Source organism: Sus scrofa, chromosome 13 (genome assembly GCF_000003025.6).
Source record: "Sus scrofa isolate TJ Tabasco breed Duroc chromosome 13, Sscrofa11.1, whole genome shotgun sequence".
Classification (NCBI taxonomy): Eukaryota; Metazoa; Chordata; class Mammalia; order Artiodactyla; family Suidae; genus Sus; species Sus scrofa.
In genome coordinates, this window is record NC_010455.5 from 60,938,445 (window position 1) to 61,053,762 (window position 115,318).

The 115,318-nt window shown below is 40.3% G+C and overlaps 1 protein-coding gene across 2 annotated transcripts; it reads right to left on the reverse strand.

Annotated features, from left to right (window-relative positions):
* On the reverse strand, positions 8,274-98,854 carry SUMF1 (sulfatase modifying factor 1). Of its 2 annotated transcripts, NM_001244932.1 has the most exon segments (9): positions 8,278-9,387; positions 19,234-19,293; positions 48,398-48,511; positions 54,181-54,295; positions 55,054-55,176; positions 57,588-57,670; positions 80,398-80,472; positions 83,862-84,035; positions 98,557-98,844. In NM_001244932.1, coding segments are annotated over 9 exon segments (1,125 nt in total). In that variant the 5' UTR covers positions 98,827-98,844; the 3' UTR covers positions 8,278-9,276.

The window sequence follows — 115,318 nt, forward strand, 5'->3', positions numbered from 1 at the left end:
TTGACTAACATATCCTGGTGCAAAAGATTTTGTTAATAAATATAAAATTACAAAGTGAATGTGGTTCCCATATTAGTGAGGTTTTTTTTCCTCCCTACCAAACTGAACATTTACAAACGTCTGGAACAGAGGCAAAAGCTGAAGTTGGAAGCTGCCCTGAAACCGCATCTTAGGAAACAATGCCCAGTTTTCAGACCCATAGCATAGTTAGGGGTATTGAGTAAGAAACTTAAACCCAGTTTTACAAAGACCCAGAGATTTACTCTTATCAAATAAGTCCTCCCATGTGCTTTTTCAGAGTGTTATTTAACAAGCATGCTGCAGGACACTTTTTCTTTCATTCTTCATACATGATCTCAATTGTCTTATCAGCTGCATTTTTTTTTTCATGAATTTGAGCCTGGTATGAATGAACTGACAACACACCTTTCGATCTTCATTATTTCCAGCATAAGAATGTTTCCCATATACCCAGCCTTCTCCCACCTTGCCCCTAAAAAAAAAAAAATCCACTTCTTTATGGAAACATGTTCACTTTGTAAAAAGCAGCAGCAGCACATTCTAGAAAAGACAAAGATGTGATGAAAACATGCCTTTTGAAAATGCAGAGTCCTAACTTTGGATGTCTCATGGCCATACTGAGAATGATACGGAAGGGATATTTAGCAGGTCAAAGATTTGCATGCAGATTACCCTCTACTGACAATTTTAACCTTCTTGCCTTGAATGTACCTTTTCTAAAAGTATTCCCACTTAATTTTCAAAATCTGAAGAACAAATCAGTTAATAACTTACCCAAAGTCACACATCTAGCAAGCAGTAGGGCAAGAATTTAAACCAAGACAGTCTGGCTCCAGAGTCCACATTCTTAATCACAAATCCATTCCATCTCCTCAACCTTTACCTTTCTTTTTCTCCTTGAGGCCAACTTTTGCCTTCCTCTTGCCTCTCCAATCCACCCCTCCCCTCCCCAAATTCATAATAAAACTGCATACTTAGTGATGCCATGCAGAGAAGTCACAAAAATGGTGTGGGTCCTGATTCTGCCTTATTCAGCCATGTCACTGGGACACCTTGCAAACACACAGCCCTAGCTGCCTAAGTCCACAATGGGAATACTAATAAAAAATAACCAGTGTTTCCCCCTTCCCACAAGATTGCCTGCAGATTAAATTAGATCAGGTACAGAAGGCCTGGCCAAGGGGTGCCTAAATTTGTTCCAGGCAAGAGGAAGGTAGAACAATGACAATCATACAGCACAGTGAAGACAACTCCACCAAAGGAAATGAGCTGCTTCATGAAAGTAACACTTTGAGCTTTCTCACTCGCTTTATGATACAACCATCACCTGATGGGGCAGACAGTTGACTTGCAGGGTCCCACCACACCTCCTCAAGCAGAGGCTGCAACAGCAGGGGAAATTAAACTACGTACACCTAACATTACAAAGCCCTTTGGGGAGTCCTATATCAGAGGGACTCCAGCTACAGGATTGTTTGGGGCCGTCCATGCATAGGATTGTCAGAGAACCCAACTCCATTATCACCATCTCTGTGAAAATGTGACAACCATGGCGGGGCCATTTGCCTGCGCTGCTGCCCAGGCTTCCTCTTCCTGACCCTGTGAGGTCACTGCTTCAACTAAATTATTGGTGGGTCTTCTTGGAGCCAGGGCAGGAAATTCTCCTCTGCATGTATTTAATAGGTCTCCCAAAAGGAATAGGAAAGAAGCACTTCTTAACATATCGTTTTACTTACTCTTGTGGTCATTTAAACTCAGTTCTTCTTGATTATTTTCAGAAGAGATGGAGAAGATATTATTCCCAAGACAGATTCAGTCACCATCTGACCTTGCTTTTCTCCTAGATCAGAAGCCCTCAAACTCTTCTGGGGCTCCCAGGACCCCTATACATGCCCACATCTTACTGAAGACCCCCAGAGAGCTTCTGTAATATAGCTTATAGCTAATGTATAGCATATCAAAAATTAAGACTGGAAAAAATTTAAAATATAAAAATATACAAGCTCATATTTTATGATCCATCAAGCTATAAATCATGTAGTACGTGGAAAATCCCTCAATATACTCACCATACACTCATAAAAAAGGCAAACCACATCTTATTATTAGGAAAACAATTTCGACTCAGCCCCCTAAATGGGGTCCAGAGACCACACTTTGAGAGCTACTGTTCTCAAAACCTGTTGCACCAATCCCTGTGAGGGCTGCCAAACCCTCAACTATTCTTTGGACCTTTGGACATCGTTTTGAGGGTTTTGTTTTCATTGTTGTTATTTTTTTTTTTCCCCAAGGCATGTGGAAGTTGCCTGGCCAGGGATCGAACCCATGCCACATCAGTGACCTAGCCACTGCAGTGACAACTCCAGATCCTTAACCCGCTGTGCCACAGGAGAACTCTCCACCTGGAGTTTTAAATCTGGTAATTTATGAGGTTAGAGTCTAGATCATGGACCAATCATCTCAGAGAAAAATTAAATAAGAAATAATTTAAATGACTTAGCAGAATTACCTTTTAAAAAAATTCTCTGGAATGCAAATTAGCATTGAAAACATATGTAACATTAACAGGCTAGTCAACATATTATTGGCCAAGATTCTGCCCTCCCTTGTCTGTTTTCTTTCTTTTAATTATTGTTATGCCTACAAATGACATTTTCTTGATATTAAACCTGCCAGAGGTTCTTTGTGAGAGAGACTGAAGAGGAAAAGCTTCAGAATTATACAATGTATGTAGAAATAACCAGATCTAATTTTCTCCTTTAAAGAGAACTTTGGGGAACAGATGGACGGTACAATATCAGCACATTTTTCAAATTTAAGTATTAACAGAGGTTTGGGAATCAATCATGTCAGCTTTTCTTTCTTTCTTTCTTTTTAAGTGTTTGAGATAGAGGTCTAGTTAAGCTTTTAAATCCAGCCTCTTTGATCTTTCTCCCTCTCAGCTCACTTGGCTCTCTGTTCTAAGCTGAACCCCAGGATTGATCAGGACTGTTTGGTGGTACCTTCCTGCTCCTCTATCTTAATAATCATACTCCTAATAGAAACAAGTACTTAGTAAGCACTTTGCCAAAGTAATTTGTGCTAAATATTTTTGCATCATTTCATATCTCCCCACAAGCCCAAGAGGTCATTGCCCCCATTTGCCTGAGAGGGCATTACTTGCTAAGGTCACAAGGTAGGTAGGTGGAGGGGTAGGTAAATAATCCCAGATAATCTTATTCTGGTGCTTTTTTCATATGATGCTAAACTGCCTTTTAAAGAAGCTAATGGAAGAGATTAAAGGGCATCCTTAGGTGTCAATTAGAAGTAAATAAATTAAATTTTATTTGTCAAGTGTCTGAAACAGAGAAAAACTATAGTCTTCAAAAAAGCAACCACAAAGGGCCCTTCTTCACAGGCACCAAACTAAATGCAGGTGAACTTTTTATCAGTGCCACCTGACAAGGAAGGGCTTATCTCTGTTCCCTGATTGACTGTTAGTTGGTTTCACTTTCCCCCTCAGTGTTGATTCAGAGCTTCTAATGTTACCCTGTTGAGGTGCCAAATTTACATGCTGGAAAAGAGTTGCTCTGATGGGTGTTCCATTTCCTCAGCAAAGAAAACAAGGAGTTTGTAAAACATGGCCCCGACCCAGGGGTAGGAAAGGATCTACCAGACCTTTATTTACTCTGAAATGGAATCACCTTCTTGCCTGACAATGGTGACTAATTCCAAAGGCCCAACCAGCCTTCTCATAATGATGATTTTGGGGTCAATTACCATTTGGGGGCAGATTAGAATCTGATTTGAAGCTGAAAAATTCCACCCCTTGGCGATAATCCCGTCAACTTTCCAATCCTAAATAGGGCAAGTTTCAGAGAAGAGCATTTCTCATTTTACAGCCTATCTGAATACTATTTGTAATGATTTTGCTTAATCAAAAAATTAGATTGCTGCTCCAATGGCCTCAACATAAAGAGTCAGGCATTCTGGCCTGCTGCCAGAGCTCCGTCTGAGGCTCTTGGAGTTAATAATTTCCACGGCATTTTTAAACAACAAAGGCCATCTTTTACTAATAGCATGACTGATTCTGGCAAAACCTATAAAAACAAGGCCTACTCTGGGGTAGTTTGTATTACAGAGAACTAAGTTTTAATAAATGACACTCACAGTCAAGAAACTGACATTTCTGCTATTCTTTGATATTTGTCTGCAAATTCAGTAGTAAGTGCCAGTTAATGAAAATGAACTGTTGAGAGCACTGCTGAGATTACCCATGGCTGTTAAATGATTTTAGGTGGGATGGCATGGGGATGGAGAGAAGGCAATTCTGCTAAGATGATGTCCTGGGCAAGCCACTGCCCTTTCTCACAGTTGGACATTTATAACTGGTACATTATTTACTCGATCATTTTCCAGAAAGGAATACAAGATTTTGTGCTCCTTGAAATGAATAAATTTTCATAATCTAGGTTGAAAACTTGCACCCTCCAGACTAAATCTGGCTACAGAAGCAATTTATTAGGTCTTCACAGTGTGTATTCGTGTTTGTTTTTCGAGGGTTTTTTGTTTTTTGTTTTTTTGGCCACACCTGTGGCCTGTAGAAGTTCCTGGGCTGGATTCAACCCCCTCTAGAGTTGTAACCTGTGCCATAGGTGCAGCAATGCGAGATCCTCAACCCATGACGCCATGGGAACGTCCAGTTTTGTTTTGTTTTTTAAATCTGATTTGGTTGCCAACATTAAAAACTCAGAAGACTTCACATGAGAATGCAGACAACCAGCTACTCACAGAAACTGGGGTACAGAGCAACTCTGGGCTGGCACTGCTGCACAGCAGCCATGGGAGGGCAGAGCAGTGGCAGCGCCTTTAGAATGGGCATCACTCACACATTCAGCCTGGGCCCTGTTCCCTCGAGAGCCAGGCTCCACACCTCCTGAATTCCACCTAATCGCCAGCCTGCAGGTTAACTCCCTGATGAGAAATATTGCCAGTGGGGAGGTTAGTGGAAGGAATGAGGAAGAAATGCATGCAAAATATCATTTTATAAAGAAAAATAAATCCCACCTTAGTCTCTTGTATGAAATTCCTAAAGTCTCAGAACCAAAAAAAAACCCCATATTTCCTTATTTTTTTCAAAATACTCCTTTTATTAAGTCCACTATGGATTTTACCACATAAAACAATTCTGTGTAGCCTGAAAACATAAGCCATTTTGAAAAGGTGAGGGCAAGAAGCCTAAAATTGTGAGCTTCTCATAGATGAAAGACCTGTTGCCTTATTTTATGTCAACAATAGAATTCTCAGTAAAGACGGTCCATTTCTACAGAAGTTACCAATATATTAGTTTGGAGCCATTACCCCACCACATTCTAGCCCAAATAAATACTTACTAAAATGAACAGCATCTCTTTTTTTTCCTAAAGGGTCATATGGACAACAGAGATGCTTTATCAAAACAAACAAACAAACCAAGGCAGGGAGGGAGGACTTAAAAAAGAAAAGTCTTCATTGATGCAGATCTGTATTTCATTTTAAGCTGTAGGCTGAACCATACAAAGTTCGAGGTCTCTGTGTAATTTGATGCTTTCCAAGAAGGAAACATCACTCTTGATCAAGATGACCATCATTCCCCATCCCTTTCCCTCTTCTAAACATGTTTACATGGCTTTTAAAAAGAAGATGTGACTTGTTACCTAATCAGCCCCTTGCGTACACCCCTAAAAATAAAGAAATTGTCCAGGATTCAGGACCAAAGCAGATTTGAGAACACAGATTAAATTTCCTCTATGCTTCAATGGGGCAAAAAATGAAATAGAAGCATAGACCCAATATATGAGCTCCTAAAAAAACAAGCAGCAGTAACAACAAAACAGAGTCTCAACATTGGTACTGGCTTATCAGCCAAGTAATCTGTTTTGCTACAATGAATATTTCTTTGATGCAGAAATAGCTCATAAGTGATTAGTAAACATAAGTTGGAAGACAGAAGGATGTGGAAGTTATGTTGGGGTATATGTTATTAGAGATGTGTTTTGAAACAATCAGGGGTAAACATTCTTGCAACTTAAAACTTTAACAATATATGAAGATCTCTCCCCACCCCAATTTTTTTAATCCTCTGGAAGCATAAATAGTGATTTAGTGGCTTCAAAATAGCTAAAATCTGCCCTATCTTAATCTCTCTGAAAATCTGAGCATTCAAATAAAGATACTACAAAAAATTCCCCCATCTTAAAAAAGATTGATACAAAAATCTAAACTCCGATTTTTTTTTTTTTTGCCTTTTTTTAGGGCCACACCTGCAGCACATGGAGTTTCCCTGGCCAGGGGTCAAATCGGAGCTACAGCCACCAGCCTATACCACAGCCACAGCAATGCAGGATCCAAGCTTCGTCTGCAACCTACACCACAGCTCATAGCAGCACCGGATCCTTAACCCACCAAGCGAGGCCAGGGATCAAACCCGCAACCTCAGGGTTCCTAGTCAGATTCGTTTCTGCTGTGCCACGATGGGAACTCCCCAATCAGATCTTTACTTTTGATAGAAGTGGTCTCCATTAAAAGCAAATGCCATTAAAAACTTATATCTTAACACTCTACTATTATATATATATAATATATATATTATATTTACATAAATAGATAAATAACAAGTACCTACCATATAGCACAGGGAACTATATTCAATATCTTGTAATAACCTATAATGGAAAAGAATCTGAAAACAAATACATATATGAGTAACTGAATTAGTTTGCTGTATATATGAAACTAACTCAACATTGTATACTTCGATAAAAACAAAAACAACCAAAAAACTAACATCTTGGAGAAGGAAGAAGGAGGCACCCCAGGGCTTAGGGCCACAAAGGACTGACTGGCTGAAATGATGGCTTCAAAAGACACTGCAGATTTAACTGAGGATCATTATTATTTTTGATAGTCCTCTGGTTACAAAGTTCCTTAAGATTTCAGTGGTTTCTCCCTACCTCTATTTCTCCCTTACGCTCCCTACTTTTTAGGTATGATTTTACAAAAGGTGAGGTTTTTTTCAAGAATGCACATATGGCATTAAGGCTGCAATCATTATACTACAATGTTGTCAGTCTGTTCATAAGTTAACACTCAATATTACAAAGGGTAGTGGCCACAGCTGTCAGTAGTTTGGTGCAATCTCTAGTCAGTAACCTAATAATGTGTTTTTTAAAAGAAGGGCTGGTTACGATTTCATTTTAAATGCTTTCTAACATTGTGCTCTTACTAAAAATGCAATTCTAAAGACTAAGCCAAAACACGCCCCCAAATATTTATGCTATATAACATTAATTACCAACAGAAGAATCCAAAATATACACACTAAAACTATAACCATGTAAAAAAATACAAGCAGGTGGGAGGTAATAAGTAAAAACAAAAACTGTGCTTGAGTAGTGGTGACTTTAAGAATAAAATACCTATTTCTTCCACTAGCTTTTTCAATGTAGTAAGTTTTTTGTTTGTTTGTTTTGCCTGGTGTTAATCATCAATTGGTGAAAGTTTATAAAGAAACATTTTCTTTTTTTCTTTTTTTTTGGAGGGGAGGGGCATGCCCATGGCATGCAGAAGTTCCCAGGCCAGGGACTGAACCCACACCACAGCAATGACAACATGGGATCATTAATTGCTAGGCCACCAGGGAACTCCAAGAAACATTTTTTATCCACAAAGTGGCAGATTAGCAAATGTGGCCCAACACCCCAGCAACACAAGAAAAAGTTTTTCAAGATAAATCTTTTAATATTAGGAGGCTAAGCACAAAAGTAGCAATGAAAAGTTGGCTGAACACTTATGAATATTATTGGACTTACTTTACGAACAACCAACATAAAGATGAGCCACTCCTGTCAAATGCCATGCTAGAAATGAATTGAGGGTCTTCAAGAACTGGGGAATCAGGCTGAGGTCCTGATGACAGGGACCTCTGGTTGGAAGCCATTACTCTAAAACAGGTGCTTTCCTGGCATGTGAAGCAGTAATCGGGTTTTACAGAATGGAACCACCACCCTTGACTTTGCCTCATCTACTGAGGGAAGGTCACCGTTAGGTTCCTGGCTGAAGCCTTGCCTTGGGGAATAAAAGTCCCCACAAACTGCTCACATATCAAAGTTATCAGGTAGCTAGTGGACATGAAAAGCTTTCTAGCAAAGAAAACACAGACATCATCACAAAGTCATTTCTTTCAAAGAAAACATAATAGAGGGAAATGGAAAGGGAACCAATGAGAGTGAAGCCTGATTTAGCAGATACCAGTTTATTCAACATAGTGCATGATCCAAAGCATCTGATATTCCACAGCCAACAAGATTTCCTACTTCTCTATTACAAAATACTGGATACCTTGAATATAGTCAATTCAAGGTTCTTGTTCCTTTTTTCCTACATCTAGAATTAAACAAGTTTCTCCATGTGGCACAGATTTCACATTCACCAAAGGCTTTGGGGAGAGGGGGAAATAGGGCTTATAACTGCCCCCTGAACCAAAGGCACTTAATTTTTAAAAATAAAGCACAGTAGAGTCACCCCACAGACATTCCTGCGAGTTCAGATTGCTGAACTTGAGAGCACATTGCTGGCCCAAGTGGGATGCATCATAACCATGTAAAAGACACTGATTTCCTTGACAAAACAAAGTGCAGTATGAATATAAAGAATCATCACTACCACCACCCTCATCCTTTTCTGAAAATAATATATAAGAGAACAATTATTTACATGATTAGTATCACCCAAGTTTCACACATGAAAAAAATTGCTAAAAAATAATCTGTCATAAATTCTCACTATGAAATCACAATAGAATCTGATATACTCAGAGAATTTGTGAGTGGGGAGAGAGCCTCAGAGACCATGTTGTGCACCCTGTCACTGGACCCATGAGGTCACTGAGGCCCAGGAAGGTCAAGTGTGGGACCCTGGGGTCTAATCCCCTGGGCAGAGCCTGGTAGAACACAGGCCTACTGAAACCTAGCTCAGGGTGCCCTCCACCTCCTCCCTCTTTAAAAGACTCTCAAAAATAAAACATGGCAATGAGCTCCAAAAATACATCACACAATAAAGCGCACATGCTGATGCAGGTCAGCGGCAATTTGGTCTCACAACACAGTTCCTTTGGCCATCGGGCAGGTACGTAGCCCACCTGATGTGGAAATTCTTCCACGAGGTGGGTCAGCATTCTGAAGGAAGCCGCATGCACATTAGACACGACTTCTCGGATTCGGGAAGACTCCTCCTGACTCAGCCTGTGGTGGGCTGGTGGTCAGCTGCACAGCGGAACCCCAGATTTGAAGCCGAGCTGTCCGGCGTGTTCTGGCTTCGAGCAGCACAGCGGTACCTGTAGCAGTAGGACTGTGCAGAGAGAACCAGAAAGGTGAGTGTTCTTAGCCAAAGGCTCTACAGGTCCATGTTGTATCTAAGTCCCAGCTAAGGCGAGTTATGCCTACCTGTAGACAGTGCCTCCCCAACAGACACCCATCTCCTGCACACTTGGCATGTATGTTTGGAAAAGGGCAGCATATTCAGAGCTCATCATATTATCCAACATCCTTTACTTTATAAACATGACTAGACAGATACAAAGATGTTGTGTCAGCATTACTTACAACAGTTACAAACAATGTAATGACCTACTGTTCCATGAGTTATGGTACATCCATGTGTTAGACCACTAGTAAGCAGCCATTACAAGACAGGTTTTAATAATACTGAATCACATATGAATTTCTCAGGATACAAAGTTAAATGAAAAAGAATACCAAACTGTATATACAGTATGATCTCAAGCTAGATAATCACATAGGCCAAAGAAGAAAAGACTGGAAGATTCAAAATGCATCACAATCCAAACTGTATTTATCCCTGAGAGTTTCAAATTTCCTACAGAAAGTACTATTTTTATAATCTGAAAAGTTATTTTTACATTTAGAATAGCATTTGACATGAAATCACATAATAAAGCTAAATGGCAATTGAGAAAACATTAATTAAGAACACTAAGATATTATTTAATATCCTGCAGCTTGGCAAAAATTAAACAGCAAACCCAGGAAGGCTATGCAAAACATTTTTTCTTAATATATTGCTCTTGGAGTTTAAACAGTAACAAATCATAAAGCTATGTATTTTTGTGGGGAGGGATTTATTTTTGTTTAATAAGAGCAGAGTACAATACAGACATCAAGCACACCAGGCATGGTGCTAGGTACCTTCATCACTTATTTGATTTGATCATAACGCCCACAGGAATTAAGCAAGTTAGCCTGATGAGAGCTGTTAAAAGCAGCAGAATTTGAATACAGATCTATGGTGTGCTTGCCTCCCTAGCAAGAGTCTATATTCCTAGCTGGAAAGGTTTTATATCTCATGCTTCTTTTCCACCCTTGATAGATTCTCCTCCATGTGCACACATACTTGTACAAATAAGAAAGCCTAACATGTCCCTGGCCACTCCCCTCAACCCCCCCGCACAGATATTCAGTGAAGAACCACAGATTCCTTGATTCAAACACTTCGAAAGCTTCCATATTCCAAAAATAAACATGCATGGAACCCTTATGTCCTCAGATTATTCTTTGGGCCAAAATAACAGAGAATGATAAATAAACTAGTTACCCTGTATACCAAGAGCATCAACTCCGAGTTAGCCCTGTGAAACTGAAGTTCCTGCCGGCTAAAGAAAATGCACAAAGAACCATGTTGAGTAACTTTGGGACTCATGAAGGAGAGATAATTTGTGGAAAGGAAATAGCTCAGCATGAAACAGGTTTTTTTTCCCCCTTAATTCTTATTATTCTTCTTTCTCTCACAAAAGTTGAATGTTTCTAATCTTCATAAAAATTATCTCTAAAGCTGAAAATGAAATTCTCCAGAATACTTCCACCATGGGGGGAAAAAAAAAAAGACACAGTGCTTTGTCTTCTACAGATAGTCAAACAATAGCAACCAATTTTCTCGTTTTCTCTGTGGTCAGTGAGGAATGTAACATATTGCCAATAATCAGGCAGGCAGAGGGAAAATGAATACAAAATATGCCTAAAATAATGAAAAAAAGTGATGGCATCTGCTACAACCTGTGATTGGCAGGCAATGGAAGCTCTAAAATGATTAGAGGTGACAATGCAGGAAGATGCAGCAGAAGCTTTGTTCCATGTAGCTACTCCCTACATTCTTCTTCCATGACTATACCACACATGACGAAAAACAATCAAGTGTTTCCTGATTGCCTTCTGTGTACACTGTCCCACTGGAGATCACAGGCTGGTTGAGGAAGCAGTGATTACACATCAAGCAGCTGCAAAACAAGCTGGAGGTAAAAGATTCTGAGGTTAATTACTAATTCAGGGGAATAAATGGTCCCTTGAAGAATGTCAAAGTTTTTAGGAAAGACTTTTGGAAGGTAGAACTTGACCAGAGCAGGATTTACATAATTATGGCAGTGGTTTTCTTTTTTTAATTAATTTATATATTTACATATATTGTTTTAGGGCTGCACCTGTGGCATATGGAAGATCCCAGGCTAGGAGTCAAATCAGAGCTACAGCTGCTGGCCTATGCCACAGCAACGCCAGATCTGAGCTGCATCTGTGACCTACAACCACAGCTTGTGGCAACGCTGGATCCTTAACCCCACTGAGTGAGGCCAGGGATCAAACCAATACCCTCATGGGTACTAGTCAGGTTTGTAACCCACTAAGGCACAACAGGAACTCCAGCAGTGGTTTTCTGATTTCAGCAGACAGAAATATATAGCCTGGAGAGCTTGTATAAATACCTATTTCTAGGCCACAAACCCAGAGATCCCAATTCAGTAAGTCTGGTGTAGAGTCCAAGAATCCGCATTGCTTTTCCAGCTTGAAGGTGCTGCTAATGCACCCACAGGCCACAAATTGAGTAGCACTGATTTATAGGACTTAGAAAGGAGGAAAAAAGGTATATTAAATCAAGAAAAAATGACATCAGAGGCAAGAAAACGGAAAAATGCAGCCAATTAAGAGGATAGCAAGGCCACAGCCTGACAGCATCAGAACACAGCTTATTTATACACTAAATATCTGAGAACTTACAACATGCTAGATGCTATTCTGGGTATAAGAGATGCAATGCAGAACAAGACAATGTATCTGTTACTGGGAAGATTATATTCAACAGGGAGCAATTAGTCGGACAATAAATAAAACCTATACATTCAAGACTAATTCCAGCAATAGTCAGCCTGGAATAAAGTTAAATAGAGAGAGAGGACTAGACGTGACTAGGTGCTAAATAGATAAGGTGGCCTGCCTCTCTCAGGAGGGGCGTGTGAGCTAAGCTGCCCAAAGATTAGAAGAATGAGAATTCCAGGCAAAACCAATCACTGGGACATTGGATATATGATAAAAAGCAGGAAACATGGGTGGATAAATTGTATGGAGTCATATTAAAGGAAGTCTTCCAGGAAGAAAGAGGAGGTTCGGCTTGACACAAATGAAAACTGTGACAAACACTTTGCTAATTTACTAACCCGAAATGGCAAAATCCAACTATTCAACAAAGCCTTTCTGAATCTGCTCCCTCATTGATAAAATAGGGCTAATAACGGAATAATGTCAAAATACTTCATCTTAGCTTTACACTAAAAAGTAAAGCACTAGACACATGGAGGTATTATAACTGTTACTTTATAATGGACACAACACTCTTAATTAAAGAAACTAACTCTGCCTGTCTTATCCAGCCTCTTTGGCTTAACGTGCTTTCTCCCTATAACAAAAGCATTAGCCAGCTTCTCCACAGGTCCTAGAGATCTTGTGTCAGAAAGACAACACTTTTTCAGCATCTGAAATGGTTATGCGTTTGCTACATAAATAGGAAAATTATTTGCTATATAAATGGGAAAGCTGAGTGGGTACCTCTGGTGACAAGACAGAGGACAGAGTGAGCTGTTTGTTGGATGGCAAAGTTCTATATGCAACTTATGTCTCATATAACAAACTACTTAAAAATTAGGTGTTCATATGTCACAAAATGCAGGCTGTAGCAATTCTGATGAATCATGCCTGCCTGGGACACTGTGTTCAGAAAAACAGATCTATGATGTACAAAAGATTTTTACCATGACCAAGAAGACACTGGTGCATAAAGCATAATTCCATTTTTGGAAGAAAAAATAAAAATGCACCAAAAAGTTTTGTAGAATACTATTAATAGTTTTCTTCAGAAAGCAGGGTGAATGATGTTTATTTTCATTTTATGTTTATTATTTATTTTCTAATTTTATGCAATGAAAATGTTTTGTTTGCATAACAAAAAAAAAGCTTAAAACCAATGACAACTAAAACAGCTAGTCCTTTATTGGATCACAGCAGTACCTAAAATCTTCCACTAACCTAAAGGATGAAGGTTAAACCTTAAAAAGCAAATCTTACCACAAGTTACTATTGAGAGGTCAGGAACATCATATGAGACAACAGTCAATTCACATCATCATTCCACTTCAAAAAGTACTCATTCACTCAACAAACATTTATTAATAAGTAGTTCATTTTAAATTCCAGTAAAGGACAACTAATGAAAAACATAATTAAAGAGGGAAATGGCCTGATTTTAAATGTCCTCATTGCTCTTTCTTTTTTTCCAAATCTACTTTTAGCATCAAAAATGGTTATTAATGATGTTAGGTCTTTGAGTGGTTGAAATATGGGTCATTTTATTAATTAAGAACAGAAGTAGTGGTGAGGACCTGTTATAGCCCAATTTCATCAAAATGGCTAATAACTAAGTGAAATTGATTTCAAGAGCTGCACTAAGAATGTGATGCTGGATTGAGAAACAATCCATTTAAGATAATGACTCTCTCCAAGGCTCTGAAGTCAAGGGGGACAGCAATATGGCTTTTATGAGAAGAATTTTAGGGAAAAAAGGAGTTTAAAGGTAACTATAGCTCATTATGAACAAAATCACTATAGAAAAATCACACAGAACCCAGGTCTCTCAGTTTCCCATCCATTACTCTTGCCGCTGAACTCGATCAATTCCTTTTGCTAGTAATCTTGTTGTAAAATGGTAGGGGTCAGGGAAAAGGGGAGTGAGGATTTCCTCAATGTTGTAGATTGAGCCAAAGACATCACAGGGATTAATCTAACAAAATTCAAGAATGACTAATTTTTCTTGAGTATTTACTATGTGGACTTCACTAAGAACTTCATGTGTATTAATCCTCCCAATAATCCTGAGGTAGATATTATTAGTATGTGTATCATATACACAAGGAAAAAACAGGCACAGCTATAGTAACAGCGTGCCTAAAGTCACAAATATAAGTGTCAATCCAGGATTACAGCCTTTTCAATCCCATTCCAGAATCTATGCTCTTAACTTACACCATGTGGACTGATAGTTTTTCTTTCTGTGTCCTCTTCTCCTTACTGAAGCCATGCTTTGGGTGGATTTTTGAAAAGTTAGAAATAATCATCAGAGGTTACTTTCGTCATGCAAATTGGCCCTGACCCATGATCAAAAGTAACCTTGTAAACAAGGTGATTTTTTTTCAAAATGAATTATATCATTCTTTTTTTCTTTTTATTGATTTTCTTTCTTTTGCTGATTTTCATCTGTGCCATGAGAATCATTTCTAGGATTTAGTTCATTAGCAGTTCATTAGTTCTCTAATCAAAAGGGAAGATGGGGGGAAAATAGCCTTATTAAAATAAAGATGATGGTTAAAATTGATGATGTTTGTAGCAGCTAACTTTTACTGAGTCTTTACCACAAGCCCTGTACCAAGTGCTTATATATTTTGGCCCATTTAGTCCTCATAAGAACCTTACAGTAGGTACAAGTATGATGAACATTTTACAAATATGAAAACTGAGGCTTAGAAAGGTTAAGTAATTTGCCTGAGACTACAGGCAAAGGCTGGCAAAAAGCAGTAATAGAAGTTCAACCTAGATCTAATTCCAGAGTCCAGATCTTAATATATTTAGTTAACGCTGTCACTCTAAATCAAGTGGAAAGAACAAGCACTCCAAAAGTAATTCACAACCAACACTGAGCCATTTTCTTGACTTCACCAAAATAACCAGACTGAGGTTAAAGACCTACATCATCTACAGTTAACTTGACCAAAATCCAAGAGCTTCCATTTCTCTCTGGAAAATCCTGTGGGTCCCACTCAGTTTTGTCATTGCTATTCTCTCTACTGGAGTACTCTCTCCCTCATGCTGAGACTGACAAAATTAAAACTTGTCCTTGGAGTTCCCGTCATGGCACAGCAGAAATGAATCTGACCAGGAACCATGAGGTTGCAGGTTCGATCTCTGGCCTTGCTCAGTGGGGTAAGGATCTGGTGTTGCCGTGAGCTGTGGTGTAAGTTGCAGACATGGCTCGGATCTCACGTTGCTGTGGCTGTGGTGTAGGCCTGCAGCTGTAGCTCCAATTTGACCCCTAGCCTGGGAACTTTGATATGCCGTGGCTACGGCCATAAAAAGCCAAAAAATACAAAACAAAAAAAACTTATCCTTCAGAAAAGTTAAAGATATATAATATAAACTCTAATTGACCCCCAAAATTTTAAAACAAAGAATTATAGCTAATAAGCCAAAGAAGAGAAAACGAAGTGATTAAATACTTAATCCAAAAAAAGTTAAAAAAAAAAAAAAAAGGAAAAGAACAGATGAGACATAGAGAAAAACAAATATTTAGATGGGGTCCAACTGGAGCTGTAGCTACCAGCCTACACCACAGCCACAGCAACAAGGGATCTGAGCCGCATCTGCAACCTACACCATGGCTCATGGCAACGCCAGATCCTTATCTGCTGAGCAAGGCCAGAGATCGAACCAGCACCTCGTGGTTCCTGGTCAGATTCGTTTCTGCTGTGCCATGATGGGAACTCTTTAAAAAATTTTGTTTTGATTGTGCCTTTAGCATGAGGAAGTTGCCAGGGCTAGAAACCAAACCCTTACAATAGCAGTGACTTAAGCCACAGCAGGGAAAATGCCAAATCCTTAAATGCTGAGCCACCAGGTAATTCTAAGATGACAAATTTAAACCCAACCATATTAACAATCACATTAAATGTAAATAGTCTAAATAGAAAATGAAAAGGCAGAGATTATGTCAATAAATTCAATAATGCAGATGAAATGGACAAATTCCTTAAAGGACACTAACTCCCAGAACTAATCAAGAAGAAACAGATAATCTGCCTAACCCTGTAGCTATTAACTAAATTAAATTTATGGTTACAACTCTAGGCCTAAATGGTTACCCTGGGAGAATTTTATCAAACATTTAAGGAAGAAATAATGCTAATTCTACATTAACTCTTCCAAGAAACTCAAGATGAGGGGATATTTCCCAATTTAATCTATAAAGCTACCAAAACACTGATACCAAAACCAGACAAGAAAACAACAGACCAATACCTACCATAAGCATAAATTTTACCAAATTTTATCCAAAATATATACAACAGATAATACATCATAACTAAGGGATGTACTAGGAAACCAAGGATGGTTAAACATTTGAAAAATGAAAATCAATGGCTATAATTCACTGTATTAATAGACTTAAAAAGAAAAACCATTTAAACATTTTAAAAGCTGTAGAAAAAGCACCAGGCAAAATCCACATCCATTTCTGATAAAAATCCTCAGAAATCTAGGAACGGAGGGAAACTTGCTCAAGCTTATAAAAGGCATCTTTGAAAACACTATAGCTAACATCATAGCTAGTTTTGAAAAACTGAATGTTTTTCCCCTATAATTAAAAATTAGAGGAGTTCTCGTCATGGCTCAGTGGTTAACCAATCCAACTAGGAACCATGAAGTTGTGGGTTTGAGGATCTGGCATTGCCATGAGCTGTGGTGTAGGTCACAGACGCGGCTCGGATCTGGCATTGCTGTGTCTCTAGTGTAGGCTGGCAGCTACACCTCCGATTAGACCCCTAGTCTGGGAACTTCCATATGCCATGGGAGCAGCCCTAGAAAGGCAAAAAGGCCAAAAAAAAAAAAAAAATTAGGTAAGAATATCTGTTCTTACCACTTCCATTCAACTCTATACTGAGTCTAGCCAATGGAATATACCAAGGAAAAATAATGAAAGACATCTCGATTAAAAAGGAAGTAAAACTGTCTATATTCATAGATGGTATAACAATCATGAAGAAAATACAATAGAATCTACAAAAACATTACTAATGTAGGTGAGTTTAACACGGTTGTATGACACAAGATAAACATACAAAAAAAACTATATCATGTAAATGTATTTATTAAAAAATATGTTAGAGTAAATGAACTACATTTCAACTTAAAAAAAGAAAAAAAACATTAGGTTAAAAGATGTTATCAAGGAGTAAATAAAGAAGCTTATGAAAATTTAAAACAGATTTAAAATAAGCAAGAAAAATGAAATGTTAAAGTACACACATTCATATGCATGGCACTGGAATATTTAAGTATTCATGATTAAAATGTTTTTTTATAAGCTTCATTTTTGCCACTTATTTTTGAAGAAAAAATATTCTGGTCCTCAATTGTTACAGAGTAAATGGATTCCCAATTAAGAAAAGTGCCATATGTCAGAGACATAAACTGGTGGCAATTAGGGTTTTGAAATATTGTTGTGCAAAAAGAGATTCACCTGTTTTTCATGGAAGTCTGGCTCCCTAGCAAGACAATTTATACAAACTTGCAGTAACATCTTGAATTAGAGAAAAATTCTAGGAGAAGACACAGATGGGTAAATGAATATTTAAAAGTACTGGATGACCTAGGGCAGTGCTTTTAATTTAAAATTAAAATTAGAATTTTAAAGATAAATTTGTTCACATCTTGTTATAAAAGTATAAAGCATAAAATGAATTCAACTCTGACCTTCACCTAAACAACTATATTAAAAATTCTAAGAAATGCAGAAGACACACACACCTACAAATTTACACATATACATAATTTAAAAAGATTCTTTTTAGGCCAGTGTTCCCAAACTATGATGTATATTATGATCACCTTGAGAGCTTTACAATCCTGATCACTTTCCAGAAAAATCAAATCAGAATGATGTGCGTGAGGAAAGAGGCATCAGTATATTTTACAGATCCCAGATGATCCTAATGTGCAATAAAATTTGAGAACCACTATTTTAAGACAAAGTTTGACAGTGCCCCCATCATCAAATTAATAACTTAATTTGGAGCCATTATGAGTTAAGTCTCTAACTGTCGAGACTGACTGAATTACCATGGTAAGGTTCTTGTAATAACAATGTGAAAAATGCCATCTTTGCATAGGGATAGTAAAATGAAAATGAAGTGCTTGGGACACTAAAAATATGTGATTTAAAGCAAAAAAAGGAAGAGAGGTAGTCTTTGATTTCCAAACTCCTTAAAAAGGTTACTCGGGAGTTCCCCTCTTGGCTCAGTGGTGAACGAATCCGACTAGGAACCATGAGGTTGCGGGTTCAATCCCTGGCCTTGCTCAGTGGGTTAAGGATCCAGCGTTGCCGTGAGCTATGGTGTAGGATTTAGACATGGCTCGGATCCCATGTTTCTATGGCTCTGGTGTAGGCCAGCGGCTACAGCTCCAATTCAAACCCTAGCCTGGGAACCTCCATGTGCCACGGGAGCGGCCCTAGAAAAGGCAAAAAGACAAAAAAAAAAAAAAAAAAAAGGTTACTCACGAAACACTGAGTTACTTCACTAACCAAGAATAGTCAGTTCTGACAATGAAATTATAGCCCAAAGAGCAGGATCATTCTCTGAGACTGATGCTTATTTCATAAAGTGCACACTATATACCTAGAACACTTGGGATACTGCCATTCCAGTATCCCATAACCTCCCCTCCATCTATAACTCTCACCTTAATTCCAATAGAGAATCCAGAAATTTACAGGAATCTCAAATAAATTAAAGGTGAGCTTCCAGAATCACATGCTGGAAAAGGCACACAGCCAACCCAGGTTCATGGGACAATAAAGGTCCTCTCAAAAGGTCAAGATACAACAGATGGATATGGTTGACAATAGGTCACTTACAACCTCTGGTTCTGATGCCAATTTCCTCATGCCTGTGCCCAAACTTTTTTCTGACTTCGATGGGGATAGATATGTATTAGCAGAAGTGGATGGGACATTAGGGGGCTAATGTTCACAATGGATCCCTGAACTTGCTGTTAGAACACCAAAGTAAAGTTTTGTGACTTGACTTACCTTATGGCACATATAGGATCCCCCTTTCTTCACCCGGTCTTTCCCAGAAGGGGGGCCTTTCTGTGGATGAAAAGAAAAGAACCTATTAGTCTAGGGAGCATGGCTGCCCCTCCTACAAGCAGGTGTATTTTAGTCCAGCCAGCTCTCTTATGGTTGCCTAAAGCTTCCATGTGTATTTCTGCCTCCAGTTCTTGCACTTGCACCTGAGCACCCTCCCAAATGCCTGCCTTTAGAAATCTACTACACCTGAGGTCCAGCTCGAGTTCCCATCCTTTGGTGAAATCTTTGTAACATCTTAAGCAATCCAACCCCCTATAGTGTTTCTCAACTGGATGACTAAGAAGCTGCCTGGCAGCATCTCTTATATCACCTTCTCATGCTGATAGGCAAGTTTATCCTGCATTGTAACTGGCCTGCTCAACTAGACTGCCAAGCCTCTTTGAATTTTTTTCTTTTAAGGTCACATCTGTGGCACATGGAATTTTCAGAGCCAGGGATCAAGTTGGAGCTGCAGTTGCTGGCCTCCACCATTGACACAGCAACACTGAATCTAAGCCACATTCACAATCTATGCCTCAGTAGGCTTGCAGCAACACCAGATCCTTAACTCACTAAGCTAGGCCAGGGATTGAACCTACTTCCTCATGGCTGCTATGTCAGTTTCTTAACCCACTGAGTCAGAACAGGTACTACTGAATTATGTTTTTAAAATTCTATTGTGCAACACCTAATAAACCCTTTGCTGACAAAATAAATGGATGTGTTTTTTAATCTTTTTTTTAAAAAATTACGTCAGGCCTACTGAGGTATAATTTATAAACAATTATACTACTGTTTTATACTAATAAAACTTCTTTTTTTGTTGTTGTTTTTTGTTTTTTAGGGCCACACTGGTGGCATATGGAGGTTCCCAGGCTAGGCGTCTAATCAGAGCTACAGCTGCTGGCCTACACCACAGCCACAGCAATGCCAGATTCGAGCCATGTCTCCGACCTACATCACAGCTCACGGCAATGTCAGAACCTTAATCCACTGAGCATGGCCAGGGATTGAACCTGCAACCTCATGGTTCCTAGTCAGATTTGTTTCCTCTGCGCCATGACAGGAACTCCACTATTAAAACTTTTATACTATTAAAACTTTTAAATCCATACTTCTGATGAGTTCTGACAAATATACAGTCATATAACCACCACCACAATCAAGATCTAGAACATAGTTTATCTTTTTCAAAAAGACTGATATAGCGCTTACTATGAACCAAGCACGGATCAAAGTACTTTGCAAATACTAACTCATGTGATTTCTATAATAACTTCGAGGGTAAGCAAGGGGCAGAACGAGGGTTCACACCTAGCCTGGCTCCAGGGTCCATTGCACCTCCAGTTTAGAGATTAAAAGTATAAGAAATTGAGCGGTGCCTAAAAAGAGACAAAAGGAACAATGGCTCCCACTACAATGAGAACTGGAGCCAGAAAAAGCCAGCCAAGAGATGAGACTATTTCTTCCAGGGAGGGCTCTGGATAAAATTACAATGAAGATGAAAACAATCTTCTTGCCAGGCTAAGAGCCTCAGGATCAGATAAGCCATGCAAAGAGTATCTGAGAGTCACCAATAAACTCCTATTAACCAGAATTACATCTGGGCAGTCTGAGGGGAATAAGAACTTTTTGCTTTTCCTCTGTTACTCAAAAAGTCAACTAATCATACAGCTTCCTGCTCTTTAGTGAAAATAAGAGAAGGTTGAACAACGTTTCTTATCTTTTCTTTTTCCTTGTCAGAGGACCAGACATAAGAAGCAGAGGTTAAAAGAACCATGTTTTCTCCAAGTATGGCTAACACATTGACTTACAAATGTCAACTTGTGGGCAGAAGCTCATGTTTTCTTCTAAGCATTTCCAGGTACTTAAAGCTGTCACAGACCAAGCTACTGGCTATTCTTCATTCCATTGCAAGGCTACAATATTTCCATGGTCTTAACTGCTTAAAATTATATCTGTAAACTTTTATTGATTACAAATAGGCAAACTATAAATGAGAAGTGCTACATGTGGAAATGATAACTGCATAAGCGTTCCACCCAGGAATACCTGAAGTCTGAGAGACATTACGATAGAATCTGCTGGGTGAGTTTATTATTCTATAAAAGTGGTATAATCACTAAGAATTCACTGATGCAGAAATGAAAGCATTTATAAGTGTGCAGCTATGCCATATAATGGCCACTCTCTCCTACATTACATTTCTTGATTGGGAACTCTTGCATTTCACCGCTTCAGGTGGTTCTCTGCATGCTGGGTTACAATGTATCAAATGACAGTTTAAATTCTGATTAAAGTCTCTCACAGTGTCTGCTATCATGCAAGATTAAATTCTATTGTCGAGTTAGGTCCAAGAACAAGGAGTTGATTTGCCAAAGGAAGGGATGAGAACAAAATAATTCCCTTTCATCACCATCTCCAAGAACGAAGTCTGCAACCAATAAAAATGACACTCATCAAAGTGACATGAGCACTGGGAATTCCCATTGTGGTTCAGCAGAAACTAATCCAACTAGTATCCAGAAGGATGCAGGTTCAATCCCTGGCCTCGCTCAGTGGGTCAGGGTTGCTGTGGCTGTGGTGTAGGCTGGCAGCTGTAGCTCCAGTTCTACTCCTAGCCCAGGGAAAAAGTGACACGAGCACTAACAAGCGTCATCCTGGGCTGATACAACCAATAAATAGAACTTAGAATTATTTTTGCAGACAAACAACATGATGTAGGATTTTCTACATCTGTTTGAAATGCTTATCATTTTGCAAAAACAAAAACAGAATCAAAACAAAAACACAACAGAAAAATTACTATGAGTGTGTAGTAGGCTGAACAGTGTCACCTCCATGTTCACTCAGAGCCTAACAATGTGACCTTATATGGAAATCAGAACTTTGCAGATTTGTAATTTTTGTAATTAGGTAAGATGAGGTCTTACGGGATTGTGGTGAGCCCTAAACCCAATGACTGGTGTCCTTATAACAGGAGGCAAGGACACAGAGAAGGCCATGTAAAGACGGAGGCAGAGATTAGTGTGATGTCGCTACAGCCAAGGATGCCACAGATCTGGGGATCTGCCAGAAGCTCAGAAGTGGCAAAGAAGGATTGTCCCTTAGAGACTCTGAAAGGAGTATGGCCCTGCCAGGACCCTGAGCTCAGAGTTCCAGCCTCCAAAACTGTGAAAGAATAAATTTCAGTTGTTTCAAACCACCAAATTTGTTATGGCAGCCCTAGGAAATTAACACAAGGGGGAAATGTCCCCATTTCTATTTGTTAAAGAAAGGATCAATAAAACAAAATGAATCTCGTCTCTACTGATCACGTGTGTTACTACAGGTTAAAACAACTTAAGAAGCTACCAAGTGTCATATCTGAATACCTCCTCTTTCTGCCTATATATCTGGCAAGAAGAGAGGCTTCGGGGCCCCATCACTTTGACCGCTAGTACACACTGAATACAAACACTGCTCAGCAACGGACAAGAACCCATGAGAATGTTGCTTCCAGCTGCTCCACTCCCAGATACCAAAATACAAACAGGTCTTCAATGCTTGAATGATTACAAGGATGGAGGACGGTGGGGAGCAGGAGCAAGTTTCTAAGTGTTAGCACCAATAGCCTCAAAAAACCAAGGTGCAGCTAAAGTTCCCAGGATAAGAGCTAAAAGAGCAATCGTCTGAGTGTTACTGTAGGGGAATAGATCCTCATCTAAAATACTGAGGGAGGTATCAAAGTCTTCAGTGAATAAACAAATCCACAGTAGACACCACAGAACCACTCGGCAGCAAGACTGGCTTGTTGAATGAGCAGTGAGGCTGCAGGAAGAGGCGTGACCAACCTGCTCAGGGTGGCCAGGTTCTATTTCATGGGAGCATCAATGACATCCTACGCAGTCAAGAGATACACTTTCCTTTCTGCCTGTGTCATCCACAACACAATGACAAGAACAGCAAGAGGAAATAGAGCATTTGACAAATTTTCATCCGTCAGCAAAGAGACAACATGCACTACTTTTAAACATGTGTGATGCAATCAATAGTGTGGAATACCAAGCAGCCATTAAAAGTAAGTCATGTTTTAAAAAAAAAAAAAAAAAATGAGGCCTTTCTGTACACTATATTATACTGTCATTTTTGTTTAGAAAATAACATAGAATCAAGCACATATTCTGGTTTTTTTTTATAACTTGTGTCCCAGTGGGGAGTTGGTTACCTGGAGCAAGCTTCTGGCCCTGGCACACAAGAGGTTGCCTTGCTCCACAGGCCACTCCTCCCAGGTCAGGCATGCACTTGTCCATATGTGCTCATTTTCATTCACTTCAATGTATGGTTTGACCTATGGATTATTTAGAAATGTGCATCTGCAGCCTACACTACAGTTCAGGCCAATGCCAGGTCCATAAGCCACTGAGCGGTGTTCTCATAGATACTAGTTGGGTTTGTTACTGCTGAGCAACAGCAGGATCTCCCTGGTGACAAATTTTTTGGTTTTCCTTCATTTGAAAATGTCTCAATTTACTTTTATTCCTAAAAAGCTAGGAAAAAGATTCTGGGTTTGCAGTTCTTCTCTTTCAACACTTAAGAAGTATCATGCCCACAGGGAACATAAGGGCTAAGTATCATGCCATTTCTTCTGCCCTTTATTAGGGCCTCTGATGAGAAACCCACTGTCATTCACACTGGGTTTTTTCCCTATAGATAAGGTATCATTTTTCTCTAGTTGCTTTCAAATTTTTTCTTGCTCCAGGTAACCAACTCCCCACTGGGACACAAGTCTTTGGTTTCTGGGAGTTTAATTATGATATGTCTTGGTACGGATTTCTTTGGGCTGATCCTCTTTAAGGTTTACTTACCCTCTTGACTATAGATTTAAGTTTCCTCCAAAATTTGGGAAGTTTTCAGCCATCATTTCTTTTGAGTACTCTTTCAGCCCTAAGTTCTTTCCCCTTTCCTCTAGGGCTCTCATGACAAATGTTAGATAATCTTTTTTAGAGTCACAAAGGTCCCTGAGGCATCATTCATTCGTTATCCTCTTTTCTGTCATTCAGGTTGAATAGTTTTTGTTCTCATTTCCAGTTCACTCATGTTTTTTCCCCCTCTGTCCCATCCACTCTGCTGCTGAACCCATTCATGAAGCTTTAATTCTGTTTATTTTTCAATTCTAAAATTTGCCTTTAGTTCTTATTTATGTTCTCTATTTCTTTTCCAAAGCTTTCTTTTTTCATTCATTTCAAGCATGTTCATAATTGCTCACTTAAGTATTTTTTATCATAGCTGCTTTAAAATCTTTGGCAGATAATTCTAACATCTCTGTTTTCTGTGTTAGAATCTACTGCCTCTTTTATCATTCAATTTGATGTATCCTGGTTCTCGGTATGATATGTCATTATTCAATTAAAACCACAATAATTTTTTTTTTTATGGTAAAGGCTGGATCTTAATTGAGCATCAGCAGGTTTTCTTTGACACCATACTGGCAGGGGAGTCAGGGAGCCAACACATTATTGCCAGAGAGGAGCCGAAGTCTAGGTTCTCCACTCAGCCTCCACTGACTGAGGTAGGAGGGACTCCCTCGTTACCTAGTGCTGAAGGAGTGAGAGCTTCAGCTCCCCACATGGTCTCCACTTACATCATGGTGAGAGGTATCCTATTACTGCAAGCAATGATGAAAGGCCTGGGGCCCTACCTGGCCTTCTCTTCTACCTTGGCAGGGGTATTATGGCAACTCCATACAGGATACAGATATAGGCTCCCCTCTTGGCCTCTGCAGGCATGGGAGAACAGTTTTTTTCTGAGGTGCTTAGATGGAGTAGCGTGGTTTTACTAACTAAAAGTTTTCTGGATTTCCAGACTGTCTATTTCCTACTTGCCCCATTGGTTGGAGAAAGCAGGCTTTTCCTGGAAGTTTTTTGGTTTACATCCCTTAGCATTTGTAGGTTGGTGACTTCTTCAGCTTCAAGTCTGGAATATACAGGGCAAAAACGAAATCCAAGGAACTCACCACTGTGTCCTTCTTAGGGTCCTAAGGTCTGCGGCTACCCTGCCTTCTTTTCACCTGTCAGGTACTTATGACGTTCCTTTTATAAGCAGTGTCCAGAGTTTTAACTGTATTTGGTGGGAAGAACAGGGAAATGTACATCTACCCCATTTTCCTAGAACCAGAGGTCAGACTTCCTTAACATTCATTTTTAAAGGATAGTTTTGCTAGATATAGATTTCTTAGTTGATAGATGGTTTTTACCAGCTCTATGAATTTATCACTGTACCATCTTCTGACTTCCATTGTTTCTGATGAGAAAGTACCCATTCATCACATCATTGTTGCCCTGTATATGATAAGGTGATTTTCTCATGCTGTTTTCAAGATTTTCTCTTTGTCTTTCAACACACTGACTATAACATGGCTAGATATATTTCTCATTTGTGTTTATCCTAGTTGAAGTTCATTGAACTTTTCTAATCTGTAGACAACCTAAATACTTAGCAGATCTGATGAAAATTATTTCTTCAAAAATGTTTTATCCTTCCCCTCTCTATCTGGAGCTCCTATTACATATGTGCTGAAATTATGTTGAAATGCTTGATGTTGTCAAAAAAGGCTCTATTGATTTTTCCCCAATTTTTTTTCTTCTCTGATCTTTGGTTTGGAAAATTTCTCTTGATTTACCTTCAGGTTCACTGATTCTTTCTTCTACCATTTTTAATCTGTTAGTTGAGTTTGTCTAAGGAAACTTTTGTTTCTATCATTATATTTTCAATTCTAGAAACTTCACTTGTTTCTCTTTTTTCCATCTATCTGTTGTCATTTTTAATTTCTTGATTCACATCGTATTTTCTACCAATTCTGATTATATATTCCCTTAGTTTTTTAAACATAACAGCTGCTTTTAAATTTTTATTAAATCCAATATCTAGGCTACTCAAGTCAGTTTCTATGTAATCTTTTTCTTCAGTATGGGTCATAATTGCATTTCCATAACAAAAATCCTAAAAAAAAGTATGTAGTCATATACGCTAATATAAGTATAGATTCTCTTTTAAAAAAGGGATTCATTAAAGAACTATTAACAATTAAGGAGGAAAGAAAAAAGGGGTTGGGAGACAAGGGTGGGAGTTTCGTAACTTTTGAAATTTACACTCATAAATCACACACTCATTTTTTTAATGAAAAAAGCCACATTCAGTGCAACAAAAACTAAAACGATGTGGAATGTATTATTTCTGTTTCAGTGACACTCAGAAATAATTCTGTTTATTAAAGCTTAAAGGCATCTGTTATTTTGCATTTCCTATCTCTTCATTAAAATCACTTCTTACCACTAAATACACAATATATTTTTCAAAGCAGGAAATAAGAGCCTCTGAAAAAGTATTAGCCACCACATCACAGACTTTCCTTTAGATACCCATCATCCTTTTAAGTGTCAAGTAAGTCAGTGACCACTCCAATGGTATTCAGATGCTAGCTGACTGTTAGCCTGTCAGCTATCGTCAGAATGTGGGCAGTTTAGAAAGATCATTTGGTTTTAAAGGATTAAGACTATTCCTTTTAACCTTAAAGGGAATCAGAGATGAAGTAAGAGCAGTATATTTACTCTTGGATGACAAGATCCAGGTTGTTTGAAATCAGAAGATGTTCTTGTGATTAGATAGTCCAGAACTTCCCCACCTGAGCTCTTTGGATCTGAGAAAATAGAAATGGATTCTCTTGAACTTGTTCAATATTTCAGAGAAACATTTAAATAAATAAATTTATCTATGAAAAATCTGTTGTGACTAACAAAAACAAATTATTTTCAGGCTCTATATCCTTCCTACCTTACCAACATCATTTCTCATAATCAGAAACCCCACCCGACCACAGGACAAATGAGATTCTTGTGTCCCCTCCCAAAGATACATTTGATTTTCTCCACCTAATATGCCTATCCCCAGTGTTCAACACTGTGAAATGGTCTAGTTAGGTAACCCCTCTATATTTTAGGTTCCTCCCTTATAAAGTAGAGATGATAATAGTCCCTACTTCATTGGAATGATATGAGGATTAAATGAGATAATGCACAGAATGCACTGAGCAAGTAATAAAAAATAAATGTGTAGTCATTGTTTACTATTACACATTATTAGTTCACGACTAACTCAGGTTTCCCCAAAGTGCCCATAAACTAGGTGGCATGTAACTTTAAAACCTCAGTGATCACTTGACTCGTGTTTTCTAAGCACAAACCCCCAAATCGAGTCTAAGTTCTAATAAATTAGCTGACATGTTCCTAACCCTGTAGAAGGAAAAGAGACTATTATATATTTCAATGAATTCACATAGCTGGTCCCAGCGTGCAGAGGCTGGCACACAGCAACCAACTTAGCAGAACATTTAACGTTTCTTTTGGCCGTGCCCACAGCAAGAAGTTCCCTGGCCAGGGATGGAACCTGCGCCACAGCAGCGACCCAAGCCACTGCAGTGACAACATCAGATCCTTAATCTGCTGTGCCACAAGGGAACTCCAGAACATTAACATTTTTAATGGTAAAACCAAAACAAAAACATTCTGGGGGCCACAGAAAGAGAAGAGTGAATTTTTCCAGAAGAAACTTTAAAAAATCTGAAAATATTATTTGCCTTGACATTGCCTTCTCTTCCTCTTGCCTCATACAAATAATACCATAGACACCTGAGGAGAAAACTCAGGTGTTTTCAATTTGACAACAGCAACTAGCCTTTATTCAATAACATTTTTGAGAAGACCCAGAAATCCTGTGACAATCTCAGTGTTTTAAAAATTATTTTCAGGAGTTCCCGTCGTGGTTCAGTGGTAAACGAATCCAACTAGGAACCATGAGGTTGCAGGTTCAATCCCTGGCCTTGCTCAGTGGGTTAAGGATCCGGCGTTGCCGTGAGCTGTGGTATAGATTGCAGACGCAGCTCAGATCCCACGCTGCTGGGGCTCTGACATAGACCGGTGGCTACAGCTCCAATTAGACCCCTAGCCTGGGAACCTCCATATGCCGTAGGAGCGGCCCAAGAAATGGCAAAAAAAAAGAAAAAAAATTATTTTCAATTGCAGATTAGATACTAAGACCAACCAATGATAACAATAATAACTTTGAAAAAGCAATAAACACCCATTAAAGGATCGAATTAGGAAAGGCCAGACCTATTTCTCACTGGGTCTTCCTCCACTTCACTACACCCGACCCATCTGCTCAAGCTAGAATCCTGAGGAGTAATTCTCGATTCCTCCCTCTCCCTCACCCCCACAACCAGCTGGTCTGAGGAGCTCTCTCTCCGAAGCAGATCTCCCATGGATGGCAGCTATCATCTCCATAGTAACCATCCTGCTCCAAACCACCACTTCTCACCTGGTCCACTACAATATCTAACAGGTCCTGCAGCTTCCAAAATGATACCTAGTAGGAGCCCAGTAATATCTATAGAATAAATAAAAGACTATGCCATTGTGAAAGAAGCTAGACCAAAAAAAAAAAAAAAAAGAGAGAGAGAGAGAGAGTACATACCATATGATACCACTTATGTAAAACTCTAAAAAATACAAACCAATCTACTGTGACAGAAAGTAGATCAGTAATTGCTTGGGTGTGAGAGGCAGAGAGAGCAAGATGGAGGGATTACCAAGGGGCAGAAGGAAACACTGAAGTGATGGATATGTTCACTATCTAGACTGTGGTGGTTTCAGGGATATGTGTGTGTATTTATTTTTTGATCAGTGTATATATACATATATAATTATATATATATATTCATGTATAAACTGATCAACCATACACTTTAAAAAAGTACACTCTTTGCCAATTATACCACAGCAAAACTATTTTTTAATGAAGACAAACTAAGAAAAATGATGGTATTTGAAATAAAATATGAGGTGTGGGATTATTTCAAATAATCCAGGAGAGGAGGGGGGCAGGGCAAAGTGGATGGAAATATAGACAAAACAAGATTAGTCTTGATTTGATCATTATTAAGGCTGGGTACTAAGAGCATGGGTGTTTAATATACTATTCTCTGAACTTCTGTATGTTTTAAATTTTCTATAATAAAAACAACTTTTAACTTAAAAATAGAGAAAAGTATACACCAAAAATAAGTTAAAAGAAGAAAAAACCTTCAGAGCCCCCAAATGCTAGGAGTCAAAGGATTCCTTAGAAGTTTAAGTACCGGGGATGTGCAGTTTAAAAGAGCATTTTTCCTTCTCCACTTTGTGACCCTGAGGAGCAGGCATCTTTCTCTTGAGAGCTTAGTCATCCTCGTCCTGATTGGCTAAAAGCTGGGCTCTCCTGACTACTTGTCAAGCCCTCAAACTATCTTATCAACCAGGCTCCCACAGGCATGGTTCTGCAGCCTGAGGTTTATGAGTAAAGAAAAATGATCTTGCTGCCCATCTGAAGCACATCATGCACGCTAAAGCATCAGCCTTACACTATGGCAATAGGCAGCTCAGAAACACACAATCAGGAGCAGCTTTTTAAATCTTCTTTTGCTTTAAGCCTCTGCTCATAGGTCTCCTAAAAAGAATCGCTTTTCAATCACTTCACCCATTTTTAAAGAAGCACTGCCTACATTTGTTTAGGGCATGCTAATCCCTCTTATTTATTTGATCCTCTAAATAACCTTGGGGAGCAGGAACTATCATGATCCCCATTTAAGGGATGAGGAATATGAAACTTAGAGCAACAAAATAAATAGAGTACACAGCTGGCAAGTGACAAGGTCAGGACATGAGGTCCATTCCGCCTCTGTCCCTGTCCAGCTCAGCCATCTTATAGGCTAGCAGCACCTCTAACCAAGTTGTGTATGTGAAAAACAAAATCAAAAATAAAAAATAACAATTCACTTTGTTTACCTGATGTCAAACATGATAAGGGATTTTAAGAGTGGGTAGATGAAACCAGTACTTCAAACATAGCTTTTTCAGTTATGTGTACTTTTACTCCCCCACCACAAGGACCAACAGAAGGGATTGCAATTAGCTTTAGACATCGCATGAGAGGAAAAGGAGGGTGACACCCAGAGAAAGGTCAAAGAAAGGAAACTAGAGATTAGATTGGAAAGAATAGCACATTAAACACCCAGTCCAAATTAACAACCCCCGCAGTATTTTCTCTGTAAAACCAGCATGCGCAGTATGGTGATTACCCTGTTAGAGAAATGAATGAAAACAGTCATTTCCTCCATGCTACTTGTTTCACCCACACTGGGCTAAAAAGGAAGAGAATTTTCAAAACTGTATTAACTCACTGAGTGTCCGTGGTCTTCCACTTTCCAATAAAATATGTTTCACTTTCAGAGCCCAAGAGCTACAGTAACAATTCTTATTTTGGGGGGTAATACATAAAACTGGGTATTTAAAATCCTGATTCCAGTTTTAGCAGCTAATAATAGCAACTAATATTTACTGAGCACATATTATAATCAGATATTGTTTTAATGCTTTTAATCTTTAAAAAGATATTTTGATGTAGGTTCTATTATTGGTAAGGCAACTACGTAATTTATCATCCAAATAAGGATACTTAGGGGAATGAACGGGGGAGATATTAACAACCGTGCCAGCCACGAGCATATACTAGGAATGTTTGGACATCCAATCATTAGCCCTATTCTACAAATGCATAATGAAAGAACGCAAAGGTTAAAGAGCCTGTCCAACAGCTAGTAAGTGAAGGAGCCAGGGTTCAGGTCCACGCCATCTGGTTCCAGGCTCAGCTACTCTGCCATGTGCCCCTTATGGGCTGATGTGGTATCATATTTTTTATTTTATTTATTCACTTATTTATTCATTTATTTATTTTGCTTTTCAGGGCCATACCTACAGCATATGGAGGTTCCCAGGCTAGGGACAGAATCAGAGCTACAGCTGCCAGCCTACACCAGAGCCACAGCAACTCCGGATCTGAGCTGCATCTTCCACCTACACCACAGCTCACGGCAACGCCAGATCCTTAACCCACTGAGCAAGGCCAGGGATCAAACCGGCATCCTCATGGATCTTAGTCAGCTTCATTAACTGCTGAGCTATGAAGGGAACTCCTGTATCATATTTTTAAAATAAATCATGTCACTGTTGCAGTCTGAAGAGCACAAACCTTTCTGTCTTTCACAAGTTGACTGCAAGAAAATGGCTAAAACCCAAAGGAAACTGTGAGTCAAGAGTTCATATTTTTAAAACCTAAAGACGTTCATTATCTTTAGGACAGAGCTGAAATAATGCCCCTTGTTAGGTGTGCTTCTCTTGATATATTTCTCTCGGCATAAGACATCTGCTTCTTTCACTTAAGAATAAATACACATTTAAAGCAGCAACACCTGCCAGGTAAACAGGTATCCATACTTAGATTGATACCACAGACTCCTTCAGGGGCTTCACTGGCTCAAATCCCCACTCTTGGGTTTTGGGGTCTCAACCTTGTACTATGGAACAGACTGTTCCATTTCCCGGATCTACTTGGTAAATTCTCATCTTCCCTTGTGTATTACTGCAATGGTTTTCAAACACCTCCAAAGAAAAGTCATGTCCCAGAAATAAAGTGAAAAGTAGGGAATCCAACATCCTCTTTTCACTACAAAATAAGCTGCAAGTACCATGAGACTTTGATGAGTCACGATGTCAGGTAAGGAGAAAATGTTTTTGTGTACATATAAGACAGTGTGTGGACATGCTTCTCAAGGCAACATGATGTCAATCTTTTTTCCATTACCTCTTTTCTTGGGTCCCTCGTGACCTCACTGTCCTTCGCACTTGCAGTTCTTTCTGAATCTTTCCTCAGATCCTGTAAGGCTTACTTTACACTCCATTTAGGGTCTCTGTCAAATGACAAGTCACCAGACAAGCTGAAAGATTACACCCTCCCTCCACCCAGCATGGCTCTCTCTCATCCTGCCCCAAAGATCCTCTGCTTCCCAGCTATGGTATCAAAAAACAAACATTTGGTCATTGTCCTGGTACAGAGCTCCTGAAACCCTTGGAAAAGAAAGATGAGGAGTTCCTGTTGTGTCACAGCAGAAATGAATCTGCCTAGGAACCATGAGGTCAAGGGTTCGATCCCTGGCCTCACTCAGTGGGTTAAGGATCTGGTGTTGCCGTGAGCTGTGGTGTAGGTCACAGACATGGCTCAGATCTGGTGGTGTTGTGGCTGTGGCATAGGGCGGTGGCTACAGCTCCAATTAGACACCTAGCCTGGGAACCTCCACATGCTGCAGGTACAGCCCTAAAAAGACAAAAGGCAAAAAAAAAAAAAAAAAGAAAAAAAATAAAAAGAAAAAGAAAGATGAGTGTTCTTGTTTTGTAACTATTCCTGAGTTTTATACTTTAATAATTAACCAGCAGTTGTAAGTAAAGCACTTTCCTGATATCTTTAAGTTGTTCTAGTAAATTACCAAACCTGAGGAAGGGGTCATGAGAACCCACTATATTCTTGTACACCAGGCAGAAGTGCAGCTAGCCTGAGGACCCCCCACCCCCACCCCGCTACCTTGTGGCATCTGAAGTGTAGGCAGTCTCTTAGGACTGAGCCCTTAACCTGTAGTATCTGTGATAACTCCAGGAGTTTTTATTAGAATTGGACTGAATTTCTGGATACCCAGCTGGTGCTGGAGAATTGGCATGGAAAAATGACATGTATTTGATGTCAGGAAAAAAAAAAAAAACGCATACATTTGGCATCAGAATGGTGCCAGAAAAAAATAAAATACACTAGCACTTACCACCTGGTGACAAATTACAAATCTCTTTCCTTCTCCTACTAAAAGGCAGGTACTGCGACAGCATGGACTTTGCTCTGTTCACCAATTCATCATTCTAGCCTTAAATAGTGGCTGAGATTACAGACGTCAATATTATTTGAACTAGTGGATCATCGCGCTGCATCTAAGTTTCTACATAATGACTTTTGGCCAGAGAGTAGAAATTCAGCAAAGAGAGAGGGAGAAGATTAGGAAAAAGAATAAGATGGGAGAGGCCCCTGTGGTACAATAGGAAATAAATATTTGGTCTTTGAACCAGTTCCTGGCACACAGCAACTAAAACTTCTAGAATCTCTGGAGTGATGAGTATCTTCTGTGTGCTAACAAGATGACCTGTAGCTGGAGAGCCCTAGAGAGCGCCAAGATGGGGACCGGTCAGTCAAAAAGACCCAGGCATTATTTGGTGGGTTGGAACTCTCAGCTCCATCCCCTGATCCCTGGGGAGGGGAGAGGGACTGGTGATTGGAGGTAACCATACCTACATGATGAAACTTCCATAAAAAAACCCAAACGATGGGGTTTGGAGAGCTCCAGAGTTGGTGAACACATTCATGTGCTAGGAGGGTGGCGAACCCCAAAAATCACAGGAACAGAAGCTCCCACATGTGGGACTCTTCTGGACCCCACCCCCATGTACCTCTTCATCTGGCTGTTCATTTGTATCCTTTAGAATAAACTCATGATAGGAAGTAAAAGGATCTGTGAACTGTTCTAGCAAATTACTGAACTTGGAAAAGGGGATTTTTGGGAACTCCTGACCAAGGAGCCAAAGACAGAAGTGTGGGTACCCAGAGCACCCAATACTTGGACTGGCTTGGGACGTGTGGACAGGCTCATGAGGCTAGGCCTGTAAACCTTGGAGTCTGTGCTGACAGATAGAACTGAATCAGAGGACACCCAGTTGGTGTTCAGAAATCTGGAGAGTTGGTTGTTGGTGTGGAAAAACCTACACAGTGTCAGAAGTGTTGCAAGTAAAAACAGTTCAGCTTCTTTATAATTGATCAATATAAAAGCACAAAATATCAACTCCTGGGCTTAAGACAGACTGTGAGTAGAAAATATCAGTGAGAAAACTGCAGAAACCTAACCGGATGAGCCAAGGCAGGGAGCATCCTAGGGAGCCATGTGCCATACCTCACCACACTGCACCACACGGAAAGGTGGGAGCACCTGGTCTGAGTGCAATCACTTCACTCTTGGTCCAAGTATCCTCATTTGTGAGGTACAAGTGCTACATTAGAGACCTCAGGAGGTCTTCCTTCCCCACAATTCAACATGAGCTAGTAGGTACATCCTTAGATCCTTCCACCTCAAAGCTTCTCCATCTTAATCACTTCCCTTCCTTCAGGGATACTTTCCACAGATCCTTACCAAGATGGGAGACAAGAAACTACAATCTTTCAGGTGCCTCATTCAAGGACCTCAACTTTTTTAAAATTGTGGTGAAATACACATAACATAAAAGTTATTTCAACCACACAGTTCAGGGGCATTACGGACATTTAAACTATTGCACAATCATCACCACCATCCATCTCCAATACTCTTCATCTTGCAAAACTGAAACTCTGTCCAATGAACACTAACTCTCTGTTCTCCCCTCTCCCTAGCTTCTAGAAACCATCATTCTACTTTCTGTCTCTAAGAATTTGACTATTCTAGTTATCTCATATAAACAGATCATATGGCATTTGTCTTTTTGCAACTGGCTCATTTCACTTAACATGATGTCCATGTTGCAGCATATATTCAAATTCCCTTCCTTTTTAAGGCTGAAATAATATTCCATAGTATGTACATACCACATAGTCATTATCCATTCATCTATCAATAGACACTTCGGTTGCTTCTACATTTGGCTATGGTGAAAAATGCTGCTATTAACACAAGTGTACAAATATCTCTTCAAGATCCTGCTTTCCAAATTCTTTTGGACATATACCCAGAAATGGAATTGCTGGATCTTGAGGTCTATTTTTAATATTCTGAAGAACCACTATGCTATTTTTCCAAGCAGCTTCACCATTTTATATTCTTACCAACAATACTCACAAGCATTCTAATTTCTCCACATCCTTATGCATATTTGTTATGTTCTATTCTTTTACATAGAAGCCATTCTAGTGAATATGAGGTGGCTATGGGCCTAACTTTCACACTCTATCCAACTTCTGGGCAGGAAGGAGAAAGAGAAGAAAAAGCAGCAAGGTCCCAGGAAAAATGGTTAAACACTCTAACATATACAATGATAGACACACAGGATTTGTTTAAGAGACATGGACCATAATAATTGTAAAAATAAGTGGTAGTTTTTCAACACAAGGCCATGAAATACCTAAGTGCTAAAAAACAGTCAACCTAAACCCAGAAGAAGCAACTATTAAGAGAAAATGAGTAGCACAATTGGATTTCTGCAAGAGAGAACTAACTTTCCATCATATGCTAAAGGATATATACTGCTAAATGGAACTCATTGTCTAATGTAGATGGTTCTTTAATTTTAGAAAGCTTAATATGCTAACGTACAACACAAAAGAACATTTGTGGTCTACCAAATCCTGGAGGGGTTAGTTCTAAAATGTAGAGAAATCAGTTTGCTTCATCCTATATATAATGCATGGTATATAATAGCCTCATCCTAAAGAAAGATGACTTCTGGGTCAATGAAAACCAAGCCAACAACATGACAGTGCACCAACTACTTTTGCTGAAAGGTCTGCTCCAGACTCAGTCACTTCCATCTCTGAGAATAACGGTGTGAAACTGTTCAGTTCTGCTTGCAAAGCCAGATATGGCTCTGAAGCATTGCTTGAAATAAGAAAAATAAGCAAAGGTTAGTCTTCCTAAGGATTTCATTTATCACATTCTCTTATACTCAAAATCTTCCATGTTCTTCAGTGACAACTCATTAGCAAGTTATGAAAGAATATAAGCAATTAGCTTATACCAAATACTATTTTTAAACACTTTTTTGCAAAGAATACTTGAACACATTCATTATTTTATTTTGTACATAGTGAAAGTAGACAAGTGCTAAGCGCCCAATCCCGTAAGTTCTGTCACTTCATTAGAAACAGTGTTTACTTTTTTTAGTAAATATAAAGCAGAGACTATCCACAGAAAGAAGCATCATTTACATTTAAATGCTACCAGATGGCTTATCTCCTTTCCACCCCTAAAAGATCCAGAATAAATGCCTTCCATGAATTAGATTTCATAAAGAGCTTGCTCTCTTATTATATTTACATTTTCATTACACATAAAAATACACTGTAGACATATTAAGATTTACCAAGTGCTTAATACATACCAGCCTCTACACTAAACATTGTCTTTGTGGTATTTCATTGCAATCTCTCAATAACTCCACAAGGGGTACTGCTATTTCCTCACTTAGAAATGAGAAAGCTGAGTAATAATTTACGTGACTTGCTAGGTTAGTCAACTAGTAGATGGCTAAGATGGGAGACCAGGTCCATCTCCAAAATGGCCTGCATTTAACCATCATGCTTTACTTCTCTCTCACATAGATAATTAAATACATATGCATGTATATGTAATTAGGTGTGTTTGCCTGATCCCTTAACATCTGCAGCCTCCGCAAGGACAAGGAGATCATGTCTGTTGGATTCCCAGAACCCAGCAGATGAGTCTGGCATTCAGTAGATTGCCAATAAATTTTACAGAATGAATAAAAGTATATACTTCTATAGAAATCACACGTATACACTTACACTATCAATACGCCCATATATCCACAAGAAAAATGTCCCCAAAATAACCTGATATAAAAGATGATTTAACTTCTATTTTTTTCTTCTCAAAAACATGGACTTATTTCCAGATCCTTAGGGAAAGAACAAATGAGTCACGCTACAGCACAGAGAAAGGCATGAAAGGTGAAGCTATAGAAATGGAAAATGACACAACATCACTTCACAATTCATTAACAGGTTAAATGCTTGGTGCAAAAACCAACCTGCCAAATCAATAATTTTTAAGAACAATCTGGTGGAAATAAGAGATTAGGAAGGTAAGAAGGACAGGAAACTGGTTAAAAATCTCAAGCTATAAAAAAACCACAGGCATAATACACTGCCTCTCCCTTGCTCTGGGAAGAAGCCACTGCATGACACACCAATTCACATCTCTTAAATTATCTTTCATATTTATAATACTCCCTGAAATTGACTTAATGTATGCAGTTTGTGGTAAAATACTACAAGGAAGTAAGTAGTCTTTCGAGTTTTGCATATCAAATAACATCTGGAGTCCAGTAAATACTGCAAGACTCTAGAGATCAGAAGACCTGGGATTTAATCCTGACTCTGCAAATCAAATTCAAAATCTGGGGCAAAGTCAGAACCTCCTTCCACTCCATGACTTATCCTAAGAAGGGAGATGAAGACTATATGCCTCCTACTACACAATTAGGAATATTTCTGAGGGTATGAGAAATACAGAAGAGAAGAGTTTCTGAGAAAGACGGAGGGAAAAAGAGAGAACTCTGAGCTCTTCAGAAAGAGAAAACTGAATATAAATGTAAAGGATACACACTTTGACTTGGGTCCTCACAAAAGCACTAAAGTCAGGGCTGCAGAGTTGGGTCTGAGGCATACTTCTTTCCACATAATCCAAACACATTTTATTCTAATAATCTAGAAAGCTAGAGTGGAAAAGAGCTCAGGGGACTGTTTCCCAAGTTGGAGAGACCACACTTTTTCTTCAAAAATAGTGTGCAATGACTCCACCGCTGGTTTAGGAGTGCTCTGGTCAAAGTGCTTATGAACACAGACCACTACATGTGAAAAACTGTAAAGAAGAGAATCATTCGGTGTGCTGGAATATGCACATATTCTAACCTTTGTTGGCAATCAAGTGAAGGGATAGAAACCTTAGCTAAAAACGTTAGGCATAAATTTGGGGCCTTCACTGCACTACCAAGAAAAGATAGTCCATCCAGGAAAGCCTGGGGTTAAGAAGATGGTGGGAAGCAAGGCCCACGGATTGCAAGACACGATGCCGAGCCTGACAGAGATGGTCTAGCTCTGGAGATAGCACCTAAGCAAGTGTCAATTTATACGTCAAACCACACCAGGAGAGGAGATCAGAACCTTAAGCAGCTGACCCATAATGGAGGCCTACTTCCACCTAGAATTTGGCAAACACCCCCTTCTGCCCAGAAAAGCTGCTCAGACCTGGCCTGTCAGCTGTGGACCCAAAGAAATAAGGGAACCAAGTGACAGAGACTCTGCAAGCCCTCCTACCCCCCTTTCCCTGCGGCCCTTTCCAGGTAAACAGAGGTGCAGGGAAGGAGTAAACAACTTTCAAGGGAAGCCAAAAACCTAGGCTTTGGTTCTGACTTCCTAAGTGTTGATGAGGCAAGTTTCCTAGTATCATGGAGGTGAGGAACCATAATTAAGGATTTTGAAATTCAAACTCTCTGAAGTCAAGGATGATGTGATGTTTATGTCTGCCCCTAGCGCAAAGCAAGTGCTCAGTAAGTGCTTATTAAATAAATGGAAGAAAATAACATTATCTGGTCTAATAGACAAGAGACGTGCTGAAGGGGAAAGGATTTTCAAAAAGGAAATGTTCCGACTGAGAGATGTTTGGAAAGTAATTAGCTCTCATTTACTGAGTGCTTAGCATGTGGTGGGTACAGTGCCACTGGCTTGAATCTCTTCTTAATCCTCAGGACGACCCAATATCCTTAAATGTCATCATTGCTCCCACTTTATATATGAGGAAACAAAATCAAAAAATGTCACCCTCCTTCCCCAAGGCTACCATGCAATCCAGTGGCACAACTAGGATGTGGAACTAGGTCTGAACCATTTAAAAACCTGCCCTGTTAACCATGTTCCACAAGGTTACTCATCTATCATGGCCTACTTTCCAAGCCAGCACCAGACCCCAGGGCTGTTGTCCAGATTTACCGTACCCCGCGAAGGGTTTGTCACATCCCCAGCAAAAGTTACACCTGAAGCAGTAAGCCAGACAAGGGCAAGATGACTCACGCAAGGCCCCTTGATATTTAACAGCCAAATCTCAGATGGAAACCTAGGCCACTGACCTCTGCTTTCATCACGTAGTGGCGGCTCTGTTATTCGGTGCAGCAGGAAGAACTTGACTGTGGACAACACATAGCCACATTAGCAAACCCTGTACTCTTTGCCTTTATTGTCTCTGTTGTAACCCCAACCTATTATGCTGACCTTCTGTCATCCCAATCTTAGAGCATATGGCTCTCCCCTCCCATGAGTGCTCTACACTGTGAAAAAGATAGCTCAAAAAAGCCCTTTTACTGGGCATGTCAAACCAAGGAAGGCAATTCACAAGTGACTCTCCAAAGCTCCAAGCTGATTAGTTAACAGAAATTCTTTTAACAGATCTACTTCACCCCTAAAGAGGGGAAAAATATACTGCAGCAAAACTAAAAGAAAGAAACACACACACACTCTGCTTTTACTTTTACTGTGAGTATGGAAAAGGCAAGACGCTTCAGGACTGAAGGGCAAGCAGAGGGTAGCTGTGGCTCGAGGCACCAATGATTAGGCTTGACTTCAAGAAACAGAAAGCAGCAGGGAAATAAAGGATGAAAATCCCTTCTCGGCTCACCATGAATTCCTGAAGAGGCCATGCCCTTGTGTTTGGATGCCAAGGACGTGGCACAGTGACCCACCAACTGCTGCCATCCTTTCAAAGGGCACCTGCTCAGAGAAGCTTTCACAGCTCCAACCAGCAGGGACAGAGCTCACTCAGGGCCCTCCTCAACCACATCAGCAGCAACTCTTACCATGGCGCATCCTGATTTACCTCTCCCTAGACCATACGCTTCCTAGCAGCGGCCTGTCTGGTGCATTTCTGCATCCCCAAGAGCCAGTACAGCCCCCAAATCCAATAAGTCCTCAGGAAATGTGGGCTGGCCCCAGAGCTGCAGGGCCCTGCCTCAAGCCTCCTCCCATTCACATTGTATCAATTACAAAAACACAGCCAATAATAAGGAAGAGAAAACCACCACCATAAATGACAGAGCTGATAGTCACAATGATGTTTGCCAGCTGTCTCTCAAGGTTGAAACCCATTTAAAAAAAAAAACTGAATTTAATGGAGGGAAGAGGTAAGCTCTTCATGAAGATTCAAGACACAGCTACAAAACATAAAGAAAACATTCAAAAAAGCTTAAAACCACTTAAAAATAATTTCATGAAACACAGCTACACAGCAACAATATTTATCTAGCCTAAAATCAATATATACAGGGGAGGCGTTCCCTTGTGGTGCAGCAGGTTAAGGATCCAGAATTGTCACTGCAACAACTTGGATCGCTGCTGTGGCTCAGGTTTGATCCCTGGCCTGGGAACTTCCACATGCAGTGGGTGTGGCATATATATATGTTTCATTTGGCTGCAAGCTTATGCGAGGCCAACAGTGAGATGCTGCCCTTCCTGTTGCTGTTACCACACTACACATAACAGTAACAGGGCTCACAGCCATTGTAGATAGAACCAGCAATGATGTAGACAGAAGCTGCTGTCATATATTATTGCATGCTTGCTATTTGCCAAATACTGTGCTAAGTGGCTACAAATATTCTCTCAGTTCCTCACAACTCTACAAAGTAGGAATCTATATCCCCATTTGCAAAAGAAGCAAACTTGTCCCAGAGTAGTTAAGGGTCTTGCCCAGGGTCATACAACTGTTAAACAAGTTACAGCAGTAAAATTCAAACCTAGCTCTACTGGTCTCCACTGGCTCAACCTTTAACTGTTAATACAATAGGAACCAGATGACAAAGGAGGAAAAAGGACAGTCCCACTATAATTTGCACCTATCAGGGAACATCTAGAATGCTGTGTACATTTATGGATGCCCATTTAGAAAATTTTTTCTATTCCTATTATTCAGAGGAATGTAACCTGGATTGGAAACCACGGTATTCAAGGCGCAACTGAAAGAATGGGGGTGTTTATCTAGGAGAAAGATGAGGGGGCACAGGCTGTGACTATCTTCAGGCAGCTGAAAAACTTTTCATACATAAGACAGATGCCATGTTTTGAGTTCTCACCAACTGAAGAGTGAGGACCAATGAGCTGAAGCTCCTGGGGGTGGAATATTTGGTTGGCCGTGGGAAGATATCAAACAGTGAGAACATCTGGTAACACAACTAGATGCACTACAAGGTTTGAAGCTGGAGGCTGCAGGACCATCACTGTCAAGGATACCAAAGAAGGAGTTCCTTCAGGAGTAGAGGCTGGAGGTTTCGCTTCCCACCCAGATCCACCAATCCTACAATCTGAGATAGTATGCCACGATACACTGGGGGTCCTTCTCTTTCTGCTCAGGAGAGTCAAGAGTTCTAACAGGAAATTCTGAACAAACAGTATTTTTACTACCTTCTAAATAGCAACTGGAATTAGCAATCACTCTTCTCAAACAGGAAGTATGTGTTTGGATAACGTGTTTGAAAACGTGTTTACAGTATTGAAATATCTGAGCCATATATATTCACGCCGATTTCTATTTTTCAACAGTTTTTTGTTGTTGTGGTTGTTGTTAAATGATTGACCTTGCTCCAGAGCCACAACGAAAAGTGGTAATGGGTAAACATTAGCTTTTCCTCCAGAATGATTTCCTTCTTCCTTCCACTAGGGAGAAGAAAATACAATTTTTGGAGTTCCCATCATGGCTCAGCAATTAGCGAACCCATCTGGCATCCATGGGGACATGAGTTCAATCCCTGGCCTTGCTCAGTGGGTTGAGGATCTGGTGCTGCCATGAGCTGTGATGCAGGTTGCAGATATGGCTCAAATCTCACGTTGCTGTGGCATAAGCCAGCAGCTGCAGCTCTGATTCAACCCCTAGTCTGAGAACCTCCATATGCCACAGGTGTGGTCCTAAAAAGACAAAAAAAGAAAATATAATTCTTCTCATAAACTTGGCCTCAAGAGACTGATGTTTTTTGAATGCTCCATTTTCCCTTTGATACTTATTATGTATAATTTACAACCACAGTAATTTATTATCAAGTTTAAGTCACCTGCCTTAACCATTCCACACATTTTCCATTTCAACCCCTGGTTACTTCTCCATCAAACTGATTTATTCTAAACTGTCTTCATGAAAACCATGTGAACGAAGACCTTATGGCAGATAAAAATCCTCAATCATCTCCTTCTCCTAGCACATACTAGGCATGAATGCTTGTAGCATGAATTAGGCTGCCAATTGGGCAGTCTATGGGTGAGGCTGTCTCAACTAAGGATGACATGATATTTATTGTTTCTTGCCAGGCTAAGACAAGGCCAGTCTCATGCCACAGGGAGAGGAGGGCTGGAAGACAGGGTAAGCAGGAGTCTAACATTTTTGATGCACAGAATTCAGTGATTCACATAGTGGTAGGCGGTCAGAGAAGAGGTTGTGGGGAAGAGGAACAATCTAATGTAGTGTTTAGAGATGGACAAATGTAATACAAGTCCAAGTCCCAAGTCGAGTCACCCAATGACAAAAAAAGTATCCAAGCAGGACTAACCAGTTCAGCACCTGTACACGCTGACCTAAGGTCAGAGGGTTGGCATGTGCCCTGTGCAACGGGCAAGAACTCAGAGGAGTGTCCTTCAGAACAGGCAGGGTGCAAACTGGAAATCATGGCCAGCACACAAGGAGGGCTTATAGCCCTGCTGGTCAATTCCATTCTACCACAACACAGCCTTGCAAAACAATACATTTCCCAAGACAGCTAGAGCTTCACAATCTAGTTGAACAATCAAACTTTTGTTGACAAAAACAAAACAAATTGAATCTCTGGCTAATACAATTTGGCAAGCAGCAGGGATTCATTCAGAGGAGGAATAATTTTTGGCAACCTTTATTCCCAATGGAGTTTAAATGAGCCATGAAGCGAGACATTCACTGTAAAGATGACTATGTGATATGCTACTAAAAGCTAAGGACAGGAGGATTATTAGGCATTCATTATTTATAAATACCATTTTCCCCCATTTGCTTTCAAAGGCCAACATTCCTCATTAATTCCACTCAATAGAAGCATACAATATCCCAATTAGGCAGTCAAAAGTAACATAAACCACCACCACAACAGTACCCTTGGTGTCTAAAGGTATGAAGTATTTTCATATACAATATTATCAAATTTAATTTCCCAGTAACTTCATGAGCTAGGTATAATTATTCCCAATTTGTAGGTAAGGAAACTTAAGATATATCCTAAGTCTAAAGAGATACCCTGAATATTAACTGATAAAGCTATAATTCAAGTTACTAGACCAATTTCAAGATTAGAGTTCTTTCCCTGTGTACCTCTAAGTTAGAGTGGGAAAGATATCACAGATCACCCCATACTGTCCCATTATCAGTGAACAAGTCAACATGGTACCTAGGGAATGAGACTGAAGATGCATGTGTGGGAAATTAGGATGCTATCTAAGCTCTACATAATCTTTTGCTGAAAGCACCACATACTGCCACAGATTAATATGGGTCCTGGGGTTAAATAACTAGAAGAGGAGTTCCCACCATGGCTCAGCGGAAACAAACCTGACTAGTGTCCATGAGGATATGGGTTTGATCCCTGGCCTTGCTCAGTGGGTTAAGGATCTGGCATTGTCATGACTGGTGGTGTAGGTCACAGATGCAGTTCAGACCCAGCATTGCTGTGGCTATGGTACACACCAGCAGCTACAGCTCTGATTCAACCCCTAGCCTGGGAACTTCCATATGCCATAGGTGCAGCGCTAAAAAGACAAAAAACAAACAAACCCCATAAATCCTCTTTTAAAATTATTTTTATTTGCTTTTTTAAAAAAGTAGGAGTTCCCATTTTGGTGCAGCAGAAACAAATCTGACTAGTATCCATGAGGATTCATGTTCAATCCCTGGCCTTGCTCAGTGGGTTAAGGATCTGGCATTGCCATGAACTGTGGTGTAGATCGAAGACACAGCTTGGATTCTGCATTGCTTTGGCTGTGGTGTAAGCCAGCAGCTATAGCTCTGATTCGACCCCTAGCCTGGGAATTTCCATATGCCATGGGTGCGGCCCTAAAAAGAAAAAAAAAAAAAAAGTAGCAATCAACAGCCACACTATGGATTGTGTCTGTGTAGAAGGAAATAGTGCCATCCTAAGCAGCTCCACAAAACACATACAGGCCTGCAGGCATGCACACTCCCCACAAACCCCTACCAAGTAAGATGGAACTGACCCTCACTTCATATGGCCAAATACCTCAGCCTCTCCTAGGGCTGTGTGTACAAAGCACACAAAGTGTTTCCACCACCTGCTTTTGCCATAAATTACTACCTGATAAAATAAACACTAATGATTAACTTTTGCTCCCTGGAAGTCACTGAACAAGAAAGATATTCCATGAACAGCCTTTGCATACAGAGCACTGACTTTTCCCAAGCTTTTGAAAAAGTTTTAAAATGATTTACCATTATGAGTTAGTCTTGGAGCTAAAATACACACATGACACTGAAGAGGTCAGTTTCTGGGTTAAAATGTTGACTAATCACATGGGTATTTTGGTTCAAAACTTTGACTGAAAATATGTTTTTGCTTATCCTTTGCCTGTGAAACGCCTGGAGTATGAACAGTGATCAAACTCTTCATTCTAGGTATCTGGAATGGGCTTTATTATAGGGTCAACTATTAGGTACCAAGTTCTTTGTTAGGCACTGGAGAAACACAGGCCATTAGGGAAGAAAGGCAAATAAATTAAGACCACAAAGAGAAATGGGAGTTTTAAGCAGATCAGATGAGAACTATCAGAACTGTGAGGAATTGTAGGCAGGACTCAAATTCCAGAGAGAAGGGAAGCCCAGAGCACTGAGCCTGTTCCCCCAGAGGTCTCCTGATTCCAACAGCAGAAGCTCTAATGCTGAGAAACTGAAAAGAACTTTAAATAGACTCATGGGCTAAGGAAACAAAACACTGGAACTCAGGGCCCTTCAAGAAAGAAGAGTCATGGAAAACCCCTAGACTACTGGTTGGCACCCTGAAGAACTCTAACCAACTAGCCCTCACAGGCACTGAAGCTCAGCTTCAAATCATTTCAATTACTGAATGGAATTGGCTAATATGAAACAGAAGTTCCCAGAAGCAAAGTTAAGTCCTCTTTAGACAAAGGTCTCACTATCCAGATCTCAAATAATCTCTATTGTTGTTCTCACACAATGTCTGATATTCAATCAAAAATAGCCAGGCATGTGAGAAAACAAGACATGATCAAAAGCCAAGAACAACAGACAACAGAAGCAGATCCACAGAGTAGCCAAATATTAGAGGTATCAGACACAGACTTTCATAGATGATGACTAAAAACCACAGTCAGATAGCACTACACACTGACCAGAACGGCTTAAATTAAAAATACTGATAATATCAAGTATTGATTAGTTTTTGTTCTTTTTCTTTGGTTAAAAGAAAGAGTATAAATACAATAAACCGTCACTATAGGTTAAATCAAAGTGGTGGATACATAGGTATCTGTTATGCTATTTTCAGTGCTTGTCTGAATTTTTGTAACATTTCATAGTTAAGTGTTTAAAGAAGGAGAAAAAGGTATGGCCACAGGGATCAGCAAGGACTAAATTATTTTAGCTTTCTGAAGTCATGTTTAAGAGTTTATACTTGAGTCTTTAAACAGGGGAGAGTCAGCATTAAATGTATCCTCTATAGGAGTTCCTACTGTGGCTCAGCAGTAACTAATTCAACTAGTATCCATAAGGATGTGGGTTTGATCTCTGGCCTCACTCAGTGGGTTAAGGATTCAGTGTTGCTATGAGCTGCAGGGTAGGTTGCAGATGCGGCTCAGATTTGGCATTGCTATGGCTGTGGATGAGGCCGGCAACTGCAGCTCCAATTTGACCCTATCCTGGGAACTTCCATATGCCAAGGGTGCAATCCTAAAAAAGAAAAAAAAAAAAAAGTGTCCTCTATAAAGATCATTCTAGCTGTAACAGAGCAGAAAGAGTGAAGTCAGGAAGCCCACCCGGGAAGCTCCTGTAATAGTGCAGATGAGAGACAGCAGTGGTACTGGAAATGAAGAAAATTGTATAGATTTGAATGAGTCTGACTTTGCAAGGGAGTTTGGATTGAATTCTCAAAACTGTTGAATTTTATCCCAATCAAATCAGGAAGCAGAGTTCCTGGTGTGGCTCAGAGGGTTAAGAACCCAACACAGTGTCCTCAAGGATGCAGGTTTGATCCCCAGCCTTGCTCAGTGGGTTAAGGATCCAGCATTGTCGCAAGCTGTGATATAGGTTTCAGATATGGCTCAGATCTGGTGTTGCTGTGGCTGTGGCGTAAACCAGCAGCTGCAGCTCCAATTCGACCCCTAGGCCAGGAACTTCCATATACCACAGATGCAGCTGTTTTTTTAAAAAAAAAAAAAAAAAAAAATTTGAAGCACATAAGGCCTCTGTGACAGAAAGAAATCTATAAGAATGATTTATAGAGCAAAGACAATATCTGAGATAGAGCCTGGGACAGGGGACAAGAAAAAGTGGATTTTTCTGTAAATCCTTAGAAGAAACAAAAGCAATTATAAAAGTGAAAGCTAATAAGCACTCAGCTCGACAGCAGATGGTGAGAGAGATACACTCACAACTTGCCAGAATTCTGAAGCCTTGCGTACCCCCTTCCAAACATGCAGATGCTTTGATCTGAGGGGGAAAAAAATTCTATTTCTGCTTCTGACAGCAAATGCCAAGTCACATCTTGCCCGTAGAGAATGGCATCTCCCAGCCACAAACCCACCGAGAATTTCACAACCTTATTCTCCTTTTGGGGAGATGGGTTGTCTCTGACCACTGCTTCCATCAACCCTGCCAGGAAGTACAAGGAAAATGAGGGGGAAATGACCATTTCTGAAGAACTCAGCTTTTTCAACTGCCCCCAAGAAAGTAGATTTCTCTCTCTAGATTATTTATGATGAACCCACATGTTATTCTGTGAAGAAAAATCAAGTACATCAAACAAATTTATCCCCACATTCTGAAAAAGGGCCCAAGACAATTTCTTCAATTACTCTGAGCTGCTTAACCCTCCACCAAGAAGAGACTGAAGAATTAATTTTCTTTATCATTATCTTTTGTGCCTTTTCAAAGGGTTACAGTTTAAAATTAAGCGTATTAGGAATTCCTGTCATGGCACAGCAGAAACGAATTGGATCAGGAACCATGGTTGCAGGTTCAATTCCTGGCCTCACTCAGTGGGTTAAGGATCCAGCACTGCTGTGAGCTGTGGTGTAGGTTGCAGATGCAGCTTGGATCTGGCGTTGCTGTGGCTCTCACGTAGGCTGGCAGCAACAGCTCTAATTAGACCCCTAGCCTGGGATCCTCCATATGCCATGGGTATGGCCCTAAAAAGATAGATAGATAGATAGATAGATAGATAGATAGATAGATAGATAGATAATAAATAAATAAATAAATAAATAAATAAATAAATAAATAAATAAATAAATAAAATAAAATAAAATAAAATAAAATAAAATAAAGCATATTAAGTTCCCAGTCCAGCTAGTTTGGGTATAAATACACATTCCTAAATCTGACTTATGAATGACTAGTTTGCTAGTGATAGGATTTTTAAATGGTATTTCCCCCACAATCTGTTCATACAACAAGAAATATTCACAGACACATTCTTTTTAAAGGATGTACTTAACACCCACATGCCCATGCCGTGTCTCAATTTTTGTATATTCTGCTGGCAGCGCTTGGTTTTTAGAGGCAAAGTAGTACACTAGCTGCATTCAACATTCCTCCCATACCAGAACAGGTAAAACTTAGGCAAACGTGGTTGTCTAAATTCCCAAGGTTTATGATGCACTGAACTGACACACTGTGGAGTTCAGGAAATAATCACGGAATGACTCAACTTCCTGACTCAACATTCACCCAGAAAAAAAATCCTTTCTCATTTTCCCCAAACAATGCTCCTCAAGCAAAATTTCAACCAATGAAAACTCAGGCAAGCAGCTGTATAATAAATACCATTTATCAGATCACACTAGTTATTAATAAACATTAATGAGTTTTGCATAGTTATTTCTTTATCTCACTTCGACCACATTTATGAGGTTGAATATAATTTCTAAAGTTATAGGAAAAGTCCCTCAAACCATTATCACCATCATAATCCAGCAGCTTGCAAAATGCCCATAGACATTTCTACTCAATGCTTTAAGGTTGAAATAATGCTTAATATCCCTTTGGGGACATTTCAAGATTAATTTCATTAGTACATAAATACCCTGCAGAAACACATGAAACTCCTGCCACAGACTGTCCAGGGAATAGATGCAGCTTTTTCATGATACATACTCTGAGACTGATACTTACTGGGTTAATTCTTTCTTCAGCAGCATGGTGAATGGTCCACCAGTCTGAGGTCCATTCCCAGGCGTTCCCTACTATATTGTAAAGGCCATAACCATTGGGAGGAAAGGCATCAACCTAAAAATAAAAAAGGGGGGGACATGCTGTCAAACTACTCACCTTGTCTTTCTAGAAAATCTCTTCAGTGCAGAAATGTACAAAGAGCTGTGCCTTCAAAGAATATTAATTCTCATTCCAACAGTGAAAATAACAATCTGGCCAATGTAAAAACAAAGAAAAGCCCTGAGCTCTCAGGGGGTCAAGGGGAGTTTAGAAACCTAAGGAGAGTTAATATTCCATGGTCAGAAAGTCAGTGAAATTATTCCTGATAGACTATTATTGATGATAAGTCAAATCTGTATCTGACTGGGCAGTGAGGGAGGGGAGGTCATGATCTTTAGACCTTCAAAAGCATAACAGAAACATCATTTTAGAGGTGGTATAAGTTTTGTCATCATAGCTGAGCTCTGTTGGCCACACAATGTCTTTGAGCACGGAGAGACCCCCAAGCCAATTCTGTCCTCTCCACCAGCCCCCACCAACTCACCAGCTTATCTTTAAGCCTCAGTCTTCATCATTAAAACACTGCGGGGACTTGTTTGTATAAAGAAAACGTGAATTTGTTATCAACCATAACTATAATACACAAAGGATTTGCAATCTTTGGGACCTGAAGTATGAGGCAAGTAACACGGACTCTTCAGAAAGCAATTATATCACGTTTCAAGGCAGACCAGACAGCCTGCCACAGAATATTGTCAAAGACTCGGTACCAAAGCATGAAGCTTGTGTAAAAAGAAGGGTGGGATAGAGGTCAGGAAAAAAAAAATCTTTGACTGAAAAGTAAATATGTACAGAACACATTTACTTTTAAAGCCTCAAAATTTTTTCCAACAGTTTTTAGTAGAAATTCTCAAACCTGGGAGTTCCTGTCATGGCACAGTGGTTAACGAATCCGACTAAGGAACCATGAGGTTACGGGTTCCATCCCTGGCCTTGCTCAGTGGGTTAAGGATCCAGCATTGCCGTGAGCTGTGGTGTAGGTCACAGACACGGCTCGGATCCCACGTTGCTGTGGCTCTGGCGTAGGCTGGTGGCTACAGCTCCGATTAGACCCCTAGCCTGGGAACTTCCATATGCCGCGGAAGCAGCCCTAGAAAAGGCAAAACAACCAAAAAAAAAAAAAAAAAATTAAGAAATTAAAAAAAAAGAAATTTTCAAATCTGAAGAAAATCTTTACAAATTTTTTTTAAATGAAAAAAATATCAAGTTATCTTCAAGGTTCTTTTTTAAAAAATCTTCCTGCAAAGTCAAGTTTTTTCCCAATGAATGAGGTCAGACAGAAAGGAATAAAATTCATTTCTATTTGGCTTCAGAAGATTTCAGATCTATGCATACATATGGAAACATCTGATACTTGGGCAATTCAGAGCACTTCAATCAAAGTTGTGAAGCTATGCAGAAAAAGAACTTAATCCAGATGAAGGAGAAAGCTGAAATTGTTCATCACTCTGCTTCCTTATTAAGCATACATCATGGAAACAGGGTGCCTATTCATTGCTTCATTCAGTAATTCCATGCATGTCAACTGAAGGCAGGAAGGGTTTGATGCCTTAAGATGTAAAAGAGCTTTAATGAGAGAGAGAGGAAGATGGCACCAAAAATAAAAAATCCAGGCCTGAAAGGCAGGGTGGGATGAGTAGGATAAGAGGATGAAAGAAAATGCACAGAAACTTCCTGGAGGGAGAGAGATCAGGCTGAAGGTGAGCTGTCCTCTACAAAGGTAGAGGCGTCTTGCTGAAATCAAGGTCAGAGTTCAAAGGTCAGAGAGGGAGTAAAGGAGGAGAGGCCAGAGGCATAAACTATTCTTTCAAGAATTTGGAGATGATCATAAAGAGTAAGATGGAATAATAGCTAGAAGGAAGAAGAAAGAAAAGAAGAAATTAATGTTTCAGGGAAAGAAGGGAAGGAGCAGGGGGGCATGAGAGCAATTGAAAGATGAAATGAACTTTCTGGAGGAAGGCATTAATTCTCAGGCTTAGAGAGCAGACAAGTGGGTTGGGTGGGGGTGCCTCTCGAGTCAACCTTAGATTTTCTTTAGGTGGCAATACTTAGCAATTGATGGGCAAGCAAGGCAACCTATGTGGTACTGTTAAACTGTAAGATGAGGAAATAATAGCATCTACTCAAAAGTTTGAGGTTTTTCCCCTCTTTAAATAATTTGATGTTTAAGATAAAATCTGGAGGTCACCACCCCCAAAATTACCAAATGAGAGTATAAAAATGTTAACTGCTGCTGTTAAATTAATCACACCAACCAACACTTCCTTCCAGAAAGCTCAAAGGAAAACAAATGGATATAAGAAATACTTCAAACATGCTTATTTTCAGGTGAATGAGCTGATACGCATGAAAAACAAACATATGAACAACTGTACAACAGAGGCCTAAGGAAATAAAAATCCAGTTCTTCAGGTTCACTGCGGTCAGTATAGTTCACTCAGTCTAAAATAAGATCACAAATAATAAGCTATATTAAATAGAAGCTAAGGGAGCTATTTCTCTGTAGTCCATCCCATTATTAAAGTTTAATCCCTGCTCTCATCTGACCAGAGCCTGTGGACACACCACAGCAGCACAGGGGGACTTGAGATAATTCTCTAGGTAAACAGTCCCAATGAAAAGATATGGACCTTGTCAAGACTCATTCCAAACACAGGAGGAAGTGGCCTCTATGTAACTTGCTGCTTTTTTTCCTCCTCAGGTCCTGTTTCTCATGCTGGTCATTTGAGGGTTCCTGATAACTTGTTTTGTCTCGGGAATTTCCACAGCAACTTCTCCACTTCTCCAGGTTAAGTTCTGTTGAATATACTCCAAGGTGACATCTGCTTAACTCCCAGTTAAATGTCCCAACTCTCAACATCTATAAAGTATCCTTATTTCCTACGGAACTGTGTGTTTTCTTTCTGAAAAGGTACACTGACTTGAGAATAAATGACTATTTTCCTTGGAGGCTCATGTGCTTGAATGGTGATATGAAATTCTGTAGCCATAAGCATGGTAAAACATTCCTAACTGTCCAATACTACTGCTTGTGGCCTTTTATGAAAACTGGCAGGTACTTATACAACTTGAGTGGTCCATCAAACACCCCTGCTGCAGGCTTCCAGGACAGCGCAGTGGCTCTACTTCACACAGCCCCACATCCACGAGGAGGATCCAGGCTGCCGAGGCCCTTCTCAAGCCGTGTAATGGCTGACATCCTGTTGTCCACATCAACCAGCATCTTTCCCAGAGCCTCACAAGCATCCCCATTGGGCACCTTAACCAATATTCTTCATCCTACAGGGCTGCTTCTGCTAACCAAACGAGGTCCATGAGGTACTGGCTAGGCTTTTTATCCATGCAAAGTTAGAGGAAAGGTTGAGATCATTTAGCCAAGGTCACTCATTTTACTGAATAAAACGATGTGCCCTTGAGAGCACAAGCTATTCCCAAAGGAAACTTCAGAAGAGCCCACTTCTAGATGGCCTCACTAGCCCTTTGCCTCTGCTGAATAAGACATCCGGTTCCCAATGGCTTGTGTCAGTTCCTTTATCACATACCTAACTCATACACTTGGAATTTTACAAATACACACATATGCACTCATACGCCTATTTAAGGGCAATTTATTCTCATGCAATTAATTTTTTACATTAATTCTGCCAAAAATAAAACTGTAACGCTTCAACTCTATGGCTCAAAGTATTTTTAAAGTTCCGACAGATCGAGTCCCCTCACCCTTCATCTTTTCCAAAGACACTAGGGGTCCTTCTCACTTGTTTATTATTTCAGTTGAAATTTTGGAATCATTTATTGGGTCATGTTCCAAATAACATGTCTTTTTTACATTTATAAATAAATTTTGTAATAATTATTTATGTGTGAAACAAAAATGCAAATATTTTTTTTAAAGTAACAATTCTTTGAAAGATTGTTGAAAGAAAATTATTCTCTGTAACAACAAACCCAGTAAGGTACTACTGCCCCACAACAAGACATCTTTCCTCACTGTGTTAAGAGAAAACAAAATGCTTTGAACATTGCTTCATTAGTGTATGGTTTTGCCAACAAAAGAGCAGAGAGGAGGGATATACACCATCCCTCACATACTCGAGGGATATATGCCACACACATTCTGGAAAACAGTTTGGCTGCATATCTGAAACTCCTAACAACAAAGTTTTTTAGTCTTTAACACATTCATTTCACTGCTAGGAATCTAACTTTTAAAAAATCATCAGAGGGAGTTCCCGTCGTGGCACAGTGGTTAACGAATCCGACTAGGAACCATGAGATTGCGGGTTCGGTCCCTGCCCTTGCTCAGTGGGTTAACGATCCGGCGTTGCCATGAGCTGTGGTATAGGTTGCAGACGCGGCTCGGATCCCGCATTGCTGTGGCTCTGGCGTAGGCCGGTGGCTATAGCTCCGATTTGACCCCTAGCCTGGGAACCTCCATATGCCAAGGGAGCGGCCCAAGAAATAGCAAAAAGACAAAAAAAAAAAAAAAATCAGAGATACAGCTTAATATCTATGTACAAGATGATCATTGTTGTTTAGCAAAAAAAAAAAAAATATATATATATATACATATATATATATATATATATACAACAAAAACTTGCGACAATAAAAGGTAAAGAAATTAGGGTTCATTCAAATGGCAGATTATCCAGCTGCTAAAAGACATGTGTTTGTGAAGAAGTGCTAATGACAGATAAAATGTTCCTGATATTAGGCAGGGAAGAAGAGTAGGATTTTAAATATGGTATTATAACCCAAAAGCAATATGTAAAAAATATATGGGCACATATACACCAAAAACATTTATGTTGGCATCTATGGTAGTTAAGAGCATGAGCTTTGGAAATAAACCAACCTGGTTTAAATCCCAGTTGTGCTGCTTTCCAGCTGTGGAAACTAACTGGGCAAGTTAGTTAACCCCCCTGTGCCTCAGAATGCTCACCTGGAAAATGGGGATAATAGCACCCACCTTACAGAGGTGAACAGATATTAAATGAGCTAATTTGTGCAAATGGCTCCCACCATGCCTGGCACACTGCAAGCACTCACTACAAGCCATTATTAGCATCATCAACATGGAAAATGAATGGGAGGAAATGCATCAAAATGCTAATGGGGGGTGGTATTTATTTGAGTGGGAGGATTCCAGGGCCTTCAAATTTTCCGCTTTATACTCTTCCAGTTTTTTCAAAGTTTCTATAGTTAAGTATTACAGAATCAGAAGAAAAAAATTATCATGAAAAAGAACGTCTGATTTTTTATTTTTATTTTATTTATTTATTTATTTTTTGCTTTTTTAGGGCCATATCCATGGTATATGGAAGTTCCCAGGCTAGGGGTTGAATTGGAACTGCAGCTGTCGGCCTATACCACAGCCGCAGCAATGTGTGATCTGAGCTGCATCTGCGACCTACACCACAGCTCACGACAATGCCGGATCCTTAACCAATGAGTGAGGCCAGGGATCAAACCCAAATCCTCAAGGATACTAGTCAGATGTGTTTTTGCTGCACCACAACAAGAACTCCTCCTCTGATTAATAGCATTTGCTACAGGCAGTAGCGAACAAGGCAGGAAGGAAGCAACACATGGGGCAGAGAGTAAACAATACTTTCACTCGTTCTAGTAGTTTCTCAAGGTACTGCGGCTGTCACCCCCCCTTCACAAGCCCTGCTACTCACAGGCGCAGTTCCTCGGAAGCCGTCCTCTCCGGTGTTGGTCACAGGAAACTCGCCCTGCCAAATGTTGGCATAATGTTGCCCTTTTGGCTGCAGTTTGTTGCCCCAGGGGAAAAGTCTGTCAGGAGAGAGACAGGCATTAGCCTGTCAAACAGGCAGAGGCTTCTGGACTAAAGTCAAGAGGAGGAAGGCAGTGAAAGAGAGAACAATGCTTGCTTGTTCCAAGTGAACTATTTTTTTTAGTTTACATAAAAACATAAAGCTTTTAATCAGGATTTTTTTTTTTTTTAACTTTCCCACATAACCAGTTCATGTCAAGTTCACGACCACCTCAGTCTCTACTGAGGACTCAGAAGGCCTGAAATAAATCGCATAACTAAAAGAAGGGCTTCTAGGAGGCTGGGAAAGCAGACATCATTCTGGACTTATATGGAAGCATGATCAGGCACCACCACTCTGCACTTTTTTTTTTTTATAAAGCCTTAGCTATTTTAAGTAGCCTGTCCTAGAAGATGTGACCCAAACATGAGTTTTCTGTCTCATGGCTCTGGAAGCAAAGAAATATTGCTGCTTCAGAAGATGCCTAAAATTAGAAAATCCTAAAGCAAGGCAGCCTGCCAGGGGGCTCTAGGGAGGACTTCATGACACTGGTGGGGCTGAGCCCGCCTCACCAGAAACGTGGCTCCAGGAGACTGTGAGGGGTTGATGACCCCCTGCATCAGTGTTTCCTAGTAACTTCACCAGGAATGAGGAAAGCCCAGTAAGAAAGAGCTGTGGTGGTGACTGTGGTTTTAGGTTATTGTCTAGCCCAAGTAAGCTCCATAGATTTAGAAAAAGGTCAACATGCTGTTAGGCAACAGGAGCCCCTCCAAGTACCTATTTTGCAGGCCTCCTCGACAGCTATATTCCCACTCAGCTTCCGTGGGCAACCGCTTCCCTGCCCAAGTGCAGTACGCCACGGCATCGTTCCAGGAGACGTGGAGAACTGGGTGATCTGGCCTGGGGAACAACGAGAGGAGAGGGAGGAGGATGTGACCCAGAACAGGAAATAGAAACTGGCTTGAGCAAAGCTCCCATTACCACCTTCACTCCAAACTGTGACACTGAGGCCCTGGTTCCCAAATCAGGCGCCAGCCAAGCCTCATCTGTTACCCTCCACCACAGGTTTCTGGCATCCCAGGCTCCCAAATAGGTTACAGTTCCTCTTGGAACAAGACTTAAAACATTTCTTCACTTTGCAGGAAGGCGGAGACACCCCCAGCAAAGCTCATTTTGTGCAGCAGGTGTGGAGATGCACCAGCCATAGCATCCATTAAGGGAGGAATACTTGTCCTGTTACCAGGAGTGCAACAGGAGAGCTGTGAAGAGCCATCTCACAGCCACCAATGACCAACTACAGCAGGAACATAAAGGCACAGCCAGGAGTGTTCACCACAGCTCAATTCTATGGGTCATCTACACCTCAGAGCCCCCTGAGGGATCTGCTGGAACCCCCTGGACCTGCACTATAGTCTTGGCTTCTCCCTCTGCCCAATCCTGCTTCCTCCCCCACCCTGCCACAGGTATAGATCCCTCATAAATATTCTGCACACAAAGCTCTATCTACCTCAGCATCTATTTCCAGAGAACCCATCCTGTAATAACTGGCTTTAAATTTTGTGTCTTTCTACTATAGGCAAGTTAGTTATATCTGCCTCACTTTAGGAGATTTCAAGTAAGGCTTTATTTTTTCTAAAAGTACAGAAAGGGGAGTTCCCACTGTGATGCAATGGGACTGGCTGCATCTTGGGAGCCCTGGGTCTAAGATTCGACCCCCAGCCCGGAAAGTGGGTTGAGGATCCAGCGTTGCCACAACTATGGCTTAGGTTGTGACTGCAGCTTGGATCTGATCCCTAGCCCAGGAAGTCCATATGCCGTAGGATGGCCCAAAATGAAAACAAAAACAAAAACAAAAACAAAAACTAAAAACAAGATACAGACAGGTAGGGAAGGTTAGGAAAAAAGCCTGAGAGTAAGGGATAAACGTGTTTACCTAGCACCAGATAACTTTAATTCCCTGCTCACTTTCTCAGAGAGACTCCATCTCCTCATTCATTTCCTAAATATCTTTGAATTCCCTACAGTAATTACACCATGACTTTGATATATTCTTTCAACAAGCATTTACTGAGGACCTATTATGTGACAGTCAGTGTTTTCAGCACTGAAATTAAGATATGCACTTTTCTCAGAAGAAGGATAATCAATGGATAAAATACATTCCCCTCTGGTTCCTCCTTCTACTCTTAGCTTTTTCTTGTACTATTAAATTCAAGAAAGATGATATTAATTCACAGCTAAAAGGCCATCAACCTAAGATACCCAAAAACCCCACAGTTTTCAACCTCACAGTCTATTTCTACCACACGGGCTGCCAACTCAGGCTCTGGAAAGACTTCCAACATTTGTCAAGGGGCCACATCCTTAAAGTTGAGCTTCACGGAAGTTCCAGTCATGGCGCAGTGGAAACAAATCCAACTAGGAACCATGAGGTTTCGGGTTCTATCCCTGGCTTCGCTCAGTGGGTTAAGGATCTGGCATTGCTGTGGCTACAGCATAGGCTGGCAGCTGTAGTTGTGATTAGACCCCTAGTCTGGGAAGCTCCATGTGTCACAGGTGCAGTCCTAAAAAGCAAAAAAAAAAAAGAAAAAAAAGCTGGACTTCACGTACTCCCAGCTTCCTGACAATGAGGGCAATAACCAGGAATGTCAAAAATAGAGGCTCGAAAATCCCATCTGAAAAACTGGGTTAGGAGAACAGTTTTCTTGGGCTGTTGAGATGCTGAGTCCTGACCCAAACCCTTCTCCATCTCCAGGGCTTAAAATGCTACTCTATTTTTGCTTGAGATAATTATTTCTTTGCCACCTTCGAGACTTGCTGACCGACTTGCAGCTCTGTGTGGTTTTTTCTTTTCTTTTTTTTTTCAGTCCAATGGTGGCTTCAAAGTATGTCAGTCCAGAACTGGAGATAACATGAGTCCTATACCCAAGCCTGAGCTCCCACAGTGGCAATCTGGCAGGACATCACTTATCTGTAAGGCAGCCTTTTTCTTCATAGTGACCCAATCATAAGGGCAGGAAAACAGGTTAAACATGGCACGAGATTTGTAATAGGGCCATCAAAGAGGGGAAAAATATCTATGAGAGGGAACTCCAACAGGCCAAGCGAGGAAGGAAAGAGACCCCTGTGAGCTAGGTGTACTGTTTGAGTGTGTACCTACATTATTTCCCACTATCCTATTTTCCTACCACCCAATCAGAATTAGTTATACTCACCCTTTTACAGAAGATGGCTGTTAAGTTCCTTGTGTATAGCACAGGCATCTATTTTGGAATGAAACATGTCATCTGGAGAAAGAATCACTGCCTTACCTGTGTACAACAGTAGAGTCCGGCCCTTCTGGGTGTCTCCAGTTAGCGCCTTTAACAGGTAACCACCAGGGAGCAGCTGCAACCTCAAAGAAACCCAGAATAAGCTGAGGTTAGCTGTGAAGCCTCTAGAAAAACACTGACTCAGCCTGTGCAGAACAAATCTCACCTATGATCTTCAACTTCCATTTGAATTACCCAAAACATTTACCAGAATATCAAAAACAAAGATTTACATGTAACTAAGTCTTTCACAGAAAAGCATTATCTCATATCATAAAGCACCACAGTGACTAAATAAATTTGTATCTAAATGGTGTGTATCTCCAAGAATCTTAAAAAGATGCACTGCTAGCTAATCCTCTATAATCTCTAACAAGTGAGAGGCAGTCCTGCTCCTATTTCAAAGATGCAGAAACGGTGTTAATCTTACAATTAAGTGCCAGGCTGAAGGTCAGCCAAGATGGTCAAAGAACAAGCTCAAACATGGAATAAATAGCTAGAAGTATTTTCAAAAGACCTTGGTTAATATCCAGCTTGACATTTGCTGTGTGGCTCTGGGCAAGTTCACTGCTTATCTGGCCTCAATGTCCTCATCTGTGAAATGGGAGCAGACACCCCCTCCCCAACTCACCTACCTCAGACTACAGAGAAGGTTGACTCAGATAGAACTGGAAAGTGCTCAGCCGAGATCCCACTCCAGGACCTTAACTCCTACATTACAGTTCTATGAAACCAAATAACAATAACTAGCAGCCCTCCGTTTAGTGACTGGTTGAGAACTTGGCCTTAGGGTCAGTCAAAGTGGGATGTGAATCATGGCTCTGCCACACACAGTATAACCTCTGGAAAACTACTAAACCTCCCCAAGCCTGCTTTCTCATTTGTAGGTAAAGACAGTAACAATGGCTGCCTCAGGAGTTATCACAAGGAGGAAAGAGAACCTACACAAAGGGCTTATGACTATGCCTAGCACTTAGTAAGCAGTCAGTAAAGGGAACCAGTCTCAACCATTTGAACTTGACAGTCAGAATGAGAGTTATAAAAAAAATCATCAGCAGCAGCATGCTAATACTAACTAAAAAATAGAAGTTTGGAAGGAAAAAAAAAAATCCACAGGTGAGATTAAGGAAAAGTTGGAAAAAAATAAAAAATCTAATACCCAGGGGAGGGGCGGGAAAGAAGTTTGCAAAGCATTCTTCTAATTAATATAAAGCAGAGCCGGCTCAAAGTTATCCCCATGACAATGTTACTCTCAATCCTCTGCATCCTGATGAGCCAGGCTGTGTGGAAGGGAAGGGGTATGTCCCCACCAACAATCACAGCAATCACTGCAAACACCAAACCCTGTTCTTGTTCTTTTTTCCCATCAGCACAATCAAAACACTCATGGTATTCCAATCACAATTTTTTGATGGAAAAAAACCAATTCTCTTCTATTTCAACGAAAGAGGCATTACATCCTTAAAGGACACTACTGCAAAGTGTTTTATTTTTCAGAACAGGAGAGGTGAAGGCACGACTTTTGTTTCTTCTGTGACACTGCAGAATCTTTAATCAGGGATGTTCTCACTGACAAAACCTTGATATTTAGGAGCCAGTGACAGGTAATTCATCCCATGTCAAGGGAAGACGTGCAGAGACAGCCCAGGTAGTCCCATTCTTATGTTTAAATATCTTCAGATCACTCACTCAACTCTACCCTGTCCCCAGCACTAAGGTCACTAAAAGGTTCTATTTCTCAAATTAAAAAAAAAAGGAGTTTCCGTCATGGCACAGTGGAAACAAATCCAACTAGGAGCCAGTTGCGGGCCTCACTCAATGGGTTAAGAATCCGCCGTTGCCGTGAGCTGTGGCGTAGGTCTCAGACGCAGCTTGGATCAGGCGTTGCTATGGCTCTGGCGTAGGCTGGTGGCTATAGCTCTGATTAGACCCCTAGTCTGGGAACCTCCATATGCTGCGGGTGCGGCCCTAAAAAGACAAAAGACAAAAAAGAAGAAGAAGAAAAAAAGACAAATATGGCAAAATGCTAACCTTTGTTAAATCTGGGTAGGAGAAACTAGAATGCCTATTTTTCTTAAACACTATTGTGTTTTGAAATATTTCATCAGTCTACGGCCATATCACCCTGAGTGCACCTGATCTCCTCTGAAATATTTCATCATTAGCAATTTTTTTTAAAGGGATTTATTTATCTATTCTACTATTAATGGGTATCTGGAGAGTTTCCAGTTTGGGCTATTATGAATGGTGCTACTTCTGTGAACATTCTTGAGAGCTCATGACTTAGAAAATACATGATGGCACACTGTGGAGTAGAACGGCTGGATCCCAGGGAAGATCATGCCCAGCTTCAGAAAAGACAGCCAAATGCAGCTTTCGGGCATAAGTCCTCCAACCTTCCCGACTTTCATCCATGGGGAACTTTTATAATGTGGGCTTATGTGCTGGAGACCCAGCGTGGCTACTCCAGTGGCCTCTGAGGCATTCCCTTTTCCCTCTTCCCCTCAACTCACTCCAGTTGCAAATATTGATAGAGTACCAACTACCTGCCAGACACTGAGCCTAATTCCTAAAGGAGATCTTCAACTTCCAGGATCCTGAGAGTATGGCCTAAGGCAGTGGATAGATTGAGAGTTTTTAAATTATTGATTGGACAGACTTATCTGACATGGTTAACTACACAAATTGGGGTATAAAGTATGAACCTAGTCACCTAATTTTTTTTTCAAAAATATGTATGAAATTCAAGTGAGTGGATCCAGGTACCTCTGTACTAGAGTTCTGACTCAGTTTGCTCCCTATCATGCACAAACACTTTTTCTCATTCTAGGTATTCGCTTTTCATTCATTCCAGTGCCACTCTTTTCTGAAATCTCCCACAGTTCTTAGCAACCTACCCAATACAGACCACCTTGGCACTGCTGACACAATAGGCCATATAGGAGGGGGCCTGTCCTATGCACTGTGCTCAGCAGCACCCCTGAACTCTCCCCACCGCATGTCAGTAGCACCCTACCCTCCACCCAACTGTGACAACGAAAATGTCTCCACGTTCACCAAGCCCCACACCAGACAAAGCTTGGGGGCCTATGAGAGAACCAAACGACATACCATCTGTGAGAAAGACCATAAGTCTCCATTGTAAGAGTCAGATGCTGAGGCAAGAACCATTTCCCCATCGGACACATGAGGGCGGAAACAAAAGCAATCAATGTCACTCCACAACAGAGGACCTAGGTCATCCTAACTAAGATGCCCTGGGAAAGCCATGATGTTTTCTGGCCAAATTTATGGCAAATACCATCCAATGTCACCTAATGACTTCCTCTTCCAAATATCACTGTTTTACCTGCATGTTTTTAAAAGCTTATTCTTGAACTCCTGGTCATGTCTGGGAAATAAATGCTATTCCACTATGTTCAGGAATCTGTGAAATAAGCAACTTTTGAGAGTCACACATGAGCCATTTAATCAACGTTACACTGCAAATGATGACATCTCTAATTCCTTCAACGGGCATAGTCTTCAGGTATCTTGTTTCCAGAATTGCAGTGGCAATGTGAGTGGACTGGCATCTGTGTCTCATCCTAAAAAGAAAAAAGGGGATTTGGGGTGGGATGTAGTTGCCCATCTACACACTTTCTGTTTAACTAAGACACTTCCAGTTGAGTTACAGCACTCCCTTACATCCAGGGGGGAAAGGACTTTACTTGACCTATTTCTAGTCAACCATCTCCATAGCAACTGTCTTGGTTTAAGTTGAAACAGCTGTACCAGAGAGCCAGCAACCAATTAGAATGTAAATAGGATCCATGTGAGTATTGATGTCCCCTTGAGAAATGGACTTTGGGGAGCAAAGACATCTTTTTCCACCTCTCCCCAGGGACATGACCAAACTTGTAGTAACAGCTTAAAGAAAAGAAAAGAGGAAGATAGCAAAGGTGCCTTTATTCTTGCCAAAAGTGGTAAATTATGCTTCTCAAACACACAGAGCCTAGAATAAAGTCGGCACAGGAAAAAAGAGCACTGTGTAATTATGCACATTCAAGTGTAAAGATGTCAAGTTCACAACTTTGCAACTGTTCTCTTAAAAATTAAATGCATTTAGACAAGCAAATTTTAAAAGATGGATGTTTCTTGAAACATAGTATAAACATGACAATTACCCCTATAAAAACAGCCTTGGAGAATTTTTCAACTGGCATCAGTGAACAATGAGAAATTGCCGATCTGTTCAAATTCATGAAGTATAAATAAAACTGGATGAGTATCAAATGCAACCAAAGGAATCAAATGGAATAGAAAGCACACAATGAGTAAAAATCTCTTTCTTCAGCACCCAATACAAACGCAGAAAGTAGAGAACTAGGCTTGAATAAAGAGTAAAAACAAATTCATCATTTAAATAGGCAGTCAAGTCTTGACAGCTTTTTGCAAATTAAATCCTAAATCAGGTACCTTGACTACTTAATAGATGCATAAGAGAAAAATGCATGCTTTTGCAAAGACAGTACAAATATTTATGAAACTTAAGGCAGATACAAAAATTGTCAATATTTTTTGCTTCAGTTCTTGGTGAAATTCCTCATGCTAGAATATACTGCATTCCCAAGACACTAACTCGTATACTCTAAACATTCATTACATGTCCTTAAGAGAGGAACAGAAATCCTATACAGAGTCACTTGTTACAGACAATGTGTACAAAATGGCCCAAGGGATCACAGAACCCTTTAACTGTGATCTAGGTGACTCATTCTCAGTTCAGAATTATGGATGTGAGGGCTTTATAAAAATTTTTTAATTGAAATATAGTTGATTTACAATATTGTATAAGTTTCAAGTATACAACATAGTGATACAAGATTTTTAAAGATTATACTCCATTTAAAGTTATTAAAAACCAGTGGCTGTATTTCCCTGTGCTGTACAATACAGCCCTGTTGCTTATCTATGTTACACAGAGTAATCTGCATTTCTTAATCCTATACTCTGCTCTTACCCATCCTTCTTCCCATTGGTAACCACTAGTTAGTACTCTTTATCTGTGAGTCTCTTTCTGTTTCATAATATATATTTCTTTTTATTTTTTGGATTCCACATGTAAGTGATAACATACAGCTTGTCTTTCTCTGACTTATTTCACTAAGTATAATGCTCTCTACATCCAAGATTTGGGGCTTTTTAAAAACTTCATAAAAATAAAGTAATTTATTCATTCTTTAGAGTACTTTTTAACTTCTTTAGGCAAAGGGGTGACCAGATAAACTGATATAACCTATCTTGAGAGCAATTTGACAATATTCAGCAAAAAGCTACATCATATGCATACCTACTGAGAAAACTGGTAGAGTCTGCAATATATCATATGAAGGAATAAAACAGTCATTAAAAATTAAGGAAAAAATATTATTACTTGAATAAATGCTCACCCTGCATAGAAATTGAAAAACAGCAAGTATGGCCATTTCTACAAAATGAATTTTTCCAACCCAGAAGCATGGAATATCTCTCCATTTCTTTACATATTCTTTTATTTCCTTGATTAATGTTTTCTAGTTCTCAGCATATAGGTCTTTCACCTCCTTGATCAGGTGTATACCCAGGTATTTGATTTTTTTGGGTGCAATTTTACTTTTTTTATCATTTATTCATATATATATATTTTTTTTCTACTGTACACCATGGTGACCCAGTTACACATACATGTATATATTCTTTTTTCTCACATTACATTTCCATGACATTTTTCACAGAACTAGGACAAACAATCCAAAATTTTATATGGAACCTCAACAAAAGACCCAGAATTGCCAAAGCAATCCTGAGGAATATAAACCAAGCAGGAGGCATCACTCTCCCAGACTTCAGGCAATATTACAAAGCCACAGTCATCAAGACAAAGTGGTACTGGTACCAAAAGAGACATACAGACCAATAGAACAGAATAGAGATCCCAGAAATAAACCCAGACACCTATGGTCAACTAATCTTTGATTAGGAGATTTGAAAGACAAGAACATAAAATGGGAAAAAGACAGTCTTTTCAGCATGTATTGCTGGGAAACCTGGACAGCTAGCTACATGCAAATCAATGAAATTAGAACACACCCTCACACCATGCGCCAAAATAAACTCAAAATGGCTGAAAAACTTGAATATAAGACACCATCAAACTCCTGGAAGAGAACACAGGCAAAACATTCTCTGACATCAACCTTACAAATGTTTTCTCAGGTCAGTCTCCCAAAGCAACAGAAATAACAGCAAAAATAAACCAATGGGACCTAATCAAACTGACAAGCTTTTGCACAGCAAAGGAAACCAAAAAGAAAACAAAAAGACACCATACAGAATGGGAGAAAATAGTTTCAAATGATGCAAGTGACAAGGGCTTAATGTCTAAAATATCCAAGCAATTTATACAACTCAACAGCAGAACAGCCAACAACTCAATGGGAAAATAGATTTACACTTGTATAAAGAAGAATGGGTAGAGACATGGAGCAACTTATATTAGAAATATTATGTCCATGCTTTGAAAGATATCACTAATCAAGGTTATCTCTTCATGTACCAAAATTAAAAAAAAAAAAAAGGAAGTTACAAGTATGGCTGTACAGGTCTGCTAAAAATTACATCTAGATACAGACACACATACAAATATGCCCAAGAAAAGATTAGTGATTTATAAACTGAAATGTCTGCAATGACTATTTCTGGGTGGTGAGATGATAGGTGATATTTAATGCTCTTTTCTGTGCCACTTTAATTTTCTAAATTATCTACAGTGAATGTATTTTTTAGTCAGACTTTCAAGTTTGTTCTAACAGAGCTAGGAGTTAATTTTATGTTTTAAAAAGTAACTTACATTAAATACATTTATATTGGAGTTCCCATCGTGGCGCAGTGGTTAACGAATCCAACTAGGAACCATGAGGTTGCGGGTTCGGTCCCTGGCCTTGCTCAGTGGGTTAAGGATCTGGCGTTGCCGTGAGCTGTGGTGTAGGTTGCAGATGTGGCTCGGATCCTGCGTTGCTGTTGCTCTGGCATAGGCCAGCAGCTATAGCTTCAATTTGACCCCTAGCCTGGGAACCTCCATATGTCGCGAGAGTGGCCCTAGAAAAGGCACAAAGAGGAAAAAAAATACATTTATATTTATTAATTTAATTAAGAATAACATTCACCATTCTCTGCAAACTTTGTTTTTATATTCACCTTCCAGTTTCATCAACAAGCACACACATTTTTACAAATTTTTTCCAAATATTTATGTATTGATTGTTTTCATTTATTTTTTTTCTTTTTAGGGCCACAGGTGTGGCATATGGAAGTTCCCAGGCTAGGGGTGAAATAGGAGCTGCAGCTGCTGGCCTACACCACAGCCACAGCAACGCCAGATCCAAGCCATGTCTGCGACCTACACAACAGCTCAGGGCAACACCAGATCCTTACGCCACTGAGTGGGGCCAGAGATCAAACCTGCATCCTAATGGATACTAGTCAGGTTTGTTACCGATGAGCCACAACAGAAACTCCAATTGTTTTCATTTATTTTATTAGCTATCTTCCTGTTTTATCTGGACTTCACAACAAACATTTTTAGTGGCTGTACACTATTCTGTCATGTTGATGTACCGTAATTTACAGATTTACATCTGTTGTCCCAGCATAATTAAGAGCAACCCATTTAAATCTCCAAGGTGTTCTGATTTGGACCATAAATTATATGGTCTCTCTACTAACAGATGGTCCCCTCACCCCATCTCAGCCTGAACAACTTAGGTGACAGAGTTCCATACAGGCAGTCCCTCACATTCAGATCATTCTAACAAACAGAGCTTTTCATCACTGGCTAAGCAGAAATGCCTCCAAGAGAGCTTCCATCTGCTGGTAGTAACTAGGCTCCCAAGGAGCACAAGGAAAAAATCAAATTCCTTTTGCTTCATCTTTCAGATACTTGCAGAATAATTATAATTTATTCACCTCTTCATCTTCTCCAGGTTCGATAATTTCTTCAATCTTCCCCAGCTCTACCATCTCAAGTGAAGGGAATGACAACCTACTCTATTGCACATGCCAAAATCTAGGAGTCATATTTGATTCCTGGCTCTCCTTTTCCCCCTTTGCTCTCAGATCAACTTCCAAACATGAGACTCCTTTCATTCTCTGTCCTCCTGCAACCCTACTCCCCAGCCCCATCATATTTCACCTGGACTGTGACAAAACACACACAGAAACCCAAGGGGCCTCTTTAAAATATTAATTAGGTCCAATAGTTTGTACCTGCACTTAAGAAGAAACTCGAACTTCTCAGCAGCCTGCAAAGTCCTATGCCATCCACTTGCTACCTACTTCTCCAACCAACACCTAACCTCAATCCCAGTTCCCCTGTTCATGATTCCCTCATACCTGGTCATCCTGGCTCTTACTCATCATTTAGCTTTCAGCTCAGGTGCTACATCCTCAGAGAGACCATCCCACATCCCATGAGTAAAAGAGCCCAAAGAGGAGTTCCAACTATGATGCACTGGGAATGGCAGCATCTCTAAAGAGCCAGGACCCATGTTCAATCCTGGCCCAGCGCAGTGGGTTAAAGATCTGGTGTTGCCACAGCTGCATCACAGGTTGCAACTAGAGCTCGGATCTGGTTCCTGGCCTTGGAACTCCATATGCTGCAAGGCAGTAACAAAAAAAAAAAAAAAAAAAAAAAAAAAAAAAACAGGGAGCCCAAAGAGCCCAGCCACACTCTAGGTACTCTCTTCCATTACTCTGTTTCATTATATTCACAAGCCATTAGAAGAGTCAGAAGTTCGCTTGTTTAGAGTCTGTTTCGTACTAGAGTTATAACCACTATAAGAATAAGGACTTATATCTTGTTTTCTTGTTGTATCCACAGCACTAAGAACCTGGCCCATAGTGCATTTGGAGTAAACATTTATGTAACAAATACATTTACCTGTTCCTGAGGTTTTCAAACCTCTCCCCAACTTGGGTGACCCTCTTCTGGATAAATACCAATTTTAAATATAGTCTTTCGGGGGATATACCTTTACAGAGAGAGAGAATAAGCCCTTATCTGATGGGTTTGGCACAGGGGTCTGTACTGGGAAAGGTACCAGGTTGGTTCTCAGGTATTAATGGGTGCCCCCCTCAAACATTATCCGGAACTGAGACAAGCCATTTCCCCGCCTGGGCCATGGTCACCTCATCTATAAGAGGAATGTCTTTTTTGCCAGCAGATTCTGAAAGTTCCATCCATTCTAAATTATCATTTCTGCATACATTTTTCTGAAAGCTGGACATCACTCCCTACTTGATAGTCTTTGTCGAACCAGGGAGGTTTATAATGCAAACACCAACATCTAGCAGGTAAAGAATGTCAGAATCATTTTTATTTCTTAATCCAAGTCAGACTTCAAAAGGCCCATGACTTGAAAAAAGACACTGACGAACACCTTAAACAGGTATTTGAAATCTGAGCCTCTGGGACCACAACAAGCCTCACTCACACTCATTCTAATCAGAGGCCTTGTTTTGAAGCAGGTTGGAATAAAATATCGTGCCCTGTTATCCTATTTATTATATTGGGTTCTCCCCTTTCAGGGTTATCAGGCTTTGCTTCCTGAGCCTACACCACACACTGACTCCTAAGACAGGGAGACAACTACTCTTTTCAAAACAGACACAAAATACAGTTGTGTGACCATGTTTCCTTCTTGTCTTATCCAATCAGCCAGCCCTGGACCACCTTTCCCAAAAATCTCAGTTATTGTGAACCCACCTTAACCCTGTTGATCAGACCACTGTTCTCTTGCCAAGGAAAAGCTGCCTTTCCAAAATGAAATGGGTCAAACCAGGTCTGATCCCTGCAGCTTTCAAAAACTAATGCTAACACAGATGACACTCAATAGCATTCTTTCATTTTTTTGACAAATATTTATCAAGTGCTTATCAAGTGACAGTTACTATGCTGAGGATATCATGATGAATAATACCGATGTGTTCGCAGCTACCACCATAGGACATAGCAGGTAAAGGGCATTCAACAAATACTCACACAAATAATTATCCTGTCAGCTATAAATGACATGAAAGGAAGGCACAAGTAACCGTAAGGACAAATATGTGGCATTACCAATTCTTACAAATGAGCAAGAGTAAAGCAAGGAAATGTAACTAAATTTTCAATGAGGCAGGCAAAGAGATAGTCCATTTGAGGAAACCTGAATAACAACATTTATTAAAAGGCTCTTTATGCTGTACCACTGGGTGGTTCTGTGTACATTATTTCATTTGGTCTTTACAATACTAGGAAGGCATTATTATCCCTATAAGAAATTGATTAAAGTAGTAAAATGCTAGTTACTACACAGAAAAAAAAATAACTACAGTGCTGTGCTAGCATAAAAAGATATCAAAGAACAGAGCTACAAAATCACTACTAGAGTAGGCGAGGCAAAACTTCTGATCTGCGCTTAACTAGGTAACCAGGTTGACTGTCTTAAAACAAAACAGACAAAAGTCAATATTCTCCAGAGGATTATAACATGACCCAGAGACTCAATACTGAAGGGAAAAGAAAATAAACAGGTACCAATCCCAAGATAACTCAGCTGTTGGAATTATCAGATAAAGACTGAAGCGGCTATTATAACCATCAGCTATAAAGTGAATGCTCTTGAAATGAATAAAAAGATAAGCATTCTCAGCAGAGAAATGGAGGTATTTTTAAAAAGGAGAACTGTGGAATTATAAAAAGCAATATCTGAAATACAAAATTCACTGTCTAGGCTCAAGGGCAGAAAGAAAATTACAGAGAAAATAGGAAACTTGAAGACATATCAATAGAAAATATACAATCTGGGAGTTCCCATCATGGCTCAGTGGTTAACGAATCCAACTAGGAACCTTGAAGTTAAGGCCAGGTACAATCCCTGGCCTTGCTCAGTGGGCTAAGGATTCAGCATTGCCGTGAGCTGTGGTGTAGGTCGAAGACTCGGCTGGATCCCACGTTGCTGTGGCTCTGGTGTAGGCCGGCGGCTATAGTTCCGATTAGACCCCTAGCCTGGGAACCTCCATATACCTCGGGTGCGGCTCTAGAAAAGACAAAAAGAAAAAAAGAAAATATACAATCTAAGAATAGAAGAAAAATATTTTAAAACATGAACAAAGCATAATAAAAGGTTCAACATGTATACATTGGAATTACCAAATGAGAAAATAAATGGGTGTTGAAAAAAATATTTGGAGTAATAGCTGAAACTCCCCCCAAATATGGTTAAAGACATAAATTTACAGACACAAGAATCTCAACAAACCTCAAACAGGATAATCTCTAAGAAAACAATGTCCAAAAACATTATACTCAAACTGCTGAAGACAAAAGATATTTTAAAGTCTTGAAAGAAGGGGGAAAAAATGACACAACACATTAAGAGAACATTCAAATGACTGTTATTAGAAACCACATGACCAGAAGAGTGAAACAATATTTTTAAAGTGATGAAAGAAAAGAACTGTCAACCGAGACCTCTGTATCCACTGAAAATAGCCTTCAGGAATGAAGATGAAATAAAGCCATTTGCAGATGAAGAAAAACTAAGATGATGCATCACCAAAAGACTTGCTCTGAAGAAATGCTGAAGGAAGTTTTTTAAGCTGAAGGGAAATACGGAAACTTTAGGATTGAAGAGCAACAGAAATACTTTGGATAAATATAATAGACAATTTACTTCTTTAAATTATAAAAAATATGTATGCATGTTTGCAAGCAAAAACTATAACACTGTCTTGGATTTTTTTCAATGTATAAAGATGTACTATATGACAACTATAACACAGAATGTAGGGTAAAAGAACCTATACGGCTATAAGACTTCTATAATTACATAAAGTGTTAAAATGTTAACTTTAGAGTAGACTGAGAAGACGAATATGCATATTCCAATTCTTAGAGAAACTGCTAAAAATTAATACCAAAGATACAGCCAAAAGCTAACAGAAATTAAAATGGAATACTTCACTAAATATAGTATAAAGTATATACATATATAAATTAAATATATATATATGTATATATAGTAGAAATGTATATATTCATTCAAAAATGAGGTTAAGAGACATGGAAGATGCAGTGGCAAAGTCTAACCAACATCTAATTGGGGCAGTAACCATTGTGGCTCAGCAGGTTCCAAACCTGACTAGTATTCATGGGGATGTGGGTTCGATCCCTGGCCTTGCTCAGTGGGTTAAGGATCCAGTGTTGCCATGAGCTGTGTTGTAGGTCACAGATGCAGCTCGGATCCCACATTGCTGTGGTGTGGCTGTGGCTGTGGCTGGCAGGTGCAGCTGCAATTGGACCCCTAGCCTGGGAACTTCCATATGCTGCTGGTGCAGTCCTAAAAAAAGGCAAAAAAAAAAAAAAAAACCTAATTGGAGTCCCAAAGGGAAGTGAGAATGAGGAAAGGGAAAGACAATATTCAAGAAGATCACAGTTAAGAATAAGCCAGATTTGTTTTGAAAACACCAGTCCTCAGATCCAAGAAACCCAATAAAACTCAAGCAGGAAAAATGAAAGAAGTCAACACCTAGACACATCATAGTGAGACTATAGAGTAACAAAGGCAGAAGATAATTTCAAAAGCAGGCAGAGCCAGATCACCTACAGAGGAACAGCAAGGGACTGATGGGTGACTTCTTAATGGCAACAACAGAAGCCAGAAAACAGTGAAATAAGCCCTTCAGTGCAGAGACAAGCGATAACCGCCAACTTAAAATTTTTACTTGTGAAAATGTCTTTCAATAATGAAGCAAAATAAATATATTTAAAACAGTTAATGTCAAAAACATTTACCAAAGGATGTCTTTTAGGCAGAAGAAATATTCTGTCTGAATGCAAAAAGGAAAAGAGGGCACAGATATTAGTACTTATAGGGGTAAACAAATATTCATTATATACGAATTCATTAATAATGTCTAAATAATGGAGGAAGCAAACAAATTAGAATGAAATAATTGTTATCAGTAATATATAAGTTGGATGGAGATGATTAGAGCAAGGTCTAGTATTATACAGCAAAAAAGCTGATGAACTAAACTTTAAATTTGAAACATGAATATTAAATTAATTTAAATGAAAAAACAAAGTATATAACTTCTAAGAGGAAAAGAACAGGTGGAATGAGGAAAACATAGAAAAAATAGGCAAGAGTTTGAATGAAAAAGAAGAGGGGAAAATGGGCTAACAAGAAAGCAAAGAATAAAATGCTAAAAATAAACCCCAATATATCAATAATCATAATAAACATAATAAATTCTTTATTGAAAGACAGAGACTGTCAGAATGGACTTTTTAAAAATACAGCTATATAATATTTATAAGAGATATACCTAAAAATACAAAGATATATAAAGACTAAAAATAAAAAGATGAAAAAGAATATATTAGACAATATTAACCAAAAGAAAGTTGGTACACCTGTGTAAATATCAGACAAAATAGACTTTAAGATAAAAAACACTAGAGAAAAACAGAATTCCTATATAATGATAAAGTGTTCAATTCAATAGGAAAATATATTTCTAAAGCTTAAGCACTAATATACTTCTAAGCTTAAGAGCATATTTCTGAAATATACAAAGCAAAAACAGAGAATCATTAGGAGAAATGATCAAATCTACTATCTTACATGGCGATTTCAACATCTTCCTCAGCAATTACTGAGGTCAAAGAGTAAGGGTGTAGTAAATTTGACCAATACAATTAACTCCATTTCTACAATGGCCATGTGTAGAATACTGCACCCAACTAATGAAAAAGGTAGATTCTTTTCAAACACATGTGGTACATTTATGGAAGGCAATGCTCTTAGGTGATACAGCTATCCTCAACAATTTTTTTATTTCCTTTTCTGTCATTTTAGGGCCGCACCCACACATACGGAGGTTACCAAGCCAGAGGCCTAATTGGAGCTGCTGCCGCCAGCCTTCACCAGAGCCACAACAACGTGGGATTCGAGCCACGTCTGCAACCTACACCACAGCTCACAGCAACTCGAGATCCTTAACCCACTGAGTGAGGCCAGGGATCAAACAACTCATGGTTCCTAGTTGGATTCATTTCCACTGCGCCACAACGACAGGAACTCCTCAACGAAATTTCAAGCACTGATTTTACAAAAAAGACACCATCTGACTATGGTGAAATCAAGTCAGAAATCAGTAACCGAAATGATAATAAAATAACTGCAAGTCAAAAAATGAAAATTTATAAACAATGGATGGGTTAAAGTAGAAATGATATTGGACAAGAGAAAATATCTAGAGATAATTACAAATAAAGTACAAAACTTAAGAAACTAAAAGGATCCCTCAGAAATAAACCTGCAGACTAAATACTTCCATTAAAAAAGAAGATTCAAAAACTTTAAATTTAAAAGGTCAAAAAAGGAATAGCAAAAATATTAAGTGACTTTTTCCAAAATGCTGGTAAAGTGCCGTGCTAAGATTCAAAACCAGGTTCTTCTGACTCAAAGGCTGTGATCTTTTCCTTATGCGCTTTTACAAATAAACAAGCCCCAAAATCAGTTTAGGAAAAAAAAGAGGAGTTCCCGTCGTGGTGCAGTGGTTAACGAATCCGACTAGGAACCATGAGGTTTTGGGTTCGGTCCCTACCGTTGCTCAGTGGGTTGACAATCCAGTGTTGCCGTGAGCTGTGGTGTAGGTCGCAGATGCGGCTCGGATCCCGCGTTGCTGTGGCTCTGGCGTAGGCCGGCAGCTACAGCTCTGATTCGACCCCTAGCCTGGGAACCTCCATATGCCATGGGAGTGGCCCAAGAAATAGCAAAAAGACAAAAAAAAAAAAAAAAAAAAAAAAGGGTCTTGGTGATTGTATAAAAGAAGAAATTCTAAAAGCTGACCTGAGATTGTTCAGGGAAATGCTGGTTAGGCTACCACATAGGAAAACTTTCAACATCCAAACTGACGTGGAACCTTGTATCCACTGTACATGTATTTTGAGTTATTTTATTTTTCCCATATACTGGAACTTCCCTTTCTGAACACCTTCTGGCTGAATAAGTCCACTGAGTTAACTTACTAAAGATTTTATAAATATTTATTTTTGCAGATGTGACCTCCAGAATTTTGCTGTGCCTTGAGGCATTTCTCATTACACATTTCCCCATGTACATTTAGGAAAGTGAACCACACTCTTATTCACGGCTCTCTATCGAGATGAGAGTCTTCCTCCAGTTGTCAGGATGCACTAAATGAGAGAGTCAGGATGCATTATTCCTTGCCTAGCATCATACAAATTACAAAGCTCCCAGCACTGCCTGGGCAGGATATGACTGTTTGGAAATTGCTTTTTTTTTTTTAATTGAAAAAAAGAAGGGAAAAAAAAAAGCAGCAGCAGCCTTGGTAATTCTGAATCTTCACTGAAACTGGCTTTGAGTTGAAAAGAATATCTCAAAATAGCCTATACTCCTCCTTTATCAAGGATACCCATTTAGGAATTCACCTCCTTAAACTGTTAACAATTTTGAAAGTGCCAAACCACAAACCAATATATGATCATTGTTTCTCAGGCTCCCACCAAGAGCAACTGTTTTCTCCCACTTCGTGGCTATTCCTCTGTCAAGGATTTAAGAGACAGACAAGTATAAAAATGAAACATACTTTTTAAAAAATTAAATGTTTTAAATACAATTATCTTTCAATAATAAGTGATATGGGGTAAAAATATCTCAAAACAAACAGAAGCAGCAACATAACAACAAAAGCCAACCTAATAATTTCTAAGATTTGACATCTACATCTTTTAAGACCCCATTTCAAATTCAGCATCCAAATAATAATCACAAATAGGCAAAATTCAGCACACATATGTATTCTCTTTTAAACCATTAAATTCATACAGTTTATTTTTACAAGCAAACCCTGAGAGCCAGATCAGTGTTTTGCCTGAAAACTTTATACACTAAAAAAAAAGAAGAAAAAGAAAGAGGAGTTCCTGTCGTGGCTCAGCAGTTAAGGAACCTGACTGGCATCCATGAGGACACAGGTACAATCCCTGGCCTTGCTCAGTGGGTTAAGTATCTGGCATTGCCATGAGCTGAGGTATAGGTCTCGGCTCAGATCCTGTGTTGCTGTGGCTCTAGCGTAGGCCACCGGCTACAGCTCCAACTGGACCCCTAGCCTGGGAACTTCCATGTGTCAAAGGTGTGGCCCTAAAAAGACAAAAAAAAAAACAAAAACAAAAAAAAAGGGAAGAAAGAAAGAAAAAAAAAAAAAAAGATGGCAGCAGCATTAACATAGATCTTGAATCTCTCCAAACCAACATATAAAACCACAGAGTGGGTGTTCCCTGGTGGCCTAGGGGCTGGGGACTCAGCATTGTCACTGGGTTCCATCTCTGGCCCAGGAACTTCTACATGCTGTGGGTACAGCCAAAAAATTAAAAATTAAGAAAAATTTAAGAAATAAATAAACCAGACAGAACAACCTGATAACACCCCAAACTCAAAAACAACATGCACAGCCAATCTATGTGATAAGACTCAAAACCAGAATACAAACAGGTGAGAAAAAACTGCCAACAGCCATATAACCTTCATGGTATCTGTGGCTGGATAGGGGAAAGCAGCAAGTCATCAGACCTGTGAAGAGGAAAATCCCAAAGTGGTCAACAGGTATCACTGGAAAGCAGAGAATTTCAGTGTGAGATAACACTGAAAACTAGAAGCAAGTCTGCCCACCATGGTGATGCGTGCATGTAAGTGACCCACAGTAAGAGAGTATGAAGATCCTGGTACAGTTTGTCACATGAATCCTTTACACTGACCTGCCAGGGTTCACTTCCAGAACAAAGCCCCTCACCAATGCAAAACCTCAGAGAATAAAATCAAACTCCAGAAAATGAGAGGAGATAAAAGAAGGAGTAGGGGGGGAGAGATGCAGGAAATCTGAGGAAGCAGGAGGCCATATTTTCAAAGCCTAAATGAGTACAACTGAAGAAGGAAGTCTGTGAAGTTACAGAAGCTGCCCTGGACCATTCCCCCTTCTAAAGCTTAAGTCCTGATCAAAAAAAAAAGCCCGCTACAATGTGCCATTTCAAAATGAGGTCAACGGCATTAAGAAAATGATTCATGAGAGAACAAAATAAATCAGAATCAACAAACTCAAGACGAGGTAGAGAAGTCAAGAAACAACTAAAACAAAAGGTCACGTCAGAAATGAACATAAGATTACTTAAGAGACAAAGAAGATGAAAAGAAAATTTTCAATTAAAAAAAGAGATAGAAATGATTCAAAAGAAAGTGATAAACACTAAAAGTGAATCCTACAAACAGGTATATTGAGTTCCTAAAGAAGAAAACAAAAAGGCAGAGAAAAAAAAAAAGCACAAACTACAAGAAAAATTTCCTAAAATTAGAAAAAAAAAAATCTGTGAAGCTACATATGGGATGTGAAGAACACATCCCATACTTAAGAATATTGACCCATAATGACCAACACCAAGATATATTCTGGTAAAATCACTAGATACTGAAGAAAAAGGGGGGAAAAAATCCTTGGGTGCCTAGGGGGAAAAAAAAAAAAAAACCTTAAGTAACTTTCAAGGGAAAGAAAAATTTACTATCATCAAACTTTCAATGGCAATTCAAAAGAAAAAGATAATAACACATATAAGATTCTCAAGGAAAATGAAAGTCAACTAAAGATTACATATCCAGCAGAACACTTTAAAGCCTAAAGGCCACTGAGCAACTGCTATAACATGCAAAAACTCAGGGAATACTGTTCCCAAGACCACTACATTAAAAATCTAGTAGAGAAAAAGCTTCATTAATCACATGACTAGAGAGACACTGAACATAGAAAGCATTAAACATATAGTTGTGGTGGAACTGAGTACTCTATATAATAGACACATGCTCTGATAATGCAGAAATAATACGACAATTTTAAAATTAGGAGAGAAACAGGAAAAGCATATGTAAAACCTGTTTGTTTTTTGGACCTGGTCTCTGTAATGACATTGGTGATGGTAGCATTAGTCCTGTTATTTTGAGACTGCTATGTATGTAAAATAAATGAATAATCATTGGTAATTCTGATTCTACCATCACCTGTGGCCTTGAGAACCAGGATTCTCAGTACAGAAGGAAGGAAATACATGTAATACAAAACAGGCTAAGTTATAAACCCTAAAGTAGAAACATCGGTGTGAATTCCTTGAGCATTTTGTAACAGCTCTGCCCACTGAAGAGGCCTAGAAACAAAGACCAACTTTAGGCAATGAGCACATCTGGAACCTAGACAGGGTCCTTGAAACACTATTTTCTACTAAAAGGTACTAGTGCTTCCTAAAGAAATGGCTGATTCCAGGCTAGAGGTTGGGGAGAGATTCTGTCATTACAGAAAGCAGGGAGGTGCTCAAAGACTACCAGGGTTACTTCAGGACTCAGGACAGGAGCCAAAGGCTGGGGTGGGAAAGCAGAGGGACTACAAATGGGCACATGGTTCCTTCTTGGGCTGATGGATATGGTCCACAACAAGAGGGTGGTGATGGCTGCACAACTCTATAAATACACCCCAAAAAGTTGAATAAATTGTACACTTAAAATTGTGAACATTACAGGATATAAATTCTATCTCAAAAAGCTGTTTTCAAAAGAAAGAAACAAAAGAACTCATGAGAACTTGAAGAGGCACTCCACACCCCAAAATAGCAAAATTTGAAATTCAATAAGTACTAATCTCAAGCAAATAAAACCCATAAAATATATATACAAATATATATATATATTTTTTGTCTTTTTGCCTTTTCTAGGCCCGCACCCGCGGCATATGGAGGTTCCCAGGCTAGGGGTCCAATCCGAGCTATAGCTGCCAGCCTACGCCAGAGCCACAGCAACACGGGATCTGAGCCACATCTGCAACCTACACCACAGCTCACGGCAACACCGGATCCTTAACCCACTGAGCAAGGCCAGGGATTGAACCTGCAACCCCATGGTTCCTAGTTGTATTCGTTAACCACTGAGCCACAACAGGAACTCCCATAAAATATTTTTAAATCCAAAGGTTCATGAAGATTTTTTTAATCTGGTGATTATACAAATGTCCATTTGTGATAAAAGTGCATAGAACTAAATAAATACATATAAATGAATACACATAAAACTGGTGAAACCAGACAAAGATAAGTGGGTTGTATTAATTGTCAATTTTCTGGTTGTGAAATTGTACTACAGTTACACAAATGCTTCCATTGAAGGAAGCCAGGGAAGAATACACAGGATCTCTGTATTATTTCCTAAAACTACATGTAAATTTATAATAATATTCTTTAAGTGTTTAATTTTTTTAAAATAGAAATCTAATTGGTCACTTTCAGAGCACAGTATGGAATCACTTCATAATCTTAAAAGCTAGTAAAGAATCAAGCATTTACCTTACCTTTTCTGTACCATAAGTTTACAAAATAGGTGAGGAAACCAAAAGTATCTCAATTAATAAATGAAAAAAAAAACTATCACATAATCAACATCTTCCAACTCCCAATGAACTAATGAACCTAGGCACTGAGCATTCACAGCAGTAACTCACAAAAAGAGGGGGAAGCAGACATCAGGTGCCTCCTGGTAAAAGACCACATCACTATCTAAGATCTTGCCATAAGTTTCAAACATGAGTCTTGATAGGCCTGTGGACCCAGCTACCAACTTGCAGGAAACATATAGGACAGAGAGAACAGGTGAGCTGTACTGTAAGAGGGCAAACAGCAAAACTCAGACTGTAGGAAGGTGTTCAGGTTAAACATCCTGGATTCTTCCACAGATAAGTCATTTAGGAAAAAAAGGAGACAGGGACTAGGGGTTGGGGAGAAGCAGGGTAACTGAAGGGAAATCTGTAGATTAGGAGTCTTAAAAAATATAAATTTCCTTTTTTTTTTTGTCTTTTGCCTTTTTTCTAGGGCTGCTTCCCGTGGCATATGGAGGTTCCCATGCTAGGTCTAATCAGAGCTGTAGCCACCAGCCTATGCCAGAGCCACAGCAATGCAGGATCCGAGCCACGTCTGCAACCTACACCACAGCTCACGGCAACGCCGGATCCCTAACCCACTGAGGAAGGCCAGGGACCAAACCCGCAACCTCACGTTCCTAGTCGGATTTGTTAACCACTGCGCCACAACGGGAACTCCACAAATTTCCTTTTAATGGGCAATATTAAACACTGTAGTCTTGGGACACACATCTGGTGATATTACTATAAAGATATGCAGGGAATCCTCCACTTTAAAAAGCAGGATGGAGGGAGAGAGGGGGTGATGATAAGGATGTGGCACACGAATGGGGTGGTAGGAACAGACAGCAAAATTTGAATTCCTGACTTAAGAGAAGGTTACAAGCATGTTCATCTTCACATAACTCTCTAAGCTACACATTTGCTTTGCATGATATTCCATTTGTGTTTTCTTTTACAATAAAAAGCTTTCTCTAGGAGTCCCCACTGTGGTGAAACAGGATTGGCGGCATCTCCGGAGTGCTGGGACGCAGGTTCTTCCCCCACCCCGGCACAGTGGGCTAAGGATCTTGTTCCAGCTGCAGCACAGGCTGCAAGTGTGGCTTTGATGCAATCCCTGGCCCAGGAACCCCACATGCCACGAAGAAGCAAAAAAATACCAAAAAAAAAAGCTTTCTCTAAAAAAGAAAAATTATATTACTAGTGTAACATGTCATAATAGAATATTTATGACATGTAAATAATGACATGTAGAACTACATTTATTTAAAATAATTACATGAAACATTTAAAATAATTACCTGAAAGTAAACATCTAAACCAATTAAAGTAAACAATTTTATAAAATAATTACATTTACAACATACATAAAAATAAACAATATTAAAATCTAGCCAACCAATGAAGCCTGAGGAAGGTTCTGGGGCCTATTTTCTGTGTTAAAAAGGAGATCAACATATGCTGCCGAGTGCTAGTGAGGCCAGCACCCTTCTTAATTTACTCCGGTCTTGAAAGAGGCCTGAGAGTATGTGATTTGGTATTATCTCCTGCTTCTTTACTTAAGGTCACCTCGTGGGTGCACCATCCCCAGTCCTACACTTCTGGAAACACTGGGTTAAAAGCCTGTCTGGTGCATGAGGTTATGTTAAGCCCTAAGAGGGCAGTGAAAAAACAAAAACTTAGCTCTCTCAGATCACCCACAGATTTGTTTCACTAGTTCCAACCCTTTCTAAACATGCTTAAAAGGTTTGCTTTTCCATTATGAGCATTTAAGCAAGTGATCAACACCACGACCTTAGTGAGAGCAGCCCATCCTCCTCCTAGTTACGAGCACGCACACCTCACTACAGACTTAATGGGCACCTTCAGAGCGTGGCAATAATCTGCCTCTGCTTTATGCCTAATGCACTCCAAGGTTCTCAAGTGACAAGGGGCCTTGTATCTGAAAGCATAAATTACAAAAATAAGTGCAACAGCCTTCCCTCATCTGAACTCCCTATCATGAAACAGGGCACCTCGTCCTGAGCTCCTGGCTCATCATCTCGAAGCCAATCTGACCTCAAAGTCCTTCAAAAAAGGGGGGGGTGGGGTAGGTATATCAGATTACATAATAGACTTGTAATATAAACTTGTAATGAGTAAAGACTCTGAAATTCAGATGGAAATTGGTCATTTTTTCTTTAAACATTTATCTAAAATACATACATACAAGTTGCCTGATTCTCCTATAAATGACTTGAGAGCAAGCCTGGTTTGACCTCACCTGCTCCTCTCCTTCACCTCACAAGTTTTGCTACATTAGTTTGAAGAGAAAGCAAATTCAAGCCAGGACAGTTTAATTTTTCTGGCACTCCTGCTCACAAGAGAGAACAGTGATGTCAACACACAAAGACGAAATTCAGTCTGGAGTTGAAAGGGAACTTGTACAACAAAAGAAGATTAGGGTACAATTCCTGCCTTCCATGTCTGTATCTTAATCAGTTGCCCCTGAGTCAGCTGACACCATTTCCTTTCCTCTCTCACCACCTCCTGCTTCTTGTGCATGCTCGGCTCGCTTTGTTTTGTGAACCCTCATTTAGCAGCTTACCCACACTGCTTCCCTTGTATACTTTTTACTTTCTCAGGAGATATGTGACTAAACAACTATTCAAACATACACAAACCAACTGAAATGTATGGAACAGAAATCCCAAGTTCCACTCACCACACAGGTGCTTATGGAGGCCTGCTCTTCTGTTGCCATGGTTTCCCTGGACCCCCTCTATGAGAGAGGGTACGCCCCCAGGATGGTAAGGACCAGTCCCAGGCTCGATTTCCAGTGAACACCCAGACCAAAGGGCCCCTTTCATAAATACACTCTGATCATGTGAATTCACAAATGTTTAATTAGGACCTTCTCTCTCCATACCAGCACCGGACAAGACCAAGACTTCAAGAACAGAAGTAAAGCACATTCACATTTAACCCTCCATACCAGAAAGGGCTATGAGAAAAAGAAACCCAGAATTATCTGAATCCCAGCTGAGCTCCTCTTATACTTGTGCACAAGACAGAAACTCCAGTCAGACCCAGCACTTCAGATACCACCCTGGGTTTGTATCATTTTCCTCAGGATACGGTGCCCTGGCCCATGGGCCTGTTCTATGGGCAAATCTATAGCAGGAGAAAGGTAAGGTGTTGGGGAAAGGGAGAGTAGTACTTGTAGTTTGGCTTTTTCACCCAAGCACTTTCCAATGAGCAGGAGAGAAATACAAGAGCCTATTTAAACGTTACTTACTGCCTGTTGGATATCAGACTTCACTTGGTCACTCAATATGCCTTCAAAGACAAAGGAGTCACCAAACTTCTCAGCCTAAAGGAAAGGAAAGAAATAAAAATCCAGAAAAGGTTGTAGTAACGTGTTTTACATGTGCCACTGTCTTTGCACACCATTCAAGTGATTCTCCTCATCCAGATGAACTTAAGTTTGTTTTATGACCTCCCAAAGCATTCAGAAATGAGTTAAAAGCATCTGGCTTCCTATTAAAACAGGTTAATGCCACTTATGGAGACCATTTTCATTTAAGGCTCATTTAGCTGATAAGAATGCAGACTGGAAGAGATTAGCTTTGAGAATGTGATTATTCCCGGTGATGGAAATACATCTCCCCAAGTATGACAAATGACTTAGGAAAATAATAGTATTCTTTACATGTCAGTTTACATAACCAACGTCTGTCCTTTGTTCTGCTCCTGAAATCTAGCTGAAATAATCAAATGGCACTGTTTGCTATATTCTGACACATCTGAGCCCCATGAAGGTGTCGACCGTGCTTATAAATCTCAAGTGGCCAAGTCAAGCACCAGGCAGAAATCTGTATTTTAATTGTTTTTATTTAACATTATTGCCTCAAGTCCATATCTACCTGGTTTTCTTTGCCACATGTGACTTCATTCTGAAAACATCCACCCTAGTCCCTTGGCCCCCTTGATTCTATTCTTGGAGTTTTCCTCCTCCATTTCTGACCCTTCTCACTCATCTCCTGAAATACGCAGCCTCGTCTTCCAGCCCCCAAAACACTGTGGCATCCAGCCATCTGCCCTAGCTTTCTCTTCTCTTGCTCTGCACCAGTGGTTCCCAGGTTTTCTACAGCTGAGGTCACCTGGCCAACTTGTTAAAGCCACACATTCCTGCTCCCCAGGCCCAGAGGTTCTGATTCTGGAGGTCAGAAGTGAGGCCAAGGAACCTGCACGTGTGACCAACTAAGCTGGTGATTCTAACATACGTGGTCTAAGAAGTCATGCTCTGAGATACATGGACCTGCTGCCCAACAAACTCCTGCAATCCCATCATTTTAACTTTCACTAGCACTTTAAGTGACACTCATATCTCTACCTCTGGTCCAATCCTCTCCTTACTGGATAATATTAACTACATACTACATCCCTATATTTCAGCCCTTAAGAATGGCTCACACTCCTTTTCCTGATTAGAGCTCATCACCTCTTCTTCACTCCAGCAATTCTTCCTTTACCCCCCTGTGGCAGCAACATACCTGAGTACCCAGACCATTCCTTCATTCAACAACATGCATCAAACACATACCAGATGCCTAGCTTTGGGTTACATGACAGAGATACAAGGCCAGTGTTACATAGGTATTGTCTCTGTCCTGAGAGCACTTATATATGGGGACACAAACAAAAATCAAGTCGAAGAAAGGAAGAAAATAATTACAATTTTACTTGACCTTGTAAGGTAGAGAGCAAAGAGAAAAGTCTCCTTTTGCTAGAATGAGCAGAGGAAGCCTCCCTGAGAAGGATATGTAAGCTGAGATAATACAAGAATGAGAAGGAGCCAGCCATGCAAAAGGGGGACAGACAAAGGAGGCAGGAAATTCCAACCAGGGGGAAAAAGTGGGCTGAACTCTCAAGATGGGAAAGAGCATCAAGTTTACAAGGAATAGACAGAACAGCAGGGCTAGAACATGGTCAGCAAGGGAAGTATGACATAAAGTTGGAGAAATGGGAAAAAAAAAACTGTACAGTGCCATAAAAATATGAAGAATTTTATCCAAAGCAGGGGTTTTAACACTTTTTGTGCCCTGGACCCCTCTGGCAGTATGGTAAAGCTTAAGGACTGCCTTCCCAGAATGGAATGTTTAAATGTATAAAATAAAATCAGTATTATTACAAAGAAAACTAGTTACAGCAAAATATTAATAAAGCCAATGTGTGCTATTAGTAACATACATATATGTGTGTGTTTTAATATATATGCTCTTTTTAAACATATTAAATAAAATCTCATATTATCATTTCTGAAGTGGGGATGAAAGCAAACAATTATTTTAAGATCTCTGCAACAACAATGATATAATAACAAATGTCTGTGATTTATATTAATGACAATATAAATACCACTACCATTACTGTGGTATGTTGTCTGCTTCTCAAATGAAGGAAGTGCTAAATTTCAGTTAGAGGGGAATAGAAATCCAGATGCAGTATTTCCCAATCCATGTTCCCAGATGCCCTCAATTCTGCTTATTCTATCTAGATGAAGATCCTGTTCTAAGGGAAGTTCTAACTTCAGCAGACCACTGAGGAACTTAATCTGAGCGTATCCTCATAAAACAAACAAAAAAAAACTTGGAGTTCCCCTCGTGGCTCAGCAGTAATAAATAAACCGGATTAGTATCCACGAGTTCGATCCCTGGCCTCAATCAGAGGGTTAAGAATCTGGCGTTGCCATGAGCTGTGGTGTAGGTCACAGATGCAGCTTGGATCCCACATTGCTGTGGCTGTGGCATAGGCAGGAAGCTCTAGCTCCAGTTCAACCCCTAACCTGAGAGCTTTCATGTACCGTGGTGTGGTCCTAAAAAGACAAAAAATAAAAAGAACAACAACTTCTCACCACAAACAGGTATAAAAAGATAACCACTTTGTATATTTTAGGAAATTCCAAAGAAATGCAAAACAAATTTGGATGGTGTTTTGCTTCCAACATTCACTCTGGAAAAAAAAAAAAAAAAAAAAAAAAAAAGATGTTCTGGCCTGGAAAAAATGAAAAACAAAAACAAGGACAAGGACTCCACAAACTGAACACAAGAGCAGAGTCCCCTGGAAAGAAAATAAATGGGAAAGCTACATAGCATAGATATTTTAGACACTTTCAGAAACTTTCATAAACTAGAAAGTTTCTCTCTTCCTATTTCTACTTAGGGCAAACATCCACTTTCAGAACCTTGCTTTGTGATTCAGCGACCACAGGATAAAGCCTGGAACTGCCAAAGGAAAGCTTATGAGTTGTCAGGCACTGAAATAAAACCACAAAAATGCAAAGCCGCACTTCTGCATCTATTACTTAATTATGTAATGCTTCTAGAACAACCAAACCGTAATTTTTTGAGAAGGAGAAGTGGCCTCACTTTACATGCTGTTTTCTCAAAAATCCTGAGTGGACAGGGGTGCTCTGTGGCAAGTTAAAGCACACACTAGAGCATAATGGTTAAAAAGTCAGGTCCTGGAGACACACTGGCCAGGCCTGAATCCCAGCTCTACCATGAACCAGCTGTGGGACTCAAGGCAAAGCACTCTGCTAATCCCCAGTTTGCCACAAGAAAAAATAACCTGTCTGACTGGGTAGCTATGAGAACAAAAACGAGATGAAATATCTGTAAAGTGCTTAGCATCATGCTGGGCACGAAGTAAGAAGCGGTCAAAGGATGGAGTTCTTCCTCCCCCTCCCGTCCCCATTACCTCTGTCAAATAGCCAGTTGAGTTCACAAACTTCTCAAATTCAGCATTACTGACTTCATAGGCATCCATGTAAAAGGCATCAATAGCAACTCTCCTCGCAGGTGCTTCCCCATCCTGCTTTATCTGAGGATCATCTGTGCCCATTGTAAAGACTCCGGCAGGGATGGGGACCATCTGCAGCAAAAGGGGAAACATGGGAAGTCAAGCCATCACAGCTTGAGTGAGCCAGCACACGGCGAGCACCCAACAGTGAGCCAACCCCCGCCGCAAAGATCACCGTCAAGTGAGTAAAACCACTCCACTCTTCAGTGAATGACTAGTCACAAAAAGAAGTGAAAATTCTCTAGGATGGTACTTTCTTTAGCCAAACTTCTACATAATACATATCTACACATGCCACGGGAACAGGTCTTGAGCAAGTCACCAGGCTACTAATGGCTGGAGACAGGGAGAATGTTCCACTTCTTTACACATTTGTATACCTTTTTTCCTTTACTACGTTATTTCTTTTAAATTAGTTTTAGAAGCAAATATTAAAATGCCATATACGGAGCTCCTGTCATGGCTTAGCAGTAATGAACCTGACTAGCATCCATGAGAATGTGGGTTCCATCCCTGGCCTGGCTCAGTGTGTAAAGGATCCAGCGCTGTGGTGAGTTGTGGCATAGGTCACAGACATGGCTTGGATCTGGCATTGCTGTGGCTGTGGCATAGGTTGGCAGCTGCAATTCCGATTAGACCCCTAACCTGGAAACTTGCATATTACAGAGGTGCAGTCCTAAAATGAAAAAAAAAAAAAAAAAAGCCATATATATCTTTAAAAATGTACTAAGTCAATCTAGGTTCCCAATGACAATGGAAAAGACTTAAAAGAAACACCTAAAAAGTTTACTAAGGGAACATGTATTGTCTTTATTTAATGCCTTATTAAAACTCTAATTGCAATTACTTTGACCCTATCTACTGTCTCACATAAACTCTGAACTCCAAGAGGGCAGCAACCGAGGCTGCCATGTTCATATCTGTTTTCCCAGCACTGAACATAAGATCTGAGGATCACACCACAAATTTTTTGGTTAATAAATGCAGGTCCACGCTGAGCACCATGAGTCACCAGGAAAATGTGACCCAAAACTACAGCAAGACTTGGAGTTCCCACTGTGTCCTAAGGGGATCAGTGGCGTCTCTACAGCACCAAAATGAAGGTTTGATCCCTGGCCCAGCACAGTGGGTTAAAGGATCTAGCATTGCCACAGCTGTAGCATAGGTCACTACTAAGGTTCAGATTGATCTCTGGCCCAGGAACTTCCACTTGACAAAAGGCATCAAAAAAAAAAAAAATACTATAGTGAATGCCACTTCATACCCACTAGCACAACTATAAACCAAAAGATGGATAATAAACAGACAAAGATATAGGGAAACTGGAACCCTCACACATGGCTGGTAAAAATACAAAATAATGCAGTCCCTTTAGAAAACAATCTTTCAGTTCTTCAAAACACTATATAAAGAGTTACCATATGATCCTGCAATTCCACTCCTAGGATTACACCCAAGATAAATGAAGACATGCATTCATAAAAAAAAACCTGCATGAAAGTTCATAGCAGCATTATGCATAATAGCCAAAAACTGGAAAGAACCTGAAAACCTATCAACTGATAAACAGAAAAACGAAATATCATACATCCATAAAAAACACTTCAGCCATAAAAAGGAATGAAGTTCCAACACATGCTACAATATGGATGAACCTTGAGAAATTATACTAAATGGAATAATCCACTCAAAAAAAGGTCACATAAGAGTTCCTATTGTGGCTCAATGGATCAAGAACCCAGCTAGTATCCATGAGGATGCAGGTTCAATCCCCAGCCCCGCTCAGTGGGTTAAGGATCCAGCATTGCTGTGAGTTGTGGTATAGTTTACAGACACTGCTCGGATCCCTCATTGCTGTGGCTGTGGCGTAGGCCAGCAGCTGTAGCTCCAGTTCGACTCCTACCCTGGGAAATTCCATATGCTGTAGGTGCACCTTAAAAAAAAGCACATACTGTATGATTCCATTTATATGAAATGTCCAGAGGTGAACCCAAAGACACAAGGTAGATTAGAGATGGTCAGAGGTTGCAGGGAGGTAGGAATAAGGAATGACTGCTAATGGGTATGGGGTTTGTTTTTGGGGTGATAAAATGTCCTGAAATGGTTGTACAACCTTGTGGTTGTACTTTAAGAAAAACACTGTACACATTAAAAGGTCAAATTTTATGGTGTGTCATTTATATCTCAATTTTTTTTTTCTTTTTAGGGCCACACCTGAGGATATGAGAGTCCCAGGCAAGGGGTCAAATGGGAGCTGTAGCTACTGCCTATACCACAGCCATAGCAATTTGGGCTCTGAGCCACATCTGCAACCTACACCATAGCTCATGGCAACACCAGATCATTAATCCACTGGGCAAGACCAGGGATCAAACCCTCATCCTCATGTATGCTAGTCAGGTTCGTTAACCATTGAGCCATAATGCGAACTCCCTATATCTTAATTATTAAAAAGGAACCCAATCATACCATCCATCAGAAATATACTCTGCAGGAGTTCCCGTTGTGGCTCAGTGGTTAACAAATCCAACTAGGAACCATGAGGTTGCAGGTTCCATCCCTGGCCTTGCTCAGTGGGTTAAGGATCTGGCGTTGCTCTGAGCTGTGGTGTAGGTTGCAGACTCGGCTTGGATCCGGTATTGCTATGGCTCCAGCATAGACCAATGGCTACAGCTCCAATTCAACCCCTAACCTGGAAACCTCCACATGCCACGGGAGCGGCCCAAACAATAGCAAAAAGACAAAAAAATAAAATAAAATAAAATAAAATAAAATAAAATAAAATAAAATAGAATAAAATAAAATGAATATACACTGCAAACACAGCATCTTGCTTTGAAATCATTTGATGAAGAATTAACTTACTGACTTCTCAGCAGCTTAGGAACTGTCAAATCTCTGATCTACAAAACAAAAGTTCAACCCAAGGAAGAAAAAAAGAAATCAAGATTAGTTGGCTGTAGGTGTGTGGATTTAATTCTGGGCTTTCTACCCTGTTCCACTGATCTATATTTCTGTCTTTGTGTCAGTACCACATGGTTTTGATGATTGTTGCTTTGTAGTATAGTCTGAAGTCCAGAAGCCTGATTCCTCCAGCTCCGTTTTTCTATTTCAGGATGTCTTTGGCTATTCTGGGTCTTTTGTGCTTCCAAACAAACCTTAAAATATTTTGTTGGAGTTCTGTGAAAAATGTCCTTGGTAATTTGATAGAGATTGCATTGAATCTGTAGATTGCCTTAGGTAGTATAGTCATTTTGATAATATTAACTCTTCCAATCCATGAGCATGGTATATCTTTCCATCTGTTTGTGTCATCTTTGATTTCTTTCATCAGCATCTTATAGTTTTCAGAGTACAGGTCTTTTGTCTCTTTAAGTAGGTTTACTCCTAGGCATTTTATTCTTTTGGATGCAATGGTACACAGGATTGCTTCCCTAATTTCTTTTTCTGATCTTTCATCGTTAACATATAGAAATGCCATCGATTTCTGTGTATTAATTTTGTATCCTGCGACTTCGCCAAATTCATGGATGAGCTCTAACACTTTTCTGGTAGAGTCTTTAGGATTCTCTAGGTATAGCATCATGTCATCTGCAAATAGTGATAGTTTTACTTCTTCCTTTCCAATTTGGATTCCTTTTATTTCTTTTACGTCTCTGATTGCCATGGCTAGGACTTCCAAAACTATGTTGAAGCATAGTGGCGAGAGCGGACATCTTTGTCTTGTTCCTGATCTCGACAGGAATTCGTTCAGCTTTTCACCATTGAGAATGATGTTTGCTGTGGGTTTGTCATACATGGCCTTTATTATGTTGAGGTAGGTTTCTGCTATGCCCACTTTCTGAAGGGTTTTTTTCAGAAATGAGTGTTGGATTTTGTCAAAGCCTTTTTGTGCGTCTATTGAGAGGATTATATGGTTTTTATTCTTCAGTTTGTCAATGCGGTGTATCACACTGATGGATTTGCACATATTGAAGAACTCTTGCATCCCTGGGATAAATCCCAGTTGATCATGATGTACAATCCTTTTAATGTATTGTTGGATGCTGTTTGCTAGTATTTTGTTGAGGATTTTTGCATCGATGTTCATCAGTGAAATTGGCCTGTAGTTTTCTTTTGCTGTGGTATCTTTGTCTGGTTTTGGTATCAGGGTGATGGTGGCCTCATGGAATGAGCTTGGGAGTATCCCTCCCTCTGCAATTTTCTGAAATAGTTTCAGAAGGATAGGTGTTAGCTCTTCCCTAAATGTTTGAAAGAATTCGCCTGTGAAGCCATCTGGTCCTGGACTTTTGTTTGTTGGAAGTTTTTTAATCACAGTTTCAATTTCAATTCTTGTGATGGGTCCATTCATCTTTTCTAGTTCATCTTGGTTTAGTCTTGGAAGACTGTACTTTTCTAAGAATTTGTCCATTTCTTCTAGGTTTTCCGTTTTATTGGCATATAGTTGCATGTAGTAGTCTCTTACAATCCTTTGTATTTCTGTCATGTCTGTTGTTACTTCTCCTTTTCCATTTCTAATTTTGTTGCTTTGAGTCCTCTTTTTTGCTTGATAAGTCTGGCTAAGGGTTTGTCAATTTTGTTGATCTTTTCAAAGAACCAGCTTTTCGTTTCATTGATCTTTTCAATGGTTTTCTTTGATTCTATTTCATTGATTTCTGCTCTGATCTTTAAGATTTCTTTCCTCCTACTAACCTTAGGTCTTGTCTGTTCTTCTCTCTTGAGCTGCTTTAGATATATAGTTAGCTTGTTTATTTGAGCTTTTTCTTTAAAAACTTTATATTTCAAAATGACTTTAAAAATTAAACTCTATTTAAGTAAAAATAAAAAGAAATCAAGGAGAAATGACCAGTTGGAATAGAAAGAATGTGACTTAGCAATAAGAGCAGAAGAGTTAGAAAAACTAGATCAGGAGTAATAGAAAGTAGCAATCAACAATCATTGAGTTCCACTTTCTATTTCCACTGTCTTTGCTAGTGGTTGCCTTCAAGTCTATTTCCCAATGAAGATGGTGCTATTTTCATCTATGACATATAAGTAATGAATGTTTTATTGTCTAATGTGTTATTATTATTCTAAGAAGTCATTCTTGACCATTCCTGTCCCAACATTACAGAGACTACCTAGATTTGCTGGGTCTCCTAAATATAAGCCCCTCTAGTCTCCCCCTGTTCCTATTCCCAAATAAATGCAATAGTTTCACAGCTGTCTCCCTGTCTCCAGTCTCGTCCTTGCACATTTCTCCTGGCTCCTCCCTAAGCCATCAACCTTCCATTCAATCATTCATACAACAAAAACTGAAGCCCCTACTAAACTTTCTGAAATATCTGTCTTCTACCTCCAACACAATTTATTAAAGCTCTGCTTGGAACAGAAAAAGAATGGAAATGACCTAAACATTCTTCAATATGGGGTTGACTGACTAAACTGTGGGCCACCTGTAAAATGGAAAATCAAGCAGCCATAAGAAAAGAAAAAGAAGGAAAACAGAGGGGAAAGAAGAGACACCTTTAATATACTGATATGAAGATATCTCATCAGGATAAAGAAAGAAGTGAACAAAGCAAGTTGCACCTAGAAAACGTGGTAAGTTACATTCATGTGAAAAGGCGGTGAGGGAGAAGATAGACTCACATATTTTTTTTGTACTTGCTTACATTTGAAGAATACTGCTCTGGGAAGATATTCAAGAAACTCATACAGTGGTTGTCTGAGGGGATGGTTATTACATAAGCAGAAACTTTTTCACTATACACCCGTTTATATTATTTTTTAATTTTAAAATCACATAATGTACTCTCTATCCAAAGGAAAAAAAAAATAAATGTTCATCTGCCTGTACCACTTTCCTACGTAAATTCTTCAGGGAATCCCCATCATCTTACACGGTAAAATAAAATAGCTAAACATGGAGTTCCTGTCGTGGCGCAGTGGTTAACGAATCCGACTAGGAACCACGAGGTTGCGGGTTTGGTCCCTGCCCTTGCTCAGTGGGCTAACGATCCGGCATTGCTGTGAGCTGTGGTGTAGGTTGCAGACGCGGTTCGGATCCCGCGTTGCTGTGGCCCTGGTGTAGGCCGGTGGCCACGGCTCCGATTCGACCCCTAGCCTGGGAACCTCCATATGCCGAGGGAGCGGCCCAAGAAATAGCAAAAAGACAAAAAAAAAAAAATAGCTAAACATTAGAGCCTCATCTCTCTCCATCTCTCTTGACCTGTACTCCACCTGTACTGTCTGTCCATGAAGAACATCAGTGTTCAAGGATCACTTCCTGCAGAAAGCCTTCCCTTCCACTGGCCGGATCTCATGTCCCTCATTTGGGTTCCTGTGAAAAACATCCCTCTATCCTAACAAGTGACACAAAGAGTACATACTTTCACCTGCCCTAGACCCCAGGTTCCAGAAATAAAGGTTTCATTTCTATATCCCTAGCTCCTAATACAGTATATAGTTCACGGCAGAAGGAAGGAGGGGATAAAGAAAAAACTATTGACTGAACCAGTGACATCAGAAGTACAATGAAAAATTTACCATTTGATTTATTCATAATAATTATAAAAATTCTTTCTTTTATAACACCATCCCAGACATGGATAGCACGTCTGCATCATAGTGAAAGCTGTTTAACAGACTCTCCTCAAAGACTGAACTAGGTTCACACATTATTCTCATTATTCTCCAAGCATCTGGGACATAAGATTCCTCAGTTCTGAGAGAGAAGTCAGAATTTTAAGCAGCTTTTGCAAAGAAGCAGAAACATAGATGTCTTCAGATGAAAGCTTAAAATTACTATTAAAATAATCTAATAAAAGCTTTCATGTTCTTCTTCCTCTTCCTCTTCCTCTTCTACTTCCTTTTCTTCTTTCATTAACCATCAGAGATAGCCAGCACTGAATAATCTAAGTTTCCATTCTGGAGACTACAGATAAAAATAGCCTGTATGGCTCTGACCGGATCATAATTCCCAATTTATACTAATAAAGTGAAGTCTCTGTCCTACAAATGTAAAATGTCATCCTAGTGAAATCCGGAGCATCAGTTCTCTCACCCCACAGGACCCTGTGTCAAACAAAAGAAAACCACTTTAATCAAGTCTTCAGGAAGGTCCAGATTTCCACAATCCATTTCTCCTCAGAAGTGAGTTCAAACACTCTCTGCCACACCACAGTTTCTGCCACCCCCAAGCAAGCCAAAAGTACACATAAAGTCGAAGTGACTCTATTATCACTAGCACCGTATTTGGGCTACACACTCAGGCCTCATCTATTATTTTTGCCCACCTAGCACTCATCCCCATTCTTGTCCGAGCATCTGACATCCCTCGGGAAACCAATTCTTCAGCTAAGAACATATGACTAAGGAGGAGTTGTACAACTGCTTCATCTCCAGGAACTCGGGCCTCACCAATGATCACATTCTTTGGATAAGAGAGATGGAACTAGAGCTGGGCCCATGACCCAATCAAAGTTCATCTCATAATTTCTGCTGGAGCTGTGAGGGAAAGAAAAGCTCCCTGTCCCTTCCTGCTCTTTTATCAGTAGCATTAAGGATCTTACCTGAAAATGAAGCCAACACACAAGAAAGAAGAGCTGCCGAGAGAGCCAAAAACAGAGATCTGGAGATGCTGTCCGATGCCCTGGGTCCAGCTGTGTATGGGGCCATGTCCCTGCATGAACCTCCCCTCCCCTACTTTTTTAAAATCAGTTTAAGCCAGTTTTCACTTGCTACTGTGGGATTTTTCTTGTACACACAAAAAACAAATAAGCTTATATGTAACTCTTTTATGTAGCTCTTTTCCTTTTTCCTTCTTTATTCTCCTCAAACCTAAGTGAACAAGCTAGGAGTTCCCATCGAGGCTCAGTGGTTAACAAATCTGATCAGCATCCATGAGGATGCAAGTCCAATCCCTGGCCTTGCTTAATGGGTTAAGGATCTGGCATTGCCATGAGCTGTGGTGTAGGTCACAGACATGGCTCGGATCCTGCATTGCTGTGGCTATGGCTCTGATTTGACCCCTAGCTTGGGAACCACAGCTCTGATTTGACCCCTAGCTTGGGAACCTCCACGTGCCACAGGTGTGGTCCTAAAAAGTGAAAAAAGGAAAAAAAAAATGCTAAAGGCTCAGGAGCAAGCCAGGTGAAAAACAAGAGCAGCAAGCTCCCCAGATCAGTCCACAGAGTGCCATCGCAACAATCGATCGATCTATCCAGGGCTTGTCTGTCTCTATCATCCTTTCACTCTACTGACACCAACCATGGATGGGATGACATTTTAAAGTTCCTTCGAGCTCTGGCCTTTATGAGTCTAAAAAGGCTTAGGTGTCACACCTTTAAAGTGGGTGGAACTATCTCACAGATTTTTTGGAAGGGTGAGATACAGCAGAAAGAGCATTATCTAAAGGCGACTTTTAAAAGTATCTGAAAAAAAATGTATCTGATACCGTTATTCTCCTGGCAGATTCTCAATATTGTAGCCAACAAAAAAAGGTAACAGGCAATTCCAGAAACTGTTACACAATGCCTAAAAGTGTAAAGCATTTGGAGGATACAGAAATTAAAACAGGTCTCAAAAATTGCTTCCCTTGTGACATGAGATATTAAATAATTATACAAATAACATTACTTGAAAAAATATACAAGTTTCCATCAGATAATGACAAAATGGTATGGGAATTGAGAGGAAAGAAACACTGCTCCTTGCTGGAGGAGAGATGTCACAGAAGAGATGGCATTCAATCGTGCCTTGACACCTGGGGAAGTAATACTTGATCAAAATACCCTCAGACAGAAAACCAACTGACTTTACCCAAACTTACAGAAGTACCACGTACAATTTTATCATTTCACCATCCTAAATGCCTTTTCAAACAACTCTCTTAAGATACACGGAGATTAAAACATTTTGCTACCTCTTATAATAAGCTGTACAGAACACTTTTCAATGAGAACTGTATTTTTTTAGAGAACTGTGTATTTTTTTAATGAGAGGGAACTTAAGTAAAATTCGAAAATATCTAGACTGTTTTCCAGACAATTCTTACAGGTATAACTTTCTAGTGAAACTGAAAATTCCCTGAGGGTGAAGCCCAGTGCTATTTACTTATTTGTGTCCTTCATCTTGCCAAGTGCTCATTAAATTAATTTTTAAAAGAAAATTTTTTGTCTTTTTAGGGCCACACTCACGGCATATGGAAGGTTCCCAAGCTAGGGATCAAATAAGAGCTACAGTTGCTGGCCTACGCCACAGCCACAGCAATGCAGGATCTGAGCCAGGTCTGCAACCTACACCACAGCTCACAGAAATGCCGGATCCTTAACCCGCTGAGCAAGGCCAGGGATCAAACCTGCATCTTCTTGGGTGCTAGTCAGATTGGTTTCCACTAAGCCACCATGGGAACTCCTAAAATATTTTTTAGAAGACTCACAGTTAAAAAGTGTTACATTATAAAGGGTTAAAATGTCACCTCCAGAAACATTAAACTACATACATTTCCCAGAACACACCAGGCACTTGCACAATGCTTTATACTCATGCTATGTTCCTTCTTGCAACATCCTTTAACCTACCCTTTCAGCTTCAACTCCTGAAAATACCTCCTCAAAGGCCTAACCTAATGTGGCTTCTTCTTTGAGCACTTCCAGACTCGTCCAGAAAGAATGAATCCTTTGTTCCTCTCCAAGTCCTTTGTACATACTCCCCCGAAAAGAATGTCACTATAGAATAATGATGCTTGCATGTAATTGTGATTTTGTGTGTGTGTGTGTATGAGAGAGAGACTTCAAGACTTACTATAAAACTACAGTAACCAAGACATGTGTTGGTTTAAAAACAAACAAATAGGTTAATGGAAAATCAGAGAGAAACCAGAAATAGACCTCCATAAACATAATCAAATGATCTTTGACAAAAGGGCAAAGGCAATACAATGGAACAAAGACAGTCTCTTCAACAAATGCTGTATAGTTGGACATCCACATGCAAACAAACAAACAAAAGAATCTAGAAACAAACCACTCTTAAAAGACAAAGTCAGGAAATTCAGAAGACAGGTCACAGACTGGGAGAAAATATCCTCTGATGACATATCTAATAAAGGAATGCTATGCAAAATAAATAATCCATAAAATGGAGTTCCCCTCGTGGCACAGTGGTTAACAATCTGACTAGGAACCAGGAGATTGCAGGTTCGTTCCCTAGCCTTGCTCAGTGGGTTAAGGATCCAGCGTTGCTGTGAACTGTGGTGTAGGCTGCAGACGCAGCTCAGATCCCGAGTTGCCACGACTCTGGCGTAGGCCAGCGGCTACAGCTCTGATTGGACCCCTAGCCTGGGAACCTCCATATGCCGCAGGAGCAGCCCTAGAAAAGGCAAAAAGACAAAAAAAAAAAAAAAATCCATAAAAGTCAGTAATAAGAAAATAAACAATGTGATTAAAAAACAGATCAGGAATTCCCATCGTGGTGCACTGAAAACGAATCCAACTAGGAACCATGAGGTTGAAGGTTCAATCCCTGGCCTCACTCAGTGGGTTAAGGATCTGATGTTACCGTAAGCTGTGGTGTAGTTCACAGACTCGGCTCAGATCTGGTGTTGCTGTGGCTCTGGCATACTTTGGCAGCAACAGCTCTGATTATACTCCTAGCCTGGGAACTTCCATATGCCACAAGTGCGGCCCTAAAAAGACAAAAAACAAAAAAAAAGCAAACAAAAAAGGACCAAAGGGAGTTCCCATTGTGGCTCAGGGGATACGAATCTGACCAGTATCCATGAGGATGCAGGTTCAATCCCTGGCCACGCTCAGTGGGTTAAATATCCGGCATTGCTGTGAGTTGTGGTGTAGGTCACAGAAGCAGCTCGGATCTGGAGTTGCTGTGGCCGTTGCATGCATGAACTGATGGCTACAGCTCCAATTCAATTCAAGCCCTAGCCTGGGAATCTCCATAAAAAAACCTGCCCAAAAAAAGCAAAAAAAAAAAAAAAAAAAAAAAAAAAAAGGACCAAAGGACTTAAAAACCTCACCAAAGAGGACATACAGTTGGCAAAGATGCCCAGCAAGTCAACCAGAAAGTGCAAATTAAAATGATACCATTAAACACCTTAAAATGGCCAAAATCTGGAACACTGACAACACCAAATGTTGACAAGGCTGTGGAGCAAAGGGAACTCTTTTACATTGCTAATAGGAATGCATGATGGAATAGCCATTTTAGAAGATAGTTTACCAGCTTTTTTACAAAAGTAAGCATACTCTTTCATATGATCCAACAATCACAGTCCTTGGTATTTACTCAAAGGAGTTGAAAACTTGTGTGCACACAGAGGTTTATAGCAGCTTTGTTTCTAACTGTCAAAACTGAGAAAGACGCAAGATGCCTTTCACTAGGTGAACGAATAAACAAACTGCGGCCCCTTCAGACAATGGATTATCATTCAGCACTAAAAAGAAATGAGCTATCAAGCTATGAAAAGACACAGAGGAATCTTAAATAAATATTACTAAGTGAAAGAAGCCCATCTGAAAAAGCTACTACTATATGATGAAAATACATGACATTCTGGAAAAGGCAAAACTTACGAATTCAGTAAAAAGATCAGTGGTTGCCCCTGGGGAAGAGGAGAAGGGATGAACAGGCAGAGCACAGAGGATTTTTAGGGCAGTGAAAATATTCTGTATGATATTATAATGATGGATATATGTCATTATACACTTATCCAAACTCGAAAAATGTTCAACACCAAGAACCCTAATGTAAATTATATTTGATTATTGAACAAATGAGTTTGAACTGCAAAGGTTCACTTACATGCAGATTTTCTTCAATAGGTACTCCAGTACTACATTATCTGCAGTTTGCTGACTCCTAGAATACGGAACAGCAGATATGGAGAGCTAACTGTAAAGTTATACATGGATTTTTAATCGTGCAGGAGGCCTGTGTCCCTAATCCACACAGTGTTCAAGGATTAATTGTATAGACTTCAGGTGGTTACAACATGTCAATGTAAGTCCATCAACAAATGGCCCATTCTGGTGAAGAATGTTGATAATGAGGGGGAGGCTATGCATGTGTACAGGCAAGGAGTTTATGAGAAATCTCTTTATGTTCCTTTCAATTTTGCTGCGGATCTAAAACAGCTCAAAAAAATCTTTAAAAAAAAATATAGAAAATTTGGAAGCTTGGGTAGTTATCACTATGACCATGTACCCCTCCCATAATACTGAACTTCATGAATTCAGAATAAATGGCTAAGTGTCAGAATTAGACCAAAGTCATCTGCACATGAACTAAAACATCTGAGATCAAGGAAAACAGAGAGATAAAGAACAGCCTTCTATGTTACCTTTTGTCTTGATAAGACGTCTACTTGAGGTTCGTGCATTAAGTTTTAAGAGTCCTTGAAGTTTTGTGAGCTGTGTTCTCAGAAAATGCTAGTTTACTAATAACTTGGGACACCGCCAAACATTATAGAAACTGAATACATGTGAAGATGAACGTAAAACAAATGCACATATACAAAAAAAGGAAGGAAGGAATGAAGGGAAGGAGGGAGGGAGGAAGAAAGAAAGAAAATGCACAAACTGGCCAAAGGTGACTCATATGATACCCAATCAGGACAAGAAATCACTCTAAAGGGATGAAAAATATGTATATCTTACAAATGTAGTTCTAAAAATACTGGCACCTATAGCTCATTCTTGAATCAACAGGATACTGGAGCACTTAAAATGAAGAAAGTTCAGTACTGGCCAGAAGGTTCTAGGCAAAATTTTGACACAGACCAGTGTACATGCAAATAAGACAGCTATCCTTTTAGTTACGAAGCAGATAACAGAGGGATTTCTTTGCAGAAACAGGAAATTGATTATCAATTACCATTCAAGTTAAAGAGGAATTAAAATCAAGTTTGGCCAATACACACTACAACTGTAACCAGGGCTCCCCACCACACAAAACACAAACATTAATGATGCAGGGCATCCCCTGAGGAACAACAGGAAATTTTTTAAAAACCAACCAGTAATTATACAAGATGGAGAAACAAGAAGAAGCCCAGCTACCAACTTCCTCACACTTTACACCTGAGACACAAAATTATGGACCTGACCCCACCACTCTCACAACCTGGTTGGGGAAAGACACCAGCATACAAATATATTTAGTAACTGGCATGTCACAGTAAACAGGTACTACTGTGGCAGCATATGGAAATACAGAAGAGGAAGGAAGGGAAGAGGCCTGTAGGAGGATGTTACCTCTGATCTAAGTCTTGAAAATTGGTCAGAATGAACCTACAAGAAAGAAAGTGAGATGGAAAAAGAAGCAAAGGATGGGTGTTCCCGTTGTAGCTCAGTGGTTAATGAATCCGACTAGGAACCATGAGGTTGCGGGTTCAATCCCTGGCCTTGCTCTGTGGGTTAAGGATCCGGCATTGCCATGAGCTGTGGTGTAGGTCCCAGAAGTGGCTCGGATCCCGAGTTGCTGTGGCTCTGGCTTAGGCCAGAGGCTACAGCTCCGATTCGACCCCTGGCCTGGGAACCTCCATATGCCACGGCAGCGGCCCATGAAATAACAAAAAGACCAAAAAAAAAAAAAAAGAAAGGATGTACTAGCATAAAAAAAAAAGACCAGGAGTTCCCGTACTGGTTCAGTGGTTAACATATCTGACTAGGAACCACGAGGTTGCGGGTTCAATCCCTGGCCTCCCTCAGTGGGTTAAGGATTCGTCGTTGCCGTGAGCTGTGGTGTAGGTCACAGATGCGGCTGGGATCTGGAGTTGCTCTGGCTGTGGTGTCCGTGGACAGCTACAACTCCGATTAGACCCCTTGCCTGGGAACCTCCATATGCCAAGGGAGTGGCCTTAGAAAAGGCAAAAAAAGACCAAAAAGAAGGAGCACTTCTTTAGGAGTCATAAGATCTAAGTTGTTTCCACAACCACACCTATACGCAAAATACCCAGAATATAGTGTGAAATAAGTAGTAGTTACTATTAATGTTATTATATACACATCCTAGTCATAATACATCCAGGCACTGGATGGTATAGATAAATAATAGTAATAAAGCAACTACTGTTTACTTAGTCCTTCCCACGTGCTAGGGACAGGAGGATAAATAAGGATAAATAAATAAGTCCCTGTCCTGAGGAACCAGAGTCTGCTACAAAAGACTACCGATAAGCATACAGCAATGTCAGAGACACTGAGACCCAGTGTCCTAACTCCTTCACAGTTAACGAGAGGTACTCAAGACTTAAACCCATAGCTATCTGACTTAACTCTGAGAACCTCATGGGGAGGAAAGGGTGGATGGAGGAGGATGCAGTAGATAAGAGGTAAGAAGAGACAACTATCCTAACACTAAATTCCTAACTCCAAAAATTACACAGAGCCCCGAGGCCCAGCCATTTTAGAGGTCAAGGAGGAAGAACTCATCAAATTGTGCGCCAAGGAGAGGAGGAAAAACTCCTCACCAAGGTGTGCGATTTGAAGTGTGATTATAATCTTTACTCGCCTTCCTCCGAGCCCTTGCTTTACCCATCCCAAGCCTGTGAAAGAACCCGGCGACTCCCCCCGTTGTCAGGGAGTCCAAAAAGCACCTTCGTGAGCGGGAACTGCCGCTCTCTAGGGACCGGGCCCGGGGCGTTCGCCTCCCGCGAGTACTGCTGCGCGGCCGCTGAGCTGCCATAGGCCCCGTGCCGCTGGGGAGCGCCACAACCGCACGAGCCCGCGAGGGACGCCGCACCAGCCCCAGCCTCGGCTTCTTCGCCTCCTGCCACTCCGCCCAGCAGCAAGAGCAGCGGCAGCAAAAGGACGAGACCGAGTCCAGCGAAGCTTCCTTGAGCTGGCCCTAGCGCGGGCGCAGCCATGTTGTCCCGCGAGCCATGTGACCCTGTGGGTCACGTGGCCCCGCCCTCCTTAAAGGGCCCAAAACCTAGGCTGATTTACCTGGCCTTGAGAGCTGCCCTTTGTATAATTCTCTCCAGGTACCTTTCCTTTAGAGCCCTCCTCTTTGCCTCTGCTGACTTAAAAACACAACAAAACTCAAAAAGTCATGGCCTTCCGCAGACTGTGTGCCGCATTATTATTTCTTGGTTGAAAAGTTATAATCGAGTGTGTTGAACATTAGCTATGTGCCAGGAACCAATGCTAGGTGAGCAGTTCACTTTTTGAAATCTCATTTAATCCTCACAAGGACCCTGAATATTGGGTTCACAGAACAATTAAGTGATCTGTGCCAAGATCACATGGCAAATAAATGTCAAAAAATGAGATTGAAACTCAGCCGCACAGGGTCTCCAACAATACATTTAAACCCTGAGTGGTTTTTTTGGGGGGGTGGTTCTTGTGGGGGGTGCCTTTTTAGGGTCGCACCGGAGGAATATGGAGGTTTCTAGGCTGGGGCTTCAATTGGAGCTGTAGCCTCCGGCCCATGCCACAGCAGTGCAAGGTCCGAGTTGTGGCTGTGACCTACACCACAGTTACCAGCAACACAGGATCCTTAACCCTCTGAGCGAGTCCAGGGATCGAACCTGCATCCTCATGGGTAATAGTCGAGTTCCTTAACCACTGAGCCACAACAGGAACTCCCAAACCCTGAGTTTTAAACTATTAGGCTGCAATGTAGGCAATTCCCTAACCTTCCCTTAACAGGAAAATGGAAGATGAACATGTTGAAAACCACTCACCAAGGGATACAGAGAAATCCAGACTGTGGGATTTGGACAGCAGTGGCCCTCAAAGTGTTGTCCTGGACCAGCAGCATCAGCATCAGCTAGGAACTTGTTAGAAATATAATACTTAATCAGAATCTGTACTTTTCACAAGTTCTCCAGATGATTCTAAAGCATACTGAAGTTTGAGGACCCCTGTTTTGTATGACCCAATGTCTTCAGAGAAAAAAAAAAAAAAAAAAGGCAAAACAAAAACCAGAAAAGGAAGGGATGTAGAGATTAAAAATAAAATCTCACCCAGTTGCAGTGTATACGAATCTTATCTACTATGTCGAACTTGCTGATCACAAAATTTTTAGGTTGCCTAAAAATAAAATTTAAAAATTTGATAAACTTTTAGGGTCACACCTAGGGCCATTTAAGTGAAGTGCTCACCTAAATAAAATTACAATATTTTATAAAATGAAGACTTACTATCAGTTTTTTTAGGGGGGTTAGGAGTGATAATGGTATTTGTGGTTATGTTTTTTAAAAGAATCCCTTCCTTTGAGATACATGTGTTGAAATATATATATTTATATTTATCCATATATGTATGGATAAAAAGGTATGTTTTCAGAGTTCCCATTGTGGCTCAGAGGTAACAAACCCAACTAGAATCTATGAGGATGCAGGTGTGATCCCTGGCCCGGCTCAGCTCTGTGGGTCATGGATCCTACTTTGCCACGAGCTGCAGTGTATGTCACAGATGCAGCTTGGATCTGGCATTGTTTCAGCTGTGGCCTAGGCCTGCGGCTGCAGCTCCAATTAAACCGTAGCCTAGGAACTTCCATATGGCTCACTGTGACCCTAAAAAGACCCAAAAAAAAAGATATGTTGTCAAGGAGATGGTGATTAGCAGGGTGGCTAGAGATGAAACACGATTGGCCCTGAGGGGGTCATTGTTAAAGCTAGTTTATGGGGACATTCCCACTGTGGTACAGTCCATGAAAAATCCAACTACAGTGGCTTGGGTTGCTATAGAGGTGCAATTTCAATACCTGGTATGGTGAATTATGGATCCAGTGTTTCTGCAGCTGTAGCATAGGTAGAAACAGCTGCTCAGATTCAATCCCTGGCCAGGAAACTTCCATTTGCCACAGGTTCATTAAATTAAAAAAATAAGAAAAGTCTAGTTTACGGGGTTTTGAGTGTTTATTTTACTATTCTTTCTAGTTTATGTTTGAACTTTTTTTAATGTAAAAGAAAGTCTTGTAGTGGTCATTTTGTAATGCATACAAATATGGAATCATGTTGAACATCTGAAACTAAGATAATGTTATAATATCAACTTTATCTCAATTTTTTTAAATAGGTGAAAAAAAAATTTTTAAGGGCCACTCCCATGGCAGATGGAATTTCCCTGGGCCAGGGATTGAATCCAAGCCACGGATTGAATCCTACCCCACAGCTGCAGCAATGTCAGATCCTTTATAACCCACCACACAGGGCCAGGAATCGAATTCACACCTCTGCAGCAACCAGAGCCACTGCAGTTGGATATTTAACCTACTGCACCACAGCAGGAACTGCAAAAGGTGAAAAGAAATCGTAAGGCTTTCCTTCTTAAAGTTTCCTCCTTATTTTACAGTTTGCCAAGAGCTTTCACACATTTTCTCACTTGAAATCACAACCACTTGGCAAAAAATCTACTATTACTGTACATTTTACAACTGATGAAGCTTAAAGGTCAATGCTTTAACCAAGGTTTGTGTATTTACTGTGCACAAATATAGATTCTAGGGTCTAGGTCAGAAAAAAATCCTTACCAATCTCCTTGGAAAAAGTTCCATCTTAGCACACGTTGTGTCTGCTGCCCTGAACTCCTTGGATGCATGATCCTGCTGCACTATTACACAATAAGCTCCCTGAACACAAGGATCCTGACTATTTGCTCAGTTTTTTCTTTTTGTTTTGTTTTGTTTTGTTTTTTGTTTTTTTGTTTTTCCTGCTCTTTAGAGCTGTACCTGAAGCCAGGCTAGGTGTCCAATTGGAGCTGCAGCTGCCAGCCTATACCACAGCCACAGCAACACCATATCTAAGCCACATCTGTGATCTACACCACGGATCATGGAAATACTGGATCCTTAACCCACTGAGTGAGCCCAGGGATCAAACCCAGGATCTCATGGATACTAGTTGGGTTCATTACTGCTGAGCCACAACATGAAGTCATATTTGCTCACCATTGCATCAGCAAAATTAGCCCCAGTTCTGGAACTTAGTGAATGCTTGGTGAATACTTAACAAAAAGATTAGCATTTCACAATACTGCAAAAAATATTTGCTATCATTAGCCATCTTTTTTTTTCTTTTTCTTTTTCTTTTTAGGGCCACAATCAGGGTGGTTCCCAGGCTAGGGGTTAAATCGGAGCTGCAGCCATATTAGTGCAGGGTCCAAGCTGAGTCTGCGACCTACACCACAGCTCACAGCAATGCTGGATCCTTGACCCACCAATTGAGTCCAGGGATCGAACACACAACTTTGTGGTCCCTAGTCGGATTCGTTTCCTCTGTGCCATGTCGGGAACTCCTAGCCATCATTATCAGAGATGGAAGCTTTGCTGATTCTCCAGGAAGTATCCACCTTCTCTCTCAATTTATTAAATAATTTCTATTGGCCACTAATCAATGAGTAAGTGGGAAAAATTGATGAGAAATCCCTAGGTGAGAAGGGCTGTGCCAGGAATGTTAAAAGTACAGCTCAGTAAGTAACCGTGCACAAATTAAGGCAATTTATCTAGAATTTCTCTCACCCTCCAACTCCCACTTAAGCAGGTCCTTTTTCTGGTCCTCTTTCCCCTCCATCTAATGAACGTGGATGAAAGACCTGAGGCCTGACCATGACCTGTACATTCACTAAACAGCAAGACCAGTGTGACTGAAGTAGAGTGAATAAGGGTCCGGGGTTGGGGGCGGGGGGAAGGAGATTTGAAATGTAACCAGAGGGCCAGATCATGTAGGATCTGCTTAAGCTTTTACTCATACTAAAAGGCAGTATCATAACACAATTTTGAGAAGACATCTCATACTTTTCCTGCTAACCAGTGCCAATTTCCCCACCAAGTTAGTGACTCTGTGTCTTGCTTGCTGTTCCCTGAACACAAAATGTCCACAGTGCCCTGATGGCAGCCATGGCTTTTAGTTGGATGGAACACTTCCCGTGCACAGAAAGAGTACAGGATGGAGACTCCCTGTTTTTCTTTGTTTGTGTGTTTTTTAAGTACTCAGTTGTATTAATCAGGGTCCTGCAGAGAAATAGAACCAACAGGATGTGTATAGAAAGAGATTTATTTTAATGAACTGGCTCACAGGATTATGGGGGCAGGCAATTCCCAACATCTGCAGGGTTATTCGGCAAGCTGGAGACCCAAGAGAACCAGTGATAAATACCAGTCTGAGTCCAAAGGCCTGAGAACCAGAAAAGCTGTTGGTGTAGTTTCAGACCAAAGGAAGGTAGGCTCAAGACCCAGGATGAGCCAATGTTGCACTTGGAGCATGCAGGCAGGAGAAGCCAAGGTTTCAGTTCAAGTTCAATCAGGCAGGACGAATTCTCTCTTTTACTCTGGAGGGTCGGCATTTTCATTATATTCAGCCTTCAACTGGTTGGATGAGGCCCAACCACATTAGAGTGCACAATCTACTAAGTTTACTCTTTTAAATATTAGTCCAAGTCCAGGAGCTCCTGTTGTGGCTCAGCAGTTAATGAACCTGAGTGGCATCGATGAGAATGCATGTTCTATCCCTGGCCTTGGTCAAGGGTTAAGGATCTGGTGTTGCCATGAGCAGAGGTGAAGGTCACAGAAGCAGCTCAGATTTGGCATTGCTGTGGCTGTGGTGTAGGCCAGTAGCTATAGCTCCGATTCAGCCCCTAGCCTGGGAACCTCCATATGCCACGGGTGTGGCCCTAAAAAGACAAAAAGACAAAAAAAAAAAAAGGTTATTCCAGTCCAAAAACACCTTCACAGAAACACAGGGATAATATTTGACCAAATCTGGGTACTTTGTGGCCCAGTTGAATTGATACATAAATTTATTCATCATACTTATTCTTTACTATGGATGGCATGACTTTACTCAAGAATCTCAGAAACCTACTATGGTGATTCTCCCAACTGGGGCTTGCCATTACTTCATCCTGTCTTTTTCTAGTTACTTAAACCTTCAATAATATAAGGGCTGCCAGATTGTACAGCCCAAGCAGCAGACTGCTTGTGCCACAGCCAGGACCTTCTGCAGAGCCCTTGCCTTCTCTTAGCCCCACTCAAACCTGGCCTTCCAAGTCACCTGCTATACGGCGGAGCAATATTCCCAGGAGTGGGATAGATTGTCTCTAGAACCTAAAGAGATTTGTGCTTCCTTCATTTTTTTGGGGGGGGGTGATTGTTGGGGTTTTTTTTGTTGTTGTTTTTTGTTTTTGTTTTTGTTTTTGTTTTTTTTGCCTTTTTTTAGGGCCGCACTCTTGGCATATGGAAGTTCCCAGGTTAGGGGTCAAACCGGAGCTGTATGTGCTTCCTTCTTTGTTGTGGAGGATGCACAATGCAGCATTTTGTCTTTTACTTTGGAGAAAATGTTCCAGCACAGACCTGACCACGGAACCCACCTTTCCTGAGATGGAAAGTCCTAGAATCCTCATGAGTTTATCTTCCGCCTCTGCAGAGTGTGTTTCTCACAAAGACCTCTGGTGTGTTAGCTCCCCAACTTGTTCATTTTGTGTAATTAACACAGTATCATCAATATAATAGAGTTTTATAATACTCAGTGAAGTATATCCAGCTAGTTTCACTTTCTCCTTTTGAACTATATTAGGACAAAGGGAAAGAGAATTAACACTGTCCTGGGAGAGTTCCTATTGTGGCTCAGTGGGTTAAGAACCCAACATAGTCTCCGTGAGGACGGCAGTTTGATCGCTGGCCTCACTCAGTGGGTTAATGAACCAGCGTTACCACAAGTTTATGTGTAGGTCAAAGGTGCGGCTCTGATCTGGGGTCGCGGTGCCTGTGATGTGGGCAAGCAGCTGCAGCTCCTAGTCAACCACTAGCCTGGGAACTTCCATATGCCATGCATATGGCCATAAAAGAAAAAAAAAAAAAAAAAAGGTCCTGTGGTAAAACCATACAGCAGGTGTTGGTGAACATGTTCTGTAAAGGGCCAGATTAACACCTTTTTTTTGTCTTTTTGCCATTTCTTGGGCCGCTCCCATGGCATGGCAGATTCCCAGGCTAGGGGTTGAAATCGGAGCCGTAGCCACTGGCCTATGCCAGAGCCACAGCAACGCGGGATCTGAGCCACATCTGCAACCTACACTATAGCTCACGGCAATGCTGGATCCTTAACCCACTAAGCAGGGCCAGGGATCGAACCCGAAACCTCATGGTTCTTAGTCGGATTCGTTAACCACTGCGCCACGACGGGAACTCCCAGATTAACAACTATTTTAGGCTTTGTGGGACACATATCATTTCTGTTGCATATTTGTCTTTAATTTTTTTTGCTACTATTATTTTTACAAACCATTAAAAATGCAAAAATCATTCCTAGTTCAAATGCCATAAGAAAACAGGTTATGGGCAGCTGTGTATGGAATTTGAGTCCCGCTGTAAAATAGTATTTTATCCATTCCATTTTTTCTTTGTTTTGTTTTTTGTTTGTTTGTTTGGGGTGGGGGGCGTGCCCACAGCATGCGAAAGTTCCCAGGCCAGTGATAAAACAGCAGTGACAAGGGCATATCCTTAACCATTAGGCCTCCAGGGAACTCCACCCATTCCATTTTAATGTGAAAACTTTTTGATTTTTTTTTTTCTTGATTGGGATGGAGGAAAATGCATTTGCCAGATCCATGGCAGCACACTGTGTACCCGACACCTTACTAATCCACTCTGGCAACAATGCCACATCTAGCACAATGGCTGAGAATGAGGACAGTGCTAGCCTCCAGTCACTGATTTTAATGGGCTGACCACCACTGATACTAAGCAACACCCTTCTCAGTTACCCACATACACACGGCTATACATGCTATCTACACATGCCTTTTGGATCAAGGCTCCTTGGCTGTCCCCCACTACCATATTTGCACTTATGCTAATTGTGACCTTTGGCCGCCTGGGGTAGGTACCACAAGCTGGCTTCTACTGCTCCAGGCCTCTGTCATCACTGTTAGTAAGCCCAGTTCTGTGGCTGCCTCCACTAGCAGTCCTGGCCTGTCCTGCGGAACTGCTGAGTGAGGCTGGAGCCCCTCTGCCCCATGCATGGCTGAGAGCCTTGGTGCATGGCACATCCTGAGGGCCCTCCCATGCAGTATTATTCTTGGTGGGTCTTCTGGCCTCTCAATAAATCCAGACAGGATTCCTACTTCCCCGAACTCTCAAGTCCTTTCCTCCATCTGTATTAGCAACCCATGCATTTCCCCTTCCTTTAGGGTGAGCCACGCCTTTCTCCTGGCTTCTAAGAACCTCTCTGGCAGTGAGTCTGCCCCTTTCCCTGGAGTCCTTGCCAAGGCAGGAAATTCCAAGTCCAAAGTGAGTCATTCCAAATCAATACATTCTTGCCCACTATTCTTGTGCTTTAGACCCTTAGTCAAATACCCACACGGTTTAGGCCCAGGGTTACTCCCCTGTCTCTGGTGAGTATGTGCTACCTAATTCCTTTAAAAAATAGTTTTATTGAGATAATTTATACGCTATATAATTTACACTTTCAAAGTAAGTAATTCAATGGTTTTTAATGTACTCACATTATTAAACAACCATCACCACAGTCTAATTTTGGAGCATTTTAATCTCTTCCTGAGAAACTCCAGACTTTATTAATAGTCCTCTTTCATCCCCTCACCCACCCCCCAACCCAGCCCTAGGTAACACCTAGTATACTTTCTCTCTCTGTAGACTTGCCTATTCTGGATATTTCTTACAAATAAAATCGTAAAATATGTGTATATTTTGCACTTGCTTCTTTTGCTTAGAATTATATTTCTGAGAGTCAACTGTGGTGTAGCACATATCAGCACTTCTTTCCTTTTTATGGCCAAGATACCAAATTTTATTTATCCATTCATCAGTTGATGGACATTTGGATTGTTTCCACTTTTTAAGCTATTATGAATAATGCTGCTATGAACAACATATGAATATTTAGGTACAAGTTTTGCATGAACATATGTTTCATTTCTCTTGGGTATTTACTAGGAGTGTGATTGTTTAGTCATATGGCAACTCTGTCTAACCTTTTGAGGGAGCTGCCAAAGAGTTTCCCAAAGTGGCTGTACCAGCCTACATTCCCATCAGTAATGCCTGAGGGATTCTAATTTCTTCACCATTCTAGTTGATTCTCACATCTACTTTAGGGTGAATGCTCTATTCTCCTTTATGAGGCCCAGGATTTCTTCAGTTTGGCTATCCTGGGACTTCAGCCTCTTAAAGCCTGGCAGGCACACAGGAGGCAGGAGCAGTTCCTGAGGAGGAGGGGGACCTATTGCCTCACCAGAGAGATGGCCCTGCAGCATTCTCCCACATGGGGACTGCCTGTTCTCAGTACTCGCTATGGGTTCTCTGCAGGCTCTGGGGCCTCCACCCACATGACCCTGCCCCCTGTTCTGGGTCCCAGGTTTATCCAACCTGATCCCTGACTATGGCATAGGAAGCCTGCCTTGGCTAAGCATCCAGACATCTCTGGAGCTCTGGGTTCTAACGATTAGATCATCAGCCTCCCTACACTCAGCTTGATTGGCTCTTACACAGCTACCAAGGAGACCTCTGGCTCTCACATTTAGGTTTTTGCTTGTTTTGTTTTGTTTGTTTGTTTTGGCTGAACCATGGCATATGGAAGTTACCATCCAGGGATTAAATCTGAGCCACAGCTGCAACCTATGCCACAGTTGTGGAAACACCAGATCCTTAACTTACTGTGCAGAGTCAGAGAATGAACCCTCGCCACAACAGAGACAACACTGGATCCTTCACCAGTTGCACCATTCCTCTCACACTTGGTTTTTAACTGTTTATTAATTGTCTTCATTTCTCCTTGTCCCTCTGTAGGGGGTCAATGCCACATAGTATAACCAGCCAATCTCATTATCCTTGGATGCACTGTTTTTCTACATCTTTCAATTCCCAAATCAGCACACTTGTAGAGACACTCCTTTCCATGTGTATATTTTTCCCAGGTCACCACTAGTAAAAATTTTAGCAGCTGGGCTGCCACCTTGTGCCAGGGAAACTCCATGCCCCACATACCACTCAAGATGAGGATCCTCTGAGAAGGAAGAACAGAGCTAGAGGAATCGGGCTCCCTGATGTTAGACTACAAAGCTACAGTCATCAAAACAATATGGTATTGGTATTGGTGCAAAAGTAGATCAGTGGAACAGGATAGAGAGCCCAGAAATAAACCCACGTACTTATGGTCAATAAATCTACAAAAAGCAAGCAAGCATATGCAGTGGTGAAAAGACAGCCTCTTCAATAAGTGGTGCTAGGAAAACTGGACAGCTACATATAAAAGAATGAAATTAGAATATTCTGTAAAACCATATAAAAAAATAAACTCAAAATGGATTAAAGACCTAGATATAAGACTGGAAACCATAAAACCTCTAGAAGAAAACATAGGCAAAACACTCTGACATAAATCATAGCAATTTTTTTTTTTTTTTTTTGGTATCAGTCTTCTAAAGCAAAGGAAATAAAAGCAAAAGCAAAAAAAATGGCATGTACTTAGGCTTAAAAACTTTTGCACATCAGGAGTTCCCATCATGACTCAGCAGAATGGAATCTGACTAGTATCCACAAGGATGCAGGTTCGAGGCCAGGGGTTAAGGATCTGGTATTGCCCTGAGCTGTGGTATAGGTCACAGATGCAGCTCAAATCTGGCATTGTTGTGGCTGTGGTGTAGGCCAGCAACTACAGCTCTGATTCGACCCCTAGACTACAAACTTCCATATGCCATGGGTGTGGCCCTAAAAAAACAAAACAAAACAAAGCAAAAGCTTTTGCATATCAAAGGAAACCATCAACAAAAGGAAAAGACAACCTACTGAACCAGAGAAAATATTTTTCTAAAGATATAGCTGATAAGGGGTTAGTATCCAAAATATATAAATAGCTCCACAACTCAATATAAAAAAAAACCTCAATTAAAAAATGGGTAGAAGAACTGTGCAGACATTTTTCCAAAGAAGACATAACTAAAAGGAAACAGACTCACAGTTACAGAGAACAAACTAGTGGTTACAAGTGGTGAGAGGGAAGGGGGAGGTATAAAATAAGTAAGATACAAAGATATATTGAGCAACACAGGGAATACAGCCAGTATTTTGTAATAACTATAAATGGAGTATAACCTTTAAACATTGTGAAAAACTATGTTGTACACCTGTAACTTATATAATGTTGTATATCAACTCTTATCTCAACAACAACAACAACAAATGGGGATCCTTCTTGCCAGCCAGGCAGTGGGTGACCCTGTCCTCAAGCCCCATCTTATCACCTGCTTTCTAAGAGCACTTCCAGTACCAACTACTCAGGGTGGTTCCTGTCAAAAGCAGATGCCAAGATGTAATTAGAAATGTGGGAGATCTATCGGTGGTAACAACTGTGAAAACTAGAGGAGTAAAGGGATACAGAAGGACAGGCATTGAAAGGCTCCAGACTGCCATACAGGTCTGACACCTGTGAAAGGAAGGAGGCAGGAAGATGCAGTGAGCAGGAAAAGCCTCCCCATGTAGTGCTCATGATGGTTATCTTTATGTGTCAACCTGACACAAAATACCCATATATCTGGTTAAACATGATTTCTGGGTGTGTCTGTGAGGCTGTTTCTGAAAGAGATTAGCATTTGAATTCATGAACTGGTTAAAGCCCTATCCAAGGTGGATGGGCAGCATTGTGAGATCTGGAAGAGAAACCAGGACTGTGATTTCTTACATTATTCCTTCCTCTCTCTCCCCAAAGGCACATAAAGTGTTTTTCGCTTGCTCTGAACTTCTTTGGGGGCATTCTATCTTCTTCTAATCTTCTATCACCAGTATTCAGGAACACCAGGAAGAGAAATGGATAGTAAGTCTGGAGAAGGAAATGATAGGTTTTACTGGAGTTGTCAATCACAGAGCTTGCCAAGCCCCCAGCATTGCTAAGAGAAAAATGCTCCTCCCAGTACAAGTATGAAAGGAGTACTTCTAGCAGATTAGCTTATGAGGGCCATTGTCAGTGACAAACTTTTGGGATCAGCAGCATTGGCAGCATATGAGAACTTGTCAGAAAAGTAAATGGGGAGTTCTTGTTGTGGCTCAGCTGGTTAAGAACCCAACTAGTATCCATGAGGATGCAGGTTTGATCCCTGGCCTCGCTCAGTGGGTTAGGGATCTGGCGTTGCCATGAACTGTAGTGTGTAGGTCACAGACATGGCATGGATCTGGCATTGCTGTGGTTGTGGTGTAGGCTAGCAGCTGCAGCTCTGATTTGACCTCTAGCCTGGGAACTTACATATGCTGCGGGTGCAGCACTAAAGAAAAAAAAAAAAAAGAAATGTAAATGGGATGAGGCCCAACCTCAGACCTCCTGAGTCTTTGGTGGGCCCACCAACCATTGCTTTAAGTGGTTCTGCTGCATAAGACAGTTTTGCCTAAACTTCTAGTTACACTGATTGTACCAGGGATGGCAATGTGACTCAAGTACAGAAAAACCATTGGCTCCTATTGGCTTGGGGCGGAGTGTGGGGGAAGAAAGAGGAGCTGGAGAACCAGGCTTTTTCTTTGTGAGAGCTGAATGGTAAATAGTGTCACTTTGAGTGTTAACAACACAGCTACAAGTCCAAGAGGCTGTCCTACAGTATTGAGGCCATGAAGGGTTGGTTATGAGCATGCTGGTATCTGTGGCCCCAACCCTAGTGCACAACAATATTCAGCTATAAAGGAGGGAGAGATATATAAGATGGAAATGTTTAAACACACAAAAAAGGAAAAAAACAAACAAAATGAAAATTTCTCTCCATATAAATTGTTCTCATTGGCTGAGCACAAAACTAGCAAAACTAAAATGTGTCTGTTAACAGGCTTTCCAATCCAGTGATTTCACCACACAATGACACTAAAGAATGCCTAATGAAAGAACCCCACGGCAAAATGTTTCTGCCTCTTTAGACGTCTCATTTTTACTCTAAATTACAGAGCAATGTGTCCTATTTGTTAAAGCACTATTGAATGCTCATTTTAGATATTACATAAGTTGATAATTATAATAATCATAGGAACTAATAAGTCTTGAGCTATTCCTATGTACCAAGCAATGGTCTAAGTATGTCATGTGTTTTAAGTTATTTAATGTCAGTTCCACAAGGGCAAGAATTTTCATCTGTTTTCTTTTCTCCTATATCCTTAGTGCTTGGAATTGTGCTTGGCACCTAGTGGATATGCCTAAAATACTTGAGTGAATTAAAGTGGATTGTTGCATAACTGTTGGATGGAGGTGCTATTACATCCACCTCACAGACTCTTCTGGCTGTGAAAAATGGAAAGTCAAATGTAATGAAGGAGAAGAACGAGTCACAACTTTTTCAAGTAGAGCTTAAATGGAAATAGAAATAGAAATACATATATATACACAATATATATAAAATATAAATGTATGTTTATATTTCAGATGCTCGTACTATGTAAGTTTTACTTTTAGTATCCACTTTTTTGGAAAATGGAATGTCAAGATACTGCTATGAAGGCAGTCTATTAGCAAATGAAACTGCATATTAAAGCTCCTATATATAGTTGGAAGGTACAGACATATATTGCCTTTTTGGGCTTAAGCCAATGCTTAACATTTGAATGAACTCCCAATCCTTATAACCACTGGTTGTCCAGGGGTCTGTAACCCCAAAGCATGGATATCACTGAGACCCTAACATAATAGAGGGCATCCAGGAATCAGACTCAAAAATTGGCTTGGGTCAATTGGGTCCCAGCATTTATTTAGGAGAGGGTTAAGTAATTATTTCTGAAATCTTGATGTATCTTGTGAGCTACGGATACTTATAATGTGGCAGTGCTTCCTTTTCCCTCAAAAAATTTTTTCAAAGCAAAGATATATATTTCAGTAAAATATCTTGGAATCAAGGTAATGTGGCTTTGCATATGCCTCTAAATGACATATAATATATGAATGCATTTGATTTTCTTGCTCCCATCTCTTGAAATTTGCAACTATAGTTTCCACAATAAAGAACATTTCCCTTGCTACAAAAGAAGACTCTGGTAGGCAAAATAATAGCTCCAAAGATGTCCACATCCCAATCTCAGAACCTGTAAATATGTTACCTTACATGGGAAAAGTGATTTTGCAGAAATGAAGAAGTTAAGTCCTTGAGATGGGTGGATCATCCCAGATTATCAGGATGGGCCCAATCTAATCACATAGGTCCTTGAAAGCAAGAGAACCCCTCTTGGCTGTGGTCAGAGGGAAATGTGATTATGGAAGAACAGTCCGAGGGATGCAATGTTATCGATTTTGAAGATATAGAAAGTGGCCACAAGCCAAGGAATGTGGGCAGCCTCTGGAAGCAGGAAAAGGCAAGGAAACAGATTTTCCTCTAGGGGAAAGGAAGGACAGTATCTTGATTTTGGCCCACTGAGACCCATGTTGGTCTTCTGACCTATAGAACCATAACATAATAAATCCGTGGGGTTTTTTTGGGGGGGAGAGGGGTGCTGCACCTGTGGCATAGGGAAGTTCCCAGGGTAGGGGTCAGATCAGAGCCACAGCTACAGCAACACAGGATCCAAGCCATGTCTGTGACCTACACCATAGCTCACAGCAATGCTGGATCCTCCACCCACTGAGATATGCCAAGGATTGAACCCATATCCTCGCTGATACTAGTCAGATTCATTTCTGCTGTGCCACAACTGGAACTCCTAAATCTGTGTTGTTTAAGCCACTAAGTTTGTGATCATTTATTATGGCAGCAATAGGAAACTAACATGAATACATATTTCAGTTCCAGCATTATTGTTCCAGGTAGGCTGGGATTCACAGAAGATGGTTAGCAGATGCACAGGGCAGCCTTTGGCGAGTTGGACAGTGTGCTTTGGCTTGGGCACCGCTGAACCGTGGTAGGTCTAGGCACCAAGAGGGCACTCTACCCCTCAACCTTCACACACCCCCTCATCACTAGAAAAGTGTGAGAGTGGTTTTGCCCGGGGTTAGGACTGGAATTGGAGGGTCATGATAACCCTTTAGGGTTTAGGCACAGACAGTCTGAGCTCAGGGGGTCGCTATTTAGAGGAATTCGGAGAAAGGCCAGCTACTGAACTCTGGAGATCTTGGGGGCCTCTGGAACCAGGGGAAGTCTCAGACCTCCCTCTGAGAGAAAGGAACCTCTGGCCAGGCAACCCAGAGTTCCAAGGGTCATTTCCCAGACAGACGTCTCAGTTCCCTAATTTTAAGTATGATGCCTTTGGGCCTATAAATTATAGCAAACTGCTGCTGATTGCCTAACTTCAGAATCCCTCAAAATCATCCAGAGGGCTGGTTAAAACATAGGTTTCTGGGCCGTACTCCCTGAATTTCTGATTCAGCGGATCGGGGACACAACTTGAGAATTTGCATTTCTAACCTCTTCGTAGGTACAGCTCTTGCCACTGGTCTGAGGACCACAGTTTGGGAAGAAGGGGTATAATGAGTAAAATGATTATACTTCAAGATTCAGACAGCCTCACCACTCTCAAGTTGAATCATATTAGGCAATTTACTAACATTTTGGAATTCATCTATCAAATAGGGTTCATAAAATCCACTGTTTAGGACTTCGATGAAGATTAAATAGAGTGATCTAAGCAATTAGCACACATAGTAAGACCTCAAAAAAAGGTCTCTATTATAATGTGTTTATCATTATGACTGTCATTATTAATGACAAGTTACTAAGTGTAGCTTACAAGACACCAGAAGCACATCCATAGATAAGCCAACAGCAGACCATAAACGTCATCCCACGAACTGTCCTCCTACAACTGTCAAAACCTTCTCAAAGTCTCCCGCCCACAGAATATCACTTAACTTTGTAACTCAAGAGGACTCCTGGAGGAAAGAGCCTGAAAAAAAAAAAGCTTCACCCACAAAACAGAATGAAGAGGAAGCAGAAAGTTTTAAAATATTTTGAGAAAATTAGTCTAACAATAGAAAGAGGAAGCTCATTTGGGTGTGATGCAATGTCTATAGAAATGAGTAAAAGTACACCGGACCAGAAGCAAATTAACTTGAAAATAATAGCAGAAAAGAAAAAGGAACCGTGCCATGCTCACTCCTCTGGGAAATCTGACCAAAAAAAGTAAGGATTGTGAGCTTTTCTCCCTCCCATTTCTAGAGTAAGTAGTATTACCGGCATGTGAAAAAACAAAACAAACAAACAAAAAAATCACCCACAGAATGACTTCATTGTCGTTCCTCTTGGAGGAATTTTTTCTCCGGGTCACAGTAACAGAACAGGTTAGGTCATTGGGAACCCAGGACATGCTTGTGATTTCACCATGGAAAATTATCTCTTTCCTGTTGGAACTTGACCGTATTGATGGACAGGCCAATAACTCAGTACAATAAAGCCTTACTAAAATAAATAGATTTATTTCTTTTCTTTTTAAAAAATTTTTTATTCGAGTACAGTTGATTTACAGTGTTGTGTTAATTTCTGCTGTATAGCATGGTGACAGTATACATACATATATACGCACATAACATGTATACACACACACGCACATTCACACTTTCTTTTTCTCTTACTATTTTCCATCATGTTCCATCCCAAGAGATTGGATATTGTTCCCTGTGCTGTATAGTAGGACCTCATTGTGTATCCACTCTAAATGTAATAATTTGTATGTACTAACTCTAAACTCTTTATCCATCTCACTTCCTCCTCCCTCCCCGTTGGCAACCACAAGTCTGTTCTCTGTATCTGTGAGTGTGTTTCTGTTTTGCAGATAGGTTCATTCGTGCCATAAATTAGATTCCATATATGATATCATATGGTATTTGTCTTTTCCTTCCTTCCCTTTTCTTTTTTTTTCTTTCGCTTTTTAGGGCTATACTTGTGGCATATGGAAATGCCCAGGCTAGGGGTTTGAATCAGAGTTACAGCTGCTAGCCTAAGCCACAGCCATAGCAATGCCAGATCCGAGCCATGTCTGCAACCTACACCACAGCTCCCAGCAAGGCTGTATCCTTTAACTTAGTGAGCAGGGCCAGGGATAAAATTCACATCCTCATGGATACTAGCAAGGTTTTTAACACGAATGAGCCACAGCAGGGACTCCTGTCTTTTTCTTTCTGACTTATTTCACTCAGTCATGATAATCTCTAGTTGCATCCATGTTGCTGCAAATGGTACCTTGTTCTTTTTTATGGCTGAGTATATTACATTGCATATATGTATCACATCTTCTTAATCCATTCATCTGTTCATGCATACTTAGGTTGTTTCCATTTCTTGGCTATTGTGAATAGTGCTGCAATAAGCATAGGAGGGCATGTATCTTTTTTTTGATAGTTTCGTCCAGCTATACGCCCAGGAGTGGGATTGCTGGATCATATGGTAGTTCTATATTTAGTTTTCTGAGGAACCTCCATCCTCTTTTCCACCTGGTTGTATCAGTTTACCTTC

Coding starts and splice junctions, on each gene's coding strand:
- SUMF1 (XM_013981911.2), bottom strand. CDS start 98,826: ATGGCTGCGCCCGCGCTAGGGCCAGCTCAAGGAAGCTTCGCTGGACTC. Junction 57,671..80,397: donor AGTCTGATATCCAACAGGCA/GTAAGTAACGTT, acceptor GGTTTCTTTGAG/GTTGCAGCTGCTCCCTGGTG. Junction 54,296..55,053: donor CGAGGAGGCCTGCAAAATAG/GTACTTGGAGGG, acceptor CTCTCCTGACAG/ACTTTTCCCCTGGGGCAACA.